Source organism: Pseudophryne corroboree, chromosome 6 (genome assembly GCF_028390025.1).
Source record: "Pseudophryne corroboree isolate aPseCor3 chromosome 6, aPseCor3.hap2, whole genome shotgun sequence".
In the NCBI taxonomy this organism is placed as follows: domain Eukaryota; kingdom Metazoa; phylum Chordata; class Amphibia; order Anura; family Myobatrachidae; genus Pseudophryne; species Pseudophryne corroboree.
The window spans coordinates 359,563,872-359,708,050 of record NC_086449.1 but is presented as its reverse complement, the minus strand read 5'-3'; the positions used below and the strand labels follow the sequence as shown (position 1 = coordinate 359,708,050).

The following is a 144,179-nucleotide window of genomic DNA, read 5'->3' as shown; positions in this document are numbered from 1 at the left end:
TCTACATCTGGTAGGCCCCACTTGTCCACTAGGAGTTGATAGACTTCCGGATGAAAACTCCACTCTCCGGCGTACACGTCCTGCCGACTGAGGAAATCCGCTTCCCAGTTGAGGACTCCTGGAATGAACACTGCCGATATTGCTGGCAGATGGCATTCCGCCCAACAAAGGATTTTTGACACTTCCAGCATTGCCACGCGGCTTTGAGTGCCACCTTGATGGTTTATGTATGCCACCATGGTGGCGTTGGCTGATTGTACTTGAACAGGCCTGTTCTGTATCAGAGGCAGGGCAAGGGTCAAAGCATTGAACACTGCCCACAATTCCAGAATGTTTATCGGGAGGAGAGATTCCTCCTTGTCCACCGAGCCTGGAAAGAGTGTTGCTCCAGCACCGCGCCCCAACCCCTCAGACTGGCATCAGTAGTCAGTAGGACCCAGTTGGGGATCCTGAAGGGACGGCCCCTGCTCAACTGCTGGTTCTGCAGCCACCAGCTCAGTGACAGATGAACCACCAGAGTCAAGGAGATCATTTGAGGCCGGATCGGATGATGCAGGCCATCCCACTTGAAAAGGATTAACCTCTGTAGCGGGTGGGAATGAAATTGAGCGTACTCTACCATGTCGAAAGCCGACACCATGAGGCCTACTACTTGCATCGCCGAGTGTATCAACACTTTTGGGCAAGAGAGGAAGTATCTGATCCTGTCCTGAAGTTTCAGGACTTTCTCTGGAGACAGAAACAGTCTTTGGTTGTGTGTGTCCAGCAGTGCCCCCAGGTGCACCATGCTCCAAGCAGGGACCAGCGAGGACTTCTTCCAGTTGATTATCCACCCGTGGGCTTGTAGAAAGCGTACCGTCGGTTGCAGATGACTAATGAGGACATCTTGGGAGTTCGCCAGGATCAGCAAGTCGTCTAGATACGGCAGGATCCTGATTCCCTGACGACGCAGATGAGCCGTCAACACGGCCATAACCTTGGTTAAGATCCGAGGGGCGGCCAGTCCAAACGGCAGAGACTGGAACTGATAGTGAAGGTTGCAATAGCAAACCGCAGATATTGCCAATGCGATATGGCAATAGGTATATGCAGAGAAGCATCTTGTATATCTAGAGATACCATATAATCTCCGGGTTCCATGGCCAGTACAATCGAGCGCAGCGTTTCCATACGGAACTTGGACACTCTCACAAATTTGTTCAGTGATTTGAGGTTAAGTATAAGCTGGAAAGACCCATTGGGTTTCAGGACTAGAAACAGGGTCGAGTAGTATCCTCCACCCCTCTGGGACAGGGGTACCGGCACTACCACTCCTGTATCCAGGAGGGAACGCACAACCAGGTGTAGAGCTTGCGCCTTCAACGGGTCTGAAGGAATAACCATCGTGCAGAACTGGAGAAGGAGACGTCTCTTGAAAGAGACTGCGTACCCATGAGAGACGATTTCTCGCCCCCATGCATCTGAAGTGGTCTTCAACCAGACCTGGGTGAAGTGCAGAAGTCAGCCTCCCACCCTGGGATCCCCCAGGGGGATACCCGCCCCGTCATGCAGCAGGCTTATCTTGTTTGGAAGCAGGCTGACGGGCGGCCCAGGATTGTTTTGGGCTTAGTGGTTTTGGGAGGACAAGCTTGTCACGGGTATGTCTGACTCTTCGCTTTCCCTCGAGGTCAAAAGGACCGAAAAGTGGTACTCTTTGCCTTCTGTGCAGAAGGATTAGTATTTGGGATAAATGCCGCCTGAGCAGTCGCTAAGTCATTCACAATCTTATTCAGATCTTCCCCAAATAGGATGTCTCCTTAAAAGGAAGTACCTCCAAGGTCTTTTTGGAGTCCAGGTCCACCTTCCATGACCTTAACCACAGATTTCGCCAAGCCACGATGGCCGCCATGGCCGCCATTACACCTGGCTCAGAGGACGTCTCATGAATATATTGGGAGGCAGTGGTAATATGAGACAGATATTGTCTGGCAGTGTCAGACATATCCTAAGGCAGCTCATCCTCTATTGCCTGAACCCATGCTTCAATTCCTTTTGCGGCCGTTATAGTGGGTCTATGTACAGCACCCGTAAGGGAGTAAATAGTCTTCCGGCATCGCTTATCTGTCGGTTCTTTCAGTAACAGTGGTGACAGGCAGAGTAGGTGACACCACAAGATGGGTGACATGGGAATCCACTGGCGGTGAATTTTCCCACTTGTTACACAGCTCAGCAGGGAGAGGATAATGAGCTAGCATCTTTTTGGACAAGGAGAATTTATTTTCTGAAGAAGACCAGGGTACCTGACGTATGTCTACTAAATGGTCAGAATGTGGTAAGACTACTTTAGCTACATTCTGACATTTAAGCTTATCAGGTTTCTTAGACACAGTAGTGGGATCTACATCATCATCAATGTGTAGAATCAGCTTAGTAGCCTCCACTAGGTCAGGAACATCAACCTGAGTTGTAGATTCCTCGTCAGAAGCAACTGTATCTGTGAGAAAAGAGGAAACGGCTGCGCTTGGGGTATTGCAGATGGGTAAAAAATATATATGGAGAATTGACAAGAATAATCAATAAAAAATTATTTATTGTTATATTCAATGTATTAACAATAAAAATGTACACTGTATTATAAAAATAATGATAAAATGTCTATACTAAGAACACCATTATGTAGGCACACAGTATCAAGGAAATGATGTTCACCTAATTCAAAATATAATAATGATACTTTGTAGCAGCAATTGTAACTGAATAGTTACAGTTTGTCTCTCCGAGGATTGTTCACTCAATTGGCTGAGAAAATAAACTTATTTGTATGTACATACAGCACCCACTTCTCCAGGACTGTGGACGGAAAGAAAGGCCCGGCAGTCAGATATATAATGGATAATATATGGTATTACCTCTCCTGGGGGTTGATGTCACCGAGCGTCCTCGGTGAAGTCCTGTATAGGGCCCACAGTAAAATTAATAGAGGAGTTTGTATGGAATTAATTATCCCAGGCTTGTTCCTTGTATATGGGTCCGGATAAAAAAGCAGGGTATTCCCTAGGGCTGGTGAAAATCCTTGTATTGCCCTATGTGCAGGGAATTATGCAGATCCAGGACACCAGATTAAATGGCCACTATAACCGCTACTTGCGGGCGGTATGCTGTGCTGTGGCGCCGGCCGAAGCCGTCAGTGCAGTGATGCTGGAGATCGAAGCGCTGCCCGTAGCCAGAAGTAGCTGCCGGGTTGTGTGGGCTGGCGCCGTATGATGACCACGGTAAGGCTGCCATGTGAGTGAAGGAGTCCTCCGCTATAGTGAGGGAGGGATCCCTGGAGATGACGGTGCCGTTTGAGTTGAAGATCAGAAACGAAGAGGGAGGAGCTAACGCATTTTGTCACGGTTAACGTGACTTTTTCAAAGGAATACCTCCTCCACTGTGTTTGCCCAATATATAGCAATAATAAAGGTGCAGCCAGGTGCGGCTTATTAATTCTAACTAGAAAAACAAAGATAGTCAATTCTCCATAACTTAATATCAATAATTATGTTGATATACCTCCATTCCAATAAGCATATAGTTAAATATATAAACCGACACATTGTGTCATATGTAAAGAAGAAAAAGAAAAAGAACTTCCGCTTGACAACACTTCCGCCTCTTAGCTCCCGTGTTGTCTCGGCTCTCCGCATCATACAGTTACCATGGCAACGCCAGCGTCTCTCACCTGCCAGCGTTGTCAACGTCCATCCTCCTTCCGCATGCTACATGCTCCGTTTTGGGCAAATAAAAGTCTGTTTCCTCTTAATGGGAACAACCAATATACGGTGTTTATAGTGTTCCAAATTTAATACACATACACAAAAATTTCCCTAAAATGTAACGTCACTTCCGGTGACACCTTTAAGCAACATCACGATGTCTTTATTCTAAAAATAGAGAAAATAAGATTTTACTTACCGATAAATCTATTTCTCGGAGTCCGTAGTGGATGCTGGGGACTCCGTCAGGACCATGGGGATTAGCGGCAACGCAGGAGACAGGGCACAAAAATAAAGCTTTAGGATCAGGTGGTGTGCACTGGCTCCTCCCCCTATGACCCTCCTCCAAGCCTCAGTTAGGACACTGTGCCCGGACGAGCGTACACAATAAGGAAGGATTTTGAATCCCGGGTAAGACTCATACCAGCCACACCAATCACACCGTACAACTTGTGATCTGAACCCAGTTAACAGTATGACAAACGTAGGAGCCTCTGAACAGACGGCTCACAACAATAACAACCCGATTTTTTTGTAACAATAACTATGTACAAGTATTGCAGACAATAGGCACTTGGGATGGGCGCCCAGCATCCACTACGGACTCCGAGAAATAGATTTATCGGTAAGTAAAATCTTATTTTCTCTGACGTCCTAGTGGATGCTGGGGACTCCGTCAGGACCATGGGGATTATACCAAAGCTCCCAAACGGGCGGGAGTGCGGATGACTCTGCAGCACCGAATGAGAGAACTCCAGGTCCTCTTTAGCCAGGGTATCAAATTTGTAGAATTTTACAAACGTGTTCTCCCCCGACCACGTAGCTGCTCGGCAGAGTTGTAATGCCGAGACTCCTCGGGCAGCCGCCCAGGATGAGCCCACCTTCCTTGTGGAATGGGCCTTGACAGATTTAGGCTGTGGCAGGCCTGCCACAGAATGTGCAAGTTGAATTGTGCTACAAATCCAACGAGCAATCGTCTGCTTAGAAGCAGGAGCACCCAGCTTGTTGGGTGCATACAGTATAAACAGCGAGTCAGATTTTCTGACTCCAGCCGTCCTTGAAATATATATTCTCAATGCCCGGACAACGTCCAGCAACTTGGAATCCTCCAAATCGCTAGTAGCCGCAGGCACCACAATAGGCTGGTTCAGATGAAACGCTGACACCACCTTAGGCAGAAAATGAGGACGCGTCCGCAGTTCTGCCCTGTCCGAATGGAAAATCAGATATGGGCTTTTATACGATAAAGCCGCCAATTCTGATACTCTCCTGGCTGAAGCCAGGGCCAGTAGCATGGTTACTTTCCACGTAAGATATTTCAAATCCACCGATTTGAGTGGCTCAAACCAATGGGATTTGAGAAAATCCAAAACTACATTAAGGTCCCACGGAGCCACAGGGGGCACAACCAGGGGCTGTATATGTAGTACTCCTTTAACAAAAGTCTGGACTTCAGGAACTGAAGCCAATTCTTTCTGGAAGAAAATCGACAGGGCCGAAATTTGAACCTTAATGGACCCCAATTTGAGGCCCATAGACAATCCTGTTTGCAGGAAATGTAGGAATCGACCCAGTTGAAATTCCTCCGTGGGGACCTTCCTGGCCTCACACCACGCAACATATTTTCTCCAAATGCGGTGATAATGTTGTGCAGTCACCTCCTTCCTGGCTTTAACCAGTGTAGGAATGACCTCTTCCGGAATGCCTTTTTCCCTTAGAATTCGGCGTTCAACCGCCACGCCATCAAACGCAGCCGCGGTAAGTCTTGGAATAGACACGGTCCCTGCTGAATCAGGTCCCGCCTTAGAGGTAGAGGCCACGGATTTTCCGTGAGCATCTCCTGAAGTTCCGGGTACCAAGTTCTTCTTGGCCAATCCGGAGCCATGAGTATCGTTCTTACTCCCCTTTGCCGTATAATTCTCAGTACTTTGGGTATGAGAGGCAGAGGAGGAAACACATACACTGACTGGAACACCCACGGTGTTACCAGAGCGTCCACAGCTATTGCCTGAGGGTCTCTTGACCTGGCGCAATACCTGTCCAGTTTTTTGTTGAGGCGAGACGCCATCATATCCACCTTTGGTTTTTCCCAACGGTTCACAATCATGTGGAAGACTTCTGGATGAAGTCCCCACTCTCCCGGGTGTATATCGTGTCTGCTGAGGAAGTCTGCTTCCCAGTTGTCCACTCCCGGAATGAACACTGCTGACAGTGCTATCACATGATCTTCCGCCCAGCGAAGAATCCTTGCAGCTTCTGTCATTGCTCTCCTGCTTCTTGTGCCGCCCTGTCTGTTTACGTGGGCGACTGCCGTGATGTTGTCCGACTGGATCAACACCGGCTGACCCTGAAGCAGGGGTTTTGCCAGGCTTAGAGCATTGTAAATCGCTCTTAGCTCCAGTATATTTATGTGAAGAGACATCTCCAGGCTTGACCATACTCCCTGGAAGTTTCTTCCCTGTGTGACCGCTCCCCAGCCTCTCAGACTGGCATCCGTGGTCACCAGGACCCAGTCCTGTATGCCGAATCTGCGGCCTTCTAACAGATGAGCACTCTGCAACCACCACAGAAGAGACACCCTTGTCCGTGGCGATAAGGTTATCCGCTGATGCATCTGCAGATGCGATCCGGACCATTTGTCCAGCAGATCCCACTGAAAAGTTCGTGCGTGGAATCTGCCGAATGGGATTGCTTCGTAAGAAGCCACCATCTTTCCCAGGACTCTTGTGCATTGATGCACAGACACTTTTCCTGGTTTTAGGAGGTTCCTGACAAGTTCGGATAACTCCTTGGCTTTCTCCTCCGGAAGAAACACCTTTTTCTGAACCGTGTCCAGAATCATTCCCAGGAACAGCAGACGTGTTGTCGGGGTCAACTGAGATTTTGGAAAATTCAGAATCCACCCGTGTTGTTGCAGCACTACTTGGGTTAGTGCTACTCCGTCCTCCAGCTGTTCTCTGGACCTTGCCCTTATCAGGAGATCGTCCAAGTAAGGGATAATTAATACGCCTCTTCTTCGTAGAAGAATCATCATTTCGGCCATTACCTTGGTAAAGACCCGAGGTGCCGTGGACAATCCAAACGGCAGCGTCTGAAACTGATAATGACAGTTTTGCACCACGAACCTGAGGTACCCTTGATGTGAAGGGCAAATTGGGACATGCAGGTAAGCATCTTTTATGTCCAGGGACACCATAAAGTCCCCTTCTTCCAGATTCGCTATCACTGCTCTGAGTGATTCCATCTTGAACTTGAATTTTTGTATGTACAGGTTCAAAGATTTCAGATTTAGAATAGGTCTTACCGAGCCGTCTGGCTTCGGTACCACAAATAGCGTGGAGTAATACCCCTTTCCCTGTTGTAGGAGGGGTACCTTGACTATCACCTGCTGAGAAAACAGCTTGTGAATGGCTTCCAATACCGTCGCCCTGTCTGAGGGAGACGTTGGCAAAGCAGACTTTAGGAACCGGCGAGGGGGAGACTTCTCGAATTCCAACCTGTAACCCTGAGATACTACCTGCAGGATCCAGGGGTCCACCTGTGAGCAAGCCCACTGCGCGCTGAAATTCTTGAGTCGACCCCCCACCGTTCCTGAGTCCGCTTGTAAAGCCCCAGCGTCATGCTGAGGGCTTTGCAGAACCCGCGGAGGGCTTCTGTTCCTGGGAAGGAGCTGCTTGCTGCCCTCTCTTACCCTTTCCTCTGCCTCGGGGCAGATATGACTGTCCTTTTGCCCGCTTGTTCTTATAGGACCGAAAGGACTGCGGCTGAAAAGACGGTGTCTTTTTCTGTTGGGAGGGGGTCTGAGGTAAAAAGGTGGATTTCCCGGCCGTTGCCGTGGCCACCAGATCCGATAGACCGACGCCAAATAATTCCTCCCCTTTATACGGCAATACTTCCATATGCCGTTTGGAATCCGCATCACCTGACCACTGTCGTGTCCATAAACTTCTTCTGGCAGATATGGACATCGCACTTACTCTCGATGCCAGAGTGCAAATATCCCTCTGAGCATCTCACATATAAAGAAAAGCATCCTTTAATTGCTCTAAAGTCTGTAAAATACTGTCCCTATCCAGGGTATCAATATTTTCAGTCAGGGAATCCGACCAGACCACCCCAGCACTGCACATCCAGGCTGAGGCGATGGCTGGTCGCAGTATAACACCAGTATGTGTGTATATACTTTTTAGGGTAGTTTCCAGCCTCCTATCAGCTGGATCCTTGAGGGCGGCCGTATCAGGAGACGGTAACGCCACTTGTTTTGATAAGCGTGTGAGCGCCTTATCCACCTTAGGGGGTGTTTCCCAGCGCGCCCTAACCTCTGGCGGGAAAGGGTATAATGCCAATAACTTTTTTGAAATTAGCCCTTTTCTATCTGGGTTAACCCACGCTTCATCACATACATCATTCAATTCCTCTGATTCAGGAAAAACTACAGGTAGTTTTTTCACCCCCCACATAATACCCCTTTTTGTGGTACTTGTAGTATCAGAGATATGTAAAGCCTCCTTCATTGCCGTGATCATATAACGTGTGGCCCTACTGGAAAATACGTTTGTTTCTTCACCGTCGACACTAGATTCAGTGTCCGTGTCTGGGTCTGTATCGACCGACTGAGGTAAAGGGCGTTTTACAGCCCCTGACGGTGTCTGAGACGCCTGGGCAGGTACTAACTGGTTTGACGGCCGTCTCATGTCGTCAACTGATTTTTGTAATGTGCTGACATTATCACGTAATTCCATAAACAAAGCCATCCATTCCGGTGTCGACTCCCTGGGGGGTGACATCACCATTACCGGCAATTGCTCTGCCTCCACACCAACATCGTCCTCATACATGTCGACACACACGTACCGACACACAGCAGACACACAGGGAATGCTCTATTGAAGACAGGACCCCACTAGCCCTTTGGGGAGACAGAGGGAGAGTTTGCCAGCACACACCCAAGCGCTATAATATATATGGGAACAACCCTATATAAGTGTTGTATCCTTATAGCAGCTTAAATATAGTAATATCGCCAAAAAAAAATGCCCCCCCCTCTCTGTTTTACCCTGTTTCTGTAGTGCAGTGCAGGGGAGAGTCCTGGGAGCCTTCCTCACAGCGGAGCTGAGCAGGAAAATGGCGCTGTGTGCTGAGGAGAATAAGCCCCGCCCCCTATTTCGGCGGGCTCTTCTCCGGAGTTTGTGAGATCTGGCAGGGGTTAAATACATCCATATAGCCTCAAGGGCTATATGTGATGTATTTTTAGCCATAAAAAAGGTATTATACATTGCTGCCCAGGGCGCCCCCCCAGCGCCCTGCACCCTCCGTGACCGCTGTGTGAAGTGTGCTGACAACAATGGCGCACAGCTGCAGTGCTGTGCGCTACCTCAGGAAGACTGAAAAGTCTTCTGCCGCCTGCTTCTGGACCTCTTCCATCTTCGGCATCTGCAAGGGGGGTCGGCGGCGCGGCTCCGGGACGAACCCCAGGGTGAGACCTGTGTTCCGACTCCCTCTGGAGCTAATGGTGTCCAGTAGCCTAAGAAGCCAATCCATCCTGCACGCAGGCGAGTTCACTTCTCTCCCCTAAGTCCCTCGATGCAGTGAGCCTGTTGCCAGCAGGACTCACTGAAAATAAAAAACCTAAAAACTTTTTCTAAGCAGCTCTTTAGGAGAGCCACCTAGATTGCACCCTGCTCGGACGGGCACAAAAACCTAACTGAGGCTTGGAGGAGGGTCATAGGGGGAGGAGCCAGTGCACACCACCTGATCCTAAAGCTTTATTTTTGTGCCCTGTCTCCTGCGGAGCCGCTAATCCCCATGGTCCTGACGGAGTCCCCAGCATCCACTAGGACGTCAGAGAAAATAATGTTAAGTGCACAATCCTATTCAATCCTACCTAAAAAACAGACTATTCTTTTAATGTGACAAATAAAAATAAAACATTTAAAAGTTAATATATAATTATAAAAACCACTTGACTTCAAAGTCTGCATTAAGGCCCTCATTCCGAGTTGTTCGCTCGCAAGCTGCTTTTAGCAGCTTTGCACACGCTAAGTCGCTGCCTACTGGGAGTGAATCTTAGCTTCTCAAAATTGCGACCGACGGATTCGCAATATTGCGATTAGACCTCTCTTAGCAGTTTCTGAGTAGCTCGAGACTTACTCTGCCATTGCGATCAGTTCAGTCAGTTTCGTTCCTGGTTTGACGTCACAAACACACCCAGCGTTCGCTCAGGCACTCCCCCGTTTCTCCAGCCACTCCCGCGTTTTTCCCAGAAACGGTAGCGTTTTTTCACACACACCCATAAAACGGCCAGTTTCCGCCCAGAAACACCCACTTCCTGTCAATCACATTACGATCACCAGAACGAAGAAAAAAACCTTGTAATGCCGTGAGTAAAATACCTAACTTCATAGCAAATTTACTTGGCGCAGTCGCACTGCGGACATTGCGCATGCGCAGTGGCGGTAAATCGCAAAATAACGAAAATCGGCAACGAGCGAACAACTCGGAATGACCACCTAAGTCCTTCTGGTTTAAGGGTCCCTAACTCATATGGTCTTCATTTCAGCTGTGGCCAGTTGTCTATCTAGGTCTTTCCGTCTCCATGAACCTTTTATGTGTCTTAGTCCACAGAAACGTTTTATCCCTGATATGCAGCTTTTATGTTGGACCATAAAATGTTCGGAAAGGGCATGGGTAGTCCTTATATTTTGAAGGTGTTCACCTATTCTTGTTTTTAGGGCTCTTGATGTGCGGCCCACATACCACAGTCCACATGTGCATTCTATTGCATATATAACACTGGAGGTGTTGCATGTGATAAAATCATTGATTTTAAAAATTTTCTTATTAATATCCAGTTCAATAATTTTGCTATTATCTGCCTTTATTCCCCTACACCCCAAACATAGCCCGCACCTAAAAAGCCTTTGGATTTTATGGTACAGTAGCGTACAGATCACGGGAAATGTTTTTTTTATGTTTTTTTCCACTGTTTTGTACTGACTGTTAAATGTGGTCACAAAGGCCCAATCATATTGTGATCTATTTTGCAGTTCAGCTTTCTTCTTGGGCTCCAGAAGCATTTTTCTGTCTTAACCAGCTACTTGGTACTTTACCAGTTCTAATTTTTTGGATGTATACCCAGAGGCCTCAAATTTTTGTTTGAGATCCTCCGCCTGTATTTGGTATATTTCTGTGCTTGTGCAATTTCGTTTAAGACGTCTGAATTGCCCATCCAGAATTGAGCCCAGCCAATTAGGATGGTGACAGCTTGAGGCTTGTATATATGCTCCTGAGTCTGTTTGTTTGTTACAATTTTTTGTTTGTAAATGTCCTTGATCTAAAAATACTGTAACATCAAGAAAATTCATCATATCTGTACTTTTCTCATAGGTAAAAACAATATTAAGATCAAAGAGAAGGAAGAATTTACCAGCCATATAGAGAGAAATATCAAAACAGAGAAGAAGATTGGACCCACAGAGAAGTTAAAACAAGAAACAGATTTGAAGTACTACAAAATGGTACAAAATCATCTCCTTTCTCATTCATGGGGAGGAGACAAGAATATACGAGGTAAAAAGAAGGGGGTGTAGAGGAGGAAACCCTAGCAAAAAAAGAAAGAAAAAACTAAAGAAAAGAAACAAAAAGAGGGCAAGTCCCTCCCTCCCTAGACCAGTTACCTCAACTCAAAAAAATCAAGATTTTTTAATCTCACTTCCCATTTATTAGAAAAAGAGGAAATTTCCCTCCTGGAAAAAGGGCGAAAATTTGCCCCTTCGGTTTCACTGAATCAATTCAGTACGTTTGTGGACCTCCAAAAATTCGTAAGGAATTTAAGCATAAAGAAATTTTTCCTTAATAAAGAACAAATAGAACCAAAAGAAATAGAGACAACCCCCTTTAGACCCAGTTTTGTAGAGACGTTTGCCACATTAGTTAGAGAGGACTGTGAGAAGTTAGAGTCCGAAAAAATTAGATTCAAATTATCTTCACAAGAGAGACAGGCCATCAAAACCCTTACTGCTGATAAGGAACTTATTATCAAGCCTGCAGATAAGGGAGGTGGCATTGCCCTTTTAGATAAAAGTAATTATGAGGCAGAAATTTATCGTCAATTAGAAGATTAGGCCACATATAAGAAAATGCGGGGAGATCCCACAAAGAAAGTACAAATACAGCTGAAGGAACTTATTGATAAATACAATAAAAAAGGGATTCTATGAGAAGCAGAAAGCAAATTTTTTTTTGTAGAACACCCAATCATACCAACAATTTATGTGTTGCCAAAGCTACACAAGAGCCTCATTAATCCACCAGGAAGACCAATAATATCCGGGGTAGAATCATTGACCGCAAATTTGTCACAAATGATTGACTTTCATCTACAACCATTTGTGACACTCAATAGGTCTCATTTAAAAGACACGGCAGACGTCTTACGAATTCTCAAAGACATCGTATGGAAAGAAAATTATTTCCTAGTGACAGCAGACGTTAATGCGTTATACACAATTATAGATCATCAACAGGGCATAAAAGCAGTAAAGAAAACTATGTTGAAATCCAACCTTCCAGTCAGTCTTCAGGATTTTATATTGGAAAGTATTCATTTTATTCTTTTGAACAATTATTTGCTTTTTAAGAATGAATTTTTTTCTGCAGAAATGCGGTACGGCCATGGGCACTAGGTTTTCCCCTAGTTATGCAAATATCTTTATGGGGCATGGGAAGATAATTACATCTGGATAGAAAATGCATATGGGGCGAACCTAGTGTCCTGGCATAGGTACATCAACAATGTTTTGTTCATATGGGAGGGAGATAGGGAGTCCCTGTATCTCTTTTGCACCTATCTCAACCATAATGATAATCATATCAGACTAACGTTTGATATAAATCAGAAAGAGGTGAACTTTTTAGACCTCACCATCTATGTGGAGGATGGTCTAATTAAAACCAAAAATTTCATCAAACCCACTGACTCAAGATCATATATCAACAAATTGAGTTGTCATCATGACAACTGGCTGAATAGTGTCCCCGTCGGCCAGTTTAAAATACTAAAACGCAATTGCTCGGAGCAATCAGTCTTTAGGACACAAGCTTCTTCTATGGAGAAATGCTTTATTGACTGTGGATATGATAGAGGGTCTCTAGAGAAAACATTAGAAGAAGTATCTAAATTAGATAGAACAGATCTACTCACTGTTAAAAATAGTAATAAAAAAGATGCAGATAATAGATATAAGTGGGCCTTTATTTCTAATTACTTTTCCCAGCATAAGAAAGTTCAAAATATCTTGAGGAAACATTGGCCAATTCTTAGAAAGGTTCCTGTCATTGGAATGGATTTACCTGATAGACCCGTGTGTATATATAGGAAAGCCCCCAATTTGCAATCTAAATTGGTCCGTAGTTTTCATCAAACTGTTCCCACCAGACCAACAATAACATCGGAAGGTTTCTACAGGTGCGGATCTTGCATTGCCTGTAAGAGTGTCCCCAATACTTTTGGTAACAAGAAAACAGAGATTATTATCAATGGAAGAAAGTGCATCATAAAAGACTTCATCACTTGTCATTCCGCGAATGTAATATACTGCGTGGAATGTACTTGTGGGAAATTCTATATTGGCCGCACCAGTAGAGCTCTGAAAATAAAATTGGGAGTACATCTCCGAAATATAAAAAAAGGATTAGAAACTCATGCCCTGTCTGCACATTTTAAGAAAGTGCATGGTTGTGATCCCATGGAGATAAAGAATTTCTATGCTTTGAAACGTGTCAAATCAGACATTAGAGGAGGTGACCCACAACAGAAACTAGCAAGGGTAGAAATGCAGACCATTTTCAAATATAAGACTCTTGAACCAGGAGGTCTTAATAAAGATTTTGAGACCAAGTGGTTTTTGTAAATATGTTAATCCTCATTTTATTTCTATTCTTATTGTGTATTTATGGACCAATTTCATTGGTATTTTATTAATTTGTGGTTATTTTTTGCATTTTATGTATTATTGTACATTGGAGGATGACTACAACAAAATGGCACTGTTTTTACGGGACATATATTAGAAGTCACTACGTGGACCCCTAAAGTACATCACTTCCAGTTAAAGCAGCCATGGACATGGAGTCCGAGAATACATTGTCTACATCACGGGATCTCCGTCTTCCGGCCATGCGGCGGTTGTTGACCTATGTCACTTCCGGTGACGGGATGCCGTGCTGCGAGGAGGGGGAGACGGCCTGATATGGCTTGAAGCAGGAGGTTGCGTCATTACGGAGACGGAGGGGGTGTAGTGACGGGATATAGTCGCGCACAGGACATCCGGGTATAGGAAAGGGCAAAAATCTGTAATACACGGACTGTGGGCATGACAACTTCCGGCGGAAGTCAATCTGGCGCCATGACACATTACTGGATAACCAATTCTGTCGGGAAACTGACTTTTCTTGTGGCATACAGAAATGTGTGGAATGGATTTTATTGATGTATTATCAATTGTTAGATGTTTAGGATTTCAGTGGCTTGGTAATCCATGTCTGGTATTAGGTTTTAGTTTTTTAGATTTGTGGGAGGATAAATACCACAGAGTGTCTGCTACCACCTACACCTTGAAAAAGATAACCAGTGCTATTGAAACGCATTGGTGAAGGTAGTAGGACGTGTGTAGAGCTCTCGCCTGGCTGTGTACGATTACTCCGGGGGTCACCTGGTTGTTTTTCTGTAACAAACACTATTGTCTACTCTTTTGTGCAGACCTTCCAGTCTGGTGAGAACCCACCTTTTAGAGTTTTAATGCTGTATGTGGAAATAAATTTGTTATGGTAATGCACTATCTGAGAACCATTTCATTCACATGCACCCCCGGTTGGAATAAGAAGGAGATACTCCTAAGGGATTGAAAGAGGTCAGAACATCTCCAAGTCGGTGATCCACTCCATAAAAAGCGAAATTATCTGCTAAAAAGCAGACTACCCGATGCGGTACAAGTCTAGGCCATTAGTGATTTGCTTGTTGCCAAAGTATTACACTATGTTTTTTGTTATGTTCCATCTCAAAGGCCATAGGTGCCTCAACTGCTGCTAGAGGAAAGTCCCGTAAACCAGCGGCTGCTGGATCTCTGGACCAGGCGTCTGGATCCTCTTCTACTAAGCCCCCCGCGTGTTGGTTGGCTCCAGCAACAAGGAAACTTTCAGGCAGGTGCTCGTCTTCAACACTTCGCCCATGTGTGGGTAAAGTCCTGCCGGGATTATTGGGTTGGAATTTCAAGTACCTCCTCATCTCAGATACTTTAAGTCCGGCTTACCAGCTTCACCTGTAGCAAGAGTTACCTTGCAAGAAGCCATTCATAAACTGCTTCTAACAGGAGTTATTGTTCCAGTACCTACTACACTGCACAACAAGGGATTTTACTCAAGTCTATTTGTAATTTCGAAGCCGGACGGCTCAGTATGGCCAATCTTGAACCTCAAATCCCTGAACCCGTATCTTTGTGTGTTGAAATTTAAGATAGAATTTCTAAAGGCAGTGATCTCTGGTATGGAGGAAGGGGGAGTTTCTGGTATCCCTGGATATCAAGGATGCATACCTGCATGTCCCTATATGGCCTCCTCATCAGGCGTACCTCCGGTTCGCTATACTGGACCACCACTACCAGTTTCAGGCCTTACCCTTTGGTCTCTCCACAGCTCCAAGGGTGTTCACAAAGGTCATGGCGGAGATGATGCTGCAATTGCACATGATAGTAATCAACATGTCCCCTACTTGGACGGTCTCCTGATAAAGGCGGTGTCCAGGGAGCATCTGCTACACAGCATCAACTTGACTACTCGCCTTCTTACAGAACATGGGTGGATCCTATATTTCCAAAAGTCTCACCTGGAACTGTCAGAGAATTTAGTTCCTGGGGATGATGCTGGATACGGTGGCTCAGAAGGCATTCCTCCCAATGGACAAGGCCTTGACAATCCAGGCTATGGTCTGCTCGGTGCTCAGACCTCGCAAGGTCTCGATTTATCTTTGCATCCATCTACTGTGCAAGATGGTGGCCTCCTACGACATGATCCAGTACAGCAGGTTCCATGCCCGCCCATTTCCGCTGGATCTTCTGGACAAGTGGTCAGGATCTCACCTACAGATGCACCAGTGTATAACCCTGTCGCCGAAGGCACTGATCTCACTGTTATGGTGGCTCCAGATCTCTCACCTGGTGGAGGGTCGGAGCTACAGTACCCACTCTTTGGTCCTGCTGACAATGGATGCCATCCTCCGGGGTTAGGGAGCTGTGACCCAGGGAGCTCAGTTTCAGGGAAGGTGGTTGAGTCTGAAATCTTCACTACCAATCAACATCCTGGAACTCAGGGAAATTTTATAATGCTCTCCTGCAGGACTCCTATCTTCTCTAAAATCAGGCCATACAAGTGCAGTCAAACAATGCCACGGCGGCGGTGTACATAAACAGACAGGGAGGAACAAGAAGCAGGGCCACGATGCGAGAGATGTCTAGGATACTCCTCTGGGTGGAAGCCAATGCAATTGCATCTCAGCCATATTCATTCCAGGAGTGGACAACTGGGAAGCGGACTTCCTTAGCAGGCACAATCTCCATCCAGGGGAATGGGGCCTTCACCCTCAGGTGTGTTAACAACTGGTTCACCGGTGGGGTTGTCTGCAGATAGACCTGATGGCTACTCGTCTCAGCAAGAAGCTACATTTTGTTACTGTTCCAGAACGAGTGATCCGCAGGCTGCTGCAGTGGACATTCTGACGACACTGTGGACTTACCAGTTCGTGTACCTGTTTCATCAGTCCCTCTCATTCCAAGGGCGGGATTCAATTATTTTCACCCCTTTCCATACCCGTTCTGTTTCTGCCCTCAGGGGCGTGGTATCATTATTTCAGCTCGCTATCCCCGGAATAGGGAGGCACCCAACCCTTTACACAGCTAAACCTGATCACTATGGGCGCAATGTGCGCGATAACGGAGATCATTTTAGAAAAGAAACTGGGCGTGATATATAATTTGACTCCCACCCCAAGAGTTCTAAAAAGACTCAAAAGGGAAAGAGTTCATGCAGTTCTAATTGCCCCGGATTGGCCTCGATGGGCCTGGTATGCAGATCTCCTGACCGTGTTTCTGGAGGAACCCTGGCCTCTCCCGCTACTCAAGAACCTTCTTCAACAAGAGCCGTTCGTCTATCCAGACTTACTGCAGCTACATTTGATGGCTTGTAGGTTGAGAGGGAGATTTTATCCAGAAAGGGACTAACCTCCAAGGTTATTTCAGCTATGGTCCAGGCCCGAAAAGTTGTCACGTCAAATATTACCACCGTATCTGGAAGAAATATATTTCTTGGTGTGAGGGTAGGAGATATTCTCCTGTGGAGTTTCAACTTGGCCATTTTCTGCTCTTCCTTCAAGCAAGAGTCGATATGGACCTACCGGTTAGGTTCCATCAAAGTTCAGATTTCGTCTCTCTCCATCTTTTTCCAGAAACTGCTGGCGGTACTTCCGGAAGTACAGACGTTCCTGAAAAGTGTTCTCCGTATTCAACCACCCTTTGTCCCTCCCACGGCTCTGTGGGATCTCAATGTGGTCTTGCATTTTCTCCAGTCGGACCGGTTTGAATCTTTACAAAGGGTGGATTTGAAGTATCTGGCTTGGAAGACTGTCATGTTACTGGCTTTAGCCTCTGCAACACGTGTGTCAGAATTGGGGACCTTATCCTGTAAGAGCCTTTATTTGATTTTTCGCAGTTTTTGCTTTTTCACATTAATCAACCAATAGTGGTACCGATACTGTCTGACACATCGATTGCTCCAAGGTCTTTGGATGTGGTGAGAGCTTTGAAGATTTATGTCAAGAGAACCACTCGTCACAGGAAGTCTGACTTGCTATTTGTTCTTTATGATGCTGCCAAAATTGGATGTCCTACTTCTAAGCAGTCCATTGCTTGTTAGCCATTGTTGACCATTCAGCAAGCTTATTCATCGGCAGAATTGTCGCTACGGAGTTCTATTCAGGCCCACTCCACAAGGTCTGTGGGTTCCTCCTGGCCGGCTGCCTGGAGCGTTTCAGACTTGCAGTTGTGCTGTGCAGCTACATGGTCTGGTTCGATACCTTGACCAGAGATGACCTTCAGTTTGGTCAGGTGGTTTTACAGGGGTCTCAGCACTCTCCCACCTGTTCTGGGAGCTTTGGGACTTCCCCATGGTACTGTCATTCTAGTATTCCCTAGGACGTAAGAGAAAATAGGAATTTAATATCTACCGGTAATTCCTTTTCTCCTAGTCCGTCGGGGATACTGGGCGCATGCCTCAGTGCTTCATGTTCCTGCTTACCTGTTTGTAAGTGTTCTTGTTTGGGTCTGCTGTTGCAGTCCCTGTTTCTGTTGGTTAGCGTTGCTATCCTTTGTTGTAGTTAGAGTTGCTTTCCTCTGTTCTGGTTAGCACTGCTATCCTTATTTGTTGTTATGTGTTGGTTCATTACCTCACCGCTTTCGTGTTTATTCCTTCTCTCAAAGTATGTCCGTCTCGGGCACAGTTTCCTAGACTGAGTCTGCTAGGAGGGGCATAGAGTGAAGGAGCCAGCACACACTAATGTTTTATTAGAGTGCCAGGCTCCACTGGACCCGATCTATACCCCCATGGTACTAATGTCATCCCAGTATCCCCTACGGACTAGGGGCCTAATTCAGGTGTGCAAAATTTTGCACGGCTACGATCACATACTTAGACATGCGGGGGGATGCCCAGCACAGAGCTAGCCCGCTCCGCATGTCAGGTCTGACCGCCCCCCCCCCCCCCCCTTCCCTGCACAAGTACAAAAGCATCGCACAGCGGTGATGCTTTTGTACTTGTAGAGTAGCTCCCTGGCAGTGCTGCTCCTGCCCGCTTGCAGGGAGCTACTCGCCGCTATCCGGGTCGCATCGGCTGCGTGTGATGTCACGCAGCCGCAGCGACCCGCCTCCCACACGGTCCAGGCATGCCTGCGTTGCCCGGACTGTGCCCCCTAAATGGCGGCCAAATGCCGCCAGTTGGCCCCTCCCGCCCAACGACCGCCTCTGCCTGTCAATCAGGCAGAGGGGATCACAGGGCTGAGACGGCTGTCGACTGTCTGCCATACGCCGGCGCACTGTGGCACTGGCGCAGTTCAGACCTGATTGGCTGCTGTGCGAAAACGCACAGCACCGATCAGGTCTGAATTAGGCCCTAGGAGAAAAGGAATTGCCGGTAGGTATTAAATTACTATTTTATTTTATTTTTTTACCCCAAAAATTACATATTATTATTGGCCAATTAAAATAACTACAATTAATTAAAAAATCTAAGCGCCTAATTAGGCATTCAGGATGGTGCCCGAGGAGTTCTGAACAAAATCCCCATAATTTTACCTTTTTAAAATAGGGATTTTGCACCTGCTCAGAGATGATGAAGAGGAATTTGTAATAAACCCTATGGAGACTTATTGCATCTAACTGGATACAGAGTTATCACACATGCGATAATTTATCACAAAACACCGTTATCACAGCTAATTGGATACCCCCCAGAGATTGTCCTCATCCACAGACTCCTCCCCTTCAGGTCACAGTTTAGCCTGTTGCTGATTCTACAGGTTTTCCTGCTCTCTGGGTGCCTAGGTTGTGAACTCCTGTGTCCTACTGCTCCTCATATACCTGCTACTCAATGGCGGAACTAGCGAGCGGTGGGCCCATGTGCGACAAAATGGCTTGGGCCCCCCCCCCCCCGCTCAGGGAAGTGGATACCTAGCAACAGTGCCGTAACTAGACATTTTAGCACTGTGTGCAAGAAACGACATCGGCAGACAGCGTGTCCTTGTTAAACATAGCGGCAGACAGCGTACACTTTTTACACATAACGACAGACAGCGTGCCCTTTTTACACATAATGGCAGACAGCGTCCCCTTTTTACACATTATGGCAGACAGCGTGCCCTTGTTACACATTACGGCAGACAGCGTGCCCTTGTTACACATTACGGCAGACAGCGTGCCCTTGTTACACATTACGGCAGACAGGATGCCCTTGTTACACATTACGGCAGACAGCATCCCCCTTTTTACACATTACAGCAGGCAGATTCCCCCTTTTTACACATTGCGGCAAGCAGATTCCCCGTTTTTACACATTGTGGCAGACAGATTCCCCGTTTTTACACATTGCGGCAGGCAGATTCCCCGTTTTTACACATTGCGACGGACAGATTCCCCGTTTTTACACATTGCGGCAGGCAGATTCCCCCTTTTTACACATTGCGGCACACAGTCCCCCTTTTTTGAAAAAAGAAAGAAAGAGAAAGAAAGAGAAAGAAAGAAAGAAGGAAGGAAGAATTATACTTACCCTCTCCGCTGGCTCAGGCTCCTCGGTGCAGCGTCAGACGATTCCCGGTCAGGAGACAAGGAGGAGGAGGGAGCCGCAGCAGCGCTGTGTTATTGGTGGAGGTGCTGCTGCTGCTGCCCCTCTGCTTCACTATAGGCTGTTCTCGGAAGACAGCCTATAGTGAAGCAGAGGGGCAGCAGCAGCAGCGCCTCCACCAGTAACAAAGCGCTGCTGCGGCTCCCTCCTCCGCCTTCCCCCGTACTGCTGCTTCTCTCCTCTCCGGGCGGCTGTGAAAGGAGGCACTTTCACCTGGCTGCTGTTTTGTATTGTGTGCATTGAACCTTGATATAAGACAATTGCATGGAAAAGTTTTCTTTCCCTTCCTATGAATTTATTATAGTATCCTTCTGCGGGATGACTTTGTGCGTCACTGTTTATGGATGCTGCCTGTATTTTGAACCTAGTTGTGCCTTGGAGATTCTCTTGTTACAGCTTTTGAATCTTTACCTTTGCATAATTAAATTAAAGATTCATGATAGTTTCTACTGTTTTGGGAAAACTGATCACTCTAGGTGCAGGGAGCTTATCAGTGCAGATGGCATATTTTCATTTTGAAGAGCAACATTTTAGACATTACAGTATGTATTGCTACATCTACTGTTGATATAGCAAATTTTGCTCTTCAAAATTAAAATTTCTCCTTACTTCCTAGAGGATGCTGGCACTTCAAGAACCATGGGGTATAGACGGGATCCGCAGGAGACATGGGCACTTTAAGACTTTAAAAGGGGTGTGAACTGGCTCCTCCCTCTATGCTCCTCCTCCAGACTCCAGTTAGAATCTGTGCCCAGTGAGACTGGATGCACACTGAGGAGCTCTCCTGAGTTTCTCTGAAAAAATACTTTTGTTAGCTTTATTATTGTCAGGGAGACCTGCTGGCAACAGGCTCCCTGCATCGTGGGACTGAGGGGAGAGAAGCAGACCTACTTCTGTGAGTTTCAAGGCTCTGCTTCTTAGGCTACAGGACACCATTAGCTCCTGAAGGTCTGATTGCTAGGTACGCCTAGATGCTCGTTCCCAGAGCCTGCCGTCACCCCTCTTACAGAGCCAGAAGTCGGAAGATGGGTGAGTAGAAGATCAGAAGACTTCAGTGACGGCTTTGAGGTACTGCACAGCGGCCGCGCTGCGCGTCATGCTCCCACACACACAGCGGCACTACAGGGTGCAGGGCGCGCGGGGGGGGGGGGGGGCGGCAACCTGGGCAGCATAAATCCTCATTTAAGTAACTGGCAAAAGTGGTATATAGTGATTCTGAACCCCCGCCAGCATAAATATTTGAAAAATAGCGGGGCTGAAGCGCGCCATTAAGGGGGCGTGGCTTAGCCCTCACAGCTCTCATCAGCACCATTTTCTCTCACAGAGCTGCAGAGACGCTGGTCCTGTCCTCCTACACTGTAACAGGGTGCAAAACGGGGGGTGGTGGGGGGGAGTTAATTTGGTGCTGTTTTAATAATAATAAAAGCGCTAACAGGTCTGAGGCATTGTATAAAACGTTTCAGTACCGGGATAGGCGCTGGGTTGTGAGCTGGCAAACTCCCTCTGTGTTTCTCTGACAGGCTTTACTGTGGGTCTGTCCCCTATATGCCCAGTGTGTTTGTGGTGTCGGTACACGTGTCGGCATGTCTGAGGCTGAGTGCTCTTCCCAGGAGGAGACTGGATTAGAAGAAGAAACGACTGTGGGAGTGACCCTGTCGGCAACGCCGACGCCTGATTGGGTAAATGTTTTGAGTGCTTTTTATGTGACTCTATTAAATAAGAGATTGGATAAGTCTGAGTCTCAGACCCAGACATGGAAGAAATCCATGGAGGATGTGTTGTCACAAGTTCAGACCCCCTCGGGTCACAAAAGCGTTCTTTTACCCAGATAGCAGATACAGATACCGACCTGGACTCTGACTCCAGTGTCGACTATAGTGATGCCAGATTAAATCCAAAACTGGCTAAAAGCATTCAGTACATGATTTTGGCGATAAAAGACGTGTTACATATCACGGAGGACCCTGCTGTTCCTGTTACAAGGGTCTGTATGTTTAAAGGAAAGAAACCAGAGGTAACGTTTCCCTCTTATGAACTGAACGCTCTTTTTGAAAAGGTTTGGGAAAATCCTGACAAGAAGTTTCAGATTCCCAAGAGAATTCCGGTGGCATATCCGTTCCCCTCTGGGGCTAGGGAAAAGTGGGAGTCACCCCCCACTGTGGACAAAGCTCTGTCACGGCTGTCCAAAAAGGTGGCGCTTCCGTCTCCTGACACAGCAGCCCTAAAAGAACCTGCGGATCGTAAGCAGGAAAATATATTGAAATCCATTTATGTCACTACGGGTACGCTACTCAGACCTGCCGTTGCTTCAGCGTGGGTGAGTAGCGCTATTGAAAAGTGGGCAGATAACTTGTCTTCTGAGTTTGATACCCTGGATAGGGATAACATTCTTTTGACTCTGGGTCATATCAGGGATGCTGCAGCCTACCTTAAGGAAGCTGCGAGGGACATTGGCCTTTTGGGATCAAGAGCCAATGCTATGGCAGTCTCAGCTAGGAGAGCATTGCGGATTCATCAATGGAATGCTGATGCTGACTCTAAGAAGGCTATGGAGTCTCTGCCGTTTAAAGGTGGGGTCTTGTTTGGTGACGGCCTCGCTGACCTGGTATCTACGGCTACCGCGGGTAAGTCATCCTTTTTACCTTATGTTCCTGCACAACAAAAGAAAACGCACCACTATCAGATGCAGTCCTTTCGGCCCAATAAATACAAAAAAGGATGAGGGTTTTCCTTCCTTGCTTCTAGAGGAAGAGGAAAGGGAAAAAGGTCACCGGCTGTGGCAGGTTCCCAAGAGCAGAAGTCCTCTCCGGCTTCTACCAAATCCACCGCATGACGCTGGGACGCCTCTGCGGGAGTCCACACCAGTAGGGGCACGTCTCCGACTCTTCAGTCATTTCTGGGTTTGTTCGATCCTAGACCCATGGGTATTAGAAATAGTGTTCCAAGGGTGCAAGCTGAATTTCAAGATGTGCCCCCTCGACAATTTTTCAAATCAGCCTTACCAGTTAATCTTCCGAACAGGGAGGTGGTATGCGGTGCTATACAAATACTATGTCAAAATCAAGTCATTGTCACGGTGCCCCCGTCACAACAGGGAGAAGGCTTTTATTCGATCCTGTTCGTGGTCCCGAAGCCGGACGGCTCGGTCAGACCTATTCTGAACTTAAAATCCCTCAATTACTATCTAAAAAAATTCAAGATGGAGTCTCTCCGCGCAGTGATCTCCAGTCTGGAGGAAGGGGATTTTATGGTGACCTGTTGGACAAATTGTCCGGATCCCATCTGCACATGCACCGACAGATAATCCTGTCTTCCAAAACCAGAATCTCACTCCTGTGGTGGCTGCACAGCTCTCACCTCCTAGAGGGACGCAGATTCGGGATCCAGGACTAGATCCTGGTGACCACGGATGCGAGTCTCCGAGGCTGGGGTGCAGTCACACAGGGGGAAAATTTCCAGGGAAAATGTTCAACCCAGGAAGCTTTTCTACCCATAAACATTCTGGAGATAAGGGCCATTTACAACGGCCTTCTACAAGCGGAACATCTTCGCGATCTGCCTGTCTTGATTCATTTGGACAACATAACAGCAGTGGCGTAAGTAAACTGCCAGGGCGGAACGAAGAGCAGAGCGGCAATGGCAGAAGCCACAAAAGTTTTCCGCTGGGGCGGAAAGGCATGTAAGCGCTCTGTCAGCAGTCTTCATTCCGGGTGAAGACAACTCGGAAGCAGACTTCCTCAGCAGACACGATCTTCATCCAGGAGAGGGGGTTCTTCATCAAGAGGTCTTTGCAGAAGTGACAAGTCATCGGGGAATTCCTCAAATAGACATGATGGCGTCTCGCCTCAACAAGAAACTTACGAGATATTGTTCCAGGTCGAGGGACCCTCAGGCAATAGCAGTGGACGCCCTAGTGACACCGTGGGTGTTTCAGTCGGTATATGTGTTCCCTCCGATTCCACTCATTCCAAAAGTGATAAAGATCATAAGAAGAACAAGGGTTCAGGCAATCCTCATTGTTCCAGACTGGCCAAGGAGGGCTTGGTATCCAGATCTTCAGGAATTGCTCATAGGAGATCCCTGGCCTCTTCCTCTACGAGAGGATCTGTTACAGCAGGGGCCGTGCGTGTACCAAGACTTACCACGGCTTCGTTTGACGGCTTGGAGGTTGTGCGCAGGATTCTAGCCCGAAAGGGTATTCCCGGTGAAGTAATTCCCACACTGCTTCAGGCTAGAAAAGAGGTAACGGCAAAACATTATCACCGTAATTGGAGAAAATATGTGTCTTGGCGTGAATCCAAGAAGGATCCTATGGAAGAATTTCAGCTGGACCGTTTTTTCCATTTTCTGCAAGCAGGGGTGGATGCGGGCCTAAAGTTAGGCTCAATTAAAGTACAAATTTCGGCCTTGTCAATTTTCTTTCAAAAAGAATTGGCTTCCCTTCCGGAAGTTCAGACTTTTGTGAAAGGCGTGCTGCACATCCAACCTCCCTTTGTGCCACCGGTGGCACCATGGGATCTTAACGTGGTGTTGCGGTTCCTGCAATCTTATAGGTTTGAACCTTTACGTAAGGTAGAGTTGAAATTCGTCACTTGGAAAGTGATCATGCTGTTGGCCTTGGTCTCTGCAAGTTGGGTGTCTGAATTGGCGGCTTTGTCTCACAAGAGCACCTATTTGAGCTTCCATGAAGATATAGCGGAGTTGAGAACTCGTCAGCAATTTCTGCCCAAAGTGGTGTCATCGTTTCACATGAACCAACCTATTGTAGTGCCAGTGGCTACTGACGCCTTTGAGGAATCGAAGTCTCTAGATGTGGTCAGAGCTTTGCAAATTTATGTAGCCAGTACGGCTCAGATTAGGAAAACAGAGGCTCTGTTTGCCCTGTATGATCCCAACAAGATTGGGGCTCCTGTTTCCAAGCAGTCTATTGCATGCTGGTGTCGAAGTCGGAAAAATATCATGATGCGTATGCCTTGTATTAACCCCACGTGCATGCGCACGCTGCTCGTGCACCTAGTCCCCCGTGCGTGCACATACACGCAAGTTGCGTAAGGGATACTCCAGCGTCTCGTGCGCATGGGATGTGTAAATATGGCGGAGTTTGTGAGCGTGTAGCGTGCGACTCGATCGTAATATATTTAACCCATATAGTGCATTTTGTAGTTAATATTCCCCTAGACAATGTCAGCGAGTATGTTTAGTTTAACCTGTTCCTGGATAGAGAGATTCCTCTTTACATGATAGGAAGGGTCAGATAAAGGTTGGACGGTGGTGTTTAGTATCCAGCTGTAGGGTATTTTGAAGGTAACATTTTGGTGTTAGTTAGGAAAGGATCGCTCGCTCCTGCGTATAGTTATGTACAGAAGTAGTTTATGACCTTTAAATGTATTTGCTGTTAATTACACATGCAGGGGGAATCCAGAGGATGCCTCCCACCAGAGCAGTTGGGGAAAGACACAGCCCACCTGTTCAAAGCCACCTATGACCTTTTCTGTAATGAACAGACACATCCCTGTGTCCAATGAACAATAAGATTACAGGTACCATTGTATTGTGAATGTATGTTGTGTTTATAAAGACCACTGTTGCCTGGCCAGCCTCATGTCTCTGAAGGCTTTCTACCTGAATAGCTGAGGGCTGGATTCCAGATTGCGCATGCGAAAGATTCCCCACGTATGTATATTTCTCTGTAGCCATTGTTCGCCACTGTAGCCACTGTTATTTCTCTGTTATTCTGTTAGATTTCTATGTTAGATTGTAGTGTATAAGTTGTATTGCTTTACCTTTTAAATATACTCAAGTCCACGGAGGCCTTAGAACCCCTGTGGTTTCCAATACAAATCAGTGCTGTGTTGTCACTTTCCTGCCAGAGCTTTTAAACCAGTTTTACCTGTTTAAGGTGTATAAGCATTGTAAGGTTTATCAGTGTTACATCGTCACACTACTTGACTATAGAGGTTTAAAGTATAAGCATATTATTACAGTGGTGTATTGACAAGGTTTACTGCATATTACTCTGTGTGCGCACGTGCCTCTCGTGCGTCGCGCTCTCGGCGTAGCGCCTGTTACGCTAAGTGCGTACCTTTACGGTACTCAGTGCGCAAATAGCGTACTCAGTCCGTAATAGTGCATAGCTTATGTTTAATGGTAATAAATTGACATCAATTGGGGGACTCGTCCGGTTCTCCACATACCCACAAGCTGAGCAGGACAATGCAGACTTTATCCATCAGCAAAGGGCGGGAAGGTATCTCCTGTTAAACCTTTTTGGTCGGAGATACGCTGGTGCTGATTAGATAAGCGTCTGCTCCGCTTGGTCTGAAGGGATGCTGGTGGGATCCGAAGAAAGGTAAGAACATAAAGCTATTGTTTTAAATCTGTTAAAATTTCTGTTTGGCGCTAATTGCGCACGCGCCACACGTAACACAAGCATACACCTGTACTCTGCATATCTGATTATATTGTTGCAAAACAAGGTTCAAATGACTCATATTGTGTTTGATTCAGATTGGATTGCTTATCTGTTTAAGTAGGTTTAAAAGTATATTTAAAAGTTGCTGCAAAAGCCTTGATATGGTGTTTTTTTTTAACTCAGGCCTAAAATAACTTCAGGGGCTTGCATGGTGATTTTTTTTGTGACAAAGGAAGCCGCATGATCTGTCCTCCATTTTGTGTAACCCTCATGAATGTGGAAGGGGGAGGAGCAGCGGCCATTTTGGGAAAGTCATTTTTTTCTAAATGGCTGATTTTCAGTCTGCTCAGGAATAATCAGCCGTCCCTAGTCAAAAAGAAATCACCATTTATGAGTTACCAATGCATTTATTTAACCCATGTCATAATCAATTACAAATAGTTTCAGATGGGGCTTAATGAAAGTTAACAATAAAATGAATATTTGATTTAGGAACGACACACATAGAGAAACAAAGTTTAGTTTTTTTGCTCTCCTTACCTCTAGGATTCAGTTAAACTCTGCTTGTTGTAGGATAGCCATTGAAATGCAAATTAACCTGTGCAACTGCTTTTTCCTGGCAGTGAAAAATCACCTTCACAGACAGTCAAAAGCACAGCATTCATATGCAAATTAGAAGCACTTAATGGGTACATAGAGATAATATTATAATTATGTGTGTGTTTACATCAATGTACAGATGTGTCCACTTGCATCTTTGTTTGTTTTTTACAAATTTGGCACAACATGCAAAACACGGCTAAGCTGTTTTTCACGAGTAGCGAGTGGATGCATTTTAAAAACTTTGTTTGCCATAATAGAATATGTATAAAGTAACATATTAAAGAGGCAAATTCAGAAAAATCACAAGGCATGGCTAAATCTTTGAGTCTATGGCATGCAAAACTGTTCCATACATTGTGGGATATAGCAAAGATGTATGTGGACACATCTGTATGTTCTGCAAGATGGCTATCCAATATGAATCATACTATTGGAAGCATTGATTACTAGATTCATATAGACCTGTATTTTACTTGTGTACTTTTGCATATCTACCCGCTTGTTGCCATTAGCATTGATTATTAGATACATTTTGACCCGTGCTGAGGAAATTTGTTGCTATTTAGTAAAAAATATAAAGTAATATTTAAGAGAGTACATGTAAAACACACACGCAGCCTGGCCCAGTTATAAAGGTTTATACAGGAGACATTGTGTGGTGTGGGTAAGTGATTATAGTTGAATATCATTTACATTTATAGAAGCGTGTTATTTGTATTGCGGCGGGCGTATCCGGCCTTTGTACACATGTCCCGGACAGCGTGCGGGACTGCGTACGCAACGCAAAGGCCTACACACGTGGCGTATTTTCTACTAAATACAAATCACACGATAGCATTGTTTCAGTTTAGGCGAGACGGTAGTCACGCGATAATAGCACAAATTGATCAGTGTCCAATATTTAGTTTAAATACCTTACTTTCTGTATTACCTCTGGGGAAGGCTATCAGTTAACAGGAAAGGATTTTTCTGATCAGAAAACTATAGAATGATAGTGTGGGCTGAAAACGGTATGAGTGTATTGAACTCCGCTTGGTGGTCTTGGTGAAGTCTTGGTGAAGTCTTGGTGAAACTTGGTGAATCACAGTCTAGGTGAATACATGATGAGCACGGTCCTGGTGTACACGTGCGATGGAGTGTGATAAAGTTTTCGTGGTATTACGCTACGGCTGTTTTGGAGCACAGTAGGAAGACTCCAATGATCCTACCATTTATAGATAACAAGTATCTATAAGTGGTACAATTGGACCGCACGGTTGTATGTGTAACCAATAACGCAACGTGATATGAGGTCGTATATCCATGCGTAAATCTTGCCCTCATACGTGTTGTAGGGAGCACATGCAAGCGTGATTTGTGTAAAGTAAAAGTTTAGGGAATTTTTGCTGGTCTCTCAGGAAAATCTCTAGAGGTAGGGCCTGCAACGGCTACACGTGTCTGCTAGAAGGCGGACCGGGGATACTCGGAGCAGAAGAAGTTCAGTGGAAGAGCTTTAAGGATTTCCACCGTAGACTACTGTGTTTGGTGCATCTTAGGAAGTTTTTTTCTGTGTTAAAAAGGTCCACAATGGAAGCCAAGTGCACAACACAGGGACGTTTAGCAGTCAGAGTTCAGGCTGCAGAGATTTTCAGACCCCGGGGGTCTGCTCGGTTAGTAATGTGGGGGAAGTATGGTCCCCACACTGAGACCTTTTGTGATGAATGGACACGAATGACTGTGGGGGATAAAGCACCCTTTCCTGGGATAGGTAGTTTTGACACAGAGGTATTACATAATCTAAGGCTTAGGATCTGTCTGATAAAGTCCCAAAAACGAAGAATTAGACACACAAACTGTTTAAATATATGGCAACAGGAGGGTGATATACAGAGGGAACTAGCTTACACAGCTGGTCCCAACCCTAACATGAAGCTGATGGCAACTACACAACCACCGTACATAACGGGAGAAACAATGGCTACAGAGAATGGCATACTGGTATATGATGATAATAGTGCACTTAATAAATGTATTAATGACAATAAGAGTAAACGTAATAAATGTATTAATGATGATAGGAATGAAACTGACAAATGTACAAGTTCTAACCCATGCAAGTTGCACCCCATGTTAAACTTCCCTCAGGATTACAAGCAAGAAAGTGAGCCCAGCACGATGTCTGCATTTTCTCCAGCAGCCACCATACAAGACACCCAGGTGGGCACGGCCCAATCGGTAAGGGCAGTAGTAGAGCCCCCTAACGGAGGGTCAGGTGAGGTCGTGTCCACAGGTAAGTACGGTAGTGTACATTATGCACAGACAGTTGCACCTCACATTGTAGAATCAACACAAGATGGTGTAATTGAACTAAATCCTGTCAGGATGATCGCAGTCCCCAATGGGAGGACTGACGCTTAGCGAGTCACTCCCGTAAGGAACATTGCAATGCATTGTCCCTGGTCCCGGACAGAATTAGAAACAATTATGTCTGAATTTCCCGATCCCAGAAAGGATCTAACCGCATGTCAAAGGTTTATTAAAGAACTAGGTAACTCCGCCGAACCCAATAACAAAGATTGGCGGACAGTGCTGAGGGCATGTTTGCCCTCCAATATTGACCCTGCGAAATTTATCACTGATTGTAAGTTAGACGCAGAAGTACCTCTCACTGAGGAATACAATCAGGGAGAATGTTAAACAGATCAATCTGCAGTTAGGAGTATATTTCCCAACTGTTGTCAAGTGGAACAAAATTTTCTCCATTAGACAAAAGGAAGGTGAAACTGCTTATGACTATTTCCATCGAGCACTGCAGGAAATGGCTAGATACACTGGGATCGCGGACATTGAGGAAAGTGTACATCATAGAGAGGTAGCGGTGTCCGTATTAATGAACAGCTTAAAGGAAACGTTGAGAACCAGAGTACAAACCACTCAAACTAACTGGAGAGGTATTTCGGTGGCTGCATTAAGAGAGTCCGCTATCGAGCATGACCAAAATATCCAAAGAACCAGGGAGAAACAGGGAGAGCGGTTGATGGTGATGAGCATCCAAGCACTGAAAGAAGCATCAACTCGACCAAAACCCCAGGCCCCTGGCACATGGAGGAAGCCAAGGGTTTGTTATCTGTGTAAAAGGGAAGGGCATTATGCCAGCAACTGTAACAGCACACATAAAGTCAGACCCCTAGACAAGAACACGAGCAAAGTTATGACACACTTAATTGTAATCAGGGATCATATAGGAAAAATGTTGGGCCACACCTGTAGTCTGCAGCTAGTGAAGTTGATTGTCAGCCTTGATAGTAAACCTGAGGTCACAGTTGATGTAGTTGGTAGGTCATTTCTTGTGGATACAGGGGCGGCCAGGTAAACTCTGTGATTCACCTGTAAAAGTTTCTGTTTCTCATCTCTGACGTTCACCAGCAGAATTACAGCTCAAACGTCACATGTCTACTCGGTTTTCTTCCAGAAGTTTGCCCAAAACCCAGTATTTCTTACCGGCATCTCTGTGCTTGGCCACGCACAAAGGGTGGAAAGGGGAAATACTGATGAAAGGAGACTGTGCATGAATACCAGTGGACATGTTGGTGTGACAGCCTGATGGTGAACGGAAACCTGACAATTTTTCTCTTTTTCTATTATTCTCTCTCTTTTTGTTTTTTCATGTTCTACGGATGGTATGTCACACAACAGTTAAACAAATGGTAATGCAAGATTTTTTGCTCCCTACAGAAAGTCGCTGACTCGGAGAGAACAGCGTGTGACTGGAGTGTCCGTTTTGGGAAGACTGAGAGGCAGCACTGTTGAGATGGCATCTGAGCAAGAAGAACAACAAGACTAGAGGCGGTTATCGTACAAATTTTCTTTCCCTTCTATTATTTTCTGTACCTCCCATTACCACTCTCCTTTTCTCTTCCTGTAAGATGGACTTACCCCAAGAGACTGTGTTCCGGGTTTTCCTGTTGACCTTGATGTTGACCAGAGCAGTCTGTTTCGGTGAGAGTACCAGAGAGGTCGAGTAAGGATCTGGAATGGGTTCTGATGACAAGGATGGATTTGTAGGATTCCAAGAGCAACACAATCACAGAGCAAAGGCGAGTATCAGAAAACGATCTGGTAGCCATGACACTAGAAGATATTGTAAAGGATTGTTAGCTGAAGAGAACTGTATCTGTAGGAATTGTGAAAATATAGTTGAAGACGGGTGCATCAAGAGATGTCAGTCCAGCTTTAATATCAACATGGACCGGCATCCATTGAGTGACTATCACTCATTAGTGGGAAAAGTTTTAAATCAGACAGACTGCTGGGTGTGCTCACAAGTACCTCAAGGTCATAGCAAGTCAGGACTAGTACCATACCCTTTAACGATAGGTGAGGTACTTGAATTAAGGGGTGGGAGGCCGGTGGACAAGAGATTTAATATTTCTAGTCCTCCTAGTTTGAAGCTCCACCAATATCATGTGGATAGGTCCTTAGTATGTTTTAACATTTCCAATCCCTGAAAGCTGGGAAATTGGGAAGTGACATGGAATAATCAAACCATGGCATTTTCACACAGAGCCGACAGAATGCCCGTAGACTCAGAACTTATATGCCAAATAGCCAACGGTGGGAAATATTTTCGGTATAGGTACACTCTAGGAAGTAGGACCATGCGAGTTGGAGAAGTATCACCAGGATACTGTGCGCATATCATACAGCCTGATACGTGTACTGAGCAGATGAGAGAGCTAGGAATAGGACTTTTCACATGGAAGGTTTGTAATATGGTTATGTCATATTCTGTCCCATATGTTCTCCCCGATGACGCATATTTCATATGCGGGGAAAAGGCGTATAAGTTCCTTGCCCCAAACTCAGAGGGATTGTGTTACGTTGGAAAAGTATTGCCCGAAGTAATGACCATTACCCATAATAAAATGAAAGACATTCACTGCAATGCTCAAGCTCCTTACACTCACACTCATTACGAACACATCGTTAAAAGACACCTTATAGAGAGGACAGAGCATCCGGCCTCTGATTTGATTCACGAATCCACCGGGATTCAATTCCTACTCGCGATAGATATCACCCGTACCGCCAGAGGAGTTATAAATTTTAGGTATATTAATGCGCTAGCGAACCTGATAGACAATATTACGAAATGTATGATGACACGTTCAGGTAAACTGGGAGGGAGTTGCAAGCCTACAAAACGGAACTGATCCAGCATAGGATGGTTCTCAATTACCTAACAGCAGTAACAGGCGGGTATTGTGTCACCCTAGCAACTCAGTATGGTGTGAAGTGCTGTACATATATTACTAACAGCACTGAGGACCCGACCGAGGTCATAGATCAAAAGATGGACTATATCTTGCAATTGAAGTGGGAGTTTCGAAGGAGGCACAATCTTACACTCACTGCTGTGGGTAATGAACTGACTGGCTGGGTTTCATGGTTGAACCCACGTAATTGGTTCTCAGGTTTAGGAGAATGGGCTCAAAGCGTTATCATGGATGTAGGAAAATTTCTCTTGTGTATCCTGGGAGTTGTCATAATGATTGGATTGATATTCAGATGTGTTCGGACTTTAATGCATTGCAAGCGCCGTACCAAAGTGATGAGTCTGAGGAGCGAGGGCATTGTAACAACAACTGGTTTAATTTATGGCCCATCAATTGAGACAATGTTGTGATAAGACATGATTCCACGATCCGTTTCTTTCACCCGTTTCTCCTTTGTTTTTCTCCAAGGTAAAAAACATCCACCTGGAAGAAGATTTTGACGCACATCTCTACAGACCTTTGATGAACTTTTCTACAGACCATTGATGAACTTTTGCACGGACTTTGCAAAATACTTTAGTGACTTTAACTTTCTATGGACACTTGAAAAACTTTGCTTACCACTTACAGCAAAGATACAGTAATCCGGACAAGATTTCAACAGAAGCCCAAGGACAATCACACTCATAAAAACAGAAATGTATTTATAACACGTTTCTTATCTTCATCTCTACAACCTCTAGGTAGTATCACACATAGTCGACAGGTGACATTCACATATTAGCATCCACATATGTTCCCCCCCCCATGTATCATCAACTAAATGTGCTCCCCCATTTGTTGTAACCAAAAGCCGAAAAGAGCTCGGTAGAGTTTGTCAGCCCATCCACAGACCCTTAATACGGGATAAGAAGGATTCAATGTATACTTCGCAATACCTCGAAGCTTATTTAAAACATGTACGGCATGATGATACATGCCCCTCAGACATGGATTTCATACATACATGCTTTTACTATCCCACTAGATCATACAACTCCCACCTTCTCCTCTCCTCCCTCTACCCAATCATTTATAGGTATTTCATTGAAGTGTATATTTTTCTGCTTGATTATTTAGATAGTGGCAGTTATTGTTGACTGCCAAAGGGTGGACTGCCGAAGTCGGAAAAATATCATGATGCGTATGCCTTGTATTAATCCCACGTGCATGCGCACGCTGTTCGTGCACCTAGTCCCCCATGCGTGCACATACACGCAAGTTGCGTAAGGGACGCTCCAGCGTCTTGTGCGCATGGGATGTGTAAATACGGCAAAGTTTGTGAGCGTGTAGCGTGCGACTCGATCGTAACATATTTAACCCATATAGTGCATTTTGTAGTTAATATTCCCCTAGACAATGTCAGCGAGTATGTTTAGTTTAACCTGTTCCTGGACAGAGAGATTCCTCTTTACATGATAGGAAGGGTCAGATAAAGGTTGGACGGCGGTGTTTAGTATCCAGCTGTAGGGTATTTTGAAGCTAACATTTTGGTGTTAGTTAGGAAAGGATCGCTCGCTCCTGCGTATAGTTATGTACAGAAGTAGTTTATGAACTTTAAATGTATTTGCTGTTAATTACACATGCGGGGGGAATCCAGAGGATGACTACTTGACTACTTGACTATAGAGGTTTAAAGTATAAGCATATTATTACAGTGGTGTATTGACAAGGTTTACTGCATATTACTCTGTGTGCGCACGTGCCACTCGTGCGTCGCGCTCTCGGCATAGCGCCTGTTACGCTAAGTGCGTACCTTTACGGTACTCAGTGCGCAAATAGCGTACTCAGTCCGTAATAGTGCATAGCTTATGTTTAATGGTAATAAATTGACATCAATTGGGGGACTCGTCCGGTTCTCCACATACCCACAAGCTGAGCAGGACAAGGCAGACTTTATCCATCAGCAAAGGGCGGGAAGGTATCTCCTGTTAAACCTTTTTGGTCGGAGATACGCTGGTGCTGATTAGATAAGCGTCTGCTCCGCTTGGTCTGAAGGGATGCTGGTGGGATCCGAAGAAAGGTAAGAACATAAAGCTATTGTTTTAAATCTGTTAAAATTTCTGTTTGGCGCTAATTGCGCACGCAACACACGTAACACAAGCATACACCTGTACTCTGCATATCTGATTATATTGTTGCAAAACAAGGTTCAAATGACTCATATTGTGTTTGATTCAGATTGGATTGCTTATCTGTTTAAGTAGGTTTAAAAGTATATTTAAAAGTTGCTGCAAAATTCTTGATATGGTGTTTTTTTTTAACTCAGGCCTAAAATAACTTCAGGGGCTTGCATGGTGATTTTTTTTTGTGACAAAGGAAGCCGGATGATCTGTCCTCCATTTTGTGTAACCCTCATGAATGTGGAAGGGGGAGGAGCAGCGGCCATTTTGGGAAAGTCATTTTTTTCTAAATGGCTGATTTTCAGTCTGCTCAGGAATAATCAGCCGTCCCTAGTCAAAAAGAAATCACCATTTATGAGTTACCAATGCATTTATTTAACCCATGTCATAATCAATTACAAATAGTTTCAGATGGGGCTTAATGAAAGTTAACAATAAAATTAATATTTGATTTAGGAACGACACACAGAGAGAAACAAAGTTTTGTTTTTTTGCTCTCCTTACCTCTAGGATTCAGTTAAACTCTGCTTGTTGTAGGATAGCCATTGAAATTCAAATTAACCTGTGCAACTGCTTTTTCCTGGCAGTGAAAAATCACCTTCACAGACAGTCAAAAGCACAGCATTCATATGCAAATTAGAAGCACTTAATGGGTACATAGAGATAATATTATAATTATGTGTGTGTTTACATCAATGTACAGATGTGTCCACTTGCATCTTTGTTTGTTTTTTACAAATTTGGCACAACATGCAAAACACGGCTAAGCTGTTTTTCACGAGTAGCGAGTGGATGCATTTTAAAAATGTTGTTTGCCATAATAGAATATGTATAAAGTAACATATTAAAGAGGCAAGTTCAGAAAAATCACAAACTGTTCCATACATGGTGGGATATAGCAAAGATGTATGTGGACACATCTGTATGTTCTGCAAGATGGCTATCCAATATGAATCATACTATTGGAAGCATTGATTACTAGATTCATATAGACCTGTATTTTACTTGTGTACTTTTGCATATCTACCCGCTTGTTGCCATTAGCATTGATTATTAGATACATTTTGACCCGTGCTGAGGAAATTTGTTGCTATTTAGTAAAAAATATAAAGTAATATTTGAGAGTACATGTAAAACACACACGCCGCCTGGCCCAGTTATAAAGGTTTATACAGGAGACATTGTGTGGTGTGGGTAAGTGATTATAGTTGAATATCATTTACATTTATAGAAGCGTGTTATTTGTATTGCGGCGGGCGTATCCGGCCTTTGTACACGTGTCCCGGACAGCGTGCGGGACTGCGTACGCAACGCAAAGGCCTACACACGTGGCGTATTTTCTACTAAATACAAATCACACGATAGCATTGTTTCAGTTTAGGCGAGACGGTAGTCACGCGATAATAGCACAAATTGATCAGTGTCCAATATTTAGTTTAAATACCTTACTTTCTGTATTACCTCTGGGGAAGGCTATCAGTTAACAGGAAAGGATTTTTCTGATCAGAAAACTATAGAATGATAGTGTGGGCTGAAAACGGTATGAGTGTATTGAACTCCGCTTGGTGGTCTTGGTGAAGTCTTGGTGAAGTCTTGGTGAAACTTGGTGAATCACAGTCTAGGTGAATACGTGATGAGCACGGTCCTGGTGTACACGTGCGATGGAGTGTGATAAAGTTTTCGTGGTATTACGCTTCGGCTGTTTTGGAGCACAGTAGGAAGACTCCAATGATCCTACCATTTATAGATAACAAGTATCTATAAGTAGTACGATTGGACCGCACGGTTGTATGTGTAACCAATAACGCAACGTGATATGAGGTCGTATATCCATGCGTAAATCTTGCCCTCATACGTGTTGTAGGGAGCACATGCAAGCGTGATTTGTGTAAAGTAAAAGTTTAGGGAATTTTTGCTGGTCTCTCAGGAAAATCTCTAGAGGTAGGGCCTGCAACGGCTACACGTGTCTGCTAGAAGGCGGACCGGGGATACTCGGAGCAGAAGAAGTTCAGTGGAAGAGCTTAAAGGATTTCCACCGTAGACTACTGTGTTTGGTGCATTTTAGGAAGTTTTTTTCTGTGTTAAAAAGGTCCACAATGGAAGCCAAGTGCACAACACAGGGACGTTTAGCAGTCAGAGTTCAGGCTGCAGAAATTTTCAGACCCCGGGGGTCTGCTCGGTTAGTAATGTGGGGGAAGTATGGTCCCCACACTGAGACCTTTTGTGATGAATGGACACGAATGACTGTGGGGGATAAAGCACCCTTTCCTGGGATAGGTAGCTTTGACACAGAGGTATTACATAATCTAAGGCTTAGGATCTGTCTGATAAAGTCCCAAAAACGAAGAATTAGACACACAAACTGTTTAAATATATGGCAACAGGAGGGTGATATACAGAGGGAACTAGCTTACACAGCTGGTCCCAACCCTAACATGAAGCTGATGGCAACTACACAACCACCGTACATAACGGGAGAAACAATGGCTACAGAGAATGGCATACTGGTATATGATGATAATAGTGCACTTAATAAATGTATTAATGACAATAAGAGTAAACGTAATAAATGTATTAATGATGATAGGAATGAAACTGACAAATGTACAAGTTCTAACCCATGCAAGTTGCAACCTATGTTAAACTTCCCTCAGGATTACAAGCAAGAAAGTGAGCCCAGCACGATGTCGGCATTTTCTCCAGCAGCCACCATACAAGACACCCAGGTGGGCACGGCCCAATCGGTAAGGGCAGTAGTAAAGCCCCCTAACGGAGGGTCAGGTGAGGTCGTGTCCACAGGTAAGTACGGTAGTGTACATTATGCACAGACAGTTGCACCTCACATTGTAGAATCAACACAAGATGGTGTAATTGAACTAAATCCTGTCAGGATGATCGCAGTCCCCAATGGGAGGACTGACGCTCAGCGAGTCACTCCCGTAAGGAACATTGCAATGCATTGTCCCTGGTACCGGACAGAATTAGGAACAATTATGTCTGAATTTCCCGATCCCAGAAAGGATCTAACCGCATGTCAAAAATTTTCTCCATTAGACAAAAGGAAGGTGAAACTGCTTATGACTATTTCCATCGAGCACTGCAGGAAATGGCTAGATACACTGGGATCGCGGACATTGAGGAAAGTGTACATCATAGAGAGGTAGCGGTGTCCGTATTAATGAACAGCTTAAAGGAAACGTTGAGAACCAGAGTACAAACCACTCAAACTAACTGGAGAGGTATTTCGGTGGCTGCATTAAGAGAGTCCGCTATCGAGCATGACCAAAATATCCAAAGAACCAGGGAGAAACAGGGAGAGCGGTTGATGGTGATGAGCATCCAAGCACTGAAAGAAGCATCAACTCGACCAAAACCCCAGGCCCCTGGCTCATGGAGGAAGCCAAGGGTTTGGTATCTGTGTAAAAGGGAAGGGCATTATGCCAGCAACTGTAACAGCACACATAAAGTCAGACCCCCTAGACAAGAACACGAGCAAAGTTATGACACACTTAATTGTAATCAGGGATCATATAGGAAAAATTTTGGGCCACACCTGTAGTCTGCAGCCAGTGAAGTTGATTGTCAGCCTTGATAGTAAACCTGAGGTCACAGTTGATGTAGTTGGTAGGTCATTTCTTGTGGATACAGGGGCGGCCAGGTAAACTCTGTGATTCACCTGTAAAAGTTTCTGTTTCTCATCTCTGACGTTCACCAGCAGAATTACAGCTCAAACGTCACATGTCTACTCGGTTTTCTTCCAGAAGTTTGCCCAAAACCCAGTATTTCTTACCGGCATCTCTGTGCTTGGCCACGCACAGAGGGTGGAAAGGGGAAATACTGATGAAAGGAGACTGTGCATGAATACCAGTGGACATGTTGGTGTGACAGCCTGATGGTGAACGGAAACCTGACAATTTTTCTCTTTTTCTATTATTCTCTCTCTTTTTGTTTTTTCATGTTCTACGGATGGTATGTCACACAACAGTTAAACAAATGGTAATGCAAGATTTTTTGCTCCCTACAGAAAGTCGCTGACTCGGAGAGAACAGCGTGTCACTGGAGTGTCCGTTTTGGGAAGACTGAGAGGCAGCACTGTTGAGATGGCATCTGAGCAAGAAGAACAACAAGACTAGAGGCAGTTATCGTACAAATTTTCTTTCCCTTCTATTATTTTCTGTACCTCCCATTACCACTCTCCTTTTCTCTTCCTGTAAGATGGACTTACCCCAAGAGACTGTGTTCCGGGTTTTCCTGTTGACCTTGATGTTGACCAGAGCAGTCTGTTTCGGTGAGAGTACCAGAGAGGTCGAGTAAGGGTCTGGAATGGGTTCTGATGACAAGGATGGATTTGTAGGATTCCAAGAGCAACACAATCACAGAGCAAAGGCGAGTATCAGAAAACGATCTGGTAGCCATGACACTAGAAGATATTGTAAAGGATTGTTAGCTGAAGAGAACTGTATCTGTAGGAATTGTGAAAATATAGTTGAGGACGGGTGCATCAAGAGATGTCAGTCCAGCTTTAATATCAACATGGACCGGCATCCATCACTCATTAGTGGGAAACGTTTTAAATCAGACAGACTGCTGGGTGTGCTCACAAGTACCTCAAGGTCATAGCAAGTCAGGACTAGTACCATACCCTTTAACGATAGGTGTGGTACTTGAATTAAGGGGTGGGAGGCCGGTGGACAAGAGATTTAATATTTCTAGTCCTCCTAGTTTGAAGCTCCACCAATATCATGTGGATAGGTCCTTAGTATGTTTTAACATTTCCAATCCCTGAAAGCCGGGAAATTGGGAAGTGACATGGAACAATCAAACCATGGCATTTTCACACAGAGCCAACAGAATGCCCGTAGACTCAGAACTTATATGCCAAATAGCCAACGGTGGGAAATATTTTCGGTATAGGTACACTCTAGGAAGTAGGACCATGCGAGATGGAGAAGTATCACCAAGATACTGTGCGCATATCATACAGCCTGATACGTGTACTGAGCAGATGAGAGAGCTAGGGATAGGACTTTTCACATGGAAGGTTTGTAATATGGTTATGTCATATTCTGTCCCATATGTTCTCCCTGATGACGCATATTTCATATGCGGGGAAAAAGCGTATAAGTTCCTTGCCCCAAACTCAGAGGGATTGTGTTACGTTGGAAAAGTATTGCCCGAAGTAATGACCATTACCCATAATAAAATGAAAGACATTCACCGCAATGCTCAAGCTCCTTACACTCACTCATTACGAACACATCGTTAAAAGACACCTTATAGAGAGGACAGAGCATCCGGCCTCTGATTTGATTCACAAATCCACCGGGATTCAATTCCTACTCGCGATAGATATCACCCGTGATAAAGTTTTCGTGGTATTACGCTACGGCTGTTTTGGAGCACAGTAGGAAGACTCCAATGATCCTACCATTTATAGATAACAAGTATCTATAAGTGGTACAATTGGACCGCACGGTTGTATGTGTAACCAATAACGCAACGTGATATGAGGTCGTATATCCATGCGTAAATCTTGCCCTCATACGTGTTGTAGGGAGCACATGCAAGCGTGATTTGTGTAAAGTAAAAGTTTAGGGAATTTTTGCTGGTCTCTCAGGAAAATCTCTAGAGGTAGGGCCTGCAACGGCTACACGTGTCTGCTAGAAGGCGGACCGGGGATACTCGGAGCAGAAGAAGTTCAGTGGAAGAGCTTTAAGGATTTCCACCGTAGACTACTGTGTTTGGTGCATCTTAGGAAGTTTTTTTCTGTGTTAAAAAGGTCCACAATGGAAGCCAAGTGCACAACACAGGGACGTTTAGCAGTCAGAGTTCAGGCTGCAGAGATTTTCAGACCCCGGGGGTCTGCTCGGTTAGTAATGTGGGGGAAGTATGGTCCCCACACTGAGACCTTTTGTGATGAATGGACACGAATGACTGTGGGGGATAAAGCACCCTTTCCTGGGATAGGTAGTTTTGACACAGAGGTATTACATAATCTAAGGCTTAGGATCTGTCTGATAAAGTCCCAAAAACGAAGAATTAGACACACAAACTGTTTAAATATATGGCAACAGGAGGGTGATATACAGAGGGAACTAGCTTACACAGCTGGTCCCAACCCTAACATGAAGCTGATGGCAACTACACAACCACCGTACATAACGGGAGAAACAATGGCTACAGAGAATGGCATACTGGTATATGATGATAATAGTGCACTTAATAAATGTATTAATGACAATAAGAGTAAACGTAATAAATGTATTAATGATGATAGGAATGAAACTGACAAATGTACAAGTTCTAACCCATGCAAGTTGCACCCCATGTTAAACTTCCCTCAGGATTACAAGCAAGAAAGTGAGCCCAGCACGATGTCTGCATTTTCTCCAGCAGCCACCATACAAGACACCCAGGTGGGCACGGCCCAATCGGTAAGGGCAGTAGTAGAGCCCCCTAACGGAGGGTCAGGTGAGGTCGTGTCCACAGGTAAGTACGGTAGTGTACATTATGCACAGACAGTTGCACCTCACATTGTAGAATCAACACAAGATGGTGTAATTGAACTAAATCCTGTCAGGATGATCGCAGTCCCCAATGGGAGGACTGACGCTTAGCGAGTCACTCCCGTAAGGAACATTGCAATGCATTGTCCCTGGTCCCGGACAGAATTAGAAACAATTATGTCTGAATTTCCCGATCCCAGAAAGGATCTAACCGCATGTCAAAGGTTTATTAAAGAACTAGGTAACTCCGCCGAACCCAATAACAAAGATTGGCGGACAGTGCTGAGGGCATGTTTGCCCTCCAATATTGACCCTGCGAAATTTATCACTGATTGTAAGTTAGACGCAGAAGTACCTCTCACTGAGGAATACAATCAGGGAGAATGTTAAACAGATCAATCTGCAGTTAGGAGTATATTTCCCAACTGTTGTCAAGTGGAACAAAATTTTCTCCATTAGACAAAAGGAAGGTGAAACTGCTTATGACTATTTCCATCGAGCACTGCAGGAAATGGCTAGATACACTGGGATCGCGGACATTGAGGAAAGTGTACATCATAGAGAGGTAGCGGTGTCCGTATTAATGAACAGCTTAAAGGAAACGTTGAGAACCAGAGTACAAACCACTCAAACTAACTGGAGAGGTATTTCGGTGGCTGCATTAAGAGAGTCCGCTATCGAGCATGACCAAAATATCCAAAGAACCAGGGAGAAACAGGGAGAGCGGTTGATGGTGATGAGCATCCAAGCACTGAAAGAAGCATCAACTCGACCAAAACCCCAGGCCCCTGGCACATGGAGGAAGCCAAGGGTTTGTTATCTGTGTAAAAGGGAAGGGCATTATGCCAGCAACTGTAACAGCACACATAAAGTCAGACCCCTAGACAAGAACACGAGCAAAGTTATGACACACTTAATTGTAATCAGGGATCATATAGGAAAAATGTTGGGATACACCTGTAGTCTGCAGCTAGTGAAGTTGATTGTCAGCCTTGATAGTAAACCTGAGGTCACAGTTGATGTAGTTGGTAGGTCATTTCTTGTGGATACAGGGGCGGCCAGGTAAACTCTGTGATTCACCTGTAAAAGTTTCTGTTTCTCATCTCTGACGTTCACCAGCAGAATTACAGCTCAAACGTCACATGTCTACTCGGTTTTCTTCCAGAAGTTTGCCCAAAACCCAGTATTTCTTACCGGCATCTCTGTGCTTGGCCACGCACAAAGGGTGGAAAGGGGAAATACTGATGAAAGGAGACTGTGCATGAATACCAGTGGACATGTTGGTGTGACAGCCTGATGGTGAACGGAAACCTGACAATTTTTCTCTTTTTCTATTATTCTCTCTCTTTTTGTTTTTTCATGTTCTACGGATGGTATGTCACACAACAGTTAAACAAATGGTAATGCAAGATTTTTTGCTCCCTACAGAAAGTCGCTGACTCGGAGAGAACAGCGTGTGACTGGAGTGTCCGTTTTGGGAAGACTGAGAGGCAGCACTGTTGAGATGGCATCTGAGCAAGAAGAACAACAAGACTAGAGGCGGTTATCGTACAAATTTTCTTTCCCTTCTATTATTTTCTGTACCTCCCATTACCACTCTCCTTTTCTCTTCCTGTAAGATGGACTTACCCCAAGAGACTGTGTTCCGGGTTTTCCTGTTGACCTTGATGTTGACCAGAGCAGTCTGTTTCGGTGAGAGTACCAGAGAGGTCGAGTAAGGATCTGGAATGGGTTCTGATGACAAGGATGGATTTGTAGGATTCCAAGAGCAACACAATCACAGAGCAAAGGCGAGTATCAGAAAACGATCTGGTAGCCATGACACTAGAAGATATTGTAAAGGATTGTTAGCTGAAGAGAACTGTATCTGTAGGAATTGTGAAAATATAGTTGAAGACGGGTGCATCAAGAGATGTCAGTCCAGCTTTAATATCAACATGGACCGGCATCCATTGAGTGACTATCACTCATTAGTGGGAAAAGTTTTAAATCAGACAGACTGCTGGGTGTGCTCACAAGTACCTCAAGGTCATAGCAAGTCAGGACTAGTACCATACCCTTTAACGATAGGTGAGGTACTTGAATTAAGGGGTGGGAGGCCGGTGGACAAGAGATTTAATATTTCTAGTCCTCCTAGTTTGAAGCTCCACCAATATCATGTGGATAGGTCCTTAGTATGTTTTAACATTTCCAATCCCTGAAAGCTGGGAAATTGGGAAGTGACATGGAATAATCAAACCATGGCATTTTCACACAGAGCCGACAGAATGCCCGTAGACTCAGAACTTATATGCCAAATAGCCAACGGTGGGAAATATTTTCGGTATAGGTACACTCTAGGAAGTAGGACCATGCGAGTTGGAGAAGTATCACCAGGATACTGTGCGCATATCATACAGCCTGATACGTGTACTGAGCAGATGAGAGAGCTAGGAATAGGACTTTTCACATGGAAGGTTTGTAATATGGTTATGTCATATTCTGTCCCATATGTTCTCCCCGATGACGCATATTTCATATGCGGGGAAAAGGCGTATAAGTTCCTTGCCCCAAACTCAGAGGGATTGTGTTACGTTGGAAAAGTATTGCCCGAAGTAATGACCATTACCCATAATAAAATGAAAGACATTCACTGCAATGCTCAAGCTCCTTACACTCACACTCATTACGAACACATCGTTAAAAGACACCTTATAGAGAGGACAGAGCATCCGGCCTCTGATTTGATTCACGAATCCACCGGGATTCAATTCCTACTCGCGATAGATATCACCCGTACCGCCAGAGGAGTTATAAATTTTAGGTATATTAATGCGCTAGCGAACCTGATAGACAATATTACGAAATGTATGATGACACGTTCAGGTAAACTGGGAGGGAGTTGCAAGCCTACAAAACGGAACTGATCCAGCATAGGATGGTTCTCAATTACCTAACAGCAGTAACAGGCGGGTATTGTGTCACCCTAGCAACTCAGTATGGTGTGAAGTGCTGTACATATATTACTAACAGCACTGAGGACCCGACCGAGGTCATAGATCAAAAGATGGACTATATCTTGCAATTGAAGTGGGAGTTTCGAAGGAGGCACAATCTTACACTCACTGCTGTGGGTAATGAACTGACTGGCTGGGTTTCATGGTTGAACCCACGTAATTGGTTCTCAGGTTTAGGAGAATGGGCTCAAAGCGTTATCATGGATGTAGGAAAATTTCTCTTGTGTATCCTGGGAGTTGTCATAATGATTGGATTGATATTCAGATGTGTTCGGACTTTAATGCATTGCAAGCGCCGTACCAAAGTGATGAGTCTGAGGAGCGAGGGCATTGTAACAACAACTGGTTTAATTTATGGCCCATCAATTGAGACAATGTTGTGATAAGACATGATTCCACGATCCGTTTCTTTCACCCGTTTCTCCTTTGTTTTTCTCCAAGGTAAAAAACATCCACCTGGAAGAAGATTTTGACGCACATCTCTACAGACCTTTGATGAACTTTTCTACAGACCATTGATGAACTTTTGCACGGACTTTGCAAAATACTTTAGTGACTTTAACTTTCTATGGACACTTGAAAAACTTTGCTTACCACTTACAGCAAAGATACAGTAATCCGGACAAGATTTCAACAGAAGCCCAAGGACAATCACACTCATAAAAACAGAAATGTATTTATAACACGTTTCTTATCTTCATCTCTACAACCTCTAGGTAGTATCACACATAGTCGACAGGTGACATTCACATATTAGCATCCACATATGTTCCCCCCCCCATGTATCATCAACTAAATGTGCTCCCCCATTTGTTGTAACCAAAAGCCGAAAAGAGCTCGGTAGAGTTTGTCAGCCCATCCACAGACCCTTAATACGGGATAAGAAGGATTCAATGTATACTTCGCAATACCTCGAAGCTTATTTAAAACATGTACGGCATGATGATACATGCCCCTCAGACATGGATTTCATACATACATGCTTTTACTATCCCACTAGATCATACAACTCCCACCTTCTCCTCTCCTCCCTCTACCCAATCATTTATAGGTATTTCATTGAAGTGTATATTTTTCTGCTTGATTATTTAGATAGTGGCAGTTATTGTTGACTGCCAAAGGGTGGACTGCCGAAGTCGGAAAAATATCATGATGCGTATGCCTTGTATTAATCCCACGTGCATGCGCACGCTGTTCGTGCACCTAGTCCCCCATGCGTGCACATACACGCAAGTTGCGTAAGGGACGCTCCAGCGTCTTGTGCGCATGGGATGTGTAAATACGGCAAAGTTTGTGAGCGTGTAGCGTGCGACTCGATCGTAACATATTTAACCCATATAGTGCATTTTGTAGTTAATATTCCCCTAGACAATGTCAGCGAGTATGTTTAGTTTAACCTGTTCCTGGACAGAGAGATTCCTCTTTACATGATAGGAAGGGTCAGATAAAGGTTGGACGGCGGTGTTTAGTATCCAGCTGTAGGGTATTTTGAAGCTAACATTTTGGTGTTAGTTAGGAAAGGATCGCTCGCTCCTGCGTATAGTTATGTACAGAAGTAGTTTATGAACTTTAAATGTATTTGCTGTTAATTACACATGCGGGGGGAATCCAGAGGATGACTACTTGACTACTTGACTATAGAGGTTTAAAGTATAAGCATATTATTACAGTGGTGTATTGACAAGGTTTACTGCATATTACTCTGTGTGCGCACGTGCCACTCGTGCGTCGCGCTCTCGGCATAGCGCCTGTTACGCTAAGTGCGTACCTTTACGGTACTCAGTGCGCAAATAGCGTACTCAGTCCGTAATAGTGCATAGCTTATGTTTAATGGTAATAAATTGACATCAATTGGGGGACTCGTCCGGTTCTCCACATACCCACAAGCTGAGCAGGACAAGGCAGACTTTATCCATCAGCAAAGGGCGGGAAGGTATCTCCTGTTAAACCTTTTTGGTCGGAGATACGCTGGTGCTGATTAGATAAGCGTCTGCTCCGCTTGGTCTGAAGGGATGCTGGTGGGATCCGAAGAAAGGTAAGAACATAAAGCTATTGTTTTAAATCTGTTAAAATTTCTGTTTGGCGCTAATTGCGCACGCAACACACGTAACACAAGCATACACCTGTACTCTGCATATCTGATTATATTGTTGCAAAACAAGGTTCAAATGACTCATATTGTGTTTGATTCAGATTGGATTGCTTATCTGTTTAAGTAGGTTTAAAAGTATATTTAAAAGTTGCTGCAAAATTCTTGATATGGTGTTTTTTTTTAACTCAGGCCTAAAATAACTTCAGGGGCTTGCATGGTGATTTTTTTTTGTGACAAAGGAAGCCGGATGATCTGTCCTCCATTTTGTGTAACCCTCATGAATGTGGAAGGGGGAGGAGCAGCGGCCATTTTGGGAAAGTCATTTTTTTCTAAATGGCTGATTTTCAGTCTGCTCAGGAATAATCAGCCGTCCCTAGTCAAAAAGAAATCACCATTTATGAGTTACCAATGCATTTATTTAACCCATGTCATAATCAATTACAAATAGTTTCAGATGGGGCTTAATGAAAGTTAACAATAAAATTAATATTTGATTTAGGAACGACACACAGAGAGAAACAAAGTTTTGTTTTTTTGCTCTCCTTACCTCTAGGATTCAGTTAAACTCTGCTTGTTGTAGGATAGCCATTGAAATTCAAATTAACCTGTGCAACTGCTTTTTCCTGGCAGTGAAAAATCACCTTCACAGACAGTCAAAAGCACAGCATTCATATGCAAATTAGAAGCACTTAATGGGTACATAGAGATAATATTATAATTATGTGTGTGTTTACATCAATGTACAGATGTGTCCACTTGCATCTTTGTTTGTTTTTTACAAATTTGGCACAACATGCAAAACACGGCTAAGCTGTTTTTCACGAGTAGCGAGTGGATGCATTTTAAAAATGTTGTTTGCCATAATAGAATATGTATAAAGTAACATATTAAAGAGGCAAGTTCAGAAAAATCACAAACTGTTCCATACATGGTGGGATATAGCAAAGATGTATGTGGACACATCTGTATGTTCTGCAAGATGGCTATCCAATATGAATCATACTATTGGAAGCATTGATTACTAGATTCATATAGACCTGTATTTTACTTGTGTACTTTTGCATATCTACCCGCTTGTTGCCATTAGCATTGATTATTAGATACATTTTGACCCGTGCTGAGGAAATTTGTTGCTATTTAGTAAAAAATATAAAGTAATATTTGAGAGTACATGTAAAACACACACGCCGCCTGGCCCAGTTATAAAGGTTTATACAGGAGACATTGTGTGGTGTGGGTAAGTGATTATAGTTGAATATCATTTACATTTATAGAAGCGTGTTATTTGTATTGCGGCGGGCGTATCCGGCCTTTGTACACGTGTCCCGGACAGCGTGCGGGACTGCGTACGCAACGCAAAGGCCTACACACGTGGCGTATTTTCTACTAAATACAAATCACACGATAGCATTGTTTCAGTTTAGGCGAGACGGTAGTCACGCGATAATAGCACAAATTGATCAGTGTCCAATATTTAGTTTAAATACCTTACTTTCTGTATTACCTCTGGGGAAGGCTATCAGTTAACAGGAAAGGATTTTTCTGATCAGAAAACTATAGAATGATAGTGTGGGCTGAAAACGGTATGAGTGTATTGAACTCCGCTTGGTGGTCTTGGTGAAGTCTTGGTGAAGTCTTGGTGAAACTTGGTGAATCACAGTCTAGGTGAATACGTGATGAGCACGGTCCTGGTGTACACGTGCGATGGAGTGTGATAAAGTTTTCGTGGTATTACGCTTCGGCTGTTTTGGAGCACAGTAGGAAGACTCCAATGATCCTACCATTTATAGATAACAAGTATCTATAAGTAGTACGATTGGACCGCACGGTTGTATGTGTAACCAATAACGCAACGTGATATGAGGTCGTATATCCATGCGTAAATCTTGCCCTCATACGTGTTGTAGGGAGCACATGCAAGCGTGATTTGTGTAAAGTAAAAGTTTAGGGAATTTTTGCTGGTCTCTCAGGAAAATCTCTAGAGGTAGGGCCTGCAACGGCTACACGTGTCTGCTAGAAGGCGGACCGGGGATACTCGGAGCAGAAGAAGTTCAGTGGAAGAGCTTAAAGGATTTCCACCGTAGACTACTGTGTTTGGTGCATTTTAGGAAGTTTTTTTCTGTGTTAAAAAGGTCCACAATGGAAGCCAAGTGCACAACACAGGGACGTTTAGCAGTCAGAGTTCAGGCTGCAGAAATTTTCAGACCCCGGGGGTCTGCTCGGTTAGTAATGTGGGGGAAGTATGGTCCCCACACTGAGACCTTTTGTGATGAATGGACACGAATGACTGTGGGGGATAAAGCACCCTTTCCTGGGATAGGTAGCTTTGACACAGAGGTATTACATAATCTAAGGCTTAGGATCTGTCTGATAAAGTCCCAAAAACGAAGAATTAGACACACAAACTGTTTAAATATATGGCAACAGGAGGGTGATATACAGAGGGAACTAGCTTACACAGCTGGTCCCAACCCTAACATGAAGCTGATGGCAACTACACAACCACCGTACATAACGGGAGAAACAATGGCTACAGAGAATGGCATACTGGTATATGATGATAATAGTGCACTTAATAAATGTATTAATGACAATAAGAGTAAACGTAATAAATGTATTAATGATGATAGGAATGAAACTGACAAATGTACAAGTTCTAACCCATGCAAGTTGCAACCTATGTTAAACTTCCCTCAGGATTACAAGCAAGAAAGTGAGCCCAGCACGATGTCGGCATTTTCTCCAGCAGCCACCATACAAGACACCCAGGTGGGCACGGCCCAATCGGTAAGGGCAGTAGTAAAGCCCCCTAACGGAGGGTCAGGTGAGGTCGTGTCCACAGGTAAGTACGGTAGTGTACATTATGCACAGACAGTTGCACCTCACATTGTAGAATCAACACAAGATGGTGTAATTGAACTAAATCCTGTCAGGATGATCGCAGTCCCCAATGGGAGGACTGACGCTCAGCGAGTCACTCCCGTAAGGAACATTGCAATGCATTGTCCCTGGTACCGGACAGAATTAGGAACAATTATGTCTGAATTTCCCGATCCCAGAAAGGATCTAACCGCATGTCAAAAATTTTCTCCATTAGACAAAAGGAAGGTGAAACTGCTTATGACTATTTCCATCGAGCACTGCAGGAAATGGCTAGATACACTGGGATCGCGGACATTGAGGAAAGTGTACATCATAGAGAGGTAGCGGTGTCCGTATTAATGAACAGCTTAAAGGAAACGTTGAGAACCAGAGTACAAACCACTCAAACTAACTGGAGAGGTATTTCGGTGGCTGCATTAAGAGAGTCCGCTATCGAGCATGACCAAAATATCCAAAGAACCAGGGAGAAACAGGGAGAGCGGTTGATGGTGATGAGCATCCAAGCACTGAAAGAAGCATCAACTCGACCAAAACCCCAGGCCCCTGGCTCATGGAGGAAGCCAAGGGTTTGTTATCTGTGTAAAAGGGAAGGGCATTATGCCAGCAACTGTAACAGCACACATAAAGTCAGACCCCCTAGACAAGAACACGAGCAAAGTTATGACACACTTAATTGTAATCAGGGATCATATAGGAAAAATTTTGGGCCACACCTGTAGTCTGCAGCCAGTGAAGTTGATTGTCAGCCTTGATAGTAAACCTGAGGTCACAGTTGATGTAGTTGGTAGGTCATTTCTTGTGGATACAGGGGCGGCCAGGTAAACTCTGTGATTCACCTGTAAAAGTTTCTGTTTCTCATCTCTGACGTTCACCAGCAGAATTACAGCTCAAACGTCACATGTCTACTCGGTTTTCTTCCAGAAGTTTGCCCAAAACCCAGTATTTCTTACCGGCATCTCTGTGCTTGGCCACGCACAGAGGGTGGAAAGGGGAAATACTGATGAAAGGAGACTGTGCATGAATACCAGTGGACATGTTGGTGTGACAGCCTGATGGTGAACGGAAACCTGACAATTTTTCTCTTTTTCTATTATTCTCTCTCTTTTTGTTTTTTCATGTTCTACGGATGGTATGTCACACAACAGTTAAACAAATGGTAATGCAAGATTTTTTGCTCCCTACAGAAAGTCGCTGACTCGGAGAGAACAGCGTGTCACTGGAGTGTCCGTTTTGGGAAGACTGAGAGGCAGCACTGTTGAGATGGCATCTGAGCAAGAAGAACAACAAGACTAGAGGCAGTTATCGTACAAATTTTCTTTCCCTTCTATTATTTTCTGTACCTCCCATTACCACTCTCCTTTTCTCTTCCTGTAAGATGGACTTACCCCAAGAGACTGTGTTCCGGGTTTTCCTGTTGACCTTGATGTTGACCAGAGCAGTCTGTTTCGGTGAGAGTACCAGAGAGGTCGAGTAAGGGTCTGGAATGGGTTCTGATGACAAGGATGGATTTGTAGGATTCCAAGAGCAACACAATCACAGAGCAAAGGCGAGTATCAGAAAACGATCTGGTAGCCATGACACTAGAAGATATTGTAAAGGATTGTTAGCTGAAGAGAACTGTATCTGTAGGAATTGTGAAAATATAGTTGAGGACGGGTGCATCAAGAGATGTCAGTCCAGCTTTAATATCAACATGGACCGGCATCCATCACTCATTAGTGGGAAACGTTTTAAATCAGACAGACTGCTGGGTGTGCTCACAAGTACCTCAAGGTCATAGCAAGTCAGGACTAGTACCATACCCTTTAACGATAGGTGTGGTACTTGAATTAAGGGGTGGGAGGCCGGTGGACAAGAGATTTAATATTTCTAGTCCTCCTAGTTTGAAGCTCCACCAATATCATGTGGATAGGTCCTTAGTATGTTTTAACATTTCCAATCCCTGAAAGCCGGGAAATTGGGAAGTGACATGGAACAATCAAACCATGGCATTTTCACACAGAGCCAACAGAATGCCCGTAGACTCAGAACTTATATGCCAAATAGCCAACGGTGGGAAATATTTTCGGTATAGGTACACTCTAGGAAGTAGGACCATGCGAGATGGAGAAGTATCACCAAGATACTGTGCGCATATCATACAGCCTGATACGTGTACTGAGCAGATGAGAGAGCTAGGGATAGGACTTTTCACATGGAAGGTTTGTAATATGGTTATGTCATATTCTGTCCCATATGTTCTCCCTGATGACGCATATTTCATATGCGGGGAAAAAGCGTATAAGTTCCTTGCCCCAAACTCAGAGGGATTGTGTTACGTTGGAAAAGTATTGCCCGAAGTAATGACCATTACCCATAATAAAATGAAAGACATTCACCGCAATGCTCAAGCTCCTTACACTCACTCATTACGAACACATCGTTAAAAGACACCTTATAGAGAGGACAGAGCATCCGGCCTCTGATTTGATTCACAAATCCACCGGGATTCAATTCCTACTCGCGATAGATATCACCCGTACCGCCAGAGGAGTTATAAATTTTAGGTATATTAATGCGCTAGCGGACCTGATAGACAATATCACGAAATGTATGATGGCACGTTCAGGTATACTGGGAGGGAGTTGCAAGCCTACAAAACGGAACTGATCCAGCATAGGATGGTTCTCAATTACCTAACAGCAGTAACAGGCGGGTATTGTGTCACCCTAGCAACTCAGTATGGTGTGAAGTGCTGTACATATATTACTAACAGCACTGAGGACCCGACCGAGGTCATATATCAAAAGATGGACTATATCTTGCAATTGAAGTGGGAGTTTCGAAGGAGGCACAATCTTACACTCGCTGCTGTGGGTAATGACTGACCGGCTGGGTTTCATGGTTGAACCCACGTAATTGGTTCTCAGGTTTAGGAGAATGGGCTCAAAGCGTTATCATGGATGTAGGAAAATTTCTCTTGTGTATCCTGGGAGTTGTCATAATGATTGGATTGATATTCAGATGTGTTCGGACTTTAATGCATTGCAAGCGCCGTACCAAAGTGATGAGTCTGAGGAGCGAGGGCATTGTAACAACAACTGGTTTAATTTATGGCCCATCAATTGAGACAATGTTGTGATAAGACATGATTCCACGATCCGTTTCTTTCACCCGTTTCTCCTTTGTTTTTCTCCAATGTAAAAAACATCCACCTGGAAGAAGATTTTGACGCACATCTCTACAGACCTTTGATTAACTTTTCTACAGACCATTGATGAACTTTTGCACGGACTTTGCAAGATACTTTAGTGACTTTAACTTTCTATGGACACTTAAAAAACTTTGCTTACCACTTACAGCAAAGATACAGTAATCCGGACAAGATTTCAACAGAAGCCCAAGGACAATCACACTCATAACCACAGAAATGTATTTATAACACATGTTTCTTATCTTCATCTCTACAACCTCTAGGTAGTATCACACATAGTCGACAGGTGACATTCACATATTAGCATCCACATATGTTTCCCCCCCCATATATCATCAACTAAATGTGCTCCCCCATTTGTTGTAACCAAAAGCCGAAAAGAGCTTGGTATAGTTTGTCAGCCCATCCACAGACCCTTAATACGGGATAAGAAGGATTCAATGTATACTTCGCAATACCTCGAAGCTTATTTAAAACATGTACGGCATGATGATACATGCCCCTCAGACATGGATTTCATACATACATGCTTTTACTATCCCACTAGATCATACAACTCCCACCTTCTCCTCTCCTCCCTCTACCCAATCATTTATAGGTATTTCATTGAAGTGTATATTTTTCTGCTTGATTATTTAGATAGTGGCAGTTATTGTTGACTGCCAAAGGGTGGACTGTCGAAGTCGGAAAAATATCATGATGCGTATGCCTTGTATTAATCCCATGTGCATGCGCACGCTGTTCGTGCACCTAGTCCCCCATGCGTGCACATACACGCAAGTTGCGTAAGGGACGCTCCAGCGTCTTGTGCGCATGGGATGTGTAAATACGGCAAAGTTTGTGAGCGTGTAGCGTGCGACTCGATCGTAACATATTTAACCCATATAGTGCATTTTGTAGTTAATATTCCCCTAGACAATGTCAGCGAGTATGTTTAGTTTAACCTGTTCCTGGACAGAGAGATTCCTCTTTACATGATAGGAAGGGTCAGATAAAGGTTGGACGGTGGTGTTTAGTATCCAGCTGTAGGGTATTTTGAAGCTAACATTTTGGTGTTAGTTAGGAAAGGATCGCTCGCTCCTGCGTATAGTTATGTACAGAAGTAGTTTATGAACTTTAAATGTATTTGCTGTTAATTACACATGCGGGGGGAATCCAGAGGATGCCTCCCACCAGAGCAGTTGGGGAAAGACACAGCCCACCTGTTCAAAGCCACCTATGACCTTTTCTGTAATGAAGAGACACATCCCTGTGTCCAATGAACAATAAGATTACAGGTACCATTGTATTGTGAATGTATGTTGTGTTTATAAAGACCACTGTTGCCTGGCCAGCCTCATGTCTCTGAAGGCTTTCTACCTGAATAGCTGAGGGCTGGATTCCAGATTGCGCATGCGAAAGATTCCCCACGTATGTATATTTCTCTGTAGCCATTGTTCGCCACTGTAGCCACTGTTATTTCTCTGTTATTCTGTTAGATTTCTATGTTAGATTGTAGTGTATAAGTTGTATTGTTTTACCTTTTAAATATACTCAAGTCAACGGAGGCCTTAGAACCCCTGTGGTTTCCAATACAAATCAGTGCTGTGTTGTCACTTTCCTGCCAGGGCTTTTAAACCAGTTTTACTTGTTTAAGGTGTATAAGCATTGTTAAGGTTTATCAGTGTTACATCGTCACGCTACTTGACTATAGAGGTTTAAAGTATAAGCATATTATTACAGTGGTGTATTGACAAGGTTTACTGCATATTACTCTGTGTGCGCACGTGCTGCTCGTGCATCGCGCTCTCGGCGTTGCGCCTGTTACGCTAAGTGCGTACCTTTACGGTACTCAGTGTGCAAATAGCGTACTCAGTCCGTAATAGTGCATAGCTTATGTTTAATGGTAATAAATTGACATTATCAATGGATCTGTAATACTATTTGGCAAGCTCATTCTATGGCTGGATTGCCGTTACCGAAATCTGTGAAGGCCCATTCTACCAGACAGGTGAGCTCATCCTGGGCGGCTGCCCGGGGGGTCTCGGCATTACAACTTTGCCGAGCAGCTACTTGGTCGGGTTCAAACACTTTTGCAAAGTTTTACAAGTTTGATACCCTGGCTAAGGAAGACCTCTTGTTTGATCAATCGGTGCTGCAGAGTTATTCGCACTCTCCCGCCCGTTCTTGAGCTTTGGTATAAACCCCATGGTTCTTGAAGTGTCCCCAGCATCCTCTAGGACGTAAGGAGAAAATAGGATTTTAATACCTACTGGTAAATCCTTTTCTCTTACGTCCTAGAGGATGCTGGGGACTCCAAAAGGACCATGGGGTATAGACGGGATCCGCAGTAGCTTGGGCACACTAAAAAGACTTTAACTGGGTGTGAACTGGCTCCTCCCTCTATGCCCCTCCTCCAGACCTTAGTTAGACTTTGTGCCTTGGAGTAACTGGACACACACTAGGGGAGCTCTACAAAGTTTCTCTAGAAAGACTTTTGTTAGGTTTTTAATTTTTAGGGAGACCTGCTGGCTACCAGGCTCCCTGCATCGTGGGACTGAGGGGAGAGAAGTCAGACCTACTTCTTCTTAGTTAAGGGCTCTGCTTCTTAGGCTACTGGACGCCATTAGCTCTAGAGGGGTCGATCACTTTGTTCGCCTAGCTGCTTGTTCCCGGAGCCGCGCCGTCACCCCACTCACAGAAGCCAGAAGCCGGGTGAGTATTAGAAGAACAGAAGACTTCAGTGACGACAGAAGACTTCAGTAACGAGGTACAGTGCAGCGGTAGCGTTGTGCTACATGCTCCCACTCACATCACCAACGGCACTCGCAGGGTGCAGGGCGCTAGGGGGGAGCGCCCTGGGCAGCAGTTACTGGGGTTTTTGGCTGGCAATAAAGCACTATACGGTGTCCGGACATGGTATAGATTACCCCCGCCAGTGTGCAGATTCAAATTTTAGCGGGCTACAGCGCGCCGGGAAGGGGGCGGGGCTTAGCCGCACATTGCTCACCAGCGCCATTTTCTTGTATCTCTACAGTGCTGCAGAGACGCTGGCCCGGACCTCCACGCTCCCGCAAGTACACAGGGAGGAAAAATGGGGTGGGGGGGCACATAAATTTGGTGCTTTTCATTTATGTTAACAGCGCTGATAATATTACTAGGTTGTGTTAGTGTATGGGCGCTGGGGTGTGAGCTGGCATACTCCCTCTCTGTGTTTCTCCCTAAGGGCTTCTCTTTGGGTCTGTCCCCGGGCTTGTGGACTGTGTGAGTGTGTCGGCACGAGGTGTCGAAATGTCTGAGCCTGGGTGTTCCTCCCTGGAGGAAGTTATGGGGACTGCAGAAAAGGATTTAGGTATGTGTCTGTCGGCACAGCCGACTGCTGATTGGATGACTATGCTGAGTACACTGAATGCAAATGTGGCTTTATTGTCTAAAAGACTGGATAAATCTGATTCTCAGACACAAACATGGAGACAGTCGGTGGAGGACGCCTTGTCTCAGGTACAGACAGTCTCAGGGTCACAGAAGCGTGCTTTTAACCAGATGGCAGATACAGGTACCGACACGGACTCTGACTCCGATGTCGATTTGAATGAGGCTTCCTTGCATCCACGTGTTGTCAAGAGTATTCAGTACATGATTATAGTCATTAAAGATGTTTTACGTATATCTGAGGATTCTGCCGTTCCTGACACAAGAGTTTGCTTATTTAAGGGGAAAAGACCTGAGGTAAAATTTCCCCCCTCTCATGAAATGAATGCGCTTTGTGAAAAGGCTTCGGAGTCGCCTGAAAAACGGTGGCAGATTCCCAAGTGAATTTTGATGGCATATCCTTTTCCCTCTGACGATGGGGAAAAATGGGAGTCGTCTCCAAATGTGGACAAAGCTCTCTCGCGATTGTCCAAGAAGGTGGCGCTTCCGTCTCCTGACACGGCTTCCCTCAAGGATCCGGTGGATTGCAAGCTGGAGACGACATTGAAGTCCATTTTCGTCAATACTGGTGCATTTCCCAGACCTGCTGGTATGGGTGAGTAGTGCTATTGCAAAGTGGGTTGAAAATTTGGCTTCTGATATGGATGCTCTTGATAAAGATAATATTCTTTTGACTCTTGGTTATATCAAGGACGCTGCAGATTACCTAAAGGATGCGGCGAGGGATGTTGGCCTCTTGGGATCAAGAGCCAATGCCATGGCGATTTCGGCCAGGAGGGCGCTGTGGGTTCACCAATGGAATGCTGATGCCGTCTCCAAGAAGAATATGGAAGCTCTCCCTTTTAAGGGTAGTGTCTTGTTCGGTGATGGCCTGGCTGACCTGGTGTCGACCGCTACGGCGGGTAAGTCATCTTTTCTTCCCTATGTTCCCACACAACAGAAGAAGGCACCCCATCAGCAGATGCAGTCCTTTCGGCCTAATAAATACAAAGAGGTAAGGGCTCGTCCTTCCTTCCTTCCTTCAAAGGGTAGAGGTAGGGGACGGAAGTCGCCTGCAGTGTCAGGCACCCAGGACCAAAAGTCCTCCCCTGCCTCTATCAAGTCCACCCTACCAGTGGTGGGCCGTCTCCGATTCTTCAGTCAGGTCTGGGTTCATTCGGCTCTGGATCCTTGGGTCTTAGACATAGTGTCCCAGGGGTACAGACTGGAGTTTCAGGAGATGCCCCCCAACCGATTTTTCGTGTCGGCCTTGCCAACTTCTCTTTTCGAAAGAGAGGTAGTAAGGGATGCGACACAAATGTTGTGTCAACAGAGGGTCGTGGTGCCAGTTCCCCCGTCAGATCGGGGGAAAGGGTTCTATTCGAGCCTCTTTGTGGTTCCGAAGCCGGACGGTTCAGTCAGGCCGATTCTGAACCTAAAATCACTCAATCCATACTTGAAAACTTTCAAGTTCAAGATGGTGTCTCTTCGAGCGGTGATCTCCAGCCTCGAAGGGGGGGATTTTATGGCGTCAGTCGACATAAAGGATGCTTACTTACACATCCCAATATTCCCTCCTCATCAGGCCTTCCTGAGATTCGCGGTGCAGGATTGTCATTACCAATTTCAGGCGTTGCTGTTAGGGCTTTCCACGGCCCGAGGGTTTTCACCAAGGTAATGGCAGAGATGATGGTCCTCCTTCGAAAGCAAGGGGTCACAATTATCCCGTACTTGGACGATCTCCTGATAAAGGCGAGGTCCAAGGAGCAGTTGTTAAAAAATGTGGATCTCTCCCTGTCGGTTCTGCAACATCATGGTTGGATACTAAATTTGCCAAAGTCTCAGTTGGTCCCGGCCACTCGGCTGCCCTTCCTGAGCATGGTCCTAGACACGGAGATACAGAGAGTGATTCTTCCGGAGGTCAAAGCTCTGGAAATCCAGACCATGGTCAGGGAGCTTCTGAGGCCGACAAGTGTGTCGATTCATCAATGCACTCGGGTACTAGGAAAGATGGTTGCAGCTTACGAAGCCATTCCGTTTGGCAGGTTTCATGCCCGGGTGTTTCAGTGGGATCTGCTGAAAAAATGGTCTGGGTCTCACCTGCACATGCACCGGAAAATTAGTCTATCTTCCAGGGCCAGGATTTCTCTCCTGTGGTGGCTGCAAGGCTCTCACCTTCTAGAGGGACGTTGATTCGGAATTCAGGACTGGGTCCTGCTGACAACAGATACAAGTCTCCGAGGCTGGGGCGCAGTCACGCAAGGAAGAAATTTCCAGGGAAAGTGGTCAAGCCAGGAATCTTGTCTCCACATAAATGTTCTCAAGTTGAGAGCCATTTACAACGGCCTGCTGCATGCAAAGAACCTTCTTCAGGGTCTCCCTGTCCTGATCCAGTTGGACAACATAACAGCGGTGGCGTACGTAAACTGCCAAGGCGGAACAAGGAGCAGGGTGGCTATGGACGAGGCCACAAGAATCCTACCCTGGGCGGAACAGCATGTGAGCGCTCTGTCAGCAGTCTTCCTCCCGGGAGTGGACAACTGGGAAGCAGACTTCCTCAGCAGACACGATCTCCATCCGGGAGAGTGGGCTCTTCATCAAGAGGTATTTTCAGAAGTGACAACGCGTTGGGGAATTCCTCTGATAGACATGATGGCGTCTCGCCTCAACAAGAAGCTTCCGAGGTATTGTTCCAGGTCAAGGGACCCCCAAGCCAGTGCAGTGGACGCCCTGGTGACTCCGTGGGTGTTTCAGTCGGTGTATGTGTTCCCTCCGCTTCCTCTCATTCCGAAGGTGCTGAGGATCGTTCGACGAACAGGAGTTCAGGCGATACTCGTCGTTCCAGATTGGCCGCGGAGGGCCTGGTATCCGGATCTTCAAGAATTACTAGTGGAAGATCCCTGGCCGCTTCCTCTAAGAGAGGACCTATTGTTGCAAGGGCCCTGTGTGTTTCCGGACTTACCGCGGCTGCGTTTGACAGCGTGGAAGTTGAGCGCCAAATCTTAGCTCAGAAGGGTATTTCCGGGAAGGTCATCCCCACTCTCCTTAGAGCTAGGAAGGAGACTACGGCAAAACATTATCACCATATTTGGAAGAAATATGTTTCATGGTGTGAAACCAAAGCGTCTCCGGCGGCGGAGTTTACTTGGGTCGGTTTCTCCATTTTTTGCAGGCAGGCGTAGATGCAGGCCTGAAATTGGGTTCCATAAAAGAGCAGATTTCGGCTTTATCTATTTTCTTTCAGAAAGAATTGTCCGTCCTTCCCGAGGTTCAGACTTTTGTGAAGGGAGTGCTGCATATCCACCCTCCCTTTGTGGCGCCGTGGGATCTTGAAGTGGTCTTGCAGTTCCTTATGTCTCACTGGTTTGAGCCTTTGCGTAAGGTTGAGTTAAAGTTTCTCACTTGGAAAGTGGGCATGCTTTTGGCTCTGGCGTCGGCCAGGCGAGTGTCAGAGTTGGCGGTCTTATCTCACAAGAGCCCTTATTTGATCTTCCATTCGGATAGAGCGGAATTGAGGACTCGTCAACAATTTCTGCCGAAGGTGGTTTCTTCGTTTCACATTAACCAACCTATTGTGGTGCCTGTGGCTACGGATGCTGTGGCGGTTCCAAAGTCTCTTGATGTTGTAAGAGCTTTGAAGATTTACGTCGCCAGAACGGCTCTCACCAGAAAAACAGAGGCTTTGTTTGTCCTATATGCTTCCAACAAGATTGGAAATCCTGCTTCTAAGCAAACTATTGCTCGCTGGATTTGTAATACGATTCAGCACGCTCATTCTTCTGCTGGGCTACCGTTGCCGAAATCTGTAAAGGCCCAATCTACTAGAAAGGTGGGCTCATCTTGGGCGGCTGCCCGAGGGGTCTCGGCACTTCAGCTTTGCCGAGCAGCTACGTGGTCGGGTTCAAACACCTTTGCTAAGTTTTCCAAGTTTGATACCCTGGCTGATGACGACCTCATGTTTGCTCATTCGATGCTGCATAGTCGTCCGCACTCTCCCGCCCATTAAGACAGACCCATCCAACAAATCCAGAATTATAGTCAGCCTGTTGCTGTCATTATTCATGCCGTTGCATGCGTTGGGTTGAATGCCATGTTGTACGGCATGTTTGAGGTGTGAGCTGGTATGTATCTCACCTTAGTTTAAATCAAAATAAATCCTTTTTCCTCGAAATGTCCGTCTCCCTTAGCACAGTTCCTATAACAGGAGTCTGGAGGAGGGGCATAGAGGGAGGAGCCAGTTCACACCCCTTTTAAAGTCTTAAAGTGCCCATGTCTCCTGCGGATCCCGTCTATACCCCATGGTTCTTGAAGTGTCCCCAGCATCCTCTACGGACTAAGAGAAAAGGATTTACCGGTAGGTATTAAAATCCTATTATTCCTTCCTCACTGAAAGCTCCCGGCACATAGAGTGATCACTAGAAAATATCATTAAAATCAGTTGTATTGAGTATAGATTCTTGTTGTATGTGTGACGCATATGTGTTCTTTTCCCAACAGGTTTTGTCTCTGTCTACATTTCATCATGGCCACATTCCGCTGGACCCGCTCACTGCAGCTTACTCTAGCTGTAATCAAGCCTGATGCTGTGGCCCATCCAGTTATATCTGAAGTAAGCCTTTTGTCTGTTACATTGTAATGTCTTATGGAAAACTGCTATAGAAATATTTTACCCAACCCCCTAAGGCGGAGCTACTGGAGCTTTCCTATGTAGGCATTTTACCTGGGGCTTCTCCACTTTTCTGCATTACTGGCACCTTCTTTCCTGTCAGTTTACATTGACAAACTGGGGTTCCAATGTATAGATAGTGTCAGATAGATAGTCAATAGGTCGACACCATATGGTCAACAAGGTCAAAAGGTCGACATGACAAAGGTTGACACACATATGTCGACACATTTTTTAGAGGGTTTATTGTTCATGGTTTTACAACTTTTTTACTATCCATGTCACAATCTGTTACCTTTAGTAACCTCGTGGTGAGCAGAGCGGAGCGAGTCACTGATCCCAAAGCGTGGCAAGCGAACGCATTTCAACAAATTTGGGTAAAACATTTTTTTTAAACACAAAATAAATAAATTAAAAAAATATATATATAGATTTTTTTTGGTGACAACCTTTTGACCCTGTCGACCTTACGATGTAGACCTAATGACTGTCTATCTTCTGTACCACACCCGACAAACTAAACTGATTTGCTGAAGTAACTGGAAAGGTGATTTTACTAGGTGGTAGTGCAGTGTAAAATCCCACTATATTACTCACGGAGTGCAGTTATGACAGACAGGCCCAATGCTTACAGGCAAATCCTATTAAACGTATACTGTATTTTAGACCAAAATATTTTAGGGATGTTTTTTATTTGAGCGTTGGGTTAGAGAAGCCACACAGCTATTATGACCCATGGTTACAGACATAGAGGGTCATTCCGAGTTGATCGCTAGCTGCCGTTGTTCGCTGCTTAGCGATCAGTGAAAAAAACGGCTAATTTGCGCATGCATATGCGCCGCAATACACACGCGCTTCGTACGGGATACAAAGTCCTTTGTGGTTTTGCACTGGTTCTAGCGGCGATTCCAAACGCACAGCCGATCGCAAGGAGATTGACAGGAAGAGGGCGATTCTGGGTGGCAACTGACCGTTTTTAGGGAGTGTTTGGAAAAATGCAGGCGTGGCTGGGCGTTCGCTGGGTGGGTGTGTGACGTCAAAAGCCGTCCCTCTGTCATTGGAATCAACGCACACGAAGAGTAACTACAGGGCTGGTCTTGTTTTGCACAAAAAGATTTTGCAGGCGCTCTACTGCACAAGCGTTTGCACTTCTGCAAAGCGAAAATACACTCCGTAGTGGGCGGCGGCAATGCGTTTGCACGGCTGCTAAAAACTGCTAGCGAGCGATCAACTCGGAATGACCCCTATACTCGGCCAGCTGCCTGTCCCATGTTACAGCTCAACATACAGATACCGTGGTGAATTACTATTAGTGGACTGTGGCAGGTCAAGTTGGTTTAATGCCCACCACATATTACCCCTTTCACATCTCCAATGCCGAATGGGATCCGACATTGGACCCTAACAGCAGGCTTCCCGACCCGGCAATTTTCCGGGTCAGTTGCCATAGCGGCAGGGGGCGGAGGTGGCGTTGGGAGATGGATTAATTTCCCCACCGCCTCTCCCTATGTAGTGAACTGGTCCCTGGTCGCATCGACCCGGGAACCCGTTCACACTGCCAATGACCCGGTATTCAACCCAGGAATAACCCTTCTTATAACCCGGGTTGAATTACCAGGCCAGTCGACCCGGGAATTCTCCATGGCCCCTTTCACATCGCACAGTGACCCGTGTCGACCCAGCAATATACATGGTCGATACCGGGTAATTTGTGCGATGTGATTGGGGTAATACTGTACACATGGTATAAGTGTATGTTGATGGGTAAGAAAGCTGTGGTATTGTAGCCATGAAAAAGCAAATAGTCTTAATTGATGATGGTGATCAGTGGGAGATTTCACCTTCTAGACCTAATTCTTCTGCTGATAATTTAAAGCAATAAAAAAATCATTATTTGGTGTTCAGTGCTGGATATACTGATCCAACCCTTGTCATGCCCATAACAGTATTTCATATATGTTATAGACCTGTAACGCTTTCTATGAATTCTGACTTTTTATCTGATTATTTTATTTCATAGGCTGTACACGAGAAGATACTAAATAACAACTTTCTTATAGTAAAAAGTAAGGAGCTGCAATGGCGGGTAAAAGATTCTCAGAATTTCTACAGTGAACATACAGGTAAGAACAGTTTTTGGGTCTGTATCTCATGAAGCAGACAATTTAGCTTGTTATGTTAGTGGCACTTTGTGCCTTGGCTTATTTTATCTCCTGGAACTTCGCGTGAGGCAGTAACAAACAATATAATTGTTACGTACCTGTCCCACTAGAAGCGATATGCTCTGTGCGTCAGTGCTGGTGTTCTTTACTGGAACTGGTTACATATATCTGGAAATATTGCAATGTTTCAGAGGGGTACGAATGCTGACGCCTGTATCCCGTCATTAATTGAAATGCCGGCGCCAGGATCCTGTTTGAAGACTGCCGGGACGCCACACTGATAAGCCGCAGGGGATGGGAGGTTAGGTTTAGGCTGCAGGGGATGGGAGGTCAGGTTTAGGCTGCAGGGGGGGGGGGGGGGCGGCTAGGATTAGGCACCCTCCAGGGAGGGTTAGGCTTAGGCTGCGGGGAAGGAAGGGTTAGGTTTAGGCTGCGGGTAGGGGGAGTTAGGGTCAGGCTGTAGGAAAGGTGGGTTTGGGGGTTAAGGGATCAGGGTTAGATTACTTACGAGCAACTGTCGGGATCTGGAACACCAGGATGCCGTAGTCTGTATTTTGACTGCCGGCATCCCAAGCATTGGGATCCCGTATGTAATCCATTGTAAATTTTTTATGAAAAATAATAATAATCCAGGCACATTCACTGCAGGTATGTCTCTATAAGCACATAAATACTCATGTTAAAAATATTCAAACACAAAAAGTGACACGTAAAAAAGATGGTACTGACACAAGTCCTGATTAATTTAGGACACATATGAGGGGGAGGCAGTCAATTGACCGCCAGACGGAATCCTGGCAGTCAATATACCGATGCCGGAATCCCAACACCAACTGCAATACTGGCGGTCAGAGTCCCGTCGCCGGATGGTTTCCCCACTTGGGTGGTGGTCCACGCCACCATCCAAGAGGGAATAGAACCCTGTGGCGCCAAAGTTCACCACGGGCCCGAAGTGTGGCGAGCGCAGCGAGCCCACGAGGGAACACACTACGCTCGCCGCCAGGATCCTGGAATCTCATACTGATCCCATATGAAGCAGTAACAATCATTATATTTGGAGAATATTTATTTTTGTACAGGTTTACTGCATGAAATTGATTTGAAAAATCTGAATTATCATTGTTTATTTATAATGTTTAATAAAATTCCGTAGCTCAAATGTTTAAAATGCCAAGGACCAAATTACAAAGCAAACAAACTACAGGACATTCAGGAAACATAAATTCAACAGTAACAAGCAATGAGCATAATAATGTCTGCCTTCGTAGCGTACATACGACAGCATCACCGCCGTGCAATGCTTTCACATGTTTGCGCGGGGGAGGGGCTGGATCTGGCACGCGGGGCGGACTTGCCGTGTGCTGGGCGCCCTATCCCTCCCCCCCATGTCAAAGAATTTGATCATAGATGTGCTTATTTCACATATCTACAATCAGGTCCTTAATTAGTGTCGCAGTTCAGAAGTTATTTTTTAGTTATTTACTTTGCCTCTCTAAAGGTATGCTTACACAAGGGATCACTCACACAAGACATTGTGCCCACTCCAAGACAGTGATAAAGTTTGTGCAACAGGCGTCTTGTGGAGTTGTATGTGGGGAAGGAGGGGCAGCATATAGAGTGGTGATAATTGTAAGATCCAACTGTCGTAGGGAGTCAGCGTCCTGTGGGGACATTTTGGAGCAGCTGGGAGCTCTGCATAGCATGTGGAGAAAGTCAGGAGCACGTGGGGGCATTTTTGGATAACTGATGTACAGTAGGTATGCTGAGGTTGTGTTGGGGCTGTTTTGTTATTATGTAAGATTGCCCACCATTGTGATGACAACTATGCTGTCATATGCTTTTTGCTCATGCACAACAAAGCCGTTTTTAGTTCACCATTTTAGGTTTCACACTATTCTCTCATCTTATAAACTGCAGGGAGCAGGTCTTGTCTGGTGTTCCGGAATGAGGTCCGGTCCAGAGAGTGACTATGACGCGACTATGATGCAACAATGGCCAGCTACTGTATATCACAGGTAAGACTGGTGGCCTGGACAGTGTACCAGCTGGGAGCCAAGAACACCAGAGCTCAGACGTAACATCACCGGAGCTGAGAGAAGGTGAGAGACGCACAGCAGCTGTAGCCCTCACATTACACTTACATCAGCCACTGTACAATGAGCTCGGAATGCTATCCGGGCACATCGATATCCGACAGGCCTCTGGCCGGGTACATAAACCAGGATGGCAGCAAACGCTGGGACATGTAGTTCTACCAATGCTGGGTGCCCAGACAGTGGAGCTGTGACCTATGCTGGGCAAGGGGGCGTGCAGAGTTAGGCCAGGGCTGTGAGAGGTGGGGGGTGGGGAGTTAGCAGGGACTGTGTGTGTGTCATACTTGCCTACCTGACTGCTGACAGTGCATTGAGTGCAATGAACGCTTAGTGCAGGTCGTCTGTACTACAGCCAGAAAATGGAATATTCTGCTCTGCTCTCCCTGCAACACTGGACAGAAGAATGCCTTGTTGAAGTGTTGAGTGAGTGAGTGTGTGTGTGTGTGTGTGTGTGTGTGTGTGTGTGTGTGTATGTGTGTTGTTGTTGGTATTTTTTTAGTGTATGTATCTGACTGTGAGGGGAGGGGGGGAGATATGATATACTAATACAGAAAACATTGAGTATGGAACAGTTTTACATTTCAGTCCCTCTTGTGGAACATTGGCAGTGAGTTACCAGTATCATACCCTCCAACATTTTACACATAAAAATCGGCACAAATTAGGAAAGGGGACGTGGCCACACTACCTTTCCTATACTATCAATGGAGTAAAAAATAGGTACAGACCATAAAAAAAAGGTACAGACCATAAAAAAAAGGTACTGTACCTGCCAAAAAGGTACATTTGGAAGGTATGCAGTATTGCTATAGGCTGATGCATACAATTTTCCAGCATGTACCGTACAGTATATTCACACAGCAGCTGCGCTCCAGCAGGGTGATAAAGGACCAGCCCATCAGATCCTAACTACCGTGTCCCAGGCTGTGTTTGAAAAATGACAGTTAGGAGCTGACTGGCTGGTACTTTATCTCCTTCCAACTTATCACTTCACCAAGCTTAATACATCTGCCCCTGTGTGCATCATCAACTCTCTAGCTGACAGGAAGTCAGACCAAATCTTCCATATAGTCTCTGATCAACTGATACATGCCACACATATATATATCATTACCTGGTCCCCACGGGTGGTCTTCTGTTTGCCGGCGGTCGGGCTCCCGGTGCTCAGTATACCGGCGCCGGGAGCCCGACAGCCGGCATACCGACACTTATTTTCCCTCGTGGGGGTCCACGACCCCCATAGAGGGAGAATAAAATAGTGTGGCGCGCGTAGCGCGCCACCGTGCCCGTAGCGTGGCGAGCGCAGCGAGCCCGCAAGGGGCTCATTTGCGCTCGCCAAGCTGTCGGTAAGCCGGCGGTCGGGCTCCCGGCGCCGGGATGCTGGTCGCCGGGAGCCCGACCGCCGGCCAGCCGTAGTGAACCCGGTCCCCACATGTGTCTATGTTACTCATACAACTGAAGTTCCTGTCATAAGACTACACATAACAGCCTAATTAGGTAACATAAGTCTCCTGAGTTCAGACAGTGTAGAGAAGGGATTTAAGATTTCTCCAAAAACGCAAGACGTCCTTAGGGAAAGGGTCTGGGACTCCAGGTCGACAACAAAAAGGTCGACACACCTTAGGTCGACGCCAACTGGTCGACACACCTTAGGTCGACATGGAAAAAAGATCGTCAGGAACAAGGTCGACATGGAAAAAGGTCGACATGAGTTTTTTATGTTTTTTTGGTGTTGTTTTCTTCGTATAGTGACTGGGAACCCCATGCTTCGCTCGCCATGCTTCGGGCATGGTGCCTTTGCTCTGCTCCGCTTGGCACAGATTACCGTTCCAATCGTAGTCCACGTGGATCGTTAAGTATGAAAAGGTTCCAAAAAAGAAAAAATTTGTGAAAAACTCATGTCGACCTTGTTCCTGTCGACCTTTTGTCCATGTCGACCCTTTGTCCGTGTCGACCTAAGGCGTGTCGACCAATTGGCGTCGACCTATGGTGTGTCGACCTTTTTGTTGTCGACCTGGAGTCCGGATACCGAGGGAAGGGGGTAGAAAGCGTAGGCCAATGACGTGTAAACATAATTGTGACTGAGTCAGATTGGGATACTACCTCAGAAACGGGAAGGACTTGTGCAGCAATATTTGAGTGTATTAGAAATGTGTTGGCTGTTCCTAGGCGGTTACATGAGGTTGGCTAATCAGATGTAGCATAGTAAGGGCATGATATTAGAGTGTTGCTGAAAGTGTCTGCGTTTAGAGACACTGAAATGCTCACATTGGAGGCCATACTTGGGCGGATGATCTGAACCTAGCATAGGGCTGGTGAAAGTTTCAATGGTGCGACCGATGTTGACTGAAAGTGGGCGTCCCAGTCCTTGCATATTTGGATGCATGGATGTAAACCAGGAAAGGGTATTGTATCAACATTAGCCTAACGCTGCAGATGCAGTTGCAGCAAAAAGGCCACAACTGCTTCCAAGTCAGAATCAGGCCCATTGAGGAGTGATCCTGCCCCGTCAACAAACCCCACCCCCTCAACAGACATCCCCTACCTTCCCCATTAGGGCTGCTTCCATAAATCTCCCAGGCTGGTTTCCCATCAGAATCTGCCCCTGCCTACTGATCCCTACACCCAGCATGCCATGTGTCGGGGCACGCATAGGATACTACCTAGGATTAATGTCTTGCAGCAGACATTATGCATGGGGGAGGGGGGGGGGGGTGGAAGGGGAGCTGGTGCCAATGCTGTGACCATCAAGGGTGGGGAGGTGAGCAGGTGCTGGTGAGCTCTGACACCGGGGGTGGGTGGTGGTGCGACTGCTGTTGCTGTGAGCAGTGACCTAAAGATGCCATCAGCAGGTGCCCCAGCCAGCAGGTGACATTGACATTGGGAGACCCCACCAGCTGGCACCGTGATCTGCGGGTGCCCTACCAACCTTGGCCAGCGTGTGCCCTAAGGGGATTTATGGAGGCAAGTCAGTTCCACGCACTAGTTATATATTAGTTATAATTTGTCTTCTCAGAAACATGAAGGATTGTGGGAGACGGAGGGAGCGAGACAGTGGGAGACGGAGGGAGCGAGACAGTGGGGGAGAGAAAGACACAGTGGGAGCGAGAGAGACAGTGGGAGAGGGAAAGAGTAATGGTGCCTACACATGGCACAATGTATCACTGAGCAACATAACGTGGACAGCGGGGGGAAGGGGGGGGGAATCAGCAAGTGCATACACACTTGGCGATGCCAGTAGCGACTTACGACATTGGGGGGGCACCGCTAATGACAGCCCCAGATCTTCTTGCATGTACAAAAGAACTGCGGCTGGTGCACGCATCGGCATCGTTATTGTTCATACACACAGAACAATGTAAACGATGTGTCATTCCAATCGATCGGGAACGCCTACATCGTGGGTATAATCATTTTGTGTGTATACACATTTAGAGAGAGACGGGGGGAGAACACAGAGAAAAGAAAGGCTGTTCCTTTATCTGTGTGCTCTGTAGAAGGTCAGACCATTATGTAAATTACAGAAAGATTTGGCACATTTCATGATGAGGATCTGTCAGTGTGTACAGAGGAAAGATTAATTGGCCTCAACAACAGGTGTATCTGCAGATGGCGGTGGTGGTTGATCAGTGTGTACCCTCTGCAGATATATCTACAGATTGATTGATCTGCAGATATATCTTTAGGTGTGTACCCACCTTAAATGATTTACACAAGTAGGTATCAGCAGATGTAATTCTGTTGTGTAAACAAATCACTTTGGTGACTATTGGCAACAATTGTTTATAGACTGTGCTGCAAGAGATGGAGATCCCACATGTACATTTATCTTCTGTGTGGGACTCCAAACATGTACATACCTTATCTGTGTGATTACCTACAAGTACTGCACATACCTTCTCTGTGTGACTTCCTACACGTACATAACTTATCCATGTGACTTCCTCATGTAGTGTACATACCTCCTCTGTGTGACTGCTTACATGTTCTGTACATACCTTCTCTGTGTGACTTCCTACATGTACATGGCTTCTCTGTGTGATTTCCTACACGTACATACCTTATCCGTGTGACTTCCTACATCTACTGTACATACCTTCTCTGTGTGACTTCCTACATGTACATACCTTATCCATGTGACTTCCTCATGTAGTGTACATGCCTCCTCTGTGTGGCTGCTTACATGTTCTGTACATACCTTCTCTGTGTGACTTCCTCATGTACTGTACATACCTTCTCTGTGTGCCTTTCTATATTTACTGTACATACCTTCTCTGTGTGACGTCCTACATGTTCTGTACATACCTTCTCTGTGTGACTTCCTCATGTAGTGTAATTACCTTCTCTGTGACATCCTACATGTACTGTACATACCTTCTCTGTGTGACTTCCTACATGTACTGCTTATACCTTCTCTGTGGGATTTCCTACACGTACATACCTTATCCATGTGACTTCCTCATGTAGTGTACATACCTCCTCTGTGTGACTGCTTACATGTTCTGTACATACCTTCTCTGTGTGACTTCCTCATGTACTGTACATACCTTCTGTGTACCTTTCTATATTTACTGTACATACCTTCTCTGTGACGTCCTACATGTTCTGTACATACCTTCTCTGTGTGACTTCCTCATGTAGTGTACATACCTACTCTGTGTGACTGCTTACATGTTGTCTGTTTTTACCCAGTTTTGTTCTATTGCTGTTGTTCTAATTGTAAAGCGCAACGGAATATGCTGCGCTATATAAGAAACTGTTAATAAATAAATAAATAAATAAATAATAAATGTTCTGTACATACCTTCTCTGTGTGACTTCCTCATGTACTGTACATACCTTCTCTGTGTGCCTTTCTACATGTACTGTACATACCTTCTCTGTGTGACTTCCTCATGTACTGTACATACCTTCTCTGTGTGCCTTTCTACATGCACTGTACATACCTTCTCTGTGTGCCTTTCTACGTGTACTGTACATACCTTCTCTGTGTGCCTTTCTACATGTACTGTACATACCTTCTGTGTGTGACTTCCTCATGTACTGTACATACCTTCTCTGTGTGCCTTTCTACATGTACTGTACATACCTTCTCTGTGACTTCCTCATGTACTGTACATACCTTCTCTGTGTGCCTTTCTACATGTACTGTACATACCTTCTCTGTGTGCCTTTCTACGTGTACTGTACATACCTTCTCTGTGTGCCTTTCTACGTGTACTGTACATACCTTCTCTGTGTGCCTTTCTACATGTACTGTACATACCTTCTGTGTGTGACTTCCTCATGTACTGTACATACCTTCTCTGTGTGCCTTTCTACATGTACTGTACATACCTTCTCTGTGACTTCCTCATGTACTGTACATACCTTCTCTGTGTGCCTTTCTACATGTACTGTACATACCTTCTCTGTGTGCCTTTCTACGTGTACTGTACATACCTTCTCTGTGTGCCTTTCTACGTGTACTGTACATACCTTCTCTGTGTGCCTTTCTACATGTACTGTACATACCTTCTCTGTGTGACTTCCTACATGTTCTGTACATACCTTCTCTGTGTGCCTTTCTACGTGTACTGTACATACCTTCTCTGTGTGCCTTTCTACGTGTACTGTACATACCTTCTCTGTGTGCCTTTCTACATGTACTGTACATACCTTCTCTGTGTGACTTCCTACATGTTCTGTACATACATTCTCTGTGTGCCTTTCTACGTGTACTGTACATACCTCCTCTGTGTGCCTTTCTACGTGTACTGTACATACCTTCTCTGTGTGCCTTTCTACATGTACTGTACATACCTTCTCTGTGTGACTTCCTACATGTTCTGTACATACATTCTCTGTGGGACGTCCTACATGTACTGTACATACATTCTCTGTGGGACGTCCTACATGTACTGTACATACCTTATCCGTGTGACGTCCTACATGTACGTACATTCTTCAAGTGTACGTACATTCCCCACACGTAGATGTATTTTTTTTGTGTATCATTGATCACTGTTAAATGGACAGATCTGATTCATACCCCTTTCAACCCACCAGCAATAACCCGGGTTATTACATGTGAACACGCAGCAACCCGGGTTGTGGCGCAGTCTGAAAGGGGCCAGTTGAAATAATCTGGGTCGAGTGACCTGGTTTTTCAACTCGGGTAGCGAGCACTTTCAACCCGGTTCACAGTGCGGTATGAACGGGTAAGCTGGGTCAATGCGGATAAGATTTACCAGCAGGCGGGATGCCGGCAGCGGGGTGAGCGCAAACAGTCCCCTTGTGGGCTGAGTGGGTCGCTGCGATCGCCACATATTCCATTCCCACTCCATGGGTGTCGTGTACACCCACGAGTGGCAATAGTCCTGTTTTGCAGGGATTCCGGCTGGTGGCATTGTCGGCTGCCGGGATTCCGGCGTTGGTATCCCGACAGCCAGCAAATGAAACGCATCCCATCTATTTCTCTTTTACTTTTCATCTATTAATTGTTCCATATGTGTGTACCTATAAACTAAACCATTACTTACCATATTTATGTATGTATGAAATAAATACATTCTTTTTCCATTTCTATAGACCTACACATTAATAAAAAATGAACACGGAGCTTGGCACCTGGAAGCCCCACAGACCTCGTGGCCCAATTGCGGGCATGTATAACAGTCCAGGTCCTAAGTATGCCCTTCCAGGAAATACCGGTAAGTGATATTTATAGTAAGTAAAATACATTTCTGTCTTAGGGCCTGATTCAGAGATGGATGCAATGCTGATTTTGTACACAGTGGAGCGATTTTTTTTTTTGCCACTACACATGCGTCTAAAGTGTACTTCTCACGTGCTGCGATTATCATGGGGTGGCGGTCACAGGTTACATACGATATCCCGGTGGTTGGGATGATGGCAGACATACTGGCGCTGGGAATCCCGGCACCTGTAGAGTGAGGTAGCTAACCCTGATCCCTAACCCTCTCTCACTGCAGCTCAAACCTCCACCTACCACAGCCTAACCCTTCCTGGTGGTACCTAAACCTAGCCCCCCTCCATCCCTTCCCACAGCCTAAATCTAACCCTCCCTCACCCAGCAGCCGAACCCTCCCCGATGGTGCCTAAACCCGCCCTCCCCCCCCCATCCCTTCCCACAGCCTAAATCTAACCCTCCCTCACCCAGCAGCCGAACCCTCCCCGGTGGTGCCTAAACCCGCCCTCCCCCCCCCTCTCCCCCCATACCTTCCCACAGCCTAAATCTATCCCTCCCTCACCCAGAAGCCGAACTCTCCCCGGTGGTGCCTAAACCCACCCTCCTCCCCTCCCCCCCATCCCTTCCCACAGCCTAAATCTAACCCTCCCTCCCCCCCAGCAGCCTAACCCTCCCCGGTGGAGCCTAAACTTAAACCTCCCCATTCCCGCAGCCTAAACCTAGGCAAGGCCTAACTCTTAAGAGCTTTCTACAATATACTGAATATTTGTAACTAAACAGAGTCTTTACTTTCATGTCATCCTATTTTTTCAATGGCTTCTTTATTATTATTTGTATTACATATGTTATTATGGGATTTTTAGAGTATACGTTCAAAATGTCGACATGGTCTAAATGCTGTTATTCAGACCATTCGGGAAGTTGACACTGAACATATCAATATCCACAAAATCGACAATAACAAAATATTGACACAGGATTTTTGCAAATTGTAGGGTTAGAGTTAGTTTTAAGATTAGGCTGCGGAAAATTTTGATAGAAATGAAATGGTAAAAGGGAGAAACTGTTGCACTGAAATGATAATGTCTATCTCATATAGATATATATGAAGGTACCCCTAATCTTAATACTGTATCAGTTAATCATACAGATAAAGGGAGTGCTACCACAGACCATATAAGAGTACATATAGTAGAAAAAGGAAAGGAAAAGGATCTGTTTTCGGTGCACAAACGTATACATTTTTAATAAAATATAACTTCCAATGACATTTCCTATTCAGAGATGAGCATGGGGAGGGGCCTATCCCGGTGACCGCACCCACACTGTATACGTTTGTGCACCGAAAACAGATCCTTGTCCTTTCCTTTTTCTACAATTTGAAAAAGAGAAATTTGGGGATTATAAATCCTCTTCCCTAAGAAGTCACCATAAATGTCCTGCTTTGGCCATAAGTCTGCCATAGACAGTGTGCGTTAATTAGTTACTGTGAACCTGAGATGTTCATACAATAGTATCTAAAAATGCAAATATAAAGCACTTTGGGGGGTATTGAATTGTTTGAAAAGTCAGTTTGGTGTCTGTTTTTTCCTGTCTATTAGATAGGAGAAAACAGACACCGACTGACTTTTCAAACAATTGAATACCCCCCTTTGAGTCCTACTGGAAGAAAGTGCTATATAAAAAAAATAATAATAATAATCTTCCTTCTTTTATAGGGACAAAAAATAGTTGAAAAAGTTAATAAAATAAACCTAAATCCACTTATATTCTATTTAAGTATGTAATACCATTAGTATATAATAGTATAATGAGCAACCATAGATTAGTACATGTTAATGAGTTATATCTAATAATAATAATAGATTAGTACATGTTAATGAGTTATATCTAATAATAATAATAATAATAATAATAATAATAATCCTTCTTTTATAGGGACAAAAAATAGTTGAAAATGAAAATTATAAAAAAATAATAATAATAATAAAAAGTTAATAAAATCAACCTAAATCCACTTATATTCTATTTAAGTATGTAATACCATTTGTATATAATAGTATAATGAGCTACCATAGATTAGTACATGTTAATGAGTTATATCTGGCACAATGAAGCTGGAACATGGGATATCCATCAAATGCTGTAAGTAAAGACAGAGGCGTAGTGTGGGCTCATAGTGCCCGGAGCCAGCGCATAGCAAACTTGTGGGGGAACGTTAAAGTGAATGGAATGGTAGGGGTCAGTAATAGTGTGTGTGCGTGCCTAACTAGTGTGTGTAACTGCCCGACAAACTTTATATTGGCAGCATGCAAATAGGTGTTTATTATACTGATTATAGAACAAATAGCAAAAATCAGGTGCAGTAGATCAAAATATTTAATCTCAAATGATCTCCTTTACAATAGCTGTCACTCCTAGATGAATAATTCTGAGATATTAAGATGAACAGAAAGACATATGTGGTTACTAGTAACCACCTAAAGAGCGCAATAATTGTCACATATAAGTCTAAATTATTTAAGCATCTAATACCACCGTCTGAGAAACCACCAAAGGAAAACAGTGGAGAAACGCATCAAGGCCCCGCGAATGGCAGCTCCACTGACCTTTATTGAAAGGATTTCAATTTGCCTCTACACCGTGGATTAGGATTGCGTTGCTCCAAACATCACCAGTGTACTCAGTCCCTCCCAGATATGCAGACTTACTCAGCAAATATAGCTACAGTCCGGAGACTGAGGAATTTGTTGCCTGTTGGGACATTGTCATAACTGCAGGGGAGGTTGAGTAAGTGATGCTCCATATATTGATTTGGAGGATATTGGAACAGAGATTTAGGCCCTGTTACTTGAGAAATTGTCAGCCTGTATATCATAGGAGGATGTGCTGACTACTATATCCACCACAGGTGCACTGTTTGGATGCTGGCACCTTGTCATTTTTATTTATCAAAGATACATTGGTGCGTTACACACTGGTTTGATTCCCATTCAAGCATTACATTATATATGACCCTCTAGTATTATTGCCAAGAATCCTTCAGGAATAACTGAATCCATCATGAGGCTGAAAACATCTCATACTGCTAATACTGTTAATCTCCTTGGGACAGTACCAGTTGATTCGCTGATTCCTAACTTTAGCTCTATTTCTGCAGTGGGGTACACTGGGATTCCACAGGGAATAATATCAGGGTGTAGAGTTGGATCTTGATCCGAGGCACCAACAGGCTAAAGCTTTCAATGTTCCTAAGATGCACTGCACCACCTCCTCCATATCCCCGCCTCCAAGCACTGGAGCTCAGTTTGTAAGTTGGTGCCTGCAATGCAGGCAGCTAACAGGATGGGCTGCTCTAAGCAGCCCTAAAAAGAGCTTTTTTGAGAAGAAAGAAGACTTCAAGGCTCCATCACCTCCCCCAGCGGCGATGTATACTCCTGCGCCCTGGTTGCCGGGTACTTACAGCGGAGGCGCTCTGGTCTCATCAGGCACACATCACCGCTGCTGCTCTCCTGGATCGCGTGACCGCACTTACAGGGAGCTAAGAGGGTCCCCCAGGTGGGACCCGCCGAAGTCGCGTTCCAAAGGCGGTCCCTGGAGACGGACCGCGCCGCTGGCGTAGACACTGTGGCCGTGCAGGGATCCCACTATATCCACCAGGGCAAGGAGCACAGGTCGTATTTACTAAAATCCGTTTATTACAGGCTCCATAGTACCCGGTGGTGAAGTCCAGCAGAGGGGATAAGGCGCTGACCTGTAGCCCCTCCCCCAGCCCCAGGCGCCATCTACAGCAGATGTTCTGCTCCGGAGCTGCATCTCTCTCTCTCCGTCACTCCCTGTCAGCGTTTGGACGCCATTACACAGAGCTGCGCTGATTCTGGGACTGCCGGGCACTGTCTTCTCTGTAAAGCCGCCTGCCTCATCAGCGCTGTGCATTTACAGGACACTTAAGTATTCTACATGTCGTTTAGACAGTGCTAGTTAAGAACAAGTGCATAACTACAGGAATATTTAGCACAAGTATTCTGTGATATACATCCAGTGTTTACTGTGCATTGTTATAGCTGTATACATACATTGTATTACTAGTCCAGTGCAGTCTTATTGTTGTGTGTAATGATTTCTTCTTTGTACATGTGACTGTGTGTGCCTATAGCTGACGTGTGGTTTCCATTCCGTGTATCACATCTTGCTATCACTATTCTGTACCCTGGGGGAAGCTAAGTGCATCAGGGTCCCATATTATATAGTGTTTCACAGGATATGCTGTTTTGTATTTTTCTCTGTGTATTTCAGTCACCATATACCACTTAAATCCTCTGTTTGTGTTTTGCATTTGCAGTCACACTCCACAGCGTTTTTTCTGTCTGGTTATATTGTACTGTTCTGCCCTAAGGCTATGTTTCCATATCATGTCTGCTACACAGGGCGGGAGATCCGTGGCTGATCCTGCATCATTCAGTGCTGATGCCACAGATTTATCTGAGGAAAATATTCCACCTGATGGTCCAGGTACCGGAGGTTCTGTACCCCTCAGTCAGTCTGCAGCACCAGTGGCACACCAAGTCCCACCTTGGCCTGGTTTTTCTAATTTACTGACTATGCTAGTAACAAGACTTACGCCCCCTCCTGTGCCATTACAGCCACATATTGTCCCTGTAGTTCATCCGCCATGGGCGGATACTCTGGCTACTCAGTTACAGCAATTAAATCAGTCTTTGGTTGAACAAAAGCCTAACCCTTGCCCTCCTAGGACCAAGGTGCCATCTAAGCGGGCCATTTCTTCATCACAATCCACTCATGTTTCAGATACTTCATCTGATGAAGATGGGGTATATACTGACCCATCAGACACTGATGCAGATGCTTCTGATGAGGAATCTACAACGCAGGTTGATGTTCCTGCCCTATTGGAGGCTATCAAACTGATTCTTCAGATTGAGGATGAAACTGATCCTCCAGATACATCTAAGAAACCTGATAAGTTCAAACGTCAGAAGGTTACTAAATTATTTTTGTTACATTCTGACCATTTGGTTGACATACGTCAGGAATCCTGGGAGTCTCCAGGGAAGAAATTCTCCCTGTCTAAAAAAGATGTTAGCTCGTTACCCCTCTCTGCAGATTTAAGTAAGAATTGGAAAGCCCCACTAACCGTGGACTGACATGTAACTTGTCTTGTGGTGTCTTCTACTCTGCCTGTCACTACTGTCACCTCTCTGAAGGAACCGACGGATAAGTGTGTGGAGGGTTGCTTAAAGTCTATTTACACTCTTGCGGGTGCTATACATAGACCCACTATAGCTGATTCTTGGGCTGCAAAAGGTATTGAAGCCTGGGTTCAAGCTGTTGAGACAGAGCTACCTCTGAATTTTTCTGATAATGCCAGTGTCTTTCCTATATTACCACAGCGTCTCATTACATTCAGGAGGCGGCCTCTGATGCCGGTGTTCTGGCGGCCAAAGCATCTACTACGTCCATTCTGGCTCGTCGAATTCTGTGGTCGCGGTCCTGGTCGGTAGACCTGGGCTCTAAAAAGGCCTTGGAGGTGATCCCTTTTAAGGGAGACATCCTATTTGGGCAAGATTTGAACAAGATTGTTGCTGATTTAGCATCTGCTAAAACTGCAGGTCTGCCAAGTACTTATCCTTCGGCTCCGAAGGCTAAGAGTACCACTTTTCGTTCCTTTCGACTTCCAGGTAAAGCAAAGGGTCAGGCGTACCCGAAACAGGCTTGCACTTCCAAAACCTCTAAGCCCAAGCCTAAACATTCTTGGGCTGCCCAACAGCCTGCTTAAAGACCAGACAAGCCTGCCGCATGATGGGGCGGGCCTCACCCTGGGGGATCCCAGGGTGGGAGGCCGACTTCTGCGGTTCACCCAGGTAAGGTTACAGACCACTTCGGACGCCTGGGTGAGGGAAGTCGTCGCTCGCGTATACGCCATCTCTTTCAGGACACGTCCCCTTCACAGGTTTTGCTCGACAATTATCCCTTCGGATCCGTTGAAAGCAAAAACTCTACGTTTGGTGGTGCAATCCCTCCTGGACACAGGAGTGATAGTGCTGGTGCCTCTCAACCTCAAATCTTTGAACAAATTTCTGAAGGTATCCAAATTCCGTATGGAAACTCTTCGTTCTATTGTTCTGGCTTTGGAGCCCAAGGATTATATGGTATCCCTGGATTTACAGGATGCTTACCTACACATACCTATTGCCGTATCACATCAGCAGTATCTGCGGTTTGCTATTGGCAACCTACATTATCAATTCGAAGCCTTGCCCCTTGGATGTCATGACGGCCATTCTCTGTCGGCAAGGTATCAGGATCCTGCCATCTCTGGATGACTTGCTGATCCTGGCGAACTCCCCAAAGGTTCTCACCCATTATCTGGAACTGACGGTCCAATTCCTACAAGCATATGGGTGGCTCATCAATTGGAAAAAGTCCTCAGTGGTCCCTGCTCAGAGCATGGTGCACATGGGGGCATTACTGGACACACACAACCAGCATTTGTTCTTGTTTCCAGAGAAGGTCCTGAAGCTTCAGGACAGGATAAGATGTTTCCTTTCTCGCCCATGAGTGTCGATACACTCGGCAATGCAAGTACTAGGCCTCATGGTGTCGGCCTTCGACATGGTAGAGTACGCTCAATTTCACTTTTGCCCTCTGCAGAAGTTGATCCTTGCCAGGTGGGACAGCCTGCCTCACGGGATCAGATCTCACATGATCTCCTTGACTGTGGAGGTTCATCTGTCACTGAGCTGGTGGCTACAGGACCATCAACTGAGCAGCAGTCATCCCTTCTGAATCTCCAACTGGGTCCTCCTAATGACGGATGCCAGTCTGCGGGGTTGGGGAGCGGTGTTGGAGCAACACTCTCTTCAGGGTCGGTGGACCAGGGAGGAATCTCTCCTCCCAATAAATATTCTGGAGTTGCGGACAGTGTTCAATGCTCTGAAACTTGCCATGACTCTGGTACTGAACAGGCCTGTTCAAGTACAGTCTGAGAATGCCTCCACGATGGTGTACATAAATCATCAAGGCGGCACGCGAAGCCGCATGGCAATGATGGAAGTGTCGAGGATTCTTCAATAGGCGGAATGCCATCTGCTAGCCATATCGGCAGTGTTCATTCCGGGGGTCCTCAACTGGGAAGCGGACTTCCTCAGTCATCAGGACGTACACGCCGGAGAGTGGAGCCTTCATCCAGAAGTATTTCAACTCCTAGTGGACAAGTGGGGCCATTTCCGGTCCCGTGGAACGCATGCTGGAACGCGGAAGTAAATATCCCGCGATCTCGTCCTGGATTTGTTTTATGTTCTCTACGTCTACTGTAATACTTTGAATTACACGTATGAGACTTACAAATATAAAAACTGGTCTCATAGATAGGAAATATTAAAGGTAATATAGAATTAGAGTGTGTTATCTTAATAGAAATCATTACCCATGCTCCTTCACTACTTCCTGTTTCATAGCATAAATATCCTGTCTATCACTGTCTGGGCACACACCTTGAAAAAGACCTTTGGGTCGAAACGGCGTTGGTGCTCCTAGACAGTGATCTATTCGTGTTTTTATTGCGTCCTCCTGTTACCATCCAAATCTTGAAGGTATAGTACAAGGGTGTTACCTGGGTGGAAGTCCGGAATTCGCCTATGTCAGTCTCATTTCATCTGACCCACCTTTTGTATATATACCTTGTGATGGTAATATATAAGGAGAAATTTTTATGTAATTTTTAAATACTGTGACAATAAACAAGCTTTTTTGGAAAAAGACGGCTTCAGTCATATCCTTTTAAAGAAACCGCTACATGAGGATACCCACACTCCAAGAAAGTGAGTGTGGTATGTTCAATTGAACAAATTTCGTTTTAACTTCATTGTCCTTTATTCATGAATTGATAAAAGATACCTTGATATGTATGCTGTTACACTTTTTTAAGTGAGTTTTGGTACGTTTATCCTTGAATGAAAAGGTGGTGAGGAACTATCTCTTTCTCAGCTATCAAGATTTCCACTACACAGGGTTCTCTTTCCCGTTGGAGAAGTCACTGGAGTCATCTATATCATTTTATAACAAACATTACTACACATTGTGTGCCCCTTTCCCATTCTTGTTTCCTATGTACTTCACGTTGGAGATTTATCCGAACTGAAAAGAAAAAAAATTCATTATACACATTGGATGTGAAAGAAATTCATATTGATACCAGCTCGTCGAGATTTCATGTGATGTATATATAATTATTTATATGCTCTATTTTGTTTTAATTATTTAGTATCGCCTTTGATTTCCCCTCAACTATCTTTATATTTCCCATTATTGTATGTGGTTTGAGATTGGGCAAATCACAAGAGGAGTGAGATTGGGCTGACACTTTAAACCGCGCCAGAATACACACACCATATTAGTATTCAGGGGCCTACCAGATGTAGACCTGATGGCGTCTCGACACAATTACAAGGTTCCGGTCTTCGGAGCAAGAACAAGGGATCCTCAAGCGATCCTCAAGTAGCATTCGTGGACGCACGGGCAATTCCATGGAACTTCAGGCTGCCGTACTTGTTCCCTCTGGTGTCACTCCTGCCCAGGGTAATAAGGAAGTTCAAGCAAGAAGGAGGAATACTACTTCTAATCGCTATAGCGTGGCCCAGACGGCATTGGTTCTCAGACCTGCAGGGTCTCTCGGTAGAGCATCTTCTTCTGATTCCGCAACACACAGACCTCCTCGTTCAGGGCCCTTGTGTCTACCAGGATCTGGCCCGACTGGCTTTCATGGCGTGGCTCTTTAAGCTTCACTCCTGAGGGCCAAAGGATTTTCTGAGGTGGTCATTCAAACTATGTTGAAAGTCCGTAAACCAGCTTCGGCTTGGATTCATTACAGGGTCTGGAATTCTTACTTCACCTTGTGTGCAGCTAAGAATTACGATGTCAGTACTGCCAAACTTTTGGCTTTTCTGCAACTGGGCCTTCATCTGTCCTTCCTCAAGGTTCATATATCTGTCATATTGGGGTGGTTTCAGAGAAAGATTGCGTCTCTTTCTGATGTTCACACTTTCACTCAGGTTTTTTACAGATTCAGCCCTCCCTATGTCCCTCCTGTGGCTCCTTGGGATTTGTCTCTTGTTCTGAATGCTCTGCAAGAGTCTCCATTTGAGCGTCTTGAGTCTGTGGACCTTCAATGGCTTACGCTTAAGGTCTTGTTTTTGCTTGCTGTTGCCTCTGCTAGACGGATTTCAGACTTGGCTGCCTTATCATGTCGTCACCCTTTCTGATTTTTCACTGTGACCGTGCGGTTCTTAGAACTCGTCCTGGTTATCTACCTAAGGTGGTGTCCTCTTTCCACCTTAACCAAGAGATTTTGTTTCCGGCCTTTATCTCTTTATCCTCCAAAGTGCGTTCTTTGGATGTGGTATGGGCTCTCCATATCTCAGTGAAGAGAACCACCTCCCTTAGGAGATCTGATTCTCTCTTTGTTCTTTTGGTTTTCACAAACGTGGCTGGCCTGCGAATAAGCAAACTTTGGCCACATGGACTAGAATGGTGATTGCACAAGCTTATGCGCAGGCTGGACTTAAAGCTCCTGCTGCTATCAAGGCCCATTCTACTCGGTCGGTGTCTGTTGGACCTTCTTGGATGGATCACCACAGCGCATCCCTAGAACAATTGTGCAAGGCGGCTACGTGGTCCTCAGTGAACACGTTCATAAGCTTCTATGACTTTGATACCTCCGCCTCCCAGGATTCCTCCTTTGGACGCCGGGTTCTTGAGCCCGCTACAGTGCATCCCCTCCCATGAGGAACTGCTTTAGGACATCCCCGATGTTATTCCCTGTGGAATACCAGTGTACCCCGCTGCAGGAAAGGAGATTTATGGTAAGATTTACCATTATTAAATCTCTTTCTGCGAGGTACACTGGATTCCACAGGGCGCCCACCCTGATACACTTAGCTTCTTTGGGTTTGTATGGCATTAGCCGCTTGTACCTTCTCCTGACGTGAGAATGTGGTTCTATGTGGCTAACATCCACCGTCTCTTTTACCTGCTACTGCATTGGACTGGTTAACAAAACTGAGCTCCAGTGCCTGGAGGAAGGGATATAGAGGAGGCGGTGCAGTGCATCTTAGGAACAGTCAAAGCTTCAGCCTGTTGGTATCTTGGATCAAGATCCAACTCTACACCTCGATGTTATTCCCTGTGGAATCCAGTGTACCTTGCAGAAAGAGATTTAATCATGGTAAGTCTTACCATAAATATAATTTTATGTGTTCTGGACTGTTTATATATATATATATATATATATATATATATATATATATATATATATAAAATATGAGGGATATATAGAGACTACTGGTGTCTACAATAAGGTAGTATACCAAATTGATATAAAAATAATTACAATTTATTAACGCAGTATATCACATTGGATACATAAAAAAACACATGAAAAAAAATGGGACAGTATCAAAACACAGCTGAACTATAATACTTAAAAAAATTAGTAAAAAACTACAATAAACTATTTAAAAAAGGTTATTCCTTATCTGGATATGAGGTCAGTACTGGTCCACCAACGCGTTTCGTCCAATAGACTTCATCAAGGGGAAGTCTATTGGACGTAACGTGTTGGGAGACCTGTACTGACCTCATATCCAGATAAGGAATAACCTTTTTTAAATAGTTTATTGTAGTTTTTTTACTCATTTTTTAAGTACTATAGGTCAACTGTGTTTTGTATATTGTCTCATTTTTTTCATGTGTTTTTTCATGTGTCTAATGTGATATACTGTGTTAATAAATTGTAATTATTTTTATATCAATTTAGTATACTACCTTATTGTAGACACCAGTGGTTGCTATATATCCCTCTTCTTTTCTATACCAATCTCATTTATTCATGGAAATTACCATCTCTGTTCTTATTTGAGGGGAGGAGCTAACGCCTCATAAGTATTAGTGGGGAGTGTCTAACCGTTTACAATTACGTTACACATATCTGATACGTGTTTTATATATATCTATATCTATACAGTGGCGGGTCTTGCCACGGGCAAGCGGTACTTTTGCCCGGGGCTCCGCCTTCCGGAGGGTGCCGGCGCCATCCGGAGGGCGCCGCACCAGGGCAAGATCCGCCACTGTGCCCCCCGCAGTGCCCTGCTGTGCCCCCCTGCTTTGAAGGGAACCAGACGCGTAGCGTCTAGTTTCCCTTCATTGAGAGGACCTTAGTTGTGCGGTGCGCGATGACGTCATTGCGCACCGCACAGCAAAGGTCCTCTCCATGAAGGGAAACTAGACGCTACGGTCTAGTTTCCCTTCATGTAGAGGACCTTTGCTGTGCGATGCGCGATGACTTCATAATTGACCTCTAGTGTCTATGCTGTTCTATGGGAGAGACGTAATAACGTCTCTCCCATAGATCGAAGAGAGGAGAGGAGAAGAGCGGCGCCGCCGGCGGAGGGGGTCTGCAGCGGTCTGGATCAGGAACGGGGATGGTAAGTATACTTTTTTTTTATTTAGTTTTTCTTTCAGCGTCGTGACCACGCCCCCACTTGAAGCCACACCCCTATATTTTGCCCAGGGCGCCACATGGCCAAGAACCGGCCCTGTATCTATTGTGACAAGAACACTGGGATAGTGTTTGAGGGCAGGTATATTTGTCCCAGGTTCTTGTCTTACATGTTTTAGAAAATGTTAACTTCTAGGAAAAATGCTTTTTGTTTTGTCTGAACCTTTTCAGTTTGCTGTAAAAGCTGGGTAAAGGCTCTGAGAGAGAGATAAGGCGAGTTCTAGACATTGGGCCCAGTTCGGGTCTTTGGCCTCACAGAGGGCTAATCAGGGTTTCAGCTGTGTAAGAGTGTTATAGTGCTTCTAACCTGATTAGTATGGGCAGACTGCCTGGGAAGGCTGCAGGATCTGTGTGTGAGAGACACACTTTCTGATGCAAGTAAGCTATACAGTATGTACTGACGAACTCTGTGTTTTGTTTAGTGACAGTTAGGAATATCTTATGTTTAGTTAGTGCCGGACAGGCAAGGTATTTTTATTTTGGGGTTTGTTTTATTTTCTGTTTCAATAAAACTGGCCGGGGTCAGTTGTACCAGAAACTGGACTTGTGTTGTTCCTCAGCTGCTGCGTGCGGCCATATTCCCCAGGAAAAGGCGCCTTGCACCCCTACAGTGTTACAACTTGGTGGAGAATGCGAGCACACCGTTCTGCGCATAAGTGAAAGCAGCAGCTTTGTGAGGCCTGCAGAAAACGGTGGTTTATGCAGATACAGCCCAGTGTGAAGTTACTGAGACTCACCCCTGAGGGTTTGATATATGTCTTGGGTGAAAGCAGCTACAAAGCCGCCTGAAAAATCTGTCGACATGGAGGATCTGCTTAAAGCCTTGCTGCAAGCTACAGCGGCTCAGCAGGAGGCCAACCGACAGCAGCAGGTGGCAATGGAGGAAAATAGGAGACAACAGCAGGTGGCAATGGAGGAAAATAGGAGACAACAGCAGGTGGCAATGGAGGAAAATTGGAGACTACAGCAGGAGGCCAACAGACAGCAGCAGGTGGCAATGGAGGAAAATATAAGACAGCAGCAGGTGGCAATGGAGGAAAATAAGAGACAACAGCAGGCAGTTGTTGATGAACTTTACAGGCAACAGCGTCAGGATAGAGAGGCCTTAGCAGAAGTGGTGCAGAGACTTGCAGCTCGGGTTGGAGATGTGGCCGTCAGTGCTCCAACCAGCTCTAGTTCTATACGGGCCAGTCACTTCCTGCAGAAAATGACAGAGGCTGATGATGTGGAGGCCTATCTGACCACGTTTGAAAGGACTGCCGAGCGTGAGAACTGGCCGAAAGCACAGTGGGCCAGTCTGCTGGCACCTTTCCTGTCAGGTGAGCCCCAAAAAGCTTACTTTGATTTAAGCCCTGCTGAGGCTCGGGACTATGATAAACTAAAGACTGAGATCCTGACCCGCCTGGGAGTCACGCTGTCAGTACGAGCACAACGGGTGCACCGTTGGCTGTACGCCATGGAGAAGCCTCCGCGCTCCCAGATGCACGACCTTATTCAGCTAACAAAAAAATGGCTACAGCCAGAGACATTAACTGGTCCCCAGATGGTGGAAAGAGTCGTCATGGACCGCTACTTGAGATCTTTGCCCATGGTCCTGCGCAAGTGGGTGAGCCATGGAAACCCGGGTACTGCTGACCAATTAGTGGACATGGTAGAGAGGTATTTGGCAGCAGAGGAACTACTGATGACCACCCAGCAACCCATAGATCCTCGACAGCGCCCTTCAGTAAAGACTGGTAAGACTGTTCCGTGGGAAAACGTTGCTGGGCAGTTAAGAGAACGCAAGGCTGGAGAGACTGTAAACACTGGCCCTGGAGACAGGCCAATGGGGCTAGAACGGTCTATGCTGCCCAAACGGGTTGATAATCGTGTGGTTAAATGTTTTAGGTGTGGTATGCCAGGTCATGTTATTGCCAATTGCCCAGTCACGCAAGAACCCATGCAATGTGATGCTGCCTTTGAATGTCGCAGAATGTCTTTCTTTGCTAGGTTAGCCTGTACTGTGGTACCTTCACCTGAGCTGGAAAAACAAATGTGTGATGTGTTCTTAGAGGGTAACCGGGTAGAGGCCTTGCTAGATTCAGGAAGTTTAGTTACCCTCGTGAAAGCTGGGTTAGTGAACCCCTTAAAGGTCCAGCAAATACCTATTGGGGTAACTTGCATACATGGGGATACCCAACATTATGCCACTGCTGAGGTGAATATAGAAACTTGTTGTGGGTCAGCAATGGTTAAAGTGGGACTGGTCCCTACCTTGGTGCATGAGGCCATAATAGGGAGGGATTTTCCTCATTTTTGGAAACTGTGGGAATCACGGTTATCAACAGATGTGAGAAGTAAAAAGCCAGTTGATAATACCGGTGATTTTATGGGTGTACGTGGGTCTTCGGAGCTTTCTGGCCCTTTGCCTTTTGCTAGTTTGGCTGGGGAAGTGACAGATGGGGAGTCCAGTGAGGACCCTCTTGCCGGGAACAGAGACATAGTAGTTAGAACTGAAAGCGTGCCTGACCTGGAGGTAAAGAAGGATCTGTTTGCGTCTGAACAGTTAAAGGATCCTACCTTAATAAAGGCTAGAGAGAATGTTAAGATTGTTAATGGGGAACCTGTGGTACCAGGTGACAGGGTTACGTATCCCCACATGGCCATCTGTAATGAGCTCTTGTACCACATTGTCAAAAGGGGTGAGGATGTGGTGGAACAGCTGGTAGTTCCCCAGCCTTATCGGAGAACGGTACTAGATTTAGCTCATAGTCACGTTACCGCAGGACATTTAGGGGCAGAAAAAACCACTGAAAGAGTTTTACAAAGGTTCTTTTGGCCAGGGGTTTATAAAGAAGTGTCTGAATATTGTTCTTCCTGTCCTGAATGCCAGTATCATGCCCCTAGACCCCATTTCAGGAGCCCACTAGTTCCCATGCCTATTATAGAGGTCCCGTTTGACAGAATAGCCATGGATCTCGTGGGGCCCTTGTTAAAGTCTGCTCGGGGCCATCAGTATATCCTGGTAATTATGGACTATGCCACTCGATATCCTGAGGCTGTCCCTTTACGCACTATCACAACCAAGGCGATAGCTAGGGAGCTGGTGCAGGTATTTAGTAGAGTGGGAATACCAAAAGAAATTTTGACTGACCAAGGTACTCCATTTATGTCAAGGATCATGAAAGAGTTGTGCAAGTTATTTAAGGTCACTCACCTCAGGACGTCCATCTACCATCCCCAAACTGACGGGTTGGTGGAAAGGTTTAATAAAACATTAAAAAGTATGTTAAAAAAGGTTGTTGAGAGAGATGGGAAAAACTGGGATTGTTTGTTGCCCTACTTGTTAATGGCCATCAGAGAAGTTCCTCAGTCCTCTACGGGGTTTTCTCCATTTGATTTGTTGTATGGTAGACACCCCAGAGGGCTGTTGGATATTGCCAAAGAGACGTGGGAAGGACAGCCCACTCCTTATAGAAGCGTTATTGAGCATGTAACACAAATGCAGGATAGGATTGCAGCCGTGGTACCTGTTGTCAGAGAGCACATGGAACAGGCCCAAAGTGCTCAACAGAGGGTCTATAACCGGAGTGCCAAGATACGGGAATTTGCTCCTGGCGATAGAGTTCTTGTTTTGGTACCCACTGTGGAAAGCAAATTCCTAGCTAAATGGCAGGGTCCATTTGAGATTAGGGAAAAAGTGAATGAGGTTAATTACAAAGTATACCAGCCGGGAAAGAGAAAACCCGAACAGATCTACCATGTTAACTTAATCAAACCCTGGAAAGATAGGTTGTCTCTGTCAGCGGAGCCTTGCCCTTCGGTGTCTTCACCCCGGTTGCTTCCCGCAGTGAAGGTGTCAGAGACATTATCAGCTGATCAGAACAATCAGGTTAAAGAATTTCTCATCCAAAATAGGGAGGTATTTTCAGAGCTGCCTGGCCGAACGACCATAATAAAACATGACATTGTCACAGAACCAGGGGTCAGGGTTCATTTAAAGCCATATAGGATTCCTGAAGCTCAGCGAGAAGCTATTTCTAAGGAAGTTAAAACCATGTTAGAACTTGGAGTCATAGAGGAGTCTAACAGTGAGTGGTCCAGTCCCATAGTGCTCATCCCGAAGCCCGACGGTAGCATACGCTTCTGTAATGACTTTCGTAAGTTAAATGAGGTGTCCAAGTTTGACGCATACCCCATGCCCCGTGTGGATGAGCTTGTAGAAAGGCTGGGAACAGCCAGGTTTCTCACCACATTGGACCTGACCAAAGGTTACTGGCAAATACCTTTATCTGATAGCGCCAAAGAAAAAACAGCCTTTTCGGTTCCGGAGGGGCTGTACCAGTATAAGATGTTACCCTTTGGGTTGCATGGGGCTCCAGCAACCTTTCAACGGGCGATGGATAAAATTTTGAGGCCCCATAGAAAATATGCAGCTGCCTATTTGGATGATGTGGTAATTCACAGTACAGACTGGGGGTCCCATTTGGTTAAAGTACAAGCAGTACTGGACTCAATCAGAGAGGCAGGGTTAACTGCTAACCCAAAGAAGTGCTGCCTCGCAATGGAGGAGGTCAAATACTTGGGCTTCACCATAGGCAGAGGTCTGATTAGGCCCCAATTGAATAAAGTTGATGCTATTCAAAACTGGCCTCGTCCAGTGAATAAAAAACAGGTAAGGGCTTTTTGGGGAATTACTGGGTACTATAGACGGTTTATTCCTAATTTTGCGACCACAGCGGTGCCGTTGTCAGACCTTACCAAAGGGAAGCAGTCAAATGTGGTGAAATGGAACCCTGATGCAGAAAAGGCGTTCCAAGCGTTAAAAGTGGCTTTGTGTTCACAACCGGTGTTGATAACACCAGATTTTTCAAAAGAATTTGTGGTACAGACAGATGCCTCAGAGGTAGGGATAGGTGCTGTGCTGTCCCAAACCAGAGATGGGGACGAACACCCTATCATTTATTTGAGTAGGAAACTCAATGAGCATGAAAAAAGGTATGCCATTGTGGAAAAGGAGGCTTTGGCCATTAAGTGGGCACTAGATACCTTGAGATATTACCTCTTGGGTAGACAATTCAGACTAGTGACAGACCATGCCCCTTTAAAATGGATGTATGTAAATAGAGGCAAGAATGCTCGTGTAACTAGATGGTTTCTAGCGTTGCAGGACTTTAAGTTTACTGTCGAACATAGACCGGGAACACAATTGACCAACGCAGATGCATTGTCTCGCATCTTCTGTTTGGGGGCTACAAGTGTTCCGGCCCCTAGGTCGAAACAGGGGAGGGGGATATGTGACAAGAACACTGGGATAGTGTTTGAGGGCAGGTATATTTGTCCCAGGTTCTTGTCTTACATGTTTTAGAAAATGTTAACTTCTAGGAAAAATGCTTTTTGTTTTGTCTGAACCTTTTCAGTTTGCTGTAAAAGCTGGGTAAAGGCTCTGAGAGAGAGATAAGGCGAGTTCTAGACATTGGGCCCAGTTCGGGTCTTTGGCCTCACAGAGGGCTAATCAGGGTTTCAGCTGTGTAAGAGTGTTATAGTGCTTCTAACCTGATTAGTATGGGCAGACTGCCTGGGAAGGCTGCAGGATCTGTGTGTGAGAGACACGCTTTCTGATGCAAGTAAGCTATACAGTATGTACTGACGAACTCTGTGTTTTGTTTAGTGACAGTTAGGAATATCTTATGTTTAGTTAGTGCCGGACAGGCAAGGTATTTTTATTTTGGGGTTTGTTTTATTTTCTGTTTCAATAAAACTGGCCGGGGTCAGTTGTACCAGAAACTGGACTTGTGTTGTTCCTCAGCTGCTGCGTGCGGCCATATTCCCCAGGAAAAGGCGTCTTGCACCCCTACAGTGTTACACTATATATATATATATATATATATACCAGCATAAAGAAAACCACAGCACTCGCCACCCCAGAAGTGGGGTGCAGTATCCGCACTCGCCACTAATAGGGTGGGGTGCATGTAGCCCATGGCCACCTACTCAAAAATATAGAAACAAAAAGTACAGCACTCACCAAAATAAGCTCAATTATCCTCACAACATCTATGGATAAATGAATAAATGATGGGGGTTTAGTTAGTGAATTGGCCAATGCACGGAAGCCTGCATACCGCTCCACTGTACCCCACCTTCATGCAGGTCCTACACTATCACCAAATCATCTAAATTAAAACCTGGCAACTGTATCTCATAATATAACTGCAAAAATGCCCACTTGGTGTAAGGTATACCTGCCATGAACTGCATGGCTTTTAAAGGTACACTAGTCACCTGACACTGGCTAATCATTTACTAAAGGGCAGCTGACACAGGTTTAAGATAATTGGGGTGCATGAACAGAGTTTGTGGCCACAGTTAATGAGTTAACCAGGGGTTAACCCTAGGTGGCCATGGGCTACATGCACCCAGTGCCAGATTAAGGTCCAAATGGGCCTGGAGCTGAAATTTCAAAAGGGCCTATTATGCGCTGCTGCTGGGGGTGTGACTAATGATGTGGGGGCATGACCAGCGGTGTGGGGGAGTGGTCAGCGTAAATGGGCGTGATGTGAACAAAATTAAGAAAAAGGTGCCTACCTATAAAGGTGAGAAGCCCGCCAGTGAAAAGGCATCCTCCCTGCAGCATCCGCTCCAGGAGACTTCCGGCACCGCTCCCTGAGTTCCCGGCCGATGACATTCCTCCCCCCAGTGCGCGTGTTGTCATGACAACACTCCACGCTAGACGGGAGCATGCGGGGTCCATGCAGGGTGCTTTTTTCAAGGCTCTATGCTGTTTGTTCTACAGCGTAGAGCCTTGAAAAAAGCGCCCTGTGCGGCGCTGAAACGTTGGCAAGCTATGCCCTAATTGCATTTTTGTCACACTAAAGCACTATTTTTTCACCAAGTCCACTTAGTGCCGCCTGGTTCTTATACATCGTGAGGAGGGAAGCGACAGCCCCACTCCAGAGCAGACATCTGTTGTCTGCTTTGAGAAAGGTGCTTGAGTGGCACCGAAACTTAAGCCACATAACTCAGATGTAATGCTACTTTTTCACTAAAGATTTTCTACATCTACTTGGAGTGCCGCAGTTTATTCGACACATTACACATTAACTGCTCACTGATGCACCCTGCGTATAAGGATTCCAGCAAAGAGTGCTAGTTCATTCACATGGACTATATATATATATATATATATATATATATATATATATATATATATATCTGCTCCGGTGCCCTCAGTATGAATGGTATACACAAACACTGTTCCCCCGTTACTAGGGGAAACAAACAGCGGCACTCCAGAGGCTTAATGAAAAAAGTCAAAACTGTATTTAAATAATTTGCAAAATATGCACCACCGACATTTCAGGGCTCACACGCCCCTTCTTCAAGGTGACATACAGAAAGACTATATTGAGAAGCTTACCTTAAGTAGGCAGGGATTACCGCCACCAGTGCACGGTGAGTCAAGCGCCGCGTCTCCGTCCGCCGGCTATGACGTGATCACCTCCACGCCGTCCGTTGCCTAGCGATGGGGTACAGCCGGGGACACCGCGTTCTGACTACTCCGTCTCCCACAGAGTGCTTGAAATCCAGAAAGTGTGTATTAGGCCAGTGTTGAGACTCCCACTGTGGTGAATAGACGCTGTGCACAAGCGCACAGTGGGGGTCATTCCGAGTTGATCGCTCGGTAGCAGATTTTAGCAGCATTGCACACGCTAGGCCGCCGCCCTCTGGGAGTGTATCTTAGCTTAGCAGAATTGCGAACAAAAGATTAGCAGAATTGCGAATAGAAATTCTTAGCAGTTTCTGAGTAGCTCGTGACTTACTCCTACACTGCAATCAGCTCAGCCCGTTTTGTTCCTGGTTTGACGTCACAAACACGCCCTGCGTTCGGCCAGCCACTCCCCCGTTTCTCCAGACACTCCCGCGTTTTATCCTGGCATGTCTGCATTTTTCCGCACACTCCCTGAAAACGGTCAGTTTCTGCCCAGAAACACCCACTTCCTGTCAATCACACTCCGATCACTTCAACAATGAAAATTCTTCGTTCGGACGTGAGTAAATCTACCAAGTTTGGTACTAAAATACTTAGCGCATGCGCACTGCGTACCATGCGCATTTTTGCCTTAATCGCTCCGTTGCGAAAATCGGCAACAAGCGAACAACTCGGAATGACCCCCCCCCCCCCGTGTCTATTCACTACTGCTCTGCTAAGCAAATCAGCGTGAGAGAGGGTCTGCCAACTGCGGGACACTGATAAATGGGAAACAAAGCGCTGTGAATAGCAATGCCTTAAGAAGATTTAAGAAGAGGAAAGAGAAGAATAAACGTTAAAGAAGGAATAGAGATTAAAAGAAGAAAAACCAAAATATTAAAATTAAATAAATAAAAATTAAATAAATAAATAAAAAAAAATAATAAAATCAATGTTTGCAAGCTCTCTGTTGTAATTAAGCAGCTTTTTTCTGGTCCGTTTATATGAATAATTGGTGGAGTCTATTTTTTGCCATTCAACAACCCTCACACGCTAACTGTCCCTGCAATCTACCTGTGTATCATGGATCCGTGACAGGCGTCTGTGATGCCGGGTGCTGTGTTGAGCGGTCTGTGCGTGGCTGGTCTCCTTGCAGCTGGACGCGTATTCTCCGTGCTGGCGTCTTGTGCTCCTTCCGGTGTGTCTGCTGGCTCCCGTGGGTGGGACACTGATGCCACGGGTGGACATCGGCACAGTCCATGAAAAACTAGACTGTCCAGCCAAAATCAGGACATTTGGGAGGGATGACATAAACATACACAGCGCCCCTTGCCCATATTACACCCAGTATCAGATTACATTGCATTATACACAGCCCCCCACCCCCCATATAACTCCCAGTACCACATTACACATAGCGCACACAGCTCCTCCATATGGGATGTAATCACGTTACCAGCGGTCGGCATCCTAACCGCTAGAAATCCCGACAGTCTGCATTCTGACTAACAGGGACTGTTCCCACTCGTGGGTGTCCCAAAACCCACAGACTTTGAATAGAACCTGTGGCGAGCGCAGCGAGCAAGCAAGGAGCTTCGTTGCGCTCACCCCCACCCGCCGACAATCTGGCAGCTGAGACCCTGACGTCGGTATGCTGAACGATGGGATCCCGATCGCCGGTCACCCAATCCCAACCTCCCAATATTACACCCAGCACATGACATTATACACAGCCCCCCATATTACACCCAGCACATTATACACAGCCCCCCCATATTACACCAAGCACATTACATTATATACAGGCCCCCTCCCCCATATTACACCCAGCACATTATACACAGCCCCCCCCCATATTACATCCCAGCACATTACATTTTATACAGGCCCCCTCTCCCATATTCCACCCAGTGCATTACATTATACACAGCCCCCCCATATTACACCCAACATGTTACAAACAGCATACATACCCCCCTCCCCCATATTACATACTATTATACACAGCCTTGCTCCCATATTACAGCCAGTGCCATATTACACCCAATGCCACATTACACCCCCCACCCCCATGACACTCTGCAGTCTGCACCCCTGCACCCACCTTGCTATCTTGCTCCTTCCTGTATGCACTGGGAGCCGACCTCAGTACAGTGTGGGAGGGCAGCATAGTGCAGGAACCCCAGTGAGAGCCGAAGTACAGCCAGTGAGAGGAAATCTGCTGCTGCTTCTTGTGGTGCTGGTACACGCTGCTGAGTGAGGTGGGAGGGGCTAGGCACAGGGAAGCAAAACACTGCTTCAGACGGCCTCTCAGTGTGCACAGCAGTACAGCTGACGCTGCGGCTGCACACAACCCTGCTGTGGCTGCCTGACGTCTCCCGTGCAGGCCCCGCCCCCCGCCGCTCTGGACTTGCGCATGCGCAGTCCAGATTTTTAATGACAGACCTTAAAATCCGGGAGGGCGGCCAAGGTATGCAGGGCAGCGGGAGGCTCTCTTAAAAATCGGGAGCCTCCCGCTGAATGCGGGAGGGTAGGCAAGCCTTTACCTTTAAAAGCCATGCAGTTCATGGCAGGTATACCTTACACCAAGTGGGCATTTTTGCAGTTATATTATGAGATACAGTTGCCAGGTTTTAATTTAGATGATTTGGTGATACTGTAGGACCTGCATGAAGGTGGGGTACCGTGGAGCGGTATGCAGGCTTCCGTGCATTGCCCAATTCACTAACTAAACCCCCATCGTTTATTCATTTATCCATAGATGTTGTGAGGATAATTGAGCTTATTTTGGTGAGTGCTGTACTTTTTGTTTTGATATATATATATATATTTCTCTTCTGTCCTAGAGCAGTGTTTCCCAACCTCGGTCCTCAAGGCACACTAACAGTCCTGGTTTTAGTGATATCCAGGCTTGAACACAGGTGACTTAATTAGTACCTCAGTTATTTTGATTTAACCATCTGTGCTGAAGCCTGGAAATCACTAAAACATGCACTGTTGGTGTGCCTTGAGGACCGCGGTTGGGAATGCCTGTCCTAGAGGATGCTGGGGACTCCGTAAGGACCATGGGGGTATAGACGGGCTCCGCAGGAGACATGTGCACTCTAAAGACCTTAGAATGGGTGTGCACTGGCTCCTCCCTCTATGCCCCTCCTACAGACCTCAGTTAGATCCTGTGCCCAGAGGAGACTGGGTGCACTGCAGGGGAGCTCTACTGAGTTTCTCTGAAAAACACTTTTTGTTAGGTTTTTTATTTTCAGGGAGCACTGCTGGCAACAGGCTCCGTGCATCGTGGGACTGAGGGGAGAGAAGCAGACCTACTTAAATGATAGGCTCTGTTTCTTAGGCTACTGGACACCATTAGCTCCAGAGGGTTGGAACGCAGGTCTCACCCTCGCCGTTCGTCCCGGAGCCGCGCCGCCGTCCTCCTCACAGAGCCGGAAGATAGAAGCCGGGTGAGTATTGAGAAGAAAAGAAGACTTCAAAGGCGGCAGAAGACTTCAGATCTTTACTGAGGTAACGGTGCGCGCCATTGCTCCCACACATACACACACAGCGGGCACTGTAAGGGTGCAGGGCGCAGGGGGGGTGCCCTGGGCAGCAATATTAACCTCAAGGGACACTGGCATAGGCAATATATACTGCGGAGGCGGTATATTAAAAAATAAACGCCAGTATAAATAATTTGAGCGGGGCCGAAGCCCGCCGCTGAGGGGGCGGGGCTTGATCCTCCAGCACTAACCAGCGCCATTTTATCCACAGCACACTGCAGAGAAGCTTGCTCCCCGGACTCTCCCCTGCTGAACACGGTTCCAGAGGGCAAAACAGAGGGGGGTAGGCACATTAATTGGCGCAGTGAGTAATTATATATATATATATATCTCTATAAAAGCGCTGAACTGACTGGGATTTTATTCCAGTGTCCGGTGGCGCTGGGTGTGTGCTGGCATACCCTCTCTGTCTCTCCAAAGGGCCTTATAGGGGGACTGTCTCCATATAGATATATCCCTGAGTGTGTGGGAGTGTCGGTACGTGGGTGTCGGCATGTCTGAAGCGGAAGGCTCTTCTAGGGAGGAGGTGGAGCAGATGATTGTGGTGTCTCCGTCGGCAACGCCGATACATGATTGGTTGGATATGTGGAATGTTTTAAACGCAAATGTGTCTTTATTACATAAGAGATTGGACAAAGCAGAGTCCAGGGATAAAACAGGTAAACAATCCATAGCTTTGACTGTATCACAGGGACCTTCGGGGTCTCAGAAACGTCCACTGTCCCAAGTAGCAGACACTGATACCGACACGGATTCTGACTCCAGTGTCGACTACGATGATGCGACGTTACACCTAAGGGTGGCCAAAAGTATTCATTATATGATTATTGCAATAAAAGATGTTTTGCATATCACAGATGACCCCTCTGTCCCTGACACGAGGGTATGCATGTTTAAGGAAAAGAAACCTAAGGTGACTTTTCCCCCATCTCATGAGCTGAATGAGTTATTTGAAAAAGCTTGGGAAACTCCAGACAAGAAACTGCAGATTCCCAAGAGAATTCTTATGGCGTATCCTTTCCCGGGACAGGACAGGTTACGGTGGCAAACCTCACCCAAGGTGGACAAGGCTTTAACGCGCTTGTCCAAAAAGGTGGCGCTACCATCCCCAGACACGGCAGCCCTCAAGGATCCTGCTGATTGCAGACAGGAGACTACCTTAAAATCAATTTATACGCATACGGGTGCCTTGCTCAGACCGGCAATAGCGTCGGCTTGGGTTTGTAGCGCTGTAGCAGCTTGGGTAGATACCTTGTCAGCTGACATTGATACCTTATATAGGGATACCATTTTATTGACCTTAGCTCACATTAGAGACACAGTCTTATATATGAGAGACGCTCAGAGAGACGTTGGACTGCTAGGTTCGAGAGCCAACGCCATGGCGATTTCTGCTAGGCGAGCCCTGTGGACCCGCCAATGGACGGGTGATGCCGACTTAAAGAGGCATATGGAAGTTTTGCCTTACAAGGGTGAGGTTTTATTTGAGGAAGGTCTCGCGGACCTGGTTTCCACAGCTACCGCGGGTAAATCTACTTTTTTACCTTATGTTCCCCCACAGCAAAAGAAAACACCACAATATCAGATGCAGTCCTTTCGGTCGCATAAGTCTAGAAGAGGTGCCTGCTACGGCTAGTTCCCAGGAGCAGAAGTCCTCCCCGGCTTCTACTAAATCCACCGCATGACGCTGGGGCTCCTCTGAGGGTGTCCGTGCCGGTGTGGGCACGTCTTCGACTCTTCAGCCACGTCTGGGTTCAGTCAGACGTGGATCCTTGGGCAATGGAAATTGTATCCCAAGGCTACAAGCTGGAATTCAAGGATAATTTTAGCTGCAATCCACAAACTGTGTCAACAACAAGTGGTTGTCAAGGTTCCCCTAGTTCAACAGGAGAAGGGGTACTATTCAACCCTATCTGTGGTCCCGAAACCGGATGGCTCGGTCAGACCCATTCTAAATTTAAAATCCCTAAACCTGTACTTGAAAAAGTTCAAATTCAAGATGGAATCGCTCCGGGCAGTTATTTCCAGCCTGGAAGGGGGGGATTTTATGGTGTCACTAAACATGAAGGATACATACCTTCATGTCCCCATATATCCCCCTCATCAGGCGTACCTAAGATTCGCGGTACAGGACTGTCATTACCAGTTTCAGACGTTGCCATTTGGGCTTTCCACGGCCCCGAGGGTTTTCACCAAGTTAATAGCGGAAATGATGGTGCTCCTGCGCAGGCAGGGAGTCACAATTATCCTGTACTTGGACGATCTCCTGATAAAAGCGAGATCGAGAGATCAGTTGCTGAAGAGCGTGTCGCTCTCCCTGAGTGTGCTGCAGCAACATGGCTGGATTCTGAATCTACCAAAGTCACAGTTGGTTCCAACAACTCGGTTATCTTTCTTGGGCATGATTCTGGACACGGAACAAAAGAGGGTTTTTCTCCCGATGGAAAAAGCCCAGGAACTCCAGAACATGGTCAGAGACCTGTTAAAACCGCAAAAATGTGTCAGTCCATCAATGCACTCGAGTACTGGGAAAAATGGTGGCAACCTACGAGGCCATTCCCTTCGGCAGGCTTCATGCGAGGACATTTCAGTGGGTCCTTCTGGACAAGTGGTCCGGGTCCCATCTTCAAATTCATCAGAAAACAAGCCTGTCCCCCACGGCCAGGGTGTCTCTCCTGTGGTGGCTGCAGAGTGCTCATCTTCTAGAGGGTCGCAGGTTCGGAATTCAAGACTGGGTTCTGGTGACCACGGACGCGAGCCTCTGAGGATGGGGAGCAGTCACACAAGGAAGAAATTTTAAGGGAACATGGTCAAGCCAGGAGTCTTGTCTACACATCAACATACTGGAATTAAGGGCCATATACAACGGCTTACGACAAGCGGAGAAGCTTCTTCGCGAACTACCGGTTCTGATTCAATCAGACGTCACAGCCGTGGCTCATGTAAATCGCCAAGGCGGGACAAAGAGCAGAGTGGCAATGGTGGAAGCCACACGGATTCTGCGCTGGGCGGAAAATCACGTAAGCGCTCTGTCAGCAGTCTTCATTCCGAGAGTGACACGATCTCCAGACTTCTTCAGCAGACACGATCTCCATCCTGGAGAGTGGGGACTTCATCAAGAAGTTTTTGCAGAAATAACAAGTATTTGGGGACTTCCTCAAATAGACATGATGGCGTCACGCCTCAACAAGAAACTTCGGAGGTATTGTGCCAGGTCAAGAGACCCTCAGGCAGTAGCGGTAGACGCCCTGGTGACACCATGGGTGTTTCAGTCGGCCTATGTATTCCCTCCTCTTCCTCTCATCTCCAAAATATTGAGAATCATAAGAAGAAAAAGAGTGCAGACAATACACATTGTTCCGGATTGACCTCGAAGGGCCTGGTATTCAGATCTTCAGGAGATTCTCACAGAAGATCCATGGCCTCTTCCTCTCAGGGAGGACCTGTTGCAGCAGGGGCCCTGCGTGTTCCAAGACTTACCACGGTTACGTTTGACGGTATGGCGGTTGAACACCGCATCCTAGCTGGAAAAGGTATTCCGGAGGAAGTCATCCCTACTCTGATAACGGCTAGGAAAGAGGTGACGGTGAAACATTATCACCGTATCTGGAGGAAGTATGTTTATTGGTGTGAAGCCAAGAATGCTCCTACGGAAGATTTCCACCTGGGCCGTTTTCTCCACTTTTTACAGACAGGAGTGGATATGGGCCTGAAGTTAGGCTCCATTAAGGTTCAGATTTCCGCCCTATCCATATTCTTTCAGAAGTCCAGACTTTCGTAAAGGAAGTGCTGCACATCCAGCCTTCTTTTGTGCCCCCAGTGGCAGCATGGGACCTTAACGTGGTACAGTTCCTTAAGTCACACTGGTTTGAACTTCTTCAAACAGTTGAGCTGAAATTTCTCACTTGGAAAGTGGTCATGTTATTAGCCTTGGCATCTGCGAGGCGGGTGTCCGAATTGGCGGCTTTGTCTCACATCTGATTTTCCATGTGGATAGAGCAGAGTTGAGAACTCGCCCTCAATTTCTGCCCAAAGTGGTGCCTGTGGCTACGGGGGACTTGGAGGATTCCAAGTCTCTTGATGTAGTCGAGCCTTAAAAGTTTATGTAGCTAGGACGGCTCGGATTAGGAAAACAGGGGCACTGTTTGTCCTGTATGAAGCCAACAAAGTTGGCGCCCCTGCTTCTAAGCAGACTATTGCCTGCTGGATCTGTAACACGATTCAGCAGGCTCATTCTACGGCTGGATTGCCAGTTCCAAATTCGGTGAAGGCCCATTCCACTAGAAAGGTGGGCTCTTCTTGGGCGGCTGCCCGAGGCGTCTCGGCATTACAGCTGTGCCGAGCGGCTACTTGGTCGGGTTCAAACACTTTTGCAAAATTCTACAAGTTTGATACCCTGGCTGATGAGGACCTCCTGTTTGCTCAATCGGTGCTGCAGAGTCATCCGCACTCTCCCGCCCGGTCTGGAGCCTTGGTATAATCCCCATGGTCCTTACGGAGTCCCCAGCATCCTCTAGGACGCAAGAGAAAATAAGATTTTAAACCTACCGGTAAATATTTTTCTCCTAGTCCATAGAGTATGCTGGGCGCCCGTCCCAGTGCGGACTACATTCTACATGACTTGTATATAGGTTTTGCTTACATAAGGGTTATGTTACAGTTTGATCAGTCTCGGGCTGATGCTGTTTGTTTCATACTGTTAACTGGTTTGTATATTCCATATTATACGGTGTGGATGGTGTGGGCTGGTATGAATCTTGCCCTTAGATTAACAAAAATCCTTTCGTCGTACTGTCCATCTCCTCTGGGCACAGTTTCTCTAACTGAGGTCTGGAGGAGGGGCATAGAGGGAGGAGCCAGTGCACACCCATTCTAAAGTCTTTAGAGTGCCCATGTCTCCTGCGGAGCCCGTCTATACCCCCATGGTCCTTATGGAGTCCCCAGCATCCTCTACGGACTAGGAGAAAAAGATTTACAGGTAGGTTTAAAATCTTTATATATATATATATATATATATATATATATATATATATATATATTATTTCAGGGGAGCTGGTCATATATGTTGCATGTTACATTTAAAAAAAATGTTTATATCTTTTATACATATAGGCAACAATTATTGCGTTCTTTAGGTGGATACTAGTACCCCCATATGACTTTCTGATTATAGAATGTTATATGGATACAGATGGAAGGCTTGTGTTTTAGAGAATACGCCCTGCCTAGCTAACAATTTAGGGGTACATTTATCAAGGAGCGCATAATCAATGCAATCTGGGTGGGATCTTGCTGTCCAGGATCGCCTATCCCTTAAGTTTATCATGCAGCACATGCATGGACAGGGGCTCTGAAACTAGCCTGTCCCTTTAATATGCTGCATTGGCTGCCAGGGCTCCTACGCATGTGCGATCGCACAAGCACAGCAGCCACTTCCAGGGAGGGTTCTGGAGGAACCCTCTGCTGGCTACAATCGTAATGTGTAGCCCATAGGCTATAATGGGTTACCACCATCTTCAGATGGCGGTAGCTGTAGGGGCCAATATTGGGAATGCATTGCATTCCAGATATTGGTAAATCGGGCAGCATCACATCCCCCATGGAAACCTATGGGAGATGTGGCTGTGGCCATCAATGGAGGAGTTGCAGCAGATATTGGAGAAACCTGCTGAGGTCCCTCCTTCTCAAATTCGGGGGATTCTTAATATTTACGGCTAACCCCCGAAAACAGCCGCAACTATATGATAAATGAGCCCCTTAGACAGTTGTCTCACAGACACTGTAAAACTATAAAGTATGGTTTGTGGTGCAGGCAATCTTTTCCCCCTTTTTATCCAAATTTAAATAAATGGGATCAATAGATGAAGAAAAAACTTTATAAAATGAATAATAAGAAACATAAAAAATATGAAGACATTTACTTAAAAAATCTTTATTCAAGGACTATATATATTTTTTAAGTGATTCAATTATACTGTAGGTATTGTGGCGGTATAAGTACTTCTATAATCTCTGTAAATCACATGGGGAAGCCTTCACTAACATAAGTAAAGTCAGTTAATTTTACTGCAGAAATCATTCTGATCAGCAGATTATGCCTACCTGCCAGGCTCAGGATTCTCCACGTCACTTTAGATCTGCAGCCAGTAGAAAGTACTGTGGGAGGGGGGAGGTGACAGTGGTATATGGAAGCAGACTGACACACAAACTAATAGGAGCCTTACTTGTGGATGGAGGGTAATAAAGTTATCTAAGGTCTGGTTAGTGAGGCAGGGTCAGGGGGCACAGCATGTGAAGATGAAGAGCTGCTCCCCTCTGGCAATAGGCAGATTAGGTGTTTTCATTGCTGGTCATTTTACCACTGTTCAGATGCCAAGACCCAGGTGGGAGATCCTGGCGGCCAATCACTAGAATTGAGGAATATAATATCATGGGCAGTCAGCTCCTGGTGGCACCCCTGCCTCCTCCAGCACACAGAGCACAGGCTCCATCCATGCTACACAGCTCTGGTCCTCACAATGGGAGTAATTCCAAGTTGATCGCAGCAGGAACTTTGTTAGCAGTTGGACAAAACCATGATGGTCATTCCGAGTTGTTCGCTCGCAAGCTGCTTTTAGCAGCATTGCACACGCTAAGCCGCTGCCTACTGGGAGTGTATCTTAGCTTCTCAAAATTGCGAACGAAAGATTCGCAATATTGCGATTAGACCTTTCTTAGCAGTTTCTGAGTAGCTCCGGACTTACTCTGCCATTGCGATCAGTTCAGTCAGTTTCGTTCCTGGTTTGACGTCACAAACACACCCAGCGTTCGCCCAGACACTCCCCCGTTTCTCCAGCCACTCCCGCATTTTTCCCAGAAACGGTAGCGTTTTTTCCAACACACCCATAAAACGGCCAGTTTCCGCCCAGAAATACCCACTTCCTGTCAATCACATTACGATCACCAGAACGTAATGCCGTGAGTAAAATACCTAACTTCATAGCAAATTTACTTGGCGCAGTCGCACTGCGGACATTGCGCATGCGCAGTAAGCGGAAAATCGCAATATAGCGAAAATCGGCAACGAGCGAACAACTCGGAATGACCACCCATGTGCACTGCAGGGAAGGCAGGTATAACATGTGCAGAGAGAGATAGATTTGGGTGTGGTGAGTTCAATCTGCAATCTAAATTGCAGTGTAAAAATAAAGCAGCCAGTATTTACCCTGCACAGAAACAAAATAACCCACCCAAATCTAACTCTCTCTGCACATGTTATATCTGCCCCCCCTGCAGTGCACATGGTTTTGCCCAACTGCTAAAAAATTTCCTGCTGCGATCAACTTGGAATTACCCCCAATGTCAGGACGAGTTAGCAATTTGTGGGAAAAGGAGTTTGGGAAGATATATGGTGGATTTAAAAATTAAGTTTAGATAAAGTTTAAATAAGCCAGCCATTTCCAGATTCTGATGCTCTCTAGTCTCTCTTTCTTGTTTCCACTGCCTATAGTTTTATGTTTCGGTTTCTCCCTTTATGTGACCACTTTTCTCTTTTAACCTTTCCTCAAGACTTATTTGTTTTAATTTAGATGCTATCTGTTTCCTCATACAGGGTATGATGGACACGATCCGACAAGGAAGAGATCCCCGGCCTACACCTTTGGGGCTCAAAGTACGAGGGAGAGATCATGTGAGACCCCAGGACCAGGTGCGATGATGATGATTGAACTATCTTCAGATTATAATGATTTGCATCATTTTACCTTTAATGCCTTTTTACTCGCAGCATGTTGTCTTTTATAATAAGTAAGTGTATTCTAGATGATGAATGGATATGGGTGGATCTTGCCACTTCTTGGCAATAGTGACAGCATGTTAGGGAGGAGTGGTAGAGGGCAGTGCTACATACCTCCCAAAACTGTCCTGATTTTCATGGGACAGTCCCATTTTTGGGGGGCTGTCCCACCCATGGGCTGCAGTGTGCTGTGGTGATGGTGGTGAGGGAGTTGAGAGGCTCCCCGTAGTAAATAGACAAGAGACAGAGGGACTGGGGGCAGGCAGTAGTCCCAAAAAAAAAAACAAGAAAGCAATCCGCAAATAGAATTGCTAAAGATAATATAATTCAAGTGCGTAATTTGATGTGTATTATTCAATGTATTAATTAGTGTAAAATAATGTTACCTTCATTTATTGAGTTATATGGAAATAATCAATGAAGCTACATATTGATAGAGAAGATGCAAATGTGAGAGCAGGCAGCATGTAAGTCTGTGCAAAACAAGCAATGATCATGCAATTCACTGAAGCCAATGGAACATAAACCTGCTAGTAATGTGAGACATTTTATATAAAGTGATTAAAACATGTAAATCGCTGCATTAATAATGTACAGAATCAGATTTTTCTTTTCTGTTTTTCTACATAATGCTCAGAAACTGGTCTTATTACAGGTACTTGTTCTCAGTGTCAGACTGGGGCATGAAGGGCCCACCGGGGGAATGCAGTGATAGGGCCCATATTTAGGGGTGTGGCCAGCCTCCAAAGGGGGTGTCGCCAACCTCAGTAGAACCTTGGGTAAGCATTAGAGAGTGCATTATTTGGGAATTTAATAAATAAGTACCAGGACAGCAATGCACTGTAGAAAATACACCAGTTCTGTGCAGTATAATGTAACATATGTATAATTCAAGTGCACAGTTTGATACCTGATTCCTAGAGGAGTGGGTGGGCCCTCAGGCAGTGGGGCCCACTGGGGATTTCCCCTGTACCCCTGTGGGCCAGTCCGACCCTGATTGTTCTCCTGAACATGCTGTATAGTCGGCCTATCGATTGTAGGCAATGCAAATTTGCACCCTAAATTTAATGGTAATGAAAGTGGCCTTATTCGTGCAGTGAAATGCTTGAATCCATATATAAGAAACAATTAAACTTTACAGATTATGGGCTATATTATGAAGCTTCTCAGCAGGTTGAAGCTGAACTTTTGAAGTGGCACTAACATTCCATATAAAGGGGGCTATTCAGAGTTGATCATAATTTTGGAGAAATAGCAAATGGCCGTGTTTCAGGCTTCTGCGCAGCACTTGCCTAGCGCATGTGCAGACTTTCACTATGCAATCGCATCCCCGAGGGATGCGATCTCATAGTGATTGACATGTAAGGGGGGGGGGGGGGTGACGCAGCATTGGGGTGTGGTACAGGAAACGCAGGCGTGTCAATCGCCTGCATTTCCTGCAATGGTATACAGGGGTTAACCTCTATTTTCCAATATCTGCGATTACAGTTGAATTGCAATTGCATCACTGGGCAGCGCTACACATACTGGCTGCCTTGCCCTGTGCTGGGTGGCCCACAGCATGCGATTTTATATTTAGCAGTTTTGCTATTTTAGGGACTCTGAATAACTTCCAAAGTTGGCGTGCTTTACACCAAATGTTAATGCTGCTTTACATTTTCATCTCCAACCTTCTGAGAAGCAGCATCTGATAAGTCCCACTGCTTCATAAAGATCGCCCCATAGGTATGGTTCAGCAAAGGGAATTCAGGGACATTAAGAACAATATATAATGTCTTTTATCTATCACTGTTTGAACAATGGGGGTTATTCATGTGGTATGCGGTTAAAATACCGACCATCGGGATCCCGGCGGTCACAATACCGATGCCATAATGCTACGGTGAGGTAGGTGATTCTCCCTCTGCGAGTGTCCACGACACCCATAGGGGGGAGAATAAAACCTGTGGCGCGTGAAGCAATCCACCGTGCCCGCAAGTGGCCTCGATGCGGCATCCAGTGTGCCGGGATCCCATACCAATCCCATTCAGGTTTGTCAGCGTCCCGTCTGCCGGGATCCCATACTGATCCTTTTCAGGTTTGTTAGCAAATCAAAAAAGCACACTAATGGGCAAAACCATGTGCACTGCAGGTGGGCAGATATAACATGTGCAGAGAGAGTTAACTTTGGGTGGGTTATATTGTTTTTGTGCAGGGTAAATTCTGGCTGCTTTATATTTACTCTGCAGTTTAGATTTCAGTTTGAACACACCACACCCAAATCTAAAACTGCAGAGTAAAAATAAAGCAGCCAGTATTTTCCATGCACAGAAACAATATAACCTACCCAAATCTAACTCTCTTTGCACATGTTACATCTGCCCCACCTGCAGTGTAACATCATACCTCCCAACATGACCCTCTCCAGGAGGGACAGAATGCTCTGCTTCTGGATATTTCTCTTAATTCATGATTGCAGGCACCTGTTTTGACCAGGTTAATGGATAAAGAAAGGTGTTTCAGCCCAGGTGATGGCAATCATAAATTAAGAGGGAAGTCCAGGAGCAGAGTATTCTGTCCCTCCCGGAGAGGGTCATGTTGGGAGGTATGTAACATGGTTTTGCCCATTAGTGTGCTTTCTTGATTTGCTAACCAACCTGAATATAAGCTGTGTTCTGTCAAATTCAATATAACCTTTACATGATTATTTGTTTAGCCATCAACAGTCATTTTTGTTAAATCACCACAACAAAGAATGGGGCAATTTGCATTACTAAAATTAAAAGTTATTTGCTTTAATGCAAATACATGAAAATAATACGCAATATTGCATGTTAAAGTTATACTTCAAATAAACTGATTTTCATACATTCCACCAAGTGCAGAAATAAAGCTGGTGTTCAGGGCTTACACTCTTTCATCATCTACACTGCGTCATCTTTCCATCTTCCTTTGTCATTTTGCTTCTTTATATTATCCTTATAATGTTGGTTGCGTTACCATTCATGCAAAATTGTGAACTTTTTAGCAAAACTTTATAAAACTTTTATAGTATCTATAGAGTTATTTGAACATTCTCTAGTGCAGTGGTTCCCAAATGCAGTCCTCAAGGCACCATAACAGCCCAGGTTTTAAGGATATCCACGAATGAGCACAAGTGAATTAATTAGTTCAGTACCTCTGTCATTTTGATATAACCATCTGTGCTCAGCCATGGATAACCTAAAAACCTGGACTGTTAGGCTGCCTTAAGTACAACGTTTGGGAACCATTGCTCTAGTGCATAGGTTCTTAAACTCAGTCCTCAAACAGTTCATGTTTTCCAGGTCACCTCACAGAATCACAAGTGAAATTATTAGCTCCACTTTTGGATCTTTTAAAATGTGTCGGTGAGTTATGAATACACCCGCATACCTCCCAACATGACCCTCTCCAGGAGGGACACAATGCTCTGCTTCTGGGCTTTTCTCTTAATTTGTGATTGCCGGCACCTGTTTTGAACAGGTTACTGGCTAAGAAAGGTGTTTCAGCACAGGTGATGGCAATCATACATTAAGAGAGAAGTCCAGGAGCAGAGCATTCTGTCCCTCCTGGAGAGGGTCATGTTGGGAGGTTTGCACCCGTACACCTGCAGTTGACCAGGAAAACGTGAGCTGCTTGGACTGAATTTGAGAACCACTGTTCTAGTGAATATCTTACTTTTTGATAAATACATACGTTTAGCTACATACAGGTGACAAGTTTTCCATTTTCTCAGGTCCTGCGGCATATCACCTAGGGGCAGTGGCAAAAAATGCACCCACAGCAATGCTGGTGGGAAGATGCACCAGGCTCGAACAGAAAGTAAGCATACGTTTTGTAATGGTACAGTATATCTGTCGCTGCAATCTTTAGTTAATTGACCTTATCTTTTTGTACCACTTTCCTGATTTTAGACATCTGGACCTGGCCCTGGATCATACAGACCTGAAAAGGTAAATTCTTGCTCGTATTCAGATGACAATAGTAGGATTAATATTTCAAATCCTTCAAGTCACGGTACATAAGCTTTGTTGCTAAGATTTGAGTGTGCACCATGACAGCTATACCGTAAACAATGATTATTTTTCATAACACAATTAAACAAACCAGGGCCATAACTAGGGGTGTGCGAGCGATGCCACCGTACAGAGCACAATGGCTCTGTGGGTGGCACCGTTGCTAGCCCGCTACTTGCTTCTGGCTATCAGGGTGTCTAGAATGGCACCCTACAGTCACTATCGTTGCTGCAGCCGCTCGGAGTATCCTTAGGACGCTCTGGGTAGTGCTGCATTTCCTGATGCTGCCAGCACCGCCCTCTCTGTGTGACATCATAGGGTAAGGGGGAGGGGTCCAGCACTGCTGCTATGTGACACCACACTAAACGGAGGCAGAAAATAAGTTATGAGAGAGAAGAGACTAAAATACTGCAAATGAGAAAAGTAAAGGTCATACACACTGAGCGTTTTTGTCCCAAGCCCAGCAATGTCAGCGGGGGTGAACTGCTTTCCATAGCAGGACGGTATGGAAAGCCGTTCACCTCGCCACTCATCTGCTAGTATTACCAGCAGATGAACGACGGCCCCCGGCAATGTAGCGGGAGTGCGCATCAGCGCTCATCGCCGGGGCATACACACTTTGTGCTTTCAGCTCAAAATCGCCCAATGTGTATGGGCCTTAAGATGCAGTAGAATAAGATATAAGGGAGAGTAAAGAAAGGAATGTGGGTAAGGAATGAGTGGAGTGAAAGAAAAGATTTTCATTTCAAAAGACTTTGACAGCATCTCTGAAAGATATATCTTTGACAAAAGTAGTGATTACACACGGAGCTATTTTCCCAAAGAGCAAGAGATTTTCAGGAGGAGAAAGACTTTGATGAAAATCTTTCATTAGAAAGGCTATTTACATAATGAGCTGGCCCAGCAGTGTATATATTACTGCCTTTAAAATAAATAATCATTGGTGGGTAGTGGTATATACATTGTTGGCCTGTGCCAGCTATGTATATAACTCAGGGACACAAACTTGTTGGCAGCGACTCACTTCACAATGTGCTGCTGCCGCTGCAAGGTGCTCCTCAAACGTGCATCTCCGAGTGAGCTGGAGGAAGCAGGGCGGGGCCGCAGTGCCGTAGCCAGAGGAGCTTGGGGCGGGACTGTGGCACCATGGCTGGAGGGGCTTGTGGAGGGAGCAGGGTGGGACCGTGGCTGGTGGAGCTTGTGGATGGAGCAGGGCGGGTCCGCCGGGCTGAAAGTAGTTAATCTTTCAGCCATCATCGCTAAGGGTGGGCGCAGAGGTGACTCTGCTGCCATAATCTGTAAAAAGGGGGACACTGCTGCCGTAATGTGTAAAAAGGGGGACTGCTGCCGTAATGTGTAAAAAGGGGGACACTGCTGCCGTAATGTGAAAAATGGGGACTGCTGCCGTAATGTGTAAAAAGGGGCACACTGCTGACATAATGTGTATGAATGGGGACTCTGCCTGCGATTTATGTATTATGTATATATTATACATAAACATTGGTGGGCAGTGGTACCAGAACATATACATTGCTGGCCTCTGACAGCAATGTATATATTACTGGCATAAATTATCATTGGTGGAAGAAAGAAAGAAAGAAAGAAAGAAAGAGAAAAAGAAAGAAAGAAAGAAAGAAAGAAAGAGAAAAAGAAAGAAAGAAAGAAAATAATAATAAAAAATATATATATATATATATAATCTGCCCATTCTTTCCCAATTACCCCCCCCCCCCCCCCCACTCATTACAGTGAAGAAGCACTAAATAAACTACAGTTCCCGGCAGCCCTAGCGGCGGGAGCTCCCGGCAGGAATGCCTTCTGGGAGCTGTAGTGGGACACTGTCAATAGCAAAAGTGAGTGGAACTGTAGAGTCACTGCCGGGGTGGGCACATTAGTTCAGTTGGGGCTTGGGGAGGGAGCATTGCGGAGCCGGACTCCGGAGTGCCAAGGACAGTTTCATGGCCACCGTACACACTGAGCGATGATGGATGAACAAGCAGCGAGGTGGGCAAAACATTGAGTGCAAAACACACGATTGCCCACCTCGCTGGCTATGAATGATGCGGGAGCGCTCATCAGATCTCATCGCCCGCCCATACACACCAGTAGATTTTGAGCTGAAAGCAGCTCAAAACGCCAAAAGTGAGCTGCTTTGAACTTAAAATCTTCTAGTGAGTATGGGCCTTAAGGCACGTGAGTAATGAAAAAGAGGTGAATTAGCAATGTGAGAGATAGAAGACAAGTGTGATGCTCTTATGTGAGAGATGAGAAAGAAAGGTGAGTATGGTATGTGAGAGAGCAGAAAGAACGGTATGTTATGTGAGAGATGAGAAAAAAACGAGAGATATGTTAGAGAAAAGAAAGGAAGATAAGAAAGAAATTGATATACTGTAAGGTATAAGACAAAAGTGAAAGAAGAGTAAGGTATGTGAGAGTAAATTAAAGAATCTGAGTACGATGTGAAAGAGAAAGAAGACTAGTAAAAAATAAATGTCTAGTGATTCACGTCATTCCCCACTAAGTCATGCACCTTTTTTCAGAGACATTTTCGGACATGTCTAATATACTTTTATATAAAAAAAAAATGAAGCGGCGCCAACACTCTATATGGCACAGGGCACCAACATGCCTACTTATGACCCTGAGACAAACACTTTAGTACATGTTGCTGCAGTAAACACAATGAGCAATTGCTTAGTATTGTTAATCTTATGTGCCTGCTTTTATGTGGTAGAAGATACTTGTTTACACAATGTATTAATTACATAGTGTATATGTAAACATGATAGTGGTCTAAGTCTTTATTTGTCCTTATCCTTTAGGTGGTACTTTGCTCACCTCAGGCGCCACAGTTTTCATTTGGAATACGCCACTCCGAGTTTATGGCTCCGTTATTTTTTCATGCAGCGAAGTAAGCAGAAGATAAGTCTTTTCTGGCATTATGGAGCAAGTGGTTGATTGACCTTTGCTTCCATACATTACCAGCCAAATTGGACAATAAAAAAGTCATCCAATAAAAACCATCCAATGTACTTCAAATAAAGATCAGTCATGCTGCAAGAAATGTTGTGCTTCTTTGGAAGTTAATAGATTTAACATAAAAATAATGCACTTTTGAGTTCTATCTTGTTTTACAGTAAGACTACACATACAGTCACTACACATAAGAGCGTAATATACCATCCCATCTCCTGAGTCTATTAGCAAATCTCTCATTCTCTATCAAACTCTTCACCAGTCACAAGCATTAACCCCTCAATTCAACAATCACCTTTCTGCAGCGGGGTACACTGGTATTCCACAGGGAATAACATCGGGGTGTAGAGTAGTATCTTGATCCGAGGCACCAACAGGCTAAAAGCTTTGACTGTTCCCAAGATGCTCAGTGCCGCCTCCTCTATAACCCCGCCTCTGCGCTCAGGAGCTCAGTGTGTAAGTTAGTGCCTGCAGCGCAGGTAGCTAACAGGCAGGGCTGCTCCAGCAGCCCTAAGAAGAGCTATTTTATAGAAGATAGAAGACTTCAAGGGCTGCAGCAGAGGCACTCTAGTGCTAGATATCACTCTGATATGTTCTGCTGCAGCTCCATCATCTCCCGCAGTGGCGCTGTATACTCCCGCGTCCCTGGTTGCCGAGTACTTACAGCGGAGACTCCGGTTCTTCACCCAGGGCACACACACACACACTAACCGAAGTTCTCCGGGATCACGTGGCTGCACTCAGGGAGGAGGTAAGAGGGACCCGCTGGAAATCACGATCCAGTGCGGCCATTAGGAGGCGGGCCACGTGCGCTGGTGTGGACACTGTGTTGGTACAGGGACCCCACTAGACCACCAGGGCAAGGGCACAGATCGGATTAGGCTATAATCCATTTTATTACTTCCCACAGCACCCAGTGGTGAGGTCCAGCAAGGAGATAAGGCTCTGACCTGTAGCCCCTCCCCTGGGCACCATTTAGAGTAAATGTTCCCGTGCTGGAGCTGCATCTCTCTGTCTCCCTCACTCCCTGTCAACGTTTGGGCGCCATTACACACAGCTGCGCTGATTCTGGGACTGCTGGGTGATGCCTCCTCTGTAAAGCCGCCTGCCTCATCAGCGCTGTGCATTTACTGGACACTTAAGTAGTCTACATGTCGTTTAGACAGTGTTAGTTAAGAACAAGTGCATACTTGTGATATTCATCCAGTTTTTACTGTGCATTCATATACAGTATCTTTTTTATATACAGGTTGAGTATCCCTTATCCAAAATTCTTGGGACCAGACGTATTTTGGATATCGGATTTTTCCGTATTTTGGAATAATTGCATACCATAATGAGATATCATGGTGATGGGATCTAAATCTAAGCACAGAATGTATTTATGTTACATATACACCTTATACACCCAGCCTGAAGGCAATTTTAGCCAATATTTTTTTATAACTTTGTGCATTAAACAAAGTGTGTCTACATTCACACAATTAATTTATGTTTCATATACAACAACTTATACACACAGCCTGAAGGTCATTTAATACAATATTTTTAATAACTTTGTGTATTAAACAAAGTTTGTGTACATTGAGTCATCAAAAAACAAAGGTTTCACTATCTCACTCTCGTTCAAAAAAGTCTGTATTTCGGAATATTTGGATATGGGATACTCAACCTGTACATAGCCTTACTCAGTAATAGTATTGCTAGTCCAGTGCAGTTTTATTGTTTGTCATAATTCCTGTATTGCACATGTGACATATAGCTGCTAGGTGATTTCTACTCCGTGTACAGTATTTCACTCCTACTGCTATCCCTATATTCTGTAACCTGAGGGGGCTACGTGCATCAGGGTTATTAGATAATATAGGTATTTCACAGGATATACGTATTTTGTATTTCTCTTACGTCCTAGAGGATGCTGGGAACTCCGTAAGGACCATGGGGTAAAGACGGGCTCAGCAGTAGACATGGGCACTATAAAAAACTTTAGATGGGTGTGCACTGGCTCCTCCCTCTATGCCCCTCCTCCAGACCTTAGTTGGATCCTGTGCCCAGAGGAGACTGGGTGCACTACAGGGGGAGCTCTCCTGAGTTTCTCTGAAAAAGAATTTTATTAGGTTTTTTATTTTCAGGGAGCACTGCTGGCAACAGGCTCCCTGCATCGTGGGACTGAGGGGAGAGAAGCAGACCTACTTAAATGATAGGCTCTGCTTCTTAGGCTACTGGACACCATTAGCTCCAGAGGGTTGGAACGCAGGTCTCACCCTCGCCATCCGTCCCGGAGCCGCGCCGCCGTCCTCCTCACAGAGCCTGAAGATAGAAGCCGGGTGAGTATAAGAAAAAAGAAGACTTCAAAGGCAGCAGAAGACTTCAGATCTCCTCTGAGGTAACGCGCCATTGCTCCTACACACAACACACACAGCTAACATATATATAGGCTGCGGAGGCAGTATAGTATATAATCCCCCACCAATGTTGGAAATTTGAGCGGGACCGAAGCCCACCGCTGAGGGGGCGGAACTTGATCCTCCAGCACTAACCAGCACCATTTTCTCCACAGCACACTGCAGAGAAGCTGGCTCCCCGGACTCTCTCCTGCTGAACACGGTGACAGAGGGCAAAAAAAGAGGGGGGGGGCGGGGACTTTTAATTGGTGCAGTGAGTGTATATATATATTTCTCTTACGTCCTAGAGGATGCTGGGTACTCCGTATGGACCATGGGGTATAGACGGGCTCCGCAGGAGATAGGGCACCTAAAAAGAACTTTTACTATGAGTGTGCACTGGCTCCTCCCTCTATGCCCCTCCTCCAGACCTCAGGGGGGACGGGGACTTTTAATTGGTGCAGTGAGTGTATATATATATTTCTCTTACGTCCTAGAGGATGCTGGGTACTCCGTATGGACCATGGGGTATAGACGGGCTCCGCAGGAGATAGGGCACCTAAAAAGAACTTTTACTATGAGTGTGCACTGGCTCCTCCCTCTATGCCCCTCCTCCAGACCTCAGTTAGATTCTGTGCCCAGAGGAGAAAGGGTACATTGCAGAGAGCTCTCCAGAGTTTTCTGTTGAAAAATAATTTTGTTAGGTTTTTTATTTTCAGGGAGTCCTGTTGGCAACAGGCTCCCTGCATCGTGGGACTGAGGGGAGAGAAGCAGGGCTGGCTTAACGGTTGGGCTCTGTTTCTAAGGCTACTGGACACCATTAGCTCCAGAGGGAGTCGAAACACAGGCCTCACCTGGGGTTCGTCCCGGAGCCGCGCCGCCGTCCTCCTCACAGATGCCGAAGATAGAAGCCGGGTGAGTATGAGAAGGCAGAAGACATCATAGGCGGCAGAAGACATCAGATTTTCATGAGGTAAGGCGCGCAGCGGTAAACTGCGCGCCATTGCTCCCATTCACACACAGAGCAGCACTGAAGGGTGCAGAGCGCAGAGGGGAGCGCCCTGGGCAGCAATAAACTTCACATTTGGGCACTGGCAAGGTAGAGTAGGCTGCTGGCCAGTAATTCTACGATACCCTGCCATTTTCTATAAAAAAATCACCGGGACCGAAGCCCGCCGTCGGGTGGGCGGAGCTTGATCCCCAGCACTAACCAGCGCCATTTTCTCCACAGAAGCTGCATGAGGAAAACGCTGGCTCCCTGGTCTCTCCCCTGCTGAACATTCAGGCTGGAAAAAAGAGGAGGGGGGCATTTTGAGCGCAGTGAGTGGGAATCTGTTAATTTTATATATAAAAGCGCTATCTGGTCATATTTTTCCAGTGTTATTAAGCGCTGGGTGTGTGCTGGCATACTCTCTCTCTCTGTCTCTCCTAAGGGCCTGGTTTTGTCCCCTTATAGGTTAATCCCTGTGTGTGTGGGGTGTCGGTACGTGGTGTCGACATGTCTGAAGCGGAAGGCTTTTCCAAGGAGGAGGTGGAGCAAATGAGTGGTGTGTCCCTGTCGGTTGTGCCGCCTCAGGAATGGATGGACATGTGGCATATGTTGAATGCAAGTGTGGCATCCTTACATAAGAGGCTTGATAAGGCTGAATTAGGGGGGACATCAGGGGGTCAATCCTTGGATTGGACCGACTCACAGGGCCCGTCGGGGTCTCAAAAGCATCCCTTAACACAAGACACACTACCGACACGGACTCTGATTCCAGTGTCGACTATGACGAAGTGAAATTGCACCCTAGGGTGACAAAAAGCATTCAGTGTATGATTGTGGCAATAAGGGATATGTTGCATATTGCAGATGAACCCTCGGTCCCCGACACAAGGGTGCACATGTTTAAGGGAAAGAAACAGATTATAAATTTTCCCACATCTCATGAACGAAATGATTTCTTTGAAAAAGCTTGGGAGACTCCGGAAAAGAGACCGCAGATACCCAAAAGAATTTATATGGCATACCCCTTCCCTAAACAGCACAGGGAGCGTTGGGAATCACCTCCCACTGTGGACAAGGCAATGACGCGCTTGTCCAAGAAAGTGGCGCTACCGTCTCCTGAGACAGCTGCCCTTAGGGACCCTGCAGATCGCAGGCAGGAGACTACCTTAAAGTGTATTTATTCTCATACTGGAGCAGTCCTTAGACCGATAATTGCATCAGCATGGGTGTGTAGCGCGATTTCAGCTTGGACAGATGAGCTGACAGCTGATTTTGATAATATGGATAAGGATACTATATTCTTAACTCTAGCCCATATTAAAGACGCAGTCTTATTTATGAGGGATGCTCAAAGGGACATTGGATTGCTGGCTTCTAGGGCCAATGCCATGTCTATCTCAGCGAGCAGATCCTTATGGACTCGCCAATGGACGGGTGATGCGGATTCCAAAAAACGTATGGAAGTTCTACCCTATAAGGGAGATGTATTGTTTGGGGATGGGCTGACGGACCTGGTTTCCACAGCTACAGCAGGTAAATCAAACTTTTTACCATTTATTCCCCAACAGCAAAAGAAAGTACCACCCTATCAGATGCAGTCCTTTTGGTCGCACAAGTCCAGAAGAGGTCGGGGATCCTCATTCCTCGCCAGAGGTAAGGGCAGAGGCAAAAGAGCACCTGCTTCGGCAGGTGCCCAGGAACAAAAGTCCTCCCCGGCTACTCAAAAACCCACAGCATGACGCTGGGACTCCCCTGAGGGAGTCCGCACCGGTGGGGGCACGTCTTCGACTTTTCAGCCAGGCCTGGGTCAGCTCAGACCTGAATCCTTGGGTGTTGGAAATAGTTTCCCAGGGTTATAAACTGGAATTCGAGGAGGTGCCCCCGTGCCGATTTTTCAAGTTGGCCCTACCAGCTTCCACATCGGAACAGGATGTAGTGTTAGCTGCAATTCAAATGCTGTGTCTACAGCAAGTAATAATCAGGGTTCCCCTGACCAAGCAGGGAAGAGGTTACTACTCAACCCTCTTTGTGTTTGTGGTCCCGAAACCAGACGGTTCGGTCAGACCTATTATGAATCTGAAATCCCTAAACCTGTACATAAAAAGATTTAAATTCAAAATGGAATCACGATAATAGCCAATATGGAGGAGGGGGAGTTTATGGTGTCTCTGGACATAAAGGATGCATACCTTCATGTCCCCGTATACCCCCCCCCCCCCCCCCCCATCAGGAATGCCTGAGATTCGCTGTACAGGATTGTCATTACCAATTTCAGACGTTGCCGTTTGGGCTTTCCACGGCCCAGAGGATTTTCACCAAGATAATGGCAGAAATGATGGTGGTCCTGCGCAAGCATGGAGTCACAATTATCCCATACTTGGACGATCTCCTAATAAAATCGAGATCCAGAGAGAAATTGCTGAGCAGTGTGGCGCTCTCTCTGAGAGAGCTCCAGCAACACGGTTGGATTCTGAATCTACCGAAGTCACAGTTGATTCCGACAACTCGACTAACGTTCCTAGGTATATACTGGATACGGAACAAATGAAGGTCTTTCTCCCACTGGAGAAAGCCCAGGATATCCAGAACATGGTCAGAGACCTGCTAAAACGAAAAGGGTGTCAGTTCACCAATGCACTCGAGTTCTGGGAAAAATGGTGGTGGCCTACGAGGCCATTCCCTTCGGAAGGTTCCATGCAAGGACTTTTCAATGAGACAAGTGGTCGGGGTCCCATCTGCACTTACATCGGAAAATAACTCTGTCCCCAGGGGCCAGGGTGTCTCTCCTGTGGTGGTTGCAAAGTACTCACCTGCTGGAGGGTCGCAGGTTCGGAATTCAGGATTGGATCCTGGTTACCACGGACTCAAGCCTCCGAGGATGGGGAGCAGTCACACAAGGAAGAAATTTTCAGGGCAGACCAGGTGTCCTGTGTACACATCAATGTGTTGGAACTCAGGGCCATTTACAACGGCCTTCGACAAGTGGAGAGTCTTCTTCGAAACCTACCGGTTCTGATTCAATCAGACAATGTCACAGCAGTCTCTCATGTGAACCGCCAAGGCGGGACAAGAAGCAGAGTCGCGATGGCGGAAGCCACCAGGATTCTTCGCTGGGCGGAAAATCACGTAAGCGCTCTGTCGGCTGGCTTCATTCCGGGAGTGGACAACTGGGAAGCAGACTTCCTCAGCATACACGATCTCCATCCAGGAGAGTGGGGACTTCATCAAGGAGTCTTTGCAGACGTAACGCGTCTTTGGGGAACTCCTCAAATAGACATGATGGCGTCACGCCTCAACAAAAAGCTTCGGAGGTATTGTGCCAGGACTCGGAACCCTCAGGCAGCAGCAGTAGACGCTCTGGTAACACCGTGGGTGTTCAAATCGGTCTACGTGTTTCCTCCTCTTCCTCTCATCACAAAAGTGTTGAGGATCATAAGACGAAAAAGAGTACAGACGATACTCGTTGTCCCAGACTGGCCTCGAAGGGCCTGGTACTCAGATCTACAAGAGATGCTCACAGGAGATCCCTGGCCTCTTCCTCTAAGGGAAGATCTGTTGCAACAGGGGCCCTGTGTATTTCAAGACTTACTGCGGTTACGTTTGACGGCATGGCGGTTGAACGCCGAATCCTAGCGGAAAAGGGGATTCCGGAAGAGGTCATCTCTACTTTAATAAAGGCTAGGAAGGAGGTGACGGTAAAGCATTATCACCGTATCTGGCGAAAGTATGTGTCTTGGTGTGAGACCAAGAATGCACCTACGGAAGATTTTCATCTGGGTCGTTTTCTCCACTTCCAAGTTCCTACAGACAGGAGTGGATACGGGCCTGAAATTAGGCTCTGTTAAGGTACAGATTTCGGCCCTCTCAAGTTTCTTTCAGAAGGAATTGGCTTCTCGTCCAGACGTTTGTAAAGGGAGTGCTGCACATCCAGCCCCCTTTTGTGCATCCAGTGGCACCATGGGACCTGAACGTGGTGTTGCAGTTCCTAAAATCACCCTGGTTTGAACCGCTTAACAAGGTTGAGTTGAAATGTCTTACCTGGAAGGTGGTCATGTTGTTGGCCTTAGCATCAGCAAGGCGAGTGCCAAAATTGGCGGCTTTGTCACACAAGAGCCCCTACTTGATTTTTCATGTGGATCGAGCTGAATTGAGGACACGTCCGCAATTTTTGCCTAAAGTGTTTTCTTCATTCCAGATGAATCAACCTATTGTGGTGCCTGTGGCTACAAGTGACCTGGAGGATTCCAGAATCCTTGACGTAGTCAGGGCCTTAAAGATTTATGTAGCCAGGACGGCTAGAATTAGGAAAACAGAGGCTCTGTTTGTCCTTTATGCTGCTAATAAGATTGGCGCACCTGCTTCGAAGCAGACTATTGTTTGCTGGATCTGTAATACGATTCAGCAGGCTCATTCTACGGCTGGATTGCCGGTACCAAATTCGGTTAAGGCCCATTCCACTAGGAAGGTGGGCTCTTCTTGGGCGGCTGCCCGAGGCGTCTCAGCATTACAGCTGTGCCGAGCGGCGACTTGGTCGGGGTCAAACAGTTTTGCTAAATTCTACACGTTTGATACCCTGGCAGATGAGTACCTAGCGTTTGCTCAGTCGGTGCTGCAGAGTCATACGCACTCTCCCGCCCGATTGGATGCTTTGGTATAAACCCCATGGTCCTTACGGAGTACCCAGCATCCTCTAGGACGTAAGAGAAAATAAGATTTTAAACCTACCGGTAAATCTATTTCTCCTAGTCCGTAGAGGATGCTGGGCGCCCGTCCCAGTGCGGAAACTCTGCAAGACTTGTATATAGTTGTTGCTTACATAAGGGTTATGTTACAGTTGGACTCGGTCTTGGACCGTTACTGTTGTTGTTCATACGGTTAACTGGTTATGTATGATCCAGGTTACATGGTATGATTGGTGTGGGCTGGTATGAATCTTGCCCTTGGATTTCTAAATCCTGCCTTGTATTGTCCATCTCCTCTGGGCACAGTTCTCTAACTGAGGTCTGGAGGAGGGGCATAAAGGGAGGAGCCAGTGCACACCCATAGTAAAAGTTCTTTTTAGTTGCCCTATCTCCTGCGGAGCCTGTATATACCCCATGGTCCTTACGGAGTCCCCAGCATCCGCTACGGATTAGGAGAAATAGATTTACCGGTAGGTTTAAAATCTTATTATTTATATAAAAGCGCTGTTTTATCTGGAAATTTTGTTTCCAGTGTCAGTTGGCGCTGGGTGTGTGCTGGCATACTCTCTCTCTGTCTCTCCAAAGGGCCTTATTGGGGAACTGTCTACATATAGATATATCCCTGAGTGTGTGGGGGTGTCGGTACGTGTGTGTCGGCATGTCTGAAGCGGAAGGCTCATCATAGGAGGAGGTGGAGCAGATGATTGGTGTCTCCGTCGGCAACGCCGACACCTGATTGGTTGGATATGTTGAATGTTTTAAACGCAAATGTGTCTTTATTACATCAGAGATTGGACAAAGCAGAGTCCAGGGATAGAACAGGGAGTCAATCCATGGCTTTGACTGTGTCACAGGGCCCTTCAGGGTCTCAGAAACGTCCCCTGTCCCAAGTAGCAGACACCGATACCGACACGGATTCTGACTCCAGTGTCGACTACGATGATGCGAGGTTACACCCAAGGGTGGCCAAAAGTATTCATTATATGATTATTGCAATAAATGATGTTTTACATATCACAGATAACCCCTCTGTCCCTGACAAGAGGGTACACATGTTTAAGGAAAAGAAACCTGAGGTAACCTTTCCCCCATCTCATGAGCTGAACGCCTTATTTGAAAAGGCTTGGGAAACTCCAGACAAGAAACTGCAGATTCCCAAAAGAATTCTTATGGCGTATCCTTTCCCTGTGCAGGACAGGTTACGGTGGGAATCCTCACCCAGGGTGGACAAGGCGTTAACGCGCTTGTCCAAAAAGGTGGAGCTACCGTCTCCAGACACGGCAGCCCTCAAGGATCCTGCTGATCGCAGACAGGAAACCACCTTAAAATCAATTTATACACATACGGGTGCCTTGCTCAGACTGGCAATAGCGTCGGCTTGGGTTTGTAGTGCTGTTGCGGCTTGGACGGATGCTTTGTCAGCTGACATTGATACCCTGGATAGGGATACCATTTTATTGACCGCAGTCTTATATATGAGAGACGCTCAGAGAGACGTTGGTCTGCTAGGTTCGAGAGCCAACGCCATGGCGATTTCTGCTAGGTGAGCCCTGTGGACCCGCCACTGGACGGGTGATGCCGACTCAAAGAAGCATATGGAAGTTTTACCTTACAAAGGTGAGGATTTATTTAGGAAAGGTCTCGCGGACTTGGTTTCCACAGCTACCGCGGGTAAATCTACTTTTTTAACTTATGTTTCCCCACAGCAAAAGAAAACGCCGCAATATCAGATGCAGTCCTTTCGGTCCCATAAGTCCAGAAGAGGTCGGGGCTCTTCCTTCCTCGCCAGAGGTAAGGGTAGAGGGAAAAGACTGCCTGCTACGGCTAGTTCCCAGGAGCAGAAGTCCTCCCCGGCTTCTACTAAATCCAGCGCATGACGCTGGGGTTCCACTGAGGGAGTCTGCGCCGGTGGGGGCACGTCTTCGACTCTTCAGCCACGTCTGGGTTCAGTCAGATGTGGATCCTTGGGCAATGGAGTTTGTATCCCAGGGTTACAAGCTGGAATTCGAAGACGTGCCTCCTCGCCGGTTTTTCAAATCGGCTTTACCAGCTTCTTCCCCAGAAAGGGAGATAGTTTTAGCTGCAATTCAAAAACTGTGTCAACAACAAGTGGTTGTCGAGGTTCCCCTAGTTCAACAGGGGGAGAGGTACTATTTCACCCTATTTGTGGTCCAGAAACCGGATGGCTCGGTCAGACCCATACTAAATTTGAAATCCCTAAACCTGTACTTGAAAAAGTTCAAATTCAAGATGGAATCGCGCCGGTTAGTTATCTCCAGCCTGGAAGGGGGGCATTTTATGCTGTCACTGGACATAAAGGACGCATACCTTCATGTCCCCATATATCCCCCTCATTAGGCGTACCTGAGATTTGCTGTACAGGACTGTCATTACCAGTTTCAGAAGTTGCTGTTTGAACTTTCCACGGTCCCGAGGATTTTCACCAAGGTAATGGCGGAAATGATGGTGCTCCTGCGCAGACAGGGAGTCACAATTATCCCGTACTTGGACGATCTCCTGATAAAAGCGAGATCTAGAGTTCAATTGCTGAATAGTGTGTCGCTCTCCCTGAGAGTGCTGCAGCAGCATGGCTGGATTCTAAATCTACCAAAGTCTCACAGTTGATTCCAACGACTCGGCTATCTTTCTTAGGCATGATTCTGGACACGGAACAGAAGAGGGTTTTTCTCCCAATGGATAAAGCCCAGGAACTCCAGAACATGGTCAGAGACCTGCTAAAACCAAAAAGAGTGTCACTCGAGTACTGGGAAAAATGGTGGCGACCTACGAGGCCATCCCCTTTGGCAGGTTCCATGCGAGGACATTTCAGTGGGACCTTCTGGACAAGTGGTCGGGGTCCCATCTACAAATACATCGGAAAATAAGCCTGTCCGCCAGGGCCAGGGTGTCTCTCCTGTGGTGGCTGCAGAGTGCTCACCTTCTCGAGGGTCGCAAGTTCGGCATTCAAGACTGGGTTCTGATGACCACGGACGCGAGACTCCGAGGATGGGGAGCAGTCACACAAGGAAGACATTTTCAGGGACTATGGTCAAGCCAGGAGGCTTGTCTACACATGAACTTACTGGAACTGAGGGCCATATACAACGGCCTACGTCAAGCGGAGAATCTTCTTCGCGACCTACCGGTTCTGATTCAATCAGGCGTCACAGCCGTGGCTCATGTAAACCTCCAAGGCGGGACAAGGTGCAGAGCGGCAGTGGCGGAAGCCACCAGGATTCTTCGCTGGGCGGAAAATCTCATAAGCGCGTTGGCAGCAGTCTTCATTCCAGGAGTGGACAACTGGGAAGCAGACTTTCTCAGCAGACACGATCTCCATCCAGAAGAGTGGGGACTTCATCAAGAAGTTTTTGCAGAGATAACAAGTCATTGGGGACTTCCTCAAATAGACCTGATGGCGTCACGCCTCAACAAGAAGCTTCGGATGTATTGTGCCAGGTCAAGGGACCCTCAGGCAGTAGCAGTAGATGCCCTGGTGACACCGTGGATGTTTCAGTCGGTCTATGTGTTCCCTCCTCTTCCACTCATCTCAAAGATATTGAGAATCATAAGACGAAAAAGTGTGCGGACAATACTCATTGTTCCAGATTGGCCTTGAAGGGCCTGGTATTCAGATCTTCAGGAAATGCTCACAGAAGATCCGTGGCCTCTTCCTCTCAGAGAGGACCTGTTACAACAGGGGCCCTGCGTGTTCCAAGACTTACCGCGGTTACGTTTGACGGCATGGCGGTTGAACACCGAATCCTAGCTGGGAAAGGCATTCCGGAAGAAGTCATCCCTACTCTGATAAAGGTTAGGAAGGAGGTGACAGCGAAACATTATCACTGTATCTGGAGAAAGTATGTATCTTGGTGTAAAGCCAAGAATGCTCCTACTGAGGAATTCCATCAGGGCCGTTTTCTCCACTTTCAACAGACAGGAGTGGATATGGGCCTAAAATTAGGCTCCATTAAGGTACAGATTTCGGCCTTATCAATTTTCTTTCAGAAGGAATTGGCTTCTCTCCCAGAAGTCCAGACTTTTGTAAGGGGAGTGCTGCACATACAGCCTCCTTTTGTGCCTCCAGTGGCACCATGGGACCTTAACGTGGTGTTACAGTTCCTAAAATCTCACTGGTTTAACCCTCTTCAAACGGTTGAATTAAAATTTCTCACTTGGAAGGTGGTCATGTTGTTTGCCTTGGCATCTGCAAGGCGGGTGTCCGAATTGGCGGCTTTGTCTCACAAAATCCCCTATCTGATTTTCCATGTGGATAGAGCGGAATTAAGGACTTGTCCTCAATTTTTGCCAAAGGTGGTTTCATCGTTTCATATGAACCAACCTATTGTGGTACCTGTGGCTACGGGTGACTTGGAGGATTCCAAGTCCCTTGATGTGGTCAGGGCCTTAAAAATGTATGTAGCCAGGACGGCTCGGGTTAGGAAAACAGAGAGACTATTGCCCGCTGGATCTGTAACACGATTCAGCAGGCTCATTCTACGGCTGGATTGCCATTACCAAATTCGGTAAAGGACCATTCCACTAGGAAGGTGGGCTCTTCTTGGGCGGCTGCCCGAGGCGTCTCGGCATTACACCTTTGCCGAGCGGTGACTTGGTCGGGTTCAAACACTTTTGCAAAATTCTACAAGTTTGATACCCTGGCTGATGAGGACCTCATTTTTGCTCAATCGGTGCTGCAGAGTCATCCGCACTCTCCCACCCGGTCTGGAGCTTTGGTATAATTCCCATGGTCCTTACGGAGTCCCCAGCATCCTCTAGGACATAAGAGAAAATAAGATTTTAAACCTACCGGTAAATCTTTTTCTCCTAGTCCGTAGAGGATGATGGGCGCCCATCCCAGTGCGGACGTATTTCTGCAAGGCTTGTATATAGTTATTGCTTACATAAGGGTTATGTTACAGTTGAGATCAGTCTTTGGCTGATGCTGTTTTTGTTCATACTGTTTGTCACGTCACCGCCGCTGCCGACGGGCTTGTCCCTCCGGGGCTGCTGGCTGCCCGGGCGGCCGTCCCCGCTGGCGGTCTCTGTCTTCCGGCGCTCCATCCGGCGCCCGTAGTGAGGACGTCGCGGGTGCACCCGACGCTCACTGGGGACGGGTGACGTCACCAGCGCCTCTCCAATCGGGTGCTGGCGGGAAGTACAAATTCAGACGCCGGGCAGAGCTCCGGCGCCTGAGTATCATCGCTACTTCCGTACCTGTGATCTCCAGAGCTCCCGTGCTTCCAGCGTCCTGTGCTTCCAGCACCTCCGTGCCCCAGCATCTCCGTGCCTCTGGCATCTCCGTGCCTCCGGCATCTCCGTGTCTCCAGCATCTCCGAGCCCCAGCATCTCCGTGCCTAGGGCATCTCCGTGTCTCAGCATCTCCGTGCCTCCAGCACCTCCGTGCCTCAGCATCTCCGTGCCTCCAGCACCTTCGTGCCTCAGTATTCAGCACCTCTGTGCCTCAGCACTCAACACCTCCATGCCTCCAGCACCTCCATGCCTCCAGCACCTTCATGCCTCAACCCTCAGCACCTCCGTGCCTCCAGCACCTTCGTGCCTCAACACTCAGCACCTCCGTGCCTCAGCACCTCTGTGCCTCCAGCACCTTTGTGCCTCAGCACCTCCGTGCCTCAGCACCTCCATGCCTCCAGTACCTTCATGCCTCAACCCTCAGCACCTCCGTGCCTCCAGCACCTTCGTGCCTCAACACTCAGCACCTCTGTGCCTCCAGCACCTCCGTGCCTCAACACCTCCGTGCCTCCAGCACCGCCGTGCCTCAGCACCGCCGTGCCTCAACGTCTCTAAGCACCTCAGCGCCTTCAAACACCTCAGTACCTTTAGCATTTCAGTGCCTCTAGCACCTCAGTGCCTCAACATCGCTCACAGTAAACTTTAGGTACTCTCCACCAATTCATCAGCACCTTTACAAGTCTTGTCTTTCAGGAGACCTTCAAGCATCCACCCGTGCCTCCTGACAACCGTCCTAATCCTGTATGAGGAAGACCTACATCCAACCTTCCCTACTGCGACCCAGTAGCGGTTCCTCTTCCCGGTCACCGGAAGAAACCCAGAGTCCACAACACTTTCAAACCAGGTCAGTGATAGTATACTCAGGCCTCATGGACCCGGGGGATCAGAACACAGAGTCGAGCGCCATCCAAAGTTTGGCTTCCCGAGTTCAGTCTCAAGAGGCGACACAGGGTCAGGTGATGCAATATCTCCAGGAATTGTCCGGCCGATTGGATCAAATTCAAGCATCCTTAGCCTCCGCAATTCCGGCTTCAGTTCCCGTAACTGCTCCAGTTGCTGTTTCCAGTAATGTCCAACCTCCGGCTGGTATCAGGTCACGTCTTCAGCTTCCTACTCCTTCCCGCTATAATGGGAACCCAAAAAATTGCAGAGGTTTTCTAAATCAGTGCGAGGTGCACTTCGAGCTGCTCTCTCATAACTTCCCTACGGATCGCTCTAAGGTAGCGTATATCATTTCCCTGCTTGAAGGGTCAGCGTTGGATTGGGTGTCTCCGTTAAGGGAACGATCTGATCCCGTGGTTTCCAACTACGCCAACTTCATCACGTCCTTTCGAAGAATTTTGGACGAGCCCGGCAGGATGACCACTGCTTCTTCCGACTTGCTCCGTGTTCATCAGGGCTCCCGTTCCGTGGGTCAGTACGTGGTTCATTTCCAGACCATTGCCTCTGAATTGCGCTGGAATAATGACGCTCTGAGGGCTGCCTTCTGGAACCGTCTCTCCGACCGGCTGAAAGATGAGTTGGTCACAAGGGATCTGCCGAATCCATTAGAAGAGTTGATTTCCCTTTGCGTCAAGGTGGATCTTCGGATGCAGGAGCATGGCAGAGAACGTAACCGTTCAGATCGTTCCAGGTTCCGGAATCCTACTCCTAGACCGGTGGCTGCGCCTAGCTCGGACGAACCCATGCAAATTAACCGATCCCGACTGTCTCCGGAAGAACGACAGCGTCGTTGTGAGGGTAAACTTTGCCTTTACTGTGGAGCCGCAGATCATTTCCTTAAGTTTTGTAAATTCCGTCCGGGAAACGGGCAGGCCTAGCTTGTTCCGGAGGAGTCAAGCTGGGGTCACGACTAAATCTTCTCCAATTTTGGACTGTTTGCTTCCTGTAACTTTAATCTCCAATTCAGTCTCCAAGTCTTGTGAGGCCCTGTTGGATTCCGGAGCTGCAGGGAACTTTGTTTCTTCCTCCTGTGTCCAAAGCATGGATTTAAAGTTACGGCCTATCGAGCGGCCTATTTCGTTGACGGCTATCAACTGTACTAGAATTTCCAAGGGTCTCATAATGTGGCGCACGGAGCCAGTTAAGCTGCAGGGTGGGGCTCTACATCAAGAAAGTCTGGAACTCTTGGTGATTCCAGAAATGCATCACGATCTGGTCCTTGGAATGCCTTGGCTTAAAATTCATAATCCCCACATTGACTGGAAGTCTTCTCAAATTCTGTCTTGGAGTTCCTTTTGTCATGCTAACTGTCTCACTCCCGTTTGTCCGCTCTGTGTCTCTTCTAAGACGGATGAAGAGCATATTCCGGAGGCGTATCAAGGATTCAAGGATGTGTTTTCGGAACAGGCAGCTGATCTGTTACCACCTCATAGGCCTTGGGACTGCCCTATTGACCTTGTTCCAGGGAAGACACCACCTCATGGTCGCACATATCCTCTGTCACTCCCCGAGACTCAAGCTATGTCGGACTATATTAAGTCCAATCTGCTCAAGGGATTCATTCGCCCCTCTTCCTCCCCTGCTGGAGCGGGCTTCTTTTTCGTGAAGAAGAAGGATGGGGGGTTGAGACCATGTATCGACTACCGCGGCTTAAACGATATCACCATCAAGAATAAATACCCTTTGCCACTTATCATAGAGTTATTTGATAGGGTTCGTGGCGCCCGCGTTTTCTCCAAACTCGACTTGAGGGGAGCTTATAATCTTCTACGTATCCGAGAAGGGGACGAATGGAAGACCGCCTTCAATACCCGGGATGGGCATTACGAATACCTGGTGATGCCGTTCGGCCTTAGTAATGCTCCTGCTGTTTTCCAGGGTTTTGTCAACGAAATCTTCCGAGACATGTTATATCAAAGTGTTGTGGTATATTTGGACGACATACTGATGTTTTCCAAAAATCTTGTTGAACACAGGACTCAAGTCAAAGAAGTGCTCCACCGTTTACGAGAGAATCATCTTTATGCTAAGCTCTCCAAATGTACCTTCGAAGTAACATCAATTCCGTTCCTCGGTTATATCATATCGGGGATGGAGCTTCGCATGGATCCGGAGAAGATTTCTGCCATTCGTGACTGGGCTCAGCCTCTCTCTTTAAAAGCAATACAAAGATTCCTGGGCTTTGCGAATTACTACAGGAAATTCGTTAGAGGTTTCTCCACCATTGTTGCGCCCATTACTGCCTTGACAAGAAACAGCTCTAATCCGAGGACATTGAGGCCTTTTCCCACTTGAAGTTAGCTTTCATGTCCGCTCCAGTTCTTCCCAAATTTCGATGAACCTTTCTTCCTAGAGGTTGACGCATCTTCAGTCGGGGTTGGGGCCGTTCTCTCTCAGTACTCCTCTGATAAGAAATTACATCCGTGTGGCTTCCACTCTCGTAAATTCTCTCTGGCCGAACGAAATTACACGATTGGAGACCAGGAACTTTTGGCAATTAAATCCGCCTTGGAAGAGTGGAGATATCTCCTAGAAGGGGCTAAACATGTGCTTACCATTTACACGGATCACAAAAATTTGTTGTATATCAAATCCGCACAATGCTTGAATCCTCGCTAAGCAAGATGGGCACTTTTCTTTACTCGATTTTCTTTTGTTATCAAGTACCGGGCCGGGACTCTCAATACTAAAGCGGATGCGCTGTCCCGTTCTCAAATTTCCACAGACAAGGATGAATCTTTTGAGCGGAGTTTAATTCTAAAACCAATTTCTGTCTTCGCTGCTTTAACCACTCCAGCTCCTCCTCCTGGAAGAATGTCCGTACCAGCTAAATTCCAGCCAAGAATACTACAGTGGGCCCATAACTCCAAGTTTTCCGGTCATCCCGGTGCCCAGAAGATGTACAAGTTTCTACAAAGGTCTTACTGGTGGGACACCATGAGGAGGGATGTACAGGATTACGTTAATTCTTGTCCACAGTGTACACAATATAAATCTCCTCGCCTGCCTCCTGCTGGGTTGCTTCGTCCTCTGCCTATCCCTATGAGACCCTGGACTCACATTTCCATGGACTTCATCACTGATTTGCCCTGTTCCAAAGGTTGCAACACTGTCTGGGTGATCGTCGACCATTTTTCGAAGATGGCACACTTCGTTCCATTGACTGGTCTACCGACGGCTCCGAAACTAGCTCTACTATTCATTCGAGAACATTTTCGATTGCATTGGTTGCCTCAAGAAATAGTCTCTGATCGTGGGGTACAGTTCACCGCAAGGTTTTGGAGAGCCCTCTGCTCGGCCTTGCAGATTAAACTTAAGTTTTCATCCGCTTATCATCCCCAAAAGAATGGACAAACGGAACGTGTCAATCAAGATCTAGAGACTTTCCTTCGTCTTTACCTCTCCCCTTCACAGGACAACTGGGTGGAGTTGTTACCTTGGGCGGAGTTTGCCCATAACCATTCATTTCATTCTTCCACTGGTGAATCTCCATTTTTCGTCAACTATGGGTTCCATCCACGAGTTCCGGAGTTACCAAGTCTTCCGACAGAAGAGGTTCCAGCTGTAACATCCACTCTACTACACTTCAGACAAATTTGGTGTAGGATTCATGCTAGTCTTAAAAAGGTTTCCGCCCGATACAAGTTCTTCGCTGATAAGAAACGACGAGCCACTCCTCAATACAAGGTTGGTGATAGAGTATGGCTGTCCACACGTAATCTCCGGTTGAAGGTACCCACTGTGAAGTTTGCTCCAAGATTCATCGGTCCTTACCCTGTGCTACAAGTTCTGAATCCTGTGGTCTGTAAGTTGGGTTTACCTTCTCACCTACGTATTCCAAATGCCTTCCATGTTTCTCTTCTTTGTCCTCTCATCCTTAATCGTTTTCATTCAAAGTCCTCTAGCCCCACCTCAGTGGAAGCTGAAACAGGAACAGACTTCGAAATCAAAACAATTCTAGACTCTCGTTACCTTCACAAGAATCTGCAATATCTGGTGGAATGGAAAGGGTACGGTCCAGAGGAGAGAAGTTGGATAAAGGCTTCTGAAGTTTCGGCTCCTCGACTAATCCGGATTTTCCATTCTAGACATCCTACGAAACCAGGAAAGTGTCCAGGGGCCACTCCTAGAGGAGGGGGTACTGTCACGTCACCGCCGCGGCCGGCGGGCTTGTCTTTCCGGGGCTGCTGGCTGCCCGGGCTGCCGTCCCCGCTGGCAGTCTCTGTCTTCCGGCACTTCGTCCGGCGCCCGTAGTGAGGACGTCGCGGGTGCACCCGATGCTCACTGGGGACGGGTGACATCACCAGCGCTTCTCCATTCGGGTGCTGGCGGGAAGTACAAATTCAGACGCCGGGCAGAGCTCCGGCGCCTGAGTATCATCGCTACTTCCGTACCTGTGATCTCCAGAGCTCCCGTGCTTCCAGCGTCCTGTGCTTCCAGCACCTCCGTGCCTCCGGCATCTCCGTGTCTCAGCATCTCCGTGCCTCCGGCATCTCCGTGCCCCAGCATATCCGTGTCTCAGCATCTCCGTGCCTCCAGCACCTCCGTGCCTCAGCATCTCCGTGCCTCAGCATCTCCGTGCCGCTAGCACCTTCATGCCTCAGTATTCAGCACCTCCGTGCCTCAGCACCTCCGTGCCTCCAGCACCGTCGTGCCTCAACCCTCAGCACCTCCGTGCCTTAGCACCTCCGTGCCTCCAGCACCTTCGTGCCTCAACACTCAGCACCTCCGTGCCTCAGCACCTCTGTGCCTCCAGCACCTTTGTGCCTCAGCACCTCCGTGCCTCAGCACAGCCGTGCCTCAACGTCTCTAAGCACCTCAGCGCCTTCAAACACATCAGTACCTTTAGCATTTCAGTGCCTCTAGCACCTCAGTGCCTCCAGTACCTCAACATCGCTCACAGTAAACTTTAGGTACTCTCCACCAATTCATCAGCACCTTTACAAGTCTTGTCTTTCAGGAGACCTTCAAGCATCCACCCGTGCCTCCTGCCTACCGTCCTAATCCTGTATGAGGAAGACCTACATCCGGCCTTCCCTACTGCGACCCAGTAGCGGTTCCTCTTCCCGGTCACCGGAAGAAACCCAGAGTCCACAACACTTCTAAACCAGGTCAGTGATACTGTTGACTGGTTGCGTATATTCCAGGTTATACGGTGTGGATGGTGTGGGCTTGTATGAATCTTGCCCTTAGATTAACAAAAATCCTTTCCTCGTACGGTCTGTCTCCTCTGGGCACAGTTCTCTAACTGAGGTCTGGAGGAGGGGCATAGAGGGAGGAGCCAGTGCACACCCATCTAAAGTTCTTTATAATGCCCATGTCTCCTGCAGAGCCCGTCTATACCCCATGGTCCTTACGGAGTCCCCAGCATCCTCTACGGACTAGGAGAAAAAGATTTACCGGTAGGTTTAAAATCTCTTATGTTTTCTGTGTTTTTCAGTCACGCTTTACCTCAGGAAATCCTCCGTTTGTGCTGTCATACTGCACGGGTGGGGGGGGGGGGGGGGGGGGTTGCGTTAGGTCTTCTATTTCCTGATATTGTACTGTGTTGCCCGTGGTTTATGCTTTCGTATTATGTCAGCTACAGGGGGCGATGGGTCTGGGGCTGATTCCGCTGTGTGGTTATGACGTCCCAGATGCATTAGAGGATAACATGGCTGCGAAGGGTTCAGGTTTTGGGGTTTCTGTACCCCCCAGTCAGTTTGTAACAACGGGGGCACATCAGGGCCCACCCTGGTCGGCCTTTTCTAATTTACTGACTACACTGGTAACTAGACTTGCGCCCCCTATGGGACCTCCTGTGCCTTATCAGCCTTATATGGTCCCTGCGGTTAATCCGCCATGGACAGATGCTCTGTCCACTCAGTTACAGCACTTGAATAACTCTTTGGATAAACGTATTCCTGACCCTCGCCCGCCTAAGACTAAACCTAAGAAGTCCTCTAAGCGGCCTGTTACTTACTCTCAATCCACATATGTTCTGGATACCTCTTCCGATGAAGATGGCGTATATACTGACGCCACAGACTCTGACCATGACTTTTCTGATGGGGAATCTCTTTCACAGGTGGATGTTTCTGAACTCTAAGAGGCTATCAGGCTTATTCTTCAGATTGATGATGATTCTGAGCCTGCTACTACATCTAAGGAACCGGAAAGCTTCAAACATCAGAAGGTTACTAAATTGGTTTTACCTCATTCTGACCATTTGGTTGACATACAGTACATCAGGAATCCTGGGAGAACCCAGGAAAGAAATTCACCCCCCGCACAAGAAGATGCTAGCCCGCTAATCCTCTTGCGGCAGAGTTGAGCAAAGATTGGGAAACGCCACCGCCAGTGGACTCGCAAATCGCTAGGCTGGTGGTGTCATCTGCTTTGCCGGTCACTACAATCGCTTCTCTCAAGGAGCCGACGGATGAACGTGTGGAGGGTTGCTTGAAAGCTATCTATACCCTTGCAGGAGCTGCGCATAGGCCCACCATTGCGGCTACTTGGGCCGCAGAAGCTATTAAGGCATGGGCTCAGGAAATGGAGGCTGAGTTTCCGTCCAATTTTCCTGAACATGCCAGACAATGTCTCTTATATTGTCACGGCATCTCATTACATTAAAGAAGCAGCTTCAGATGCAGGTGTTCTGGCGGCCAAGGCTGCTATGACATCCATTTTGACTCGCCGTATTCTCTAGTTGCGGTCCTGGTCGGTGGACTTGGACTCTAAGAAAACCCTGGAGATGCTCCCTGTCAGGAATCGACTAACCACAGCTGCATCTGTCCGTCTGTGCGGCCTCCGTCTGGGGTCCCTACGTCTTGCTGTCACTGGTCTCCCTGTCGCTGGATGCCATCCTGGGCCTGGGAGCGCTCCTGTTGTCAGCGGGCGTGCAAGCACGCCGCGTTCCCGCCGGGCCGCAGCATGGGCGCCGCCATGACAGTTTTCCTCATACTAGTGTGGCAGCCAATCCGGAGCTTGGCCGCACCTCCTCGTTTCCACTCCAGCCAATGCCTGCAGACCAAGGGGTATATCAGGAGCAGCAGGGTGAGTCAGTCCTTATTCTGGACTTTGTGTCACTCCTGCGACTCGTGTGTCTGGATCAGCTCTCCAGTTCCCCTGTATTCCTGTTTGCCTTCCAGCCTGTTCCGATACCACCGTGGAACTACAAGCACCAGCAATCCCTGCATCTTATCAGGCTCCACACCTTTCACAGCTACAGTGTGCTCCAGTCCTCTGCAGTAGAGACTCTCTCTCCAGGTGCATCTCATCATCTCCACCTGTGCATCAGCCTGCAAGCTGCCAGTGCAATCTCCAACAGTACTGTGAACTTTACACCTGTCTCCTGCATTTGCTACCAGGCTTGCTACCATTATTACCATCTCTGCTGGCTCCACTGTCCAACTATCTCTGGTACCCATACCAGCATAACGATCCCCTAATCGTTTATACAGCCATACTGTTATTGCCATAGACTCTCAGCTTCCACGCTGCACCATACCCATTGCATTTATTGTTTGTTATTGCAAGTATTCCTGCTGCCATATTGTTTGACCTTTTTGTTTAATAAACAACATCGCGCACATTCGCAGGAATCCAATCCAGCCTCCTCACTTCTTCCATCCCACCTCCACTGACCCACTAGCGCCCCCTCCGGGCACACAAACCAAACCAAACCAAACCTGACACTCCCGTTTAAAGGAGTCATCCTCTTTGGTGAGGATCTCAACAAGATTGTCGCTGACTTAGCGTCTGCTAAGACTGCATGTCTACTAGTGATGTGCACCGGAAATTTTTGGGGTTTTGTGTTTTGGGTTCGGTTCCGCGGCCGTGTTTTGGATTCGGACGCGTTTTGGCAAAACCTCACCGAAATTTTTTTGGCGGATTTGGGTGTGTTTTGGATTCGGGTGTTTTTTTCAAAAAACCCTCAAAAACAGCTTAAATCATAGAATTTGGGGGTCATTTTGATCCCAAAGTATTATTAACCTCAATAACCATAATTTCCACTCATTTTCAGTCTATTCTCAACACCTCACACCTCACAATATTTTTTTTAGTCCTAAAATTTGCACCGAGGTCGCTGGATGGCTAAGCTAAGCGACCCAAGTGGCCGACACAAACACCTGGCCCATGTAGGAGTGGCACTGCAGTGTCAGACAGGATGGCCCTTCAAAAAAATAGTCCCCAAACAGCACATGATGCAAAGAAAAAAAGAGGCGCAATGAGGTAGCTGTGTGACTAAGCTCAGCGACCCAAGTGGCCGACACAAACACCTGGCCCATCTAGGAGTGGCACTGCAGTGTCAGACAGGATGGCCCTTCAAAAAAATAGTCCCCAAACAGCACATGATGCAAAGAAAAAAAGAGGCGCAATGAGGTAGCTGTGTGACTAAGCTCAGCGACCCTAGTGGCCGACACAAACACCTGGCCCATCTAGGAGTGGCACTGCAGTGTCAGACAGGATGGCCCTTCAAAAAAATAGTCCCCAAACAGCACATGATGCAAAGAAAAAAAGAGGCGCAATGAGGTAGCTGTGTGACTAAGCTCAGCGACCCAAGTGGCCGACACAAACACCTGGCCCATCTAGGAGTGGCACTACAGTGTCAGACAGGATGGCCCTTCAAAAAAATAGTCCCCAAACAGCACATGATGCAAAGAAAAATGAAAGAAAAAAGAGGTGCAAGATGGAATGGTCCTTGGGCCCTCCCACCCACCCTTATGTTGTATAAACAGGACATGCACACTTTAACGAACCCATCATTTCAGCGACAGGGTCTGCCACACGACTGTGACTGAAATGACTGGTTGGTTTGGGCCCCCACCAAAAAAGAAGCAATCAATCTCTCCTTGCACAAACTGGCTCTACAGAGGCAAGATGTCCACCTCATCATCATCCTCCGATTCCTCACCCCTTTCACTGTGTACATCCCCCTCCTCACAGATTATTAATTCGTCCCCACTGGAATCCACCATCTTAGGTCCCGGTGCACTTTCTGGAGGCAATTGCTGCTGGTGAATGTCTCCACGGAGGAATTCATTATAATTCATTTTAATGAACATCATCTTCTCCACATTTTCTGGAAGTAACCTCGTACGCCGATTGCTGACAAGGTGAGCGGCGGCACTAAACACTCTTTCGGAGTACACACTGGAGGGAGGGCAACTTAGGTAGAATAAAGCCAGTTTCTGCAAGGGCCTCCAAATTGCCTTTTCCTGCCAGTATACGTACAGACTGTCTGACGTGCTTACTTGGATGCGGTCACTCATATAATCCTCCACCATTCTTTCAATGGTGAGAGAATCCTATGCAGTGACAGTAGATGACATGTCAGTAATCGTTGGCAGGTCCTTCAGTGCGGACCAGATGTCAGCACTCGCTCCAGACTGCCCTGCATCACCGCCAGCGGGTGGGCTCGGAATTCTTAGCCTTTTCCTCGCACCCCCAGTTGCGGGATAATGTGAAGGAGGAGCTGTTGACGGGTCACGTTCCGCTTGTTTTAGCTCCTCCTTCAATGTCTCCAGCTTCTTCTGCAAAAGCCTGATGAGGGGAATGACCTGACTCAGGCTGGCAGTGTCTGAACTGACTTCACGTGTGGCAAGTTCAAAGGGTTGCAGAACCTTGCACAACATTGAAATCATTCTCCACTGCGCTTGAGACAGGTGCATTCCACCTCCTTTGCCTATATCGTGGCCAGATGTATAGGCTTGAATGGCCTTTTGCTGCTCATCCATCCTCTGAAGCATATAGAGGGTTGAATTCCACCTCGTTACCACCTCTTGCTTCAGATGATGGCAGGGCAGGTTCAGGTATTTTTGGTGGTGCTCCAGTTTTCTGTACGCGGTGCCTGAACGCCGAAAGTGGCCCGCAATTCTTCGGGCCACCGACAGCATCTCTTGCACGCCCCTGTCGTTTTTTAAATAATTCTGCACCACCAAATTCAAGGTATGTGCAAAACATGGGACGTGCTGGAATTTGCCCAGATGTAATGCACGCACAATATTGCTGGCGTTGTCCGATGTCACAAATCCCCAGGAGAGTCCAATTGGGGTAAGCCATTCTGCGATGACCTTCCTCAGTTGCCGTAAGAGGTTTTCAGCTGTGTGCGTATTCTGGAAAGCGGTGATACAAAGCGTAGCCTGCCTAGGAACGAGTTGGCGTTTGCGAGATGCTGCTACTGGTGCCGCCGCTGCTGTTCTTGCAGCGGGAGGCAATACATCTACCCAGTGGGCTGTCACAGTCATATAGTCCTGAGTCTGCCCTGCTCCACTTGTCCACATGTCCGTGGTTAAGTGGACATTGGGTACAACTGCATTTTTTAGGACACTGGTGAGTCTTTTTTTCTGAGGTCTGTGTACAGTTTCGGTATCGCCTGCCTAGAGAAATGGAACCTAGATGGTATTTGGTACTGGGGACACAGTACCTCAATCAAGTCTATAGTTGGCTCTGAATTAACAATGGATACCGGAACCACGTTTCTCACCGCCCAGGCTGCCAAGGCCTCAGTTATCCACTTTGCAGCAGGATGACTGCTGTGATATTTCATCTTCCTCGCAAAGGACTGTTGTACAGTCAATTGCTTACTGGAAGTAGTACAAGTGGTCTTCCGACTTCCCCTCTGGGATGCCGATCGACTCCCGGCAGCAACAACAGCAGCGCCAGCAGCAGTAGGCGTTACACTCAAGGATGCATCGGAGGAATCCCAGGCAGGAGAGGACTCGTCAGACTTGCCAGTGACATGGCCTGCAGGACTATTGGCTTTCCTGGGTAAGGAGGAAATTGACACTGAGGGAGTTGGTGGTGTGGTTTGCAGGAGCTTGGTTACAAGAGGAAGGGATTTAGTGGTCAGTGGACTGCTTCCGCTGTCACCCAAAGTTTTTGAACTTGTCACTGACTTATGATGAATGCGCTGCAGGTGACGTATAAGGGAGGATGTTCCGAGGTGGTTAACTTCCTTACCCCTACTTTTTACAGCTTGACAAAGGCAACACACGGCTTGACACCTGTTGTCCGCATTTGTGTTGAAATAATTCCACACCGAAGAGCTGATTTTTTTTGTATTTTGACCAGGCATGTCAATGGCCATATTCGTCCCACGGACAACAGGTGTCTCCCCGGGTGCCTGACTTAATTAAACCACCTCACCATCAGAATCCTCCTTGTCAATTTCCTCCCCAGCACCAGCAACACCCATATCCTCATCCTGGTGTACTTCAACACTGACATCTTCAATTTGACTATCAGGAACTGGACTGCGGGTGCTCCTTCCAGCACTTGCAGGGGGCGTGCAAATGGTGGAAGGCGCAAGCTCTTCCCGTCCAGTGTTGGGAAGGTCAGGCATCGCAACCGACACAATTGGACTCTCCTTGGGGATTTGTGATTTAGAAGAACGCACAGTTCTTTGCTGTGCTTTTGCCAGCTTAAGTCTTTTCTTTTTTCTAGCGAGAGGATGAGTGCTTCCATCCTCATGTGAAGCTGAACCACTAGCCATGAACATAGGCTAGGGCCTCAGCCGTTCCTTGCCACTCCGTGTCGTAAATGGCATATTGGCAAGTTTACGCTTCTCCTCAGACGCTTTTAATTTAGATTTTTGGGTCATTTTACTGAACTTTTGTGTTTTGGATTTTACATGCTCTGTACTATGACATTGGGCATCAGCCTTGGCAGACGATGTTGATGGCATTTCATCGTCTCGGCCATGACTAGTGGCAGCAGCTTCAGCACGAGGTGGAAGTGGATCTTGATCTTTCCCTATTTTTTTAACCTCCACATTTTTGTTCTCCATATTTTAATGTGTGGAATTATATGCCAGTATCAATAGCAATGGACTACTACTATATATACTGCGCACAACTAAAAGGCACCACAGGTATACAATGTAGATGGATGGATAGTATACTTATTAATGGATGACGAGTGACGACACAGAGGTAGGTACAGCAGTGGCCTACCGTACTGCTATATACAGTATAATGGACCTGGTGGACACTGTCAGCAAACTGCTAAACTAGTATAAAAAAAAAAGCCACCACAGGTATACAATGTAGATGGATGGATAGTATACTTATTAATGGATGACGAGTGACGACACAGAGGTAGGTACAGCAGTGGCCTACCGTACTGCTATATACAGTATAATGGACCTGGTGGACACTGTCAGCAAACTGCTAAACTAGTATAAAAAAAAGCCACCACAGGTATACAATGTAGATGGATGGATAGTATACTTATTAATGGATGACGAGTGACGACACAGAGGTAGGTACAGCAGTGGCCTACCGTACTGCTATATACAGTATAATAAATGGATCTGGTGGACACTGTCAGCAAACTGCTAAACTAGTATAAAAAAAAGGGTATACAATGTAGATGGATGGATAGTATACTTATTAATGGATAACGAGTGACGACACAGAGGTAGGTACAGCAGTGGCCTACCGTACTGCTATATACAGTATAATAAATGGACCTGGTGGACACTGTCAGCAAACTGCTAAACTAGTATAAAAAAAAAGCCACCACAGGTATACAATGTAGATGGACGGATAGTATACTTATTAATGGATGACGAGTGACGACACAGAGGTAGGTACAGCAGTGGCCTACCGTACTGCTATATACAGTATAATAAATGGACCTGGTGGACACTGTCAGCAAACTGCTAAACTAGTATAAAAAAAAAGCCACCACAGGTATACAATGTAGATGGATGGATAGTATACTTATTAATGGATGACGAGTGACGACACAGAGGTAGGTACAGCAGTGTCCTACCGTACTGCTACATACAGTATAATGGACCTTGACAAAGCTGATTATTTACCTTATAACATTCACTATATATGAGTAAGAGACTCAGTACGCAATTGGCGTATGGGGTACCGTAAGGGTACGCACTTAGCGTAGCAGACGCTTAGCCGTGGTCGAGACGCACGTTCGCTCATGGCTTACGCTTGGTATCGAGCACGCTATAGGCGGCCGACTACCGTAATGCTACGCCACTAGCGTAGCGGACGCTGAGCCCACTAATGGAACACAAGCGGCGCAGACGCTCACGGGATGACACTCCGTAAACCTTGTATGCAACACACTGAAAGATTGAGTTTATATTGTAAACCTTACTACTGAAATACTGTAATGATATAACGCTTCTTAACCTTGTTAATATAAAAGCTGCTTGAGCGATTGAGACGCTCCGAATACCCTCAGCAATGTAATAAACACATAATACCTTGCTAAGGCTCCAAAACCTTTACTAACGAGATTTAGTTATATCAAAAGGGAAAATACAGTTAACATCTTATACACTACAGGCTAACATCAATATCTAACAGAATAACTACACATAAATATACAATAGCGGCACAATCGCAAACAATAACATACAATGAGAGAGAGTAAAAGAGAGAACGTGGCAAAATACAGTCAGAGAATAAGGGTGGTCACAGAGAGAAACTTACACACATGGGAATGAATCGCAGGCGCAATCTGGAAATCCAGCTCTCAGTTAATCAGTGATGAAAACCTTGGAGAGTAGAGTCTTGTGTCCCCAAGCCTATTGCAAACTATATTTATTTACTAGCTCAAGACATACTACAATAGATACTGTGTGCCCTCTTTCCATTGGTTAGGGGGTGGGACATGTACTGCACCTGGGATCATTGGTTAGTTCAAGAAGTGGGCGATGGCTAGGACTAGTTAGTATTCTAAATTCCTCTCTGGTTGTATTGTGGAAAGCTATTGTTTGGATTTTCCAAACTCTGTCTCTGTCCTTTGTTTACCCCACCTTCAGTTAAGACAATTAACAACTCAGCACTCATTATTCTGGAGAGAAACCTGGTTCTATTCATAAACAAAGGTGTAAGCCCTCTTCATAGAATCTCAAAGCTTAGTGTAAATAAGGCTATTGTTTTCAGTCTGTGGGAAAGAAATGACTGAATTCCAGTCACCCACCCTGCATTTATGTATAATTTATTCGGAATGCAATTAATCTTATTTTCTACTTCTGTGCATAACCATGAGCAGGAACTATGCGAGTCCCTCCCAACTGTCATAGGCACAACACCACTTCAATACCCCAACAGCTGGACACCAAATACTACCCTCCAACCTTTGTCTGAACCCTCCCAGCATGCAAAGGAGAATTTCTCAGGTCCAAGAGCCGTTTTAAACTTACCATACTTGCTGACATTATTAAGGGGGATATTAACTATAAAACACAACATTATATTGGTTAAATATGTAGCGATCGAGTCGCTCGCTAGTCGCACACAAACACCGCCGTAAATACCCATCTCCATGCGCAGGCGACGTCAGAGCGTCCCCTACGCAACCTGAGGGGATGCATACGCACGGGGGAGTCGGTGCGCGAGCAGCGGGCACGTGCATTGGGGTTAGTACAAGGTATCATAGGTCGCTATATTTTTCGACTTTGACAGTCGACCCTTTGGCAGTCACCAATAACTGCCACTTTCTAAACAATTCAAACAGAAAAATATATGTCATCATGGAATACCTTTTTATAATTGGGTAGAGGGAGGAGAGGAGAAGGTGGGAAAGGTATGACCTAGTGAGATAGTAGAAGCATGTGTGTATGAATTCATGTTTGAGGGGTCATGTATCATTGTGCCGTACGTGTTTTAAATCAAGCTTCGAGGTATTGCGAAGTATACATTTGAATCCTTCTTATCCCGTATTAAGGGTCTGTGGATGGGCTGTCAAACTTTACCGAGCTCTTTTCAGCTTTTGGTTGCAACAAATGGGGGAGCACATTTAGTTGATGATACATGAATGGGGGGAACATGTGAATGCTGATATCTGTGTCTATATTCCCTATCGACTATGTGTGTCATTACCTGAAGGTTGTAGAAATGAGGATAAGAAGCAATTATTACAAATGCAGTCATAAACTATGTGAGTTTAGTATGCATTCGCCGATTGAGGTCTTGTCTTGATGTACTTGTTGTCTGATGTCTCTCGATGCTTTTGCTATAAATGGCGACAAAAGCTTTCTCCAATGTCCATAAAATTACAGTCTCTGAAGTATTTGGGCTTTCGTAAAAATTTAAAGTCACTAGGGATATTGGGGGTCTGTGGCATAGTCCATCAATGGTCTGTATAAGAGAGGTTGTCAAATTCTTCTTCCAAGCGGATGTCTTTGTACCTTGGAGGAAAACAAAGGAGAAACGGGTGAAAGAAACGGACCGTGGAATCACATTTTCATCACAACAGTGTCTCTATCGTCGGGTCATAAATCAAATTAGTTGTTGTTATTACAGTGTCCTCGCTCCTCAGACTCATCACTCTGGTATTACCTTTACACTTCGTTAAAGTCCGAACGCATCTAAATATCAGACCAACCAGTATGACGACTCCCAGAATACACAAGAGAAATTTCCCTACATCCATAATACCTTGGGCCCATTCTCCTAAACCAGAGAACCAATTTCGTGGGTTCAACCATGACACCCAACTGGTCAGCTAATTACCCACAGCAGCGAGAGTGAGATTATGTCTCCTTCGGAACTCCCACTTTAATTGTAAAATGTCATCCATCTTTTGGTCTATGACCTCGACCGGGTCCTCAGTGCTGTTTGTAATGTACGTGCAGCACTTTACTCCATATTGAGTTGCTAGGGTGACACAATACCCGCCTGTCACTGCTGTGAGGTAATTGAGAATCATCCTATGCTGAACTAGCTCTGTTTTGTAGGCTTGTAACTCTCTCCCAGTATACCTGAACGTGTCGTCATACATTTCGGTGATATTGTCTATCAGGTTCGCAAGCGCGTTTATATACCTAAAGTTTATCACTCCCCTGGCGGCACGAGTGATATCCAACGCGAGAAGGAATTGAATCCCGGTGGATTCATGGATCAGATCAGAGGCATGATGCTCTGTCTTCTCTATCAGGTGCCTTTTAACGACGTGCTCGTAATGAGTGTGAGTATAAGGAGCTTGGGCACCACGGTGAATATCTTTCATTTTGTTATGGGGATACAGTCATTACTTCAGGCAGTACTTTTCCAATATAACACAATCCCTCTGAGTTTGGGGCGAGGAACCTATACGCCTTCCTCCCGCATATGAAATATGCATCATCGGGGAGAACATATGGGATTGAGTATGACATAACCATGTTACAAACTTTCCATGTGAAATCTCCTAACCCTAATTCTCCCATCTGTCTAGTACACATATCCGGTTGTATGATATGTGCACAGTATCCTGGTGATACTTCTCCAACTCGCACGGTCCTACTTCCTAGAGTGTACCTATACCGGAAATATTTACCATTCTCGACTATCTGGCGTATAAGCTCTGTGTCTATGGGCATTCTGTCGGCTCTATGTGAGAATGTCATGGTTTGATTACTCCATGACACTTCCCAATTTCCCGGCTTTCGGGGATTGGAAATGTTAAAGCATACTAAGGACCTATCCACATGATATTGGTGGAGCTTCAAACTAGGAGGACTAGAGATATTAAACCTCTTATCCACCGGCCTCCCACCACTTAACTCAAGTACCTCTCCTACAGTTAAAGGGAATGGTACTAGCCCTGATTTGCTATGACCTTGAGGTACTTGAGAGCACACCCAACAGTCTGTCTGATTTAACACTGTCAAAGTCAGAAAAATATCATGATGCACACTGCCATATTTGCACCTCACATGTGTCCCCGCTGCGCATGCGTACGCTCTCCCGTGCATGCGCATACTCGCTGTTATGTGCACCCGCAGGCGCACGGTATGCGCATTTACGGTAGAGTTTATGTGCGCCTAGCGTGCGACTCAATCGTTACATATTTTCACCATATAATGTATTTCGTAGATTATGGTCCCTTTGATAGAATCTGAAAGTTTAGTTAATGTAGCATGTTCATAGACAAAGAGATCCCTCTTTGTTTGATACGAGGGGTCAGACAAGGGTTATACAGTGGTGTTTAGTATCCATCGGAAGAGTATTTAATTAGCAATATTCCGGTGTTGGTTTGAAGCGGATTACTCGCTCGTGCGAATAGTTATGGACATAAGAAGTTTATGGACATTTACTATTATTTGCACTTTATTATCCATGCGGCGGGAAACCTAGTTTCCCACCCACCTGAGCAGTTGGAAATAGTCACAGCCCACCTGTATGAATCAACCTATGACCTTTTGTTATAATGCGAAGACGAATTCCTGTGTCCAATGAACAATAAGAATATAGGGACCATTGTACTGTATTATGTGTAGGGTATAAAAGGACAAGCCGACCTGATCCAGCTCTCTATTCTCTTCAACGGTTCTCATTGCTGATAATCGGGAGCTGGATATCCAGAGGCGCATGCGATTGTTTCCCTTGAGCGTAAGTTTTCTCCGCAATCATATTGTCTTTCTTGTTATTGTGAGCCATATATCTCTCTCTCTCTCTTCTCCTCTTTCTCTCTCTTTCTCTTAAGTGTTATTGTACTGCTATTGTATTTCATGTGTAGTTATCTGGTTAGGTAGTCTATGTTATATTGGTAGTGTATGACTTGTATTGTTTTATTCTTTTTGAACATTCATTTCCTTAAAAGGCGTTAGACCCTTAGACCGGTATTGTGTGTGTGTTCATTATATTGCAGTAGGTAATAGGAGCGTCTCTATCGCTTAAACAGCTTTAGTGTAAACAAGGTTACACTGTGTTGCATTTTCACCTTATCACTGCACAAGGGTTTACTGTATAAGTACATTGTTTATGGTATAGTTATAAAGGTTTTACACTGTGAGCGTCGGCGCCGCTTGTGATCTCCTCGTGGTCCCGAGCGTCCGCTACGCTAATAGCGTATCATTACGTTAGTCGGCAGCCTATAGCGTGCCTGCCTGTGATCTCTTGGCCGTAAGCGAACGTGACGCTCGAGCGTCTCGACTACGGCTAAGCGATTGTTACGCAACGTGCGTACCCTTACGGTATTCCGTACGCCAATAGCGTACTGTGTTCTTTGACCTCTTAAAGGGTTTAAAGTAAGATAAATATTCAGCTTTATCAATTGGCGGCTCGTCCATCCTTCACATATCTGCACTAGGTAATTTCAGCAGACATTATCCATCAGCAAAGGGCGGGAGGTCATATTCCTCGTAGTGCTGTCTGGATAAGCGTCTGCTTCGCTTAGTAAAGGGTGCTGAAGGAATCCGGAACCGGAGGTAAGAACAACACGCTAGTGTCTTTTAAAACTGTTTATTTCTGTCTTGCGTACGCACGCACGCATATATCTGCATCTCTTTTTCATTCGTGTATTTTCATATCACTCTCCTGTTTGCCATTTCACAATTGTTAACGGGCTAAGAAAGATTTGTTGCTATCAGTAGTTAAAGAGTAAAGGTAATACATTTAAGGGGTAATTTGTAAAGCACGCACACAGCTTTGCCTAAGATACAAGGAGAGACTTGTGTGGTGCTCGGTAGATGATCGAGGATCACCTACATTGATAAACGTGTTAATTGTGTTACGGTGGATATCTGCCTTGCGTACACGTGTCTCTAACAAAAGGCTGAGACTCGCGTACGTAACCCAAAGGCCGACGCACGCAGCGTATATTACGCAACGGAGCGTCCGGGTACGCCCACGTAACAAATCACACGATAAGTGTTATTTTAAACAGGCGAAAAGGTGGCAACGCGATAAATAGCGCAAGTCAATTTTAGTGTCTGAAATTTAAATTAATAGATCCTTCTCTAAATTTACGACTCATCTGGTCTAAAGGAAAGAAATTTCTGCGTAGAAATAGAAACAAAAGTAAAGTGTACATGTGGTGAGTGAGTGTTTGCATATATAAGTTTCTACAATTTTTTTGGGATTGAACCACAGAAATCATCGAGTTCTCGTGAATTACATACGTGTAAGTGACATGCACGGTGGCTAGGGAGGCATCCCTTGTTAAATATACAAAGAGCATTAGAGTATAGCAGACCAGGAGGTCATACTGTAGCACAGACCAGGAGGTCCAGAACAGACCAGGAGGTCCAGGTACAGCAGACAAGGAAGTCCGCTATAAATAGAGACAAGTAGTCCAACACCAGAAAGGGTTGGTGCGGAACCCATATAGGCCATAAAGCTCAGGCTGAAGGAATTCGCAGCTGCTGAATGTCGATTCCACTGGTTGCTCCTCACATAAGATTAGTTGCTTATGTGCTGAACGATTGTACCGCACGTAATTGTGTGCATTAGTTAGTAATTTGACCCAGTACCATTTGCGTACGAAAGGGGTCATAAACGCTATTTGTACATTCTAACGTGATTTGTGTAATTTTTTATTTTTTTTAAGGGAAGTTCGCTGGTCACTCAGGAATTATCCAACAACCAACAGTTACTGGAAAGGGTTAATGCTCTGCGGATCACACTCGCATGTTCCAGTAAACAAAGGTTCATAGGGGCCCTAGGTCGAGTACGCCAGCGCTAAAGCAGTGTGTGTGGGCGTATTGGTCGGCGTGGGCGAGTGAGTGGGGTACTCGGTAAACCACCACCGTCAACCTATCTTGAACATCTTGGTTTTTGTAAGGGTTCGCTGAAGACCCTGATATAAAGGTCAGAGGTAGTGCAAGCAACACCTGCAAACTATGGGGGCCAGTTGTTCAGGTAGGGGGCGATCAACCTCGGTTCGGGTTGATTTAGTAAACCGACCAATCGGGTCGGCAAGGTATGTAATGTGTGAAAAATACGGTTCACACACAGAGGTTTTATGTGATGAATGGGAAAGAATGACTGTACATGACGGGGAGAAGTTCCCAAGAGTAGGCAGCTTTAGCCCAGATGTGTTACTAAATCTAAGGAGAAGGATATGTCTCATTAAATCAGCAAAGAGACGGATCAAATATTATGATTATTTGCAGTTATGGCAACAGGAGGGTGAAATACAGAGAGGATTGGCTCAGGCGGCTGGATCTAACCCTATCAGGAAACTGATAGCTACGGCACCACCGCCACCTTACATAACGGGAGAGAAGTTGGTTGCGGAGAATGACGCACTAGGGTGCAATAAACAGGCACTTAGCAACTGTATAAATGTTAAGGATAATGTTAATAAGTTAACTAATGCAAATATTAACCCGTGCAAGTTGTACCCTGTTCTAAACTTTCCCCAGGAGTGTGATCAAGAGGACGAATCGACAACAATATCGGCTCTCTCTCTAGCAGCCACCATATCAGAAACAGCAGTGGGCACGGCCCAACCCGTAAGATTAGTATCAAAGGCCCCTAGCGGAGGGACAGGTGAGGTCGTATCAACGGGTAAGTACGGCACCATACACTATGCTGAAACCATTTCACCACAAGCTGTAGAATCTATTCAGAAGGATGTTAGTAGACTTAATCCCGTTAGGGTAATAGCAGTGCCAAATGGGAAAACTGACACTACAGGAATCACTCCTGTCAGGAACATTGCCATGTACAGCCCGTTTTCCCGAATGGAATTAAGAACCATAGTGTCTGAATTCCCTGATCCTAGAAAAGATCTAGTTGCTAGTCAGAAATACATCAGAGACCTAGGGAACACTATAGAGCCCAATAACAAAGACTGGCAGATATTGCTGAGGGCATGTTTACCCTCCAATGTCGACTCAGCTCAATTTTTAGCTGACTGTGGATTGGATCAGGATGTACCCCTTACTGATGTGTACAACCAAGACAATGTAAAAAGAATAAATTTACAATTAAAAGAGTATTTTCCAGCTGTAGTTAAATGGAACAAAATTTTCTCCATTAAACAAAAAGAGTCAGAGACAGCTTCAGAATATTTCCACAGGGCATTACTAGAAATGGCTAAATACACAGGCATAGAAGACATTAAAACAAACATAAATCATAGAGAAGTAGCAGTATCTGTGCTAATGGATGGTTTAAAAGAAGCATTAAAGACAAGGGTACAGACCACGCAACCATGTTGGCGAGGTCTGTCGGTGGCTACTTTGAGAGAGGCAGCTGTTGATCATGATCGGAATATCACCAGACACAGGGAATTACAAAGTGATAAGTTAATGTCCGTAAGTATACAGGCCCTGACCACAAGGCAACCTATGTATAAATCACCAAACCCTGTGGGTAAGTCAAATGTGGTAACTTGTTATTTTTGTCATAGACAGGGACACATGGCACGAGACTGTAGAGCGAAAAATTCACAAAAATCATATCAACCCCCTAGACAACGACATGACACACGAAATTGGGATCAGGGTCCGCAGAAACGGAGTTATGAGCCACATGCAGGGGAAACAAAAAGATATCCCCCGAACAGAGACTGGCAAGCCTCTGGTAGTTCCCAGTTAACCCCCTCTCAAGTAGTTGCTGCCAGCGGGATTCAGGGAGGT

The 144,179-nt window shown here is 46.0% G+C and overlaps 1 protein-coding gene across 1 annotated transcript; it reads left to right on the top strand.

Moving 5' to 3' along the window:
* The first annotated feature begins 64,484 nt into the window (after nt 1-64,484).
* LOC134935281 (ciliary microtubule associated protein 1A-like) lies at nt 64,485-108,708 on the top strand. The gene is made up of 6 exons (XM_063930441.1): nt 64,485-64,593; nt 71,158-71,279; nt 101,446-101,541; nt 105,365-105,450; nt 105,543-105,581; nt 108,467-108,708. The coding sequence occupies exons 2-6, from the start codon at nt 71,177-71,179 to the stop codon at nt 108,557-108,559; spliced, it is 417 nt and encodes a 138-aa protein (XP_063786511.1). The 5' UTR covers nt 64,485-64,593; nt 71,158-71,176; the 3' UTR covers nt 108,560-108,708.
* The last annotated feature ends 35,471 nt before the right edge of the window (nt 108,709-144,179 follow it).

Bases quoted from the DNA above. Each gene is read 5' to 3' on its own strand.
- LOC134935281 (XM_063930441.1), top strand. From the start codon at position 71,177: ATGAACACGGAGCTTGGCACCTGGAAGCCCCACAGACCTCGTGGCCCA. The intron at 71,280-101,445 runs GTAAGTGATATT...TTCCTCATACAG, and splicing joins TGCCCTTCCAGGAAATACCG to GGTATGATGGACACGATCCG. The intron at 105,582-108,466 runs GTAAATTCTTGC...CTTATCCTTTAG, and splicing joins GATCATACAGACCTGAAAAG to GTGGTACTTTGCTCACCTCA.